The sequence below is a fragment of the Schistocerca serialis genome, chromosome 11 (assembly GCF_023864345.2).
Source record: "Schistocerca serialis cubense isolate TAMUIC-IGC-003099 chromosome 11, iqSchSeri2.2, whole genome shotgun sequence".
In the NCBI taxonomy this organism is placed as follows: Eukaryota; Metazoa; Arthropoda; class Insecta; order Orthoptera; family Acrididae; genus Schistocerca; species Schistocerca serialis.
Window position 1 is genome coordinate 71,816,913 of NC_064648.1, and position 144,179 is coordinate 71,961,091.

The following is a 144,179-nucleotide window of genomic DNA, read 5'->3' on the forward strand; positions in this document are numbered from 1 at the left end:
TGGCACACTAGTTCACTTAGCCTTAGTAAACGCAGCCACATTAAACATAAACCATAAAAAATTTTAATAGCAGGAATACGTAATACAGAATCCAAATAAGTAACATGAATCTGCAAAGTATTTTCACAATTTTATATTTTAGTGAAAAGCAGCATCTCTAGGTTTAAATGAAACCTGTATCATCGTCCAACAAACTCCATTCACTCAACGAATTTCAAACAAAAAGTACTCCAATTCTGTTTACAACAATATTTAAAATCATACTTTCTTGATTTATGATTCAGTTTGGACTCAAGTTAACACTAACATTAGTCTTTCGACAGATGTCTAACAATACAGGTTTCAAAAAGTTCCATTTTGGACAGGAGTGCAAGGCAACAATTATCGTGTCTAAATGATGTTCCTAAGAACATTATGGTTATAAAATGCCACCCATATTAGCTTGAAGTGCAGTGGTGATAATGTGAAGACATTCATTACAGCCTTTATGGAATTTTCCACATATATTTCAGCAGAAAACATGTAAAAGTGATCAGGAACATCATATGATGACGGCAACAATAACGAGTTACTAATAATGACATTTGCTTCAGTCTTATTATATAAATACCATATTACAACAATTAATGAAACTTTATTTTGACAAAGTACTATTGTCAATATTTCCCATTGCTTCTGTCACTTGAACTCCTATTTTAATATATCACTGTGGGTTACTTAATTTCTGTTCAGAATCTTTAGAATCAACACAAGCGTACTTTCAGTGATGAGACTATTAAAACAGAAGTGTTACAAGCCAAAATTTAAGCTTCATGTGAGTATAGTATTGTAAGTTTGTGAATTCAAGGCTCTGTTCTTACCTGAATAATAATAGTAATGATGTTTGTCTTAGCAAGCATTCCTGAGAGAACAAAATATTTTTCTGTTTTGATTAAAATAGACCAGCCACAAAAAGCACAGTACCAACAGGAACTGAAGTAGAAATATGCAACTAAGTAGCTGAACAGAATAGTGTAACAACATTACTATAAGGAGAATGACACAATTTAAAATCCATGCAATTTCTTTCCAAGTCACAACCAAAATTTCTAATGAAGTGTGTATGAGGATGGGAGTCCACAAACTATAAATAGATCAGCATTCCCTAAATATTTAAAAGCCACTGCAGTATTGCAGCCTAGATAGCAGCACACTATTACGTTGCAAGAACCATCATGAGAGATACATTCTCATTACAGTAAAAAGCCACACAGCTGAAACTGTCGGAAACCTCAGAAATGCCTATCACTTAATAAAAATAGTCTCAAGTTATTAAAAGTATGACAAAACTTAATAAACGAACTACCTTAGACCAATAAGAAATTGGTGAGAAATCGAAAACACTGACCAAAAACAAACATTATGAAATATAAGACAAAGCATTAGTAAAGATTTCTGAAAACCTCACATTTACTCAGAGAAATTATAGAAAATACACACTATGAAATCATGTTTAAAGCAGATAAAAGACAACCAAAAAAATCAGATTGAAACAAAGCAATTAGAAAGAAAGCACATTTAATGAATTAACTTATTAAAATAAAAATTATGCATTTGGATTAAATTCATATTCTAGTAATCACACTGAGCTCTTTCAACAGTCCTAGTGTTTATACAAACAATTGGAATTATAATCTGACACTACATGATGACAGTTTTGCCACTGATGTTTGTACGGTAGTTACATGATATTTAAAAACAGACAAATAATTAAAAGATTTGATGCATAAAATTAATCTTCATTTAATCAGAATTACGTACAGGGATTTTTAATACAAATATTTTTCACAAGAAATATGGCACTTAAACTGACAATACTATATTGGCATAAAATTTAATGAAACATGAAAATTTGAATTACTACACAATTTACCAGAAGATCCTTTTGTGTCAAGATACACTGTTGATCCAAATCGTTATACCCACTTCCCTAGGAGGAGTGTGTGCTACCCAGTGGCATTTTGGTTATGTCAAGTAGTAACGAAACTATATAACCAGCAATGAATGGGTGATCATTCTAGTTACAGTATGTGTAAAAAACTGGCATAAATAACTTTGCCAAAGAGCAGATGGTTTGGCCTGGTGCTTGGGTAAGTGCATCTAAAAAACCGTGAATCTGGTTGGCTGCTCAGATGCTTCTATCATTAGCCTCTACGGAACATCATTGAAAGATGGTATATCCACAATTGGACAAAAGGTTGTAGGATTACCATGCATTACCTAGAACAAGGAGATCAGAACCTAGCTGCTCTGTATAGTGGGACTGATGGCAATCTGTGGAGACAGGAGAAAATGCTTGAGCAGGCACAAGTGTTTCAAGCTATTCAGCAGACACCGTTGAACATGAGGCCCCAAGTTATGTAACAGCTTTGTTTTCCCATGTTGATCTAACAACATTGTCAGTTACTATAGTAATACAAATGGGATACTTGAGATTGGACTGCATACCAATAAAGACGTGTCACGTGTTGGGATAAGTGACATTTCTTGTGGACCAGGTCAATGGTTGTGCCCAGATGTGCCATCATCCAGATGAACAGTCGTTCAACACATGCACAACACAACAGGCGCAGAACGATGGGGGCAATGTCATGCTATGGGGGATATTCATACGAGACGCCAAAAAACAGCTGGTCATAATTGGAAGCACCATGACAGATGTGGAGAACACGAACATAATTGCAACCTCTGTGTCACTGAATGGTTGATGTATTCCCTGGTCACAATCACAAGGTCATAATCACACTGCAATGGTTTGAGCATCATGATAGCTCACACTGTTGTCTTTCCCACCTCATTAGATCATTATGAAACTAATTTGGGATGCTATTGCACACCAACTACACAGCAACAAACTGATAGCCTGCAGTAAATGGGAACTGTGTGAGGCGCGTGTAGACATATAGCCCAATTTACTAGTGGAAAACTAACAGAGAACTAATGAGTCCATACCATACAGAAGCACTGTTGTATTGCAGTCTGAAAGTGCTACTAGGCAGATGATTACAATTTTTGCCTGATCTCTGCATACTTGCCACCATCAGTTATTTCCTAATGTAGAAGTAGCACAGATAGTTCACATGTGTGCAAATTTTGATCACACAAATAGCATTACTATTAAGGAGGCATACCTCAGTAACATGTTTGCATAATCATGATATTTTTGTATCTTTCTCCATCGTTGAGAAAAATAGCCTGAGTGATGGACGTGTAATAAACACATTTATGCTGTCGCCTGGGTACTGCCTACAGCTTCATGAATATTGAAATGGCAGTTTCTTTCAAATAATTAGCAACATACTGGTAAATTCTCTTGAAGAAGATGGAGTCGTGATTACTGCATAGGACTTCTACTCAAACAAGTAACATATCTCTCAATGCACCAATTTCTGGTAGACAGATCATTATAGCATGGAGCATTTACAACAAAAAAATTGCAATTGTGTGCTTCATATATTGTATTTAGTATGCAACTTCTTTGAACATGAAGCTGTGAAAACGGATTTGTCATATTTTTTGTGACCGTTCTGTAGCACATGCAAACAATATTCATAACACACTTGTGGTCTCCTTTGAACATGTTTAAGTCTACAGACCTCAACAATACTTCGAGTGGTCTCTACATAATGTGTATTATTGCATGCTTCTAAATATGATAGGCCAAAGTAAAAGATTCCCAGCAAATATCACATCTGTGTAGCCTTTTTTTCAGTGTGTAGTGATGGCTGTTTGTTGAGGTTACTCGAGTTTTTATACAATTTGCCATAAATACTACATTTGTGTGGTCATTTATCGGTGTGTACTAATGATTTCCTTGAGATTACCAGAGTAAGAAAAATATTTGCCGCAAGTATCATATTTGCGTGTATTATTTCTGTGTATTTAGATGACCCAGTTGCCACCAACAATAACTTTGTGTGGTCCCTGTTCAGTGTGTATTAATTCCTGTTGCTTGAGACTGCCTCATCGAGGAAACGATTTACCAGAAACACTATATTTGTAGGGTCTTTTTCCAACGTGTGTCAACAAATGCCTCTTGAGATGGCTCGACTAAGAAAACGATTTTCCACAAACATCGCATTCGTGGGGTCTTTTTCCTGTGTGTATTAAATTGTGGGTCTTGAGATGGCCCAACAGGGTGAACGATTTTGCACAAACACCGCATTCGTGGGGCATCTTTCCTGTGTCTATTAATTCATGTGCCTTGAGATTGCCCGAACGAATAAACGATTTTCACAAACATTACATTTGTAGGGTCTCTTCTCTGTGTGTATTAAGCCCTGCCTCTTGAAATGTCTCGACTCAGTAAAAGATTTTCCACAAACATCGCACTCGTGGGGTCTCTTTCTTGTGTGTATTAACTTGTGGCTCTTGAGATGGCCCGACTGAGTAAACGATTTTCCACAAATACCGCATTCGTGGGGTCTCTTTCCTGTATGTATTAATTTTTGTGTCTTGAGATTGTTCGACTGTGTAAACGATTTTCCACAAATTCGGCATTCGTGGGGTCTCTTTCCCGTGTGTATTAATTCATGTACCTTGAGACTGCTCGACTGAGTAAACGATTGTCCACAAACACGGCATTCGTGGGGTCTCTTTCCCGTGTGTATTAATTCATGTGCCTTGAGATTGCCCGGACGAATAAACGATTTGCCACAAACAGTACATTTGTAGGATCTCTTTCCTGTGTGTATTAAATTGTGGGTCTTGAGATGGCCCGACTGAGTAAACGATTTTCCACAAATATCGCACTCGTGGGGTCTCTTTCCTGTGTGTATTACATTGTGGGTCTTGAGATGGCCCGACTGAGTGAACGATTTTCCACAGACACCGCATTCGTGGGGTCTCTTTCCCGTGTGTATTAATTCGTGTACCCTGAGACTGCCCGAATGAGTAAACAATTTACCACAAATATCACATTTGTGATGTCTCTTTGCACTTAGCACAGTGTGGACATTAACATGATCACTTGTACACAAAATTCCATAGTCATCACATCTGAGTTTCTCTGCAACTTGTGTCACAGTATGTGTATTGCATGTGTCACTAAAGGATTTCCTTAAAGTTTTCCTGGTTTCCTCGGATGAAGATTGCTTCTCAGTCTGTTCCACGATTTCTTGTTGTACACTTTCTAAGGAGATGTTTTCATGGTCATCACTGCATTCAAGTTTCTCACTGTTGGCAGCTGATAATGCTTGGTCACCCTCACTCATTCTCAAATGTTCTTTCAAGCTGTCATCAGTGGGCAATACCTCACCACATGACTTACACACATATGCAGGTGCCTGCTCACCATCAATGTGGATGAAGATATGCATTATGAGTCTGTATTTTGAAGGGAAGCTCTGTAGGCAGAAACTACAGTTAAACTTATGGAATTCCTTTTCCCTGATGCTACAACTTAATCTCGTGCCACATAAGCTGTCTTCATGTGAAGTCCGTAACTTGGTATAGTTATGAGACATACCGAAATCTGTTGTCATCTCTGTATCTATCTCCAGATCGTCATTGACTAGTCCTTGATGTAATGCTTCTTGATACGAAACGTTACAGCTGTCACCAGCACTTTGAATGAAACTGAGGAAGGAGAAAAGAGGTGTGAAATGTTGATTTACACGATACAAAAAACAGTATTTCACCATCCACAAAATCAGGGACTATAAACCGAAAGATAAAAATGTATGGGTGTCACAGATAACTTATTCAGTACATGCAAGTGATTTAAAATTATCATGACATTCTGCCAGAGCGATAGAATTTTTATAAGGCAAATGATCACAGGAAATTCAATAACGACCAGTCTCATTCAGTGCTGACTGGGTTTCCTAATTTTTTAGTAGGTACTGTTATTGAAAGGTCTTGTAATATTTTTAAAATACTGTTCAACAATCTTTTAGACCAATCCTTTATTAGATATAAAATCCTTCAGTTTTTGACATAACAGTTTCCACCCAAAGATGAAGGAAAAGAAAAGAGAAATCAATGATTTTAAAATTAAAATAAATCACTCTCTCCAAGTGGATTTTTCTTTGTTTTGGAGAACACTTTGAGCTTAGAGTGTAAATTCTTAAAAGCACTCATGATAAATTTATTTCACAAAGCAATGAAGCATGGCATTTTATTTGATTCCAAATGACTCCCCAACTACCACAAACATCACATTTATTATTGGCTAGGTAATGTGGCCATCAACCAGTTGGTCAACACCTGTACAGGAACACACACATAAATTTCCAGAATGATGAACAAATGTGAATGACACACACAAATTATTCCAACTTTAGTGTGTGTTGTTAGCAGCACAGCTTATGTGTAGCCCTTTCTAATTGACATATTGTCTGTCAGGGAGGATGCCAATGCAGTTACAGCCTCCCATTCGAAAGTATCTTCACAACTCCTGGTCCCATGGAGTCCCAAAACATCCTCAACTGAATCACACACCCCTATCAATGGTGACATCAGCACAAATCATGTACAGTCCATCCTACCATAGTCTTCTGCGAGCAAGTGATGGCAGTAGGTGCATGGTCTACCCATGTAATATCTGGGTCCAATCATTCCACCTGCAGCTACCCCATTCCATCACCATGGAACTGGACATCTTTGAGCTTCCCAATGAGGTCATTTGAGTGTGGATATGGCTGTGGGTGGGTAGGAGCATGCACATACTTGCATGCTATTATTCTATCCTGATTGCTGCTTTTGACTGTTTTGCTTTTTGATGGATATGTGGTTTCAAGTAACCAATGACAGTGAAACATTACAGTTTGCTTTCATCAAAAACTGAAATTTAGCTGCAGTAGATGGCTGTGCAAAGAAACATATTAAGAAATTTTTGTGTCTTGAGTTCGCTCATAGAGGTTAGCCTTAAAAGCTCTGAACAAAATAATCATGGTCTCAGTTGTGCTGCAGATTGTTAATCTCTGTTTTCTTGGATATACTGCAGCTCATATAGTTGTGGTAAGGTTGGGACATGAGTTTAAATTCAAGGCTACAAAAGGCTGTCTAAAATCATCAGACACTAAGTTAACGTAGAATATTGTATCCCACTGACTACAGTACTGTATGTTGAATTTAAAAAGAACACGCCTTTTGAGAATGCCCTATGTAGTACATTTCTTATACAGTTGCTTCCATTTCTGTCGGATGATAAGAGTAGATGCCTGGTGTGCCCACAATCGAAGTGGCTGAAAACACCTCCCACTTTCAAAGCTTACAGATGGCATAGATGGCAGGCAGTGACTTTCCCCTAACACTCCTATCAACACATATACAAGGAGGACACAGCCACAATTACACACATTTCCAACATATTATCAGATTAGGGAAAGGCAATGTATTCCAGCCATTCACATTCTCAGGGTGGAGCAATATCCTTCAAATGTACACTGGATGTGAGTGCTCAGTTTCTTGGATTCTACAGACCAGGTATGCCACATGCTGATCGAATTTTTCTTGTCACTTGGCTTACAGTTGGTGAGGGCCACCTTACAGTAATTATTGTGCAATGTATCATTTTCCCCTGGGTTCAGTAGAACAGGCAAGATTGCTTTCTCACATAAAGCTGAAATTTTCCTACTACTTCAGCTGTTATGTAGCACTACTTGAAAATAAAAAGTCATATCTAGGTTTCTTGCAGCATTACATCCACCCAGTCTGAGCTATCTCCTTTTCTCCCCTCTGGTTTTTAGATTTGTTCCTGACTGATACAGCAGTTTTAAGGGCTATCACAACAATAATAAATCCTCCTCGTCATTACTCGTATTTTTGTTAAGCCAGCTGACAAAAGAAACTATGTAGACAGCTGTTCTGGGCTAAATATTCACTTTAGATGAACAACATTGGAACTATCACCAAGCTTTGCAAGAGGTGAATACTGTAGGTCGACACTTACTTCCACAACAGGGCAAGTGCACCAACAGTGTGGTGAATCTACCTTGCAATAATCATAGTCTGGCAAAATGTAAGCAATTTTGAATATCACCAGATGGTAAAACAATCCTCTGTTTGCTCCAAGTGGTACCCACCTCAGTGACCTTTTGACATGTGTATGTGTGTAGGTTACAATTATAATTAAGCAGGATTAGAGATTAGTTGTGAGAAAATAAATAACTGTGCTGAAGTAAATTCTAGCACTTGTATTCAGAAGACATAGCTCATCTCACAACCTACCAGGAGATGCTGGCATTACACCTGCATATTACTGACATTAATATTATGAAGTGGCTGGCAAAATTTTAGGACAATATTAACAATGCTTCTTGCAAAGAGGATCTTGGCAAATCAAAACAAAATCTATTGTTATCATTGAGAAACTGCCCTACGAATTCACACAGCTAGTGTCTGATCTCAGTCCTCACTTATCCCTCGTACACAGCAAATAATACAGGTTGCCCATCCAGCTGTCCTTACCCCCAGTGGCAACCAGTCAGATACTGTGCCCTGACAGCATGGGAGTATTGAAACATTTACAAAGTAACTTATGTGAAATACACTGATCTTCTACAAATAAAAAGTTTAATTTACTCCACATGTGCTATCAAAACATGAATGTTCCATTGCAGTATAATAGATATTAAACCAATGATACGCTTTTGTGTTATTACTACAAGGCATTAGGAAAGATGACAATTTGAAGGTTTTCACTGTGGAACTCTGTGGTTTCATCACAAAGCCATAAATGTTTGCATCACATGTGATTAATGGGATATAGGGTATTTGTACCTGATGCTCTGAAAGTGCCAAGTCTCATTATTTGGACAGTTATTATCTTTTATGTTTTTTTCTCCAGGGAGTATGGTGGTGGTTTAGGTTTCAAGTATTCTCTATCTTGTTCTTTTGGGATAGAGTAGAACATCAAGTAACACCCCCATCAGGTGCCACAACCCTCAAGCCACCATCAAATGTGTTCTTGAAGACATTGCTAGTGAAAGTTCCAACACTGAATATACCAAGATGTCCCATTGGAACAACCTTCCCATAACAAAAGTGAATGACACAGCAAATATCCTAGTCTTTTGCTGGACAGTCATGGTCCAAGGTGGTAGAATTGTTGCAACACTTGCGTTCCTGATTCATATGCAGCTTTCTGATATTTCTCATGGAGTTCCTGTCCTTTAAATGACACAGTGAAATCCCACAACAAAGCTTGTGACATTTGGGACTTATGGCATCATGTCAAGATTGATTACATGAGCAGTAACACATGCTGTTAACCCTTATGAACTTCAGTTTAATATTATATCTCTTAACTGCAGCTTACCATTTTATTTATTCATAATTTTCCTCAAGAATGTGTTGCCTCATTTCTACCAGCCCTTCTTAATTGCTGTGTAACGTCTGAAAAATAACTTATGATAAACAATAACTTACTATAGTGTTGTGAGAATATATGATATTTAGTGTGCAATTAAAGAGTCTATCAGCATCTCCACAGCACAATGTCATGATTTCCTAATTTTGTGACTTTTTGGTAATAGCTAAGTTATTTGACATGTTTCAGTTGTGTGGCACCCACTTACCATATGAAACATTTACCTTGCCAAAGTGAAGTGACATGCCTGCCTTAATGAAACTGGGAGACATACAGTATGTAAAACTACAATGGAAGGATATCTAGGGAGCGTCTACATGCTAACATGTGGTTAATGAAGATAGATGGCCGGTCTTTCCAGTAGTAAAGGTACCAGCCACCACCATACCATATACTAGGGAAATTATTTTGAAATTCCTGAGGACATGCTGCTCTGCTGTATAGTTTAATGATAATGACATCCAATTGGATAAAATATTCCAGTAGCAATGTAGCCTCCCATAAGATGTCTGGGAGGGGGCTACTCTGGTGGATATCATCAGGGGAAAGAAACAATATCACTACAAGTGAGAGTGTGGAATGTTAAGTCCCTTGATTGATTAGGTGAGTCAGAGAACATGAAATCAGAAATGGATAAGTTGAAGTATGATATGGTGGGAATTAGTGTGGTGCATGGGAGGAAGAAGAACATTTCTGGTTAGGTGAGTGCAGAGTTATCAACACAAAATGAAATAGGAGTAATGCATGAGTAGAAGTAATTATAAATAATAATACAGAAATTTAGGTAAACTATTATGAACAGTACTGTTGACTCAGTTCCATAGGCAACACAGATAAAAAGGCAAAACTATCCATAATTGTACAGGCACATGTAATTACTAGCTCTGTCAATTATGAAGAACATAAAAGAATATATAAGCTTGTACCTAGATAAAATTTTGAAGTGGAGCAAGCCTTTAACCATTAGGACTAAAAATAGTGAATTTCACAAAATGGAGAAACATAGTGCCCCATCACTACACTCATAAATTCTTGAGTGTAGCAATATGTGGAGATACCAATGGAATCATCACATTGTTTCAGTTGTAGGTACAGCTGTCAGTCCATTGCTTGGATACCACAGAAATCCAATGCTTTCAAAACAACTGTGTGACTCACCTCAGAACATTGCTAAAGGGTGTGTGATGCATATCAAATAGGTCTAACCAGGGATATTAATCTTTTACTTCACATTGCTTTGCAAGGAACAGATGTAGATCTAGACATAGCGGTCACACTCATCTGTGAGCATTTACTAGGTGAAAAATGATAAATGTTTACCATGGATATACACAGTAAATGCAGAATTGAATTATTTCCTAAAAATGATTTTGCAACCTCATGAGTCCAGCCTTCCTATACAACAGGTCAAGTGGCTACTACAGTTCAAACACCAAAAAAGCACAGCCACAATTTGGGATGAGAACATCTTGTGCCAGGAAAAAAGAGCTTTACTGAACACAAAGGAAGATCTGATAGTGCACTACAGACAGTATAGCAGAATATTACACTATGCACAGTTTGTTGTCTTCTGAAGTAGTTAGAGCTCTGTCTACCTTGCACAAGATACTTAACACAATTGATAACATTTGTCCTGTAATTTCACTCTAATTCTGTGGTGACAATACTTTCCTCCTATGATCTAAGCACAACTGATCAGTATTCATTTTACTGTCATTGCCAGATAAATCACTGTTTTTCTCCCAAATCAGCCAACTTTGCAATGTGTGCATTAAGTCCTTTTGGGGAATTGTACTGTGTTAGATTTCCCAAATTCAGACATTGGTAATTCTAGCCATCCTTGGTTAGTAGCTTCTCAAGTCACAAAAGATTATTCACCAGTTAAGTCTTCATGGCCTTACTAAAGCTGACTACAGCTGCTTTATGAAATTTAAGATCATGATGGTGGCCTGTAAACTGTCAATACAACAAGCTTATGTTTCCCAATCCACAATGCTGACACAGTATTCAAAGAGCTGTTCACCCCAACATTCATTAATCTGAAGGGGCTTAAACTAGACTCCAGTTTTTGGGTATATAACCACTCACCCTTTCCTCTTATTCATTCTACATGGTAGGAATTAGCTTGTACCCATCACATTGAATTTCTATTCAATTAGAATAGTTAGCACTATACAGCTGCAGACACTTCACCTGCACTTTAGTTTGCTTCTTTTTAATAAAAGAAGTACACTGTTTTTATTAAGGAACCAATACACAAACCAGCTGTTTTATAGAATGTGTTACTAACCCTACTTCTTTGTAATATCTTTACTTACGAATAATAATGAACAATCAATCATGCTGAACATGAACTCACTTAAGGTGAACACTTGGTTAACACCAGCAAAATATCTGTACTGGCAGTGATGTACATGATATTATACAATGTTTTAATGGTTAACAAATTTCAGTCAGCATGAATTACAAACTGTTTTTAGTCTGTTGCATCATTACATGTTCATTAAACCTGAATTGTCAACGTTTTTCTCTTTTCCTTATGTTTCTCTAGCTGACCTTTATGCATATCATTGCTCAACAATGGCCATCAACAAGGAAAACAATTGTGACACCAACAGTGTGGAAAACTAGATTCCATCAACAAGTGCAATTCCATGTTGAGATGTGCTTTTATATTCTTTAAACAGGGCCACTATTAGTAACATTGAGTTCCAAGCAGGGAAAGGGTTGTCATGCAATAGGAAGCACAAAGCATAGATCAGCAAGCGAAACTAAATATTCTGCAGGAAGCAGAACATGGTGTATTGAAAAACAGCACAACTGGCAGAAAGCTTAGACTCAGCAAATTTACATTACCCACACTATTTAAATGAAAAGTTTTTAATTCTGCTGCATTGGGTTCCAGGTGCAAATCAAAGTGATTTCACAGTGTTATGGATGAAGATGCTGAACATTTACTTTTACAATGGTTCAAGCTATATGTGCACTTCCAATGTATCTTTAAGTGGAACTATAATTTAATCAACAACAAATGAGGCTGCAGAAAAAAATTTAGACATTCAAAACAGACATCAGGTGTTTTGCTTGTTGACTGTGTAAGTTCCAAAATAGAAGCCTAATTTCATGCTCAGTGATTGGCAATCAAATGAATAATGTTGATGAAGAAGGAGCAAGCATTGGTTGCATGAATGTGACCAAGTGAGAGAAAAGTTTGCTATATATTACGCCAGCAATGCAGGCAAAACTAGGATTTCTTTACAACTTCTGTCAAGTCAAACCCACAAAATAAAAGGTGACATGTGGCATGGTGGGGCCAGCAGTAAACAATGTTTTTAACTTTTGTACTTGTCTGTAATTCATACAACATAGATGAACAACAATCTTGGGTGATCAGTAAATCTGAGAAACTGATATGTTTTAAGAACATGAAATTACTGCTTTATCTTGCATCTACTCTCATTATTGGAAAGCTTGGATTGACAGTTAATGATAAATGGCTTTTTTGTTTTAATATTAACTGAAGTAAATGTTCACTTTTTACTACCAAATATGTTAAGTTGCCTTCTGCCTTTGAATGAAGGCATTACTGCTGCTATGAAGACATTGTATCACAAGCCATTTGTGCTATCCTTATTGCTGAGAACGAGATGGAAGCATTGGATGCAGTACATGCTGGGGATCAGTTCCATCAGTTTCCTCGTAACACTTACAGAACTGTTTTAGCAATGCCTGGAGACATTATATTGGCAATTTAGATGGTGACAACAATATCACGTCACCTGACTGTGGATTATTTTGCAAGACATTTAAAACCCTGAACCTGGTGTACAAACATTTCTGTCTGAGGTGCAAAATACATCAGAAGAATGTGAGGAGGACAAGACCATTTTGCCTACCCACCATGAAGTGTTAAATGCCTTGGACACTTTAGAAAGTTTTGCTGCAACATATGAACAGATCATTAGTTTTACATACGTTCTCACAGCTGGCCATCTAGTTAGCAAGCATTTTTGTTTCTTTCTGTGGCAGCACGATGTATTGAAGGTTTGCCATTAGAAAATTATCTGCAAGGGCAATTTTTCAGGCATTTTTGTTCCTCTCTGTGACAGCACAATATACTAGATTTAGAACATTATTTGAGTGTATAATTTTTCACATTACAGTACAGTATTTAATGTAAGGGCTTTAGTTTTCATTTTTGCTGTTTGTGTTGTTACTGCAAACCAATGTTATAAATGGGACTGATGTACGTTGTAATATCGTAAAGTTCCTTTTTAATCTTTTGCAATAATAGAATGGTGGATATAGTAGTGTTTTCTCTGATAATATGCATAATATTGCTGTAGTCTGTATATACTGTATGTATATACAGCAAATGGTTAATATACAGAAAAAATGGAACTCCAAAAACTGAACTTTTTAAAAATAACTTCTGGTATTTTGGTCCCTAGGGGTTATTATTTTTCTTTCACATGGAGTAACTAAAAATTTATACTGCTCAAAAAATTCTGCAGTGAGTACTAAAAAACGTACCTTAAACAATCAGATGCATTTCTTATTGAGGCTGCCACCTGAAAGAATACAAAGAATTACTGGTGATTTAAAATTGATGAAACAGTAAATAAATAAAATTGTATTAACACCCACTAACATCTGATTGTTCCAAACAATAGTTGGAAATATTATTATCAAAGAGGCACAACATAACTGTAGCAGTTATTGAAGAAAATTATAAGTAAAAATTAACACTTCATTTCAGCACTTTGCTTTTAGCTTTGTAAATAATTATAAAGACACTGATTTATTTGAAAACAAATTTCCTGTTTGATACTTCAAAATTAAAAGCGTGAAACATCATACACCTGCCATGCACATACAGTAAGGTGAAGTACCAGAGACAAATGTAAAAAATCGTCTGATTTTTATTTATGAAACAGGTAAAGAAAAGAACTGAAAAAAAGTTCTATCTGAACTGCTATTGAACGTATTTTTTTGACAACTGTAGCATTGAATATTATGCCATACTCTTGAGATAGCTCACTGCATGGAACATCGAAGTCGTTAAATGTCACATCAGTTTCATCCACAGAGGAAATTATGGAGTACAGCATGACGTGAAAGTTATAGGAATTATTACATGAAGTGCTGTTATTTTATAGGCATATATCTTACAAAGATTCATGTATTATCATATATAGGAAATGAACAACATGGTTAACAGGAGGACAGTGTCCTCTTCAAATGATTGAATGTGCTTTCATACATACAATGAATACATATGAAGAATCAATGAGCATGTGGACAACTACAATAGCTGTAAAATAAGTGTTACTCTAGTCTAGCAGAAGACCATTAAGATCAAGGATAATCTAAAGATTCAGTCATCAAACCCAGAGATGATCACCTAATGATAAACATGTCAGATTAAACAAACTATTTCACATTAACAGTAAAGACTGAGTCATCTGTAACAGCAAGTTGAATTAAGGCAACTAAATCAGTTAATTTTTTTCAAAAATAATAACTGCACTGAAAATGAGTAATAACAAAGATAAGGGTACTGACAGTCAGATACCTCTAATCTCCTCACACTGATAATTACGGGAGATGTTTCCAGATTGCACCGTCACCGTCACTGTCACCGTCACTGTCACCATCCCATACATTAACTTGTAAGAGATAGTGTCTAAATTTAAAATTTTCTTCTTACTCCTATATCCTTCCCAATTTCTTTACATATACAATGTGATCAGAAGTATCCAAACACCCCCAAAAACATAGGTTTTTCATGTTAGGTGCATTGTGCTGCTACCTACGGCCAGGTACTCCATATCAGCAAATTCAGTAGTCATTAGAAATCATGAGAGATCAGAATGGGGCACTCCGCGGAACCCATGCACTTCGAACTCGGTCAGGTGATTGGGTATCACTTATGTTATATGTCTCTATGCCAGATTTCCCCACTCCTAAACGTACCTAGGTCCACTGTTTCTGATGTGATAGTGAAGTGGAAACGCGAAGGGACACATACAGCACAGAAGCGTACAGGGCTACCACGTTTGTTGACTGACAGAAACTGCTGACACTTTAAGAGGTTTGTAATGTATAATAGGCAGACATCTATACAGACAATCATATAGGAATTCCAGACTTCATTATTCACTGCAGGTATTACGACTGTTAGGTGGGAGGTGAGAAAACCTATACTTCACCATCGAGCACCTGCTCATTAGCCACACATGACACAGGTAAATTCCAAATGACGCCTCGCTTGATGTAAGGAGCGAAAACATTGGACGATTGAACAGTGTAAATTCGTTGTGTGGAGTGAAGAATCAAGGTACACAATGTGGTGACCTGATGAGTGGGTGGGTGTATGGCAAATACCTGGTGAACATCATCTGCCAGTGTGTGTAGTGCCAACAGTAAAATTCGGAGGTGGTTCTGGTGTTATGGTGTCATAATGTTTTTCATGAAGGGGGCATGCATCCCTTGTTTTGCATGGCGCTGTCACAGCACATTGACGTTTTAAGCACCTTCTTGCTTCCCACTGTTTAAGAGCAATTTGGGGAAGGCAATTGCAGCTTTCAACATGATCGGACACACCTGTTCATAATGCATGGCCTGTGGCGGAGTGGCTACACGACCATAACAAACCTGTAATGGACTGGCCTGCATAGAGACATGATGTGAATCCTTTAGAATACCTTTGGGATGTTTTGGAATGCTGACTTCATGCCAGGCATCACCGATCGACATCGATTCCTTCCCTCAGTGCAAACACCTGTTAAGAATGGGTTGCCATTCCCCAAGAAACATTCCAGCAACTGATTGAACGGATGTCTGCAAGAGTGGAAGCAGTCACCAAGGATAAGGGTGGGCCAATACCATATTCAATTCCAGCATTACTTGTGGAGGGCGCCATGAACTTTCAAGCCATTTTCAGCCAGGTGCCCGGATACTTTTGATCACATAGTGTATGTCCTCTGTGGTCTTCCAAATATTTATATCCATTTCTGTTTTCCATGTGTCGCTGTTTAAGTATGTTTCATGGTCTTTCTAGACTATTTTTCGATTTATTATGTTATCTTGTGAGAGTCCAACTTCTTCTGTACCTATGACCCATTTTGAACTGTTTTTGCTAGTGCTTGCTACCTCGAAGATCTGCCTTGTGAGCCTGTAGTCAGTCATCCTGTGATGCGTCCACAGAATTTTATCCCTTTTTATCTATAGGTGTCCGTTATTGTTCCTGTCTTTCTATAGATCCCTCTAAAGGGCCTATTTATCCAAATTCGTTCACAGAAAACTGATCCAAATATTTTCCTGAGAATTTTTCTTTGCTGCTTCTCAGTCAGTCATTTTTGTTTGACCATGAATCACAGTATTTTCTACAGTAAAGAGTTATTCCAGCAGTAGTTTTGCATTGACTAAAATAGATTTTTTGTTATGACAACTCCACATCAGTTGACAAGCTTTTGAGCAAGAAACTCCTGAAGCTACCTTTGACAATAAGGGAGGACCTCACTTTTGAAAGACTGGAGATTTTGAACAGTGTGATCTCAAGATTTCAGTTGCAAAACTTGTGGACAAATGATGGCAGGATGATGGTGAAGACCTAAAATGGGAATGATCAGTCTGCAATGCAGACAGGACGTTTGAAGCTAAAAAAATTTTCAGCTCTTCTTGCCTCTAATTTTGTGTGTTTACTTTCATGTCGATTTTGCAAAGAAACAATTTGTTTTACTAATATTATACATAAAACAGTTTCCCCTCTTATTATTCTCTGTTTGTCTATGATTACTCTTAGTACTAATTTTCTGCTCAACTCTCATACCTCCAAGACCAATACTATTCATTAATTCACTATTACTATTCTATGTTCACAAGGCTCTGATTCAGATGATAAATTACAGTCTTATTTCTACTTTAATAATTTATCATCATATTACTGTGGTTACTCATCATTAGCACCAATAGTAAGACAGACTGCTTTCATTCCATTTATCTTGCTGTCAGTATTGTTGTGCAGAGACTGTTCTAGCTCTGTTCAGGAACTTTCTCCTCCTGTCTTCAGCTGACCATTCACTGACCAGTGCCAAGCCTGCTGGCCTTGGCCGCAAAACCTCCCCCCTCCTGGAGATATCTCCCACTTTCACGTCAAGGAACCTTGCTCCCCTACCACAATGCACTTTGGTATTCTTTGTTCTCCCAACCTCACCAGCCTAAAGTCGCTACTATCTAGCATCTTCATGAGCCTTGTAGCCAAATGCACTGAACATCACACTACACTTGCAAATGTTCGATCTCTGCCACCTCATCATAACGAAGTGTCACATATTTCAAGACATGGACATACATCTGATACTTCTATCAGAGATGTGGCTCAAACCAATTATGTCCACAAGTTCCGTAAATTGAGAAGACTACATCTTTTCAAGATACAACAGGTGGAACTGACAACTGGGTGGACTAGCGGCATATGTATACTCTTGATTTATCACATAATGTGCTACACACATCCAACAATCATGAAGATAAACAAGAGGAATATGTTCATGTAGATTACATCCATTAACAGAAAGTCACCTATGTGTCTACTCTACAAACGTCCTGAAGTAGCCACGTGTGGCTGCTTTTAAATTGCTCTTTGAACTGACATGTGAGCATATAATGATGCTCCACCCAGATCTTCCTCTTTTCCTAGAATTCTTGGCTGGTGAAGGCTTTCTAAATTTCCTTTCCATGGGACTCACTATATCTGAAAACTATCTTGTACATTTATAAATCCTTTTTATACCTGCCACTATCATTGTTGTCATTACTACTGTTACCACCAGCACCATTAGTGGCAGCAGCTGTAATTCTACTAGTATTGTCATTATTAACTTTATTAGTTCGTAGTCAGTATTACTTACTCACATTGCCACTTAGAACACTCAAATCATTTTAATACTATTTGTCATATTATAACTGTTGTTTCTTAGGTAACTATGATGTATGTGTGAAACCCTGGTCCAATGCAGAAGAGAAACTGATGGCCCTCGTCGGACTAGCATAAATGAATAAATAAATAATAAATGCTGATTGGATTATCTCTCCTGGATATTTAATGTATATATCTTGTGACACTTCCTCATACCAATTTATAGTGGAGAGATTATCTGCAGGCTTCCTGTCAATTACCGAGTTTCCTCACAGATGATTTGTAGACCAGTTTTCTGCGACATTTTATGAAGCTTCTCCAAGACAAGTTTGGCTTCTCTACAGTTTCTTAGAACTGTGAGTGTCTATAAGAGCCATACACCTCATGTTGGTTCTCTGCTCTTTTTTAATTTCAATTTGGATTCCCTCATCTCCTTCCCTATGTCTTCATAACTTTTTTCAGAATTATTTTAAATTGGAGGGGATTGTGGATCTCTGGCTGCACACTGTCATGCATTTCAAATGCTTCTGAAATTTCTCCAATCAATTTAACGTTTGAGGTTGTACCCATTAATATCTGTTGGATAACTGCCACTGTTTTCTTGTCAATTTTGAATTCCTTTGAAGTACTGAATCCAGATTTTTTTCTATCAAATCATAAGCCTTTCTGACACTTGTCATAAGTTGTCACAGTATTTACACATCATCATCTTTGCAAAATTGACTTTGGTTCCCATATCTGTTCTCTACACGATTACCCTTTGCAAAATCGTGCCTTAATGGGCCTACATGTTCACCCAGTTGACTTCACAGGGCTTTTTGAAGAATTTTGGACATAACAGGATGCAGTGAAATTCCCTGCAATGATTCAGACTGGTTTTATGCCATTTTTATGAAGAGGAACAATTAATGCACATTTCCACTCTTAAGTATTTTTTTCAATTTTACAAATGTTTAACATAATTCTGTCAGTTGCTTGTGTCAGATTACTGTCGCTCAGTATCTGTATCTGCATACTTCAGCTATGAGTTTCTGTTTCCGCTGATGACTTGACATTTTCCAAAGTACTGATTTCTTTCAGTTCCTCAACAGATGATTTTTAATCTGAATTGTTTCGCCTCCAAAATCTAGTTGTTCTTTCAGAGGCACACAGCCAAGAACTGAGTGATAGTCATAGACTAAAATTGTTATTTTTATGTTGGTTTCAAGTGACTAGTACACTTTCTTTTTTATAGCCTTGAACATTATTTTCTATACTTTCAACAATTCCTGCCATTTTCTAGGGTTTGTTACTACTTAAAATTTTCAATACTTGTTCCCTCACATCTACTAGACCGTGATCATAGACAATGTTCCACTACCTATGTATTCTCCTCTTTTGTGGTTAGCATAATCTCATAATGGTTTTCAGTATGTCTGCAAGTTTCTTACAATTTATGGTATATCAATGAATAATTTGTTGAAAAATTTCTTACTCATAATACGAGTGTTAATGGATTAATGACGACTGATTTATTCATATGTGTTTCTTTTCCGACAGGTTGAAATCTAATCTTTATATGCCGGAGACGTTGAAATGACTAAAAAATTCCTTTCTTGTTCTTACACTGCGTATTTTTATATCCTTATTGGCTGTAACAACAGAGTGTATCTGTAACACACACAAAGCAGAGTTCAGGAAATTCCATTTGTGTAGCTTCTTCGCAGGTTTAAATTATGTGGTAGTGTTTTTGATCTCATTTTCCCAGCTTTATCTCACGATTTTTATATAGTCTCTTTTGAACTCCTGTTTTCCAATTTTTTTTTTGTTGGAACATACGCATGCTTGACAATGTGACATCCCACCAGTCAGACACTGAAGCAATTCAGTGGCATGCTTTTAGATTTGCTACTATTAGCTTTCATTAGCACACAAATGTTATGGATATGGTTCAGCAACTCAGACAGGAATCCTTGGAGGAAAGATGATGTTCGTTTCAAGAGTCAATGTTGAGAAAATTTAGGGAACTGGCATTTGAGGCTCACTGCTGATGTAACTGTTGATCAGCGTGTATTGTAAGGAAACATAAAACTTTGTTGATCTAATTTGTATACTAATATTTGCCTATAATACAATGCATCACACTTTGTGTATCCTCCATAACTGTCAGAGACATACTGAGTTTTATTTTTCTATGTTTAATGTTTTTTCAGCTAATGTATTTTGTTAATTTTGAAATCACCTGTTTGTGTATACTGAAATAGAAAACGTTTAATAGGATTTAGTGATGGTAATATTCCAGAAGACAGAGTTTAGATGTGTACCAATGAATAGTGAGATTGGTCAGAACAATGGGAGGAGATTAATTATGTAAGGTTGCTGTTGGGCAGTATAAGTCATGGATCGTTAACTTGTAAACATAGACAAATCCTTTTTTCTTGTGCGCTGTTGACTGTGAAGATAGTGGACAAAATGGAACTAAAATTTAGGCATTCCAGATTGAATTTCCACACAATAGCATGAAGGCAGCATCTTGGAAATGATGCAGAGGCACATTTACTAATGGAAAATTTTATGAAGCACAATGCCAACAACTAAGTTAATAGTCCAAAGTGTCGATCTACCTCTTATTGTGAACTGATGTAATGTGGGAAACTATCAGAGCAGTGACAGTAAAGGAAAACTTCTGCTAAATGAACTGATTTCAATATTGAACACATTCTCCAAAGTGAGTACCATATGCAAAAACTACTATGCCTGTGCCCCATAGAAAATTGTTATTACACCATGCATATACAACAGAATGAAGCCTAACAAACAAATGCTTTATTTGGGAAGAGAAAATGTGATGCAGGAACCAGTTATGCCAGGTTCACTCTCTTTTATACAGGGTGTTACAAAAAGGTACAGCCAAACTTTCAGGAAACATTCCTCACACACAAAGAAAGAAAATATGTTATGTGGACATGTGTCCGGAAACGCTTACTTTCCATGTTGCAGCTCATTTTATTACTTCTCTTCAAATCACATTAATCATGGAATGGAAACACACAGCAACAGAACGTACCAGCATGACTTCAAACACTCTGTTACAGGAAATGTTCAAAATGTCCTCCGTTAGCGAGGATACATGCATCCACCCTCCCTGATGCGCTGATGTAGCCCTGGAGAATGGCGTATTGTATCACAGCCGTCCACAATACGAGCACGAAGAGTCTCTGCATTTGGTACTAGGGTTGCATAGACAAGAGCTTTCAAATGCCCCTATAAATGAAAGTCAACAGGGTTGAGGTCAGGAGAGTGTGGAGGCTATGGAATTGGTCCACCTCTACCAATCCATCGGTCACCAAATCTGTTGTTGAGAAGCGTACGAACACTTCGACTGAAATGTGCAGGAGCTCCATCGTGCATGAACCACATGTTGTGTCGTACTTGTAAAGGCACATGTTCTAGCAGCACAGGTAGAGTATCCCGTATGAAATCATGATAACGTGCTCCATTGAGCGTAGGTGGAAGAACATGGGGCCCAATCAAGACATCACCAACAATGCCTGCCCAAACGTTCACAGAAAAACTGTGTTGATGACGTGATTGCACAATTGCGTGCGGATTTTCGTCAGCTCACACATGTTGATTGTGAAAATTTACAATTTGATCACGTTGGAATGAAGTCTCATCCGTAAAGAGAACATTTGCACTGAAATGACATATTGTTGGATGAACCATTCGGAGAAGTGTACCCGTGGAGGCCAATCAGCTGCTGGTAGTGCATCTACACGCTGTACATGGTATGGAAACAACTGGTTCTCCCGTAGCACTCTCCGTAACTGACGAAACTAAAATGAGCTCTACCATGGAAATTCAGCGTTTCCGGACACATGTCCGCATAACATCTATTCTTTATTTGTGCGTGAGAAATGTTTCCTGAAAGTTTGGCTGTACCTTTTTGTAACACACTGTATACCATATCCGCTGTCCCTAGCATTTTTCCTTGAGTGGTATGCTTGCACAATCAACAGGCATCACTGTGCATGAGGGTCATTTACAGACAACAAAAGAAGACGAGAAATTAGGGCTTTTACGGAGGCAACAAACAGTTCCTTTTCCCTCACTCTGCTTGCAAGCAAAAAAGAAAAGGAAATGACTAATAGTAGTGGAACATACCCACCGCCATGTACCATACAGTGTCTCGCATAGTATGTCTTCGGATTTACGTTTTTCAGTTTAAATGGTTCAAATGGCTCTACCTTACATTCCCAAACGTTTGTTAGGCTTTATTCCTGTGAGAAGTTTATGAATCTAACCATCCACTTTCTCTTATGCAAGGTGGACAAAATTAATACAACAACATTTTATTTTACTGGATTAAGTTTTATGCTTCATACAAGGAGACCTTATCAAAGCTGTAGGTTGTGCCAAGAAGATAATTTATTTGGATCTCCTATGACTTCTATGGTGAGGTAATACATGGATTTATATGCATACGTTCAATAGTTTTTCTGTGACTGACAAATCTGTGAGTAATTCAACATATACGATTGAGGTAGCCAAACTGTAACTATTCTGAGATCAATGTATCAAGGGTGATCTGTCACATAAAAATAGTATCACACTTTGTACCTTTGGCAACTTTGAAAATTTTTAGTTCAAACTGACAAATATCAATGATTCACTTATAAGATAAACCATGTCCAATGTATTCTGCAATCCGTTAATCGTAAGTTACTGGAAGGAGGAATATTTTTCAAATGATCTACACTCTCATGGTTTAAACTTATACGAACTGTTTAACATCCAGAAGGGTCACAGAAAGTATGGTTAAACATATTGTTATAAATTCCGTTTGGATTCTTTTCAGTACAATAAGCAAATAGCAGTTGCTAATCCACATCAAGTGGAATATCTCAAGAGTACTGTAAAGGTATTAATTGCACTTAGGTCAAGAAAACTCACCATCTGTGCCAGTCCCACAGTAATGCATTTCTTACATCAATTACACAAATACATTTTTATCACTCTACATGCAATAAATCAGAGATGGGAGTGCTTACAGTATTCTCAGTTCGACCCACCTCCAAATTTAGTTCAGGATTCTCCTTTATAAAATCATTTGGCTGAGAGATTACCAAATTATCTTCAAGACACTGAAAGAGAGAAAAATTCTCAGTTAACTACTTGTACCCTTCTGTACTTAAGATGGCTCCCAATGGTTCTTTTTTTATGAATATAGCAATTATTCTGCCAACATATATCACCATAATTTCACACTGTGCTATACTGCACTAATTTTGCACATAATCAGTCAGTACATAGCGTACTACATGGTGCTTACTGACCCTTATCCCTCATTTGGGAACCTCACACTTTGCCCATAGGAAGAGAGAGTGTGCTTACTCCCTGTGCATTAATGTAGTTGGACAGGAGAGGTGGCGAGCCTGAAAACTACAATGAAATGAATCCCCCTAGCTGCATACAGGCATTGATATAAATCAATGGGGACAGTTGAAAATAAGTGCCCCAACTGGGACTCGAACCTGGGATCTCCTGCATAAATGGCAGATGCTCTATACATCTGAGCCACTGAGGACACGGAGGATAGTGCAACTGCAGGGACTTATCTACTTATCTCTGGCACGCCTACCGTGAGACCCACATTCCCAACCTATTGTCCCGTACTATGCTCATAGTGCCCCTGCCCATTATACTCATTACTCGCAGCTTTTTGCCGATTCCCGTAAGAATTTAGGCACTGTTTGTGCATCCGCGTAGAAGAAGACGGTCAAATGGCCAGTGAGTCTTGAAGATGGTATCTGTTCTTTTGTAAATGTCCGAAACAACAGGTACCATCTTCATACACCCAAGAACTACGAATAGCACTGTCACTTGAGACTCAAGTTGACATGTAATCAGATGCCGTTTGTTGCTTCTGCCTCAATTTATTCAGAGAGTTTGTTTAGGACTTGTGAGTGAATGGTTAAGAGTTGAAGGCTGTGGTTATAAAGAGGTGGTGAGAGTTGTAGTTACTGGTAATTATAGAAGAAAACGAACAAAACATGTCCACGTTTTTCGATCCAGTGACCAGATATGGCTGAAGAGAAACTAAGGGTAAATATTTTGTAGGTCTCCAAAAACTAAAGTATAAATTCAAAATGGTTGACAGCAATTCCCCAGAAAGACAATCTGACTCAAGAGTTGTTTTGTCTGTTATTCTCATTTTAGTGAGGAACAACAAATCTCTATCATCAGTAAACAAGTTGAAATTGTAAGACAAGGGTGGTCTTATAAAACGAGAGCGGCTCAGTGGTTCCTCATGTATTTCCCAGTTTACTGAAATATCTGTCGAAAATATTACACAAAAGAAAATCGTCCGTCAAGCACTCGCTAAAGGGAATCTGTGGAAAGAAGACAGTAAACAAGCTGCAGTTTCGATGTCTGTCAGTGCTGCTTTTGCTGAGGAAAATATAGGGAGCGTACCAGTACTGAATGGAGTAGTAATCACATTAAAACGATGTTGATATACCAGGAACTGGAAACTGTCCGATTACGTGATAAATTAAGGACAGAAAATGCCGCAATAAATCTCTTCCAAAAGCAAGTCTTAGATGAAAACCATAAAATGGCTCAGTCAAATGTCCTAGATCATTGTAAACTCAGTAAAAACAGAAAATCATATTTGACACTATGTTAAAGAAATGCCAATTTAAAAAAAGAGAATGCATTATGTGATGTGACAATTAATTCATTCTGGATACCGGTCTCTTGAACATTAGCAGATCAAAGAATATAGACATTGAAGTGCGCATTGTTGCAACAACCTTCTGAAACATCTCCAAAATTAAATGATTTCAAATGCTCATGTGAAATTAACAAATAAGCTGTAGAACAATTAAGAACTATTTTCGGAAAGAACGAATAAAAACAAAGATACGCTGATTTTTGATGAAGTAAAGCACAAGGAAATTTACATTTCAGTTACACTTTGCTGGAAATTTGTTTCGTCACTTTATGGGTATAAACTTCGGACGACTATAGTAGTAACTTTGCCTATCATTGCTCTAGTGTTCATATCTGTTGCTCTGATGTGTAACTGTATTCACCCTATTTTAGTGTACTCGAATTACACTGTCACTCCTAGTGATGTCTAGAATATATTGATTCAAGTAATTATCCAGCTAGATCAAGCCAGAATGACACTTGTTACATGCACTTCTTATGGCACAGTACAGACTGAATAAAGTGGTCCAGCAGTGTCTAGGAATTACTGACATAAAAAATAAAGTTCCTTGCTCAATATCAAATGCAGTTGACACGGCCAGAAGAATATGGGAATTTTCGTACGCTATCCACGTCATGAATTGAGTAACAAATGGTTGATGTGATAGAACTGATGTACGTTTTAACAATGGCATCATCAACTTCAATTATCGACAAGATAGTTCTCCAGAATCAACGGGATTATTTATTAGATAGATGAACAACTTAGTCGACACACTTTTATTCTCTTGGTGATGCCTTGTACAAAACGCACAGGCTCACAAAAAGTTGATGAAATGGGGAAGCGTTCCAGCCAATATAGTAAAAGCTTTGGTTCTGAAAGAACACACTGGCCGCTAAGAGTAACCACTAATAGTACCTTAGAAATACCTAAATACTTATGGAAAAGAGGTTACATCTCTCTCCCAACAGCAGCATCATTTCGGTATCTCTAGGTCTCCGAGTTGCAATCGTCACCCATCAGTAAGACTAATTCTGCTTGGACAAGTTACAATTTGCTTGCCAGTACATTCCTGTAAAACTTTCATTGTCTGTTGCAGAAACTGAACATAAACGCGGATTTTCGTTGACGTCATGCATATGAGACATGCAGGTGTTAGCTGGATATTTGCAACAAAAGAATGAATACAGAGTTTTGGAGCAGAAAACATATTTAAAAAAAAACTTTGTATTCCATATAATATCGAAGATCCACAATGTAGGTCAGTCTGCTGATTTTGCCATTGTAACACATACTTCCGTGGGTCACAAGTAGACGAACTGACATCTCACTGCGGAACTACTGAACTAGGGTAGTCAGCACGTTTCTTCTTCTACTCAATATCGTTTGCCTGCAGTTACAGTGTTTCTTCCATCCACTCGTCCTTAATTTTTAATTAAATCACCTGCCTATTTATTCCAGTTTGGATTTATCAGGTTAACATTCTCATGCTCACAGCTCTGGTTTGAATACTTTCTGGCGTATGAGACTTTTCGAACAATGTCATTTGCAGCACTGTTTTTTCTTTCTGTTGAGATATCATCATTGTCTCAGAATGGACAAAAGATCATAGAGATGAGATTTTCTCTCAGTTGTGTTTACAATACTTAAGAACTAGGTTGATACACCAACCCTGGGGCTGTAACTCTATTATAAGCCTAAATGTTAGTGTTGCTGGAGATACTAAGTTAAGTCACAATCGTTTTCATAGTTTCAGAGCTTTGAATGACTAATGCTGCCTCATTTAACATCCATCTGTAAGTTTGTGCCCACACAACAAAATTTCTCTACGGTTGTAAACGAAATTTCCAGTATGCACTGGGTCACTTTGCACCACTCCTGAAGGCAGAGTCAACACATATGGCTTCTTAGCGTTTTGGACTACAAACCTCGCTGTTATGTCACGTGCCATATCAAGTTGACGTCTTTGCTATTTCCAGTAATCTGTCAAATATTATGTTGAGCATTCATGGTGACAAGTAGACTCTTGTCCCAAATCAGTACGCATTTTAAATGTACAGGGCATCTTCTCTCTCATATTTGTACCTTTGCTCTTGTCCCTGTCCATCTCCTCACTACACCCACTAACTTTTTGGGATTTGAACAGTCCCTCACACTGTTGTGTAAACTCTGCCTGTGACCATTGTCCTGTGATGGAAAAATCTATTAACACTGAAGAAATGTGTTAGTCAAATTCCTTGCACTTCTCCCATTCTCTCGTAATATGGAGGCTCATTGAAAAGTAATGCTGCCGAATATTTTTTATTCTGTTCTCAGTATCAATTGAAGTATTACTTATCATGCATATTGCGTGGACGAATTCCCATTTCACTGACAAGTTGCAACATTACTATTATGCAGCTAATTGTAGTGTGTAACATGGCAGTGTGTAATGGAACTATGTTATTGCATGCGAAAGAGTGTGCTCTAATCAAGTTTGTAACTGCATAAAATGGGCCTTCAATTGAATCCACAGAAGAACAAACCAGTGCATTGTTTTCACTATATCAACGTCGGTAATGTCAAAACATTCAGTTGTTCATACTCGTAATGAAGCAAACGGAACTCCTAACCTCAGCTCAAAGTGGACAGCTGCATAGGCCAACACTTAAAGACATCTTTGAAGAATTAAGTCTTATAGTGATAAAGTTGTGCAAGTAGAGGTGAGGCTGTGGCTCAATCAACAAAGTGAACAGCCTGCAGCGACAGTATCAATGAACAGATCACTCACTGGGAGAAATGTTCTCATTGCCAATGTGACTTTGTTGCAACACAAACATGTAGAGAATGTTTATAAAGTTTTATTCAAAAATCTGTACGAGTTTTCACATAAATTTGGAGGCATTACTTTTCAACATGCCCTCATAAACGTGATTTAAAGTTCACATTGCTGCCTACTGACTTCCAATTGCTTCTACAGTTAAACTGTGCAAGACAATTTACATTATGTGTCAGAGTATTTGTGATACCAATACAACTATCTCTTTCCAGGAACCCACAACAGAAGCAATATTGTAGAAACATCTGACGTTTGCAAAAACAGTTTTGTAGTTCAGGTGCTTGTGACTGCAGTGCTTGTATCAACAAGTGTCAGGAAGCATATGTTGGTGCTCAAAACTGTAATTTAGACATCACAGTCATGTTGTCCGATACTGGAATAAGTATTATGTCACACTGTTCTTACAGAATTCTGTGCAGATGGATGTATAGCATATAGTTCTCAAAAAACACATTACCTACCAGTTCTGAGCTGCCTCCTTTGTACTACATGTGTATAAACTATGCACCACACAAAATGCACACACTAATAACACTCCATTTACAGTACCTATTTGACATAACATTAAAATTGGTATTCTTTGTCCACGAGAGGGGAGGATACTTCTGACTCAGATAGTTCTCCAGAATCAACAGGATTATTCATTAGATAAATAAATAACTTAGTGGACACACTTATATTCTCTTGGTGATGCTTTGCACAAAACACACAGGCTCACAAAAAGTTAATGAAATGGGGAGGCATTCTATCTATACAGTAAAAGCTTTTGTTCTGAAAGAACACACTGGCGCTAAGAGTAACCACTAATAGTACCTTCGAAATACCTAAATACTTATGGAAAAGAGGTTGCATTTCTCTCCCAGCAGCAGCATCATTTCGGTATCTCTACGTCTCCGAGTTGAAAATCGTCACCCATCAGCAAGACTACTTCTGCTCGGACAAGTTACAATTTGCTTGCCAGTACATTCCTGTAGAACTTTCATTGTCTCTTGCAGAAACTGAACATAAATGTCAATTTTTGTTGACGTTTTACGTGAGACAAACACATATGTTAGCTGGATATTTGCAACAAAAGCACTAATACAGGGTTTTGGAGCAGAAAACTTATTTGAAAAAAACCCTCTGTATTCCATATAGTATCTAAGATCCACAATGTAAGTCAGTCTGCTGATTTTTCCATTGTAACACATACTTCTGTGGGTCACAAGCAGACCAACTGACATCTCACGGCAGATCTACTGAACTAGGACAGTCAGCACGTTTCCTCTTCTACTCACTATCGTTTGCCTGCAGTTACAGTGTCGTTTCCTGCATCCACTGAACGACTTTTCCTTAATATTTAATTAAATCCCCTGTCTATTTCATCCTGTTTGCATTTGTAATGCTAACACATTCTCATGCTCACAGCTCTGGTTTGAATATTTTCTGGCATATGACACTGTTCCAACAATGTCATTTCCAACACTTTTTGTTTTTTCTTTCTGTCCAGACATCAGAGTCTCAGAATGGACCAAAGATGATAGAGATGAGATTTTCTCTCAGTTGTGTTTACAATACTTAAGAACTCTGTTTATAAACCAACCCTGGGGCCGTAACTAATATAAGCCTAAATTTTAGTATTGCTGGACACACTACATTAAGTAACAATCATTTTCATAGTTTCAGATTTTTGAATGTACTAATGCTGCCTCATTTAATATCCAGCTGTAAGTTTGTGCCCACACATCAAAACTTCTCTAGGGTTGTAAATCAAATTCCCAGTATGCACTGGGTCACTTTGCACCACTCCTGAGGGAAGAGTCAACACATCTGGCTTCTTAGCGTTTTGGACTACAAACCTCACTTATTTCATGTGCCCTATCAAGTTGGGATCCTTGCTATTTCCATTAATCTGTCAAATATTATGTTGAGCATTCATGGTGACACGTAGAATCTTGTCCCAAATCAGTACGCATTTTAAATGTACAGGTCATCATCTCTCTCATATCTGTACCTTTGCTCTTGTCCCTGTCTGTCTCCTCAGTACACCCACTAACTTTTCTGGATTTCTACACTCCCTCACATTGTTGTGTAACCTCTGTCTGTGACCATTGTCCTGTGATGGAAAAATCTATAAACACTGAAGAAATGTGTTAGTTAAATTCCTAGCACTTCTCCCATTGTCTCGTAATATGGAGGCTCGTTGAAAAGTAATGCTGCCGAATATTTTTATTCTGTTCTCAATATCAGTTGAGGAATTACTTATCATGCACATTACATGGTCGAATTCCCATTTCACTGACAACTTGCAACACTACTATTATGCAACTTTGAATTGTAGTGTGTAACATTGCAGTGTGTAATGGAACTATGTCATTGCATGAGAAATAGTGTGTTCTAGTCAAGTTTGTAAATGTCAAAATGGGCCTTCAATTGAATCCACAGAAGAACGAATGCAGTGCATTGTTTTCACTATATCAACGTCAGTAATGTCCAAACATTCAGTTGTCCACACTCATAATGAAACAGACGGAGCCGCTAACCTCAGCTCAAAGTGGACGGCTGCATAGGCCAACACTTAAAGACATCTTTGAGGAATTCAGTCTTATAGTGATGAAGTGGTGCAAGTAGAGGTGAGGCTGTGGCTCCATCAACAGAGTTGAACAGCCTACTGTGACAGTATCAATGAACTGATCACTCACTGGGAGAAATGATTTCATTGCCAATGTGGCTTTGTTGCGACATAAATATGTAGAGATGAAGAATAAACATGTAGAATGTTTATGAAATTTTATCCAAAAATCTGTATACGTTTTCACATAAATTTGTAGGCATTACTTTTCAACATGCCATCATAAATGTGATTAAAAGGTCACATTGCTACCCACTAACATCCAATTGCTTCTACAGTTAAACTGTGCATGCCACTTTATAGCATGTGTCTGAGTATTTGTGATACCAATAGAACTATTTTTCAACGGTTACCCACAACACAGAGGCAATATTGTAGAAACATCTGATGATTGCAAAAACAGTTTTGTAGTTCAGGTGCTTGTGAATGCAGTACTTGTTTAAACAGGTGTCAGGAAGCATATGTTTGAGCTCAAAAATCTCATTTAGACATTACGGTCATGTCGTTTGATACTGGAATAAACATTATGTCACAGTGTTCTTACAAAGTCCTGTGCAGATTGATGTATAGCATACACCAGGTGATCAAAAAGTCAGTATAAATTTGAAAACTGCATAAATCACGGAATAAAGTAGATAGAGAGGTACAAAATAACACACATGCTTGGAATGACATGGGGTTTTATTAGAACCAAAAAAATACAAACCCTCAAAAATGTCTGACAGATGGTGCTTCATCTGATCAGAATAGCAATAATTAGCATAACAAAGTAAGACAAAGCAAAGATGATCTTTATAGGAAATGCTCAATATGTTCACCATCATTCCTCAACAACAGCTGTAGTCGAGGAATAATGTTGTGAACAGCATTGTAAAGCATGTCCAGAGTTATGGTGAGGCATTGGCGTCAGATGATGTCTTTCAGCATCCCTAGAGATGTCGGTCGATCACGATACACTTGTGACTTCAGGTAACCCCAAAGCCAATAATCGCATGGACTGAGGTCTGGGGACCTGGCAGGCCAAGCATGATGAAAGTGGCGGCTGAGCACACGATCATCACAAAACGACGCGCGCAGGAGATCTTTCACGTGTCCAGCAATACTTTGTTTCTTTTTGATCTAATAAAACCCCATGTCATTCCAAGCATGTGTGTCATTTTTTACCTCTATCTACATTATTCCGTAGTTTATTAAGTTTTCAAATTTATACTGACTTTTTGATCACCCGGTAGTTCTCAAAAAACACATAATCTACCAGTTCTGAGCCGCCTCCTTTGTGCTACTTCATTTGGCTCCACTATGCACCACACAAAATGCACACAATTACACGCCATTTACAGTGCCTGTTTGACATATATAACATTAAAATTGGTATTCTTTGGGCATGGGAGGGGAAGATACTTCTGACTGGTTTGATGTGGCCTGTCATGACTTGTGGTCCTGTGCCAATCTCTTCATCTCATAGTAACAATGATATCCACCTTCTTTAACTACTTGTTGGATATATTCCAATGTGTATTCCTTACAGTTTTTGCCCTCTACACCTCCGACTAGTACCACAAAAGATATTCTCTGTTGTCTTCATATACACATCCTATTACAATGTCCCTTCCCATCAGTGTTTTCCGCAAGTGCCTTTTTTTGGTAATTTTATGGAGAACCTCATTCCAATTTCACCCAGTCATATCAGTTCAATTAATTTTGATCAGTCTTTTGTAATACACGTCTCAGATGATTCACTTATCTTTATTTCTGTTTCCCACCTCCAGCTAGCCAGTAATGATTCTAGCTGTTCTTGTTTTACAAAGCTAGATACTATTACTAAAAACAGAAAGATATACAACACAAAGATATATAACTAAAAGACAGTATGTCCACTTTCGGCATGTATAACAGCAGCAAGGCATCATGGCGTGGAAGCGATGAGCCTTGGTAGGTCTTTGAAGGGAGGTTTTTTTGGGGAGGGGGGGACCAATGAGGTCTGGAGCTATGTTCAATCACATCCCAGATGTATTCGATTGGGTTCAGATCTTGCGAGTTGGGGGAGAGGGAGCCAGCACATCAACTGGAACTCACCACTGTGTTCCTCTAACCACTCCATACCACTCCATCACACTCCTGGCCTTGTAACATGTTGCATTATCTTGTTGAAAAATGCCAGTGCTGTCACGAAACATGACTTAGGAAGTGGCGTATGTGGTCTGCTATTAGGGTATGATACCCCTTGGCCATCACTGTGCCCTGTCGAAGTTCCATTGGATCCATGGATGGCCACATTAATGATCTCCAGATCATAATGGAGCCGCCACCAGTTTGTGTCTGTCCCATTGTACAGATTTCAAGACAAGGAACTGCTCCCATGGAAGACAACAGATCTGCACCCTCCCACTGGCATGATGAAGGTATCGGGGTTCAGCAGACCATGCGACACACTGCCACTGTGCCAACATTCAGTGCCAATGGTCACCTGCCCATTTCAGTCGTAGTTGCTGATGATGTGATGTTAACACTGGCATGTTCAAGGGTAATAGCCTGCAGAGGCCATTCAGCAGTGTTCTGTGCACTGTGTGTTCAGACACCCTTTTCTCTGCCCAGCATTAAAGTCTAATGTTAGTTCTGCCACAGTTTGCTGCCCATCCTCTTACCAGTCTGCCCAGCTTATGACATCTGACATCTGTAATGAGGGCAGGCCACCCAGCTCCATGATGTCTGGATGTTGTTTCACCTTGGTTTTATTGCAGCACTCATCAAACATCTGACAAGTCATAAAGTTTCCGAAATGCTCGTGCTGAGCCTCTGGGCTATCACAATCTGCCCTTAGTCAAACTCAGATCACACACCCTCCCCCTTCTACACAGAGAGGATGCTCACTGATACTACATGTACAATGCATGTGTGACAAGCAGCCATTCCTTGCCAGGTGACGCTGTTATCGCCTGGATGGATTTATATTGATACTATGGCAGAGGATGGGAAAAAGCAAGTATTAAAAAATAGTTTTAACGGTATATATTTACTGTTTTTTAAATGGAATGGGTTAAAATCAAATATTAAATGCTTGTACCACATGTAAGTGCAATACACCAGTATTATCAGATAAATTATATACCAGGGGTGTGTGGATATGCAACAGGGTGAAGAGTGGATGTGTTGAGTGGAAGCACAATGGAAAGTAAGTTGCAGGAAATTACCCACTTTCGTAACGGCACTGTTACAAAAATTAAAAGCAGGACACTCTGTGAAGTTATGCCCATGGCATGGGCATAGGGGAGGTGGAGGGGGAGAGAGGGAGGGAGATGGAGGGGGAGGAGAAGCGTGAAGGTGTTTCATCTCTTTTCCACATGTGTTAACACTTCATTAATAATGGTAATAAAAGTAACATATGGACGAAATCTGTGTGAATGTCTATACTGTTCTACACTGGTAGAGGGCGAAATTGTCTGTGTCATCCAGTACAGCAACTAAAATGTTCTTCCAGGGAAAACAACTTCCCCCACTACAACTGTCACTCGATTTTCAGTTTACATACAGTCTATACCTCCCCAGCGTTTCCTGTGCAGTCCTCTTCTGTAAGTAGACAAAATAACCTCACTCAGCTGGCATTTATACATGGTGATTTATTCCACTGTGTGCAAACACTAGGGATTGATTGATAAGACGATACAGAACATAGAAGGTCTAATGAACTTATGTCCAGAATGCATGGTTTCCATGCTAGAGACCATTTATTTAATCATACATTGTTACAGAGACTGCGGCCTAGTATGTGCTGTACCAAGCTGCCACAGTTGCAATAAGTACTGAAATAGTTTCCATGTGGCTCACTGCATGTGAGTATGTGCTGCAGCATGTTCTGTCTCACATTTCGGCAAGCTGCACCTAAACAGTGTCAAAGGCAGCATGAATACGTTGCTGCAATGTCTCCACATCTGGAATGGACTCTGTGTATACAATACTTTTGAGATAACCAGAAATTGTATGGGTTGAGATCTGGTGAATGAGCAGGTCATGCAACTGCCCCCCCCCCCCCCCCCCCAGTCATATACATCGACCAGTGGAGACAACTGTGATGGGTCTAGGCATCAACAGTGAAGTGGGCTGGAACACCATCATATACAGCCACATAATCCTTTGTTCCATTGATCATGATGATTCATTGTCACCATACCACGGGGGCTCTGCATACTGTCCCATAGATGACCGTTACGAAAGCTGAAGATACCACTGAGCATAAAGCTGACCATCTGGGAATAGGATGGATGAAAAATCTTAGAATTGTGGTTGTCTGGTGAAGGGACTAGAGACGGAACTGCTCCTGATGTGGAAAATCTGTCACTAGCAAGCAAGCCCTGTTGTCTTAAGAGTTAATGGTAGCAACAATTGTCATAGAGAATGTTCCACATGGTCATCTGGGTTACACTGTACTGGCAGGCCGACTGTCTGGAACTAACACAGCAATGGCCTTCCACAGTGTTAACTACATTTTCCTTTAAGTCTGGTGTCTGCATATTTTGGGTACGTCCTTCATGATTTCCTGCTTCCTGAAGCAACCCTGTCTTAGATAGTGAAACACTGTTGGAAACATTGAATGCTGTGATTGTTATTGGTGGGGATAGGTCTCCTGATACAACCCTGCTAGCCGTCGCCATTCGCCTTTCTGTAAGGAAACATGTTTGCAAGCTCTCAATACGAATATCGAATGATTGTGTACAATGCTGTATCACATCCACTACAAGGTGAGTGGACAAGAGAAGTGAATCGGAGACATTACCAATTACTATGGCAGGAGAGGATCCTATGGCATGATGTAGGAAACCATGCATACAGTAACTGTGGCTGGATGGTACAGTACATATTAGACCACAATCTATGAAACAATGTATGATTTAATAAATGGTCTCTGGCATGGAAATCATGCATTTCTGGACATAAGATCTTTTCCCTTTTATATCCTCTCATCAATCAATTCCTGGAGTTTGTAAATGGTGGAAAAAGACACCCTATATAGTGTTGTTATTTTCAGATTATTAATTCAATACTCACTGCTTGTATTATGTGAGCTATTGTGTAAAATACAAGCCTGAAAGCAGGGCTGAGAAGTACTTAGTTTATAAATGTGATTGTGTTGGTGGGAAAGGGGCTGAATTGGTAAATGTGTCACTTTGTTGCTGTCTACTGTTGAAAGCATGTTGTAAAGCTGTGTAATTAAGTTGCTGTCACTTGGTGAATTAATGATTTATCAGACAGGTACTGCAGGTCTCTCACTATTAACTGTGTGTTGGTGACTCCTAGCAAACAGCTCCAGGTGGTGTTGGCTTTGGTCAAACAGCTTGAGGCTGTTGCCAATGGGCATCACTATGGAAGACTAGACATCTACTATGTCCCACACGTCCACCCAATTGGTCCACTACTGTGGCCCTCCTCTGAACTGCCTGCACTGGAGGTGACCCATCACCTACAGTCAAGTGGTAGGTAACTCCAGCAAAAGAATTTCTGAGGGGCTGAACAGAGTTCCACCACAGATAGCACGACAAACAAGTTCTGGGTGCTGTTTGTGGCTGACAAAATCCCTGAGCCAGATGAAGGCACTCTTTTCCAGAGCAAGCCACTCAGCCCACAAGGTCTGGGCATTCACAGAGAGGGGGTTTACTGGTAGTTGGGAGTTCCAACATTAGGGGATATGGCTGCGGAAGAGGGGAAGGAATCCATTGTGCACTGTGCACATATAAGGAGGAATTTTGGAAGGCATTATCCTAGATGGGGAATGGGTGTGTCCAAATATCATGAAAAACAAAGGGTGCTGCCAAGTGCAGGTAGTGGCTCATGTTTTAACTAAAAAGATGTGTTGCATTGGATTGGAAGAGATTCTCTATGGTTTTGAGTGGCTAGCTGAAGTAGTAAAGACCAAGATGAAGGCAGAGATTGCCATCTGTAGCATTGTATACATAACTGACTGTGGTCCTTGGGTACAGAGACCAGTGGATGGCTTGAATCAGGGGTCCAGATGGTTCTGCATCCATGTAGGCTGAAGATTCCTTGACTTGCACCATAGGGTGGCAGTATTTTTAGGTTCCTGTGGTCAGAGCTCCACTACACACAGGAAGTGGCTACACAGGTAGTGGGACCTGTGTGATGGGAACTGGGCAGTATTTTTAGGTTCCTGTGGAAGGAACATGTTCTTGCAAACTGCTAGTGAGTAAGTTCAGATAACCAGCATATGGAACAGACTGTAGAACGATATATTGCCACCAACATATATCTCACAAGGTTTATATGGAGCCATATAGACAGTCAATTCTCCATCATTCCAGTTGCAAGTGGGACACAATGTTAATGATCATTGGTGGCATAAGGTATCCTCCATCATGCACTATATGTTGGCTGAAGAAATATATATCTAGTTGTAGATAAATGTGAAGACTTGAGGGCTCTACCAAATAGTGACTAAAAGCATCATCTATTGGCTAGCAGGATTCAAGCTAGATTGGCTTGTAACCCTCTCAAAACTAACTCAAGGGGTCTGCTCCTCGGATTACTCAAAAGGAAATCCCTTTTGACATGAGTTGGCATCGGCTTGCTCAGGAGTCACCACACATGGTGAAACCAGTTAGGTTTCTGTTAATAACTTGCCTAACAACATGATTTTACGTAGTTGGCAAGAGGGGATATCTTCATTGCTTGAAGAGCAGCAAATTTATACTTCCAAAAGAAAAGAATATTAATGAACAAAATTAATTTTCCTACACCACTTATTTTGTTGAGTGGTACTTAAGTAAATAAATAAGTGAAATCAAAGTGAAGTAGAAATTAGAAAATAAACGAAAAACTTGGTATAGTTTAGAGATTTACATACTGGCAAACAGCGGGCAGATCAGAAGAGACAATGACCGTGAAGTCAGCAAGTTCAGAAGCCATCGCCCTCCCCACATAAGCAGACGCTGTCGATTCAGCTGTCAGGGCATCGCCCGACCGGCTCAGGTGTTTCTCAGTTGTCACATGTGAGCAAAGGCCCCCGCCTATATTCCAAGAGTCGATGACCGACGTTAAGAAGATTCTTCGAGAAGCTTTTCAACATGACCGAAGAGGCAATGACCGTGAAGTCGTTCACCTCCAGTGAAGTGAAGTGAATTAATACGTGAGACGCAGTGGACCCGACAAAGAGTAGCAGTAGTTTTTAGTCAGTTTCGGTGCTGAAAACTGTCATGCAAGAAGAGACTACATCGTACACAGACGCACCAAGTCCGCCGCTGCAATAGAATAGCAAGCAGCAGCCTCGGCGCCAGAAAACAGGGGTTAAAAGGTATTTGAAGTCTGATTTTTAGGTACCCAGGTGACTCGTGACGACGCGAAGGAGACGGTCTCACATCAGCAGGCACCTGTGAGCTGGGATGAAGATCTGACAGCCGAAGACTGGCAAGCGGGAGTCCGTTTTTCGAGTCCGGGACACTGGCGTTCCCCCGCCGCGCCGCTCCGCTGGCCGACGCACAACATACGCGGCCGCTTAGAGAAAAACACTGGGACGCCACATCCAAGGTATTACCCTCTGATGCACGACTTCGCTCTCAATAATCAAACGGGCCACCTCGCGTTGCGCATCTCCAGTCAACTAGGCAGGACGGTGACACGAGATACACACTGCCACGCCTAATCAGACGCCGCCGCTGCCGCTCTCCGAGCCAGAACATCCAGTAAGCAAAGAGTTGTATAAAACTTTCACTAAAAGTTATGTAAAAATGCTGTTTCAGTCTACCTCATACCCGAGCCAAGGAAGAACCCAACCTGCCCACATGTTGTTAAGAGAGAAAAATTAATTTCTTTATTATTTTCGCCTTGACATAATGCTTTAGAATCGAAGGACCTCTGCAGTAATGCTCATCCTGACAACTGACTAGCATCAAAAGAAAAAACCCTCAATACGAGGTGTGAATGACAGTCACTAAATGTCCACAGTTAATATTGTTTAATGTGTGAAAGCATAGAGGTTTGCGTAGCAGTCTTAATATTTCTTTATTCAGAAGTGTATTTTCTCTCATAATTTTAAGAGTTTGTTGTAAATATGTCAGCATCTTTTTCATTCAGTGTAGTAAGATTGTGTAACTAATAGTTTGTAAAATGATGACACGAAATCGTACAAAGTCAGAGTCAGCACCACAAGAGGTTTCCACTGAGGAAGCTTTTCAGAGCTAGTTAATCAAATAGTACAGCTTAAAAATGATAGTAATACAACATTTAAACAGTTGAGTGAGGTTAGGCAAACCAGTTCAATCCCTCCCACCCTAGATTCCTCAGCAGCAGCCTTAGTAACTCCTGGAACCTGGATCGGCTGTTATGGATACCTCGGACGTCCCTTCCTCCCCGCCGCTAGCGGTTGATACGCCCAGTTCCTCTTCCCACTGCCGCCCACCTTGGCACCGTCTGGGGCGTTTCCACCCGTACGCGCAAGTTTCACGGAGGAGGGATCTGGTACCGCACGCCACGGAATTTGAATCCGCAGCAGACATCATGGACGTTGAAGACCCATAGCGGTCTCTGCACCATCGCGCCTTGAGCTGTGGTGGCGCGCGCCTCCTGGCCCGCTTTTAGTGTGTGAGCGCCACAGTGCAACACGTGGTCCCAGTGGCCAATAGCGGTGCCCCCGATAGCGTACTTAAACGCCGGCCACTCGCTCAGCCAGTCAGTCTAATCTCGCTTATGTCGGTTTACACCTCGCTTTGCACTAGACTGCTTACTTCCTGTTTCCTTGTGACTCTGTTGTTCGGTCTTCTTGTATTCGTTCCGTCCTACGTTGGTCATGTCCGTCCTCTTCAGTTGTGTTGTTGTTCTTGCACCACTCCACGGGTCCCACCGCGCCTTCCATTCTTGTTACCCCGCGACCGTCCTGGTCGCAGTTAAAACAGGATCCAGATTGCTTGGGTTGTTAAGCAACCACTAAAATCAGACATTTTATGTTCTATTGCATGTCGTGCCCCAGGGTGATTACTTTGCTCTTTGGTCACTGTTTGGTGGTAGCCATTCATTCTGCTGGGCAGCTGGCTGGTAGTCATATCAATCAATATAAAAAGCTGTGCAATGACTGCAACAGAGGCAGTAAATGACATGACTGCTATCACAGGTAGCCAGCCTCTGATGGGATTGGACAAGCCTGACAGGACGGCAATAGGAAGTGCTGTGTGGGTGGATTGGGCAGGTCTTGCACCTAGGTCTTCCACAGGGATCATATCCCTGTGGTAAGGGGCTGAAATTGGCAGTAGCATGGACTAAGATGCTGTAGAGTTTGAGAGGGTGACAGAACACCACTTTAGGGGGAGTGAGAAACATCTTGGTTAGAATGTCCCTCATTTCAGGGTGGAATGAGAGTTAATCAAACCCTGGCGAAGAATGTGGTTCTGTTGTTCAAGTCCATGGTGATATTGGGTGACGAAGGTGGCACACCTTTGTTGAGCACTGGGGTTGTGGAAGGGTTGACTTGTGTGGGATATGGCATGGGAAATCTGTTTGCAGACAGAGTCTGGGAGATAGTGCCTGTCTGTGAAGGTCTCTGCACGACCTTAGTATACTAGCAAGGGAGTAGCTGTCACTTCAGATATGGTGTAATGTTGGGATTTTTTGGTGTGGAAGGATTGGCAGCTGTTGAAATGCAGGTACTGATGCTGGTTGATGGGTTTAATGTTGACAGATGTGTGGATGGAGCCACCAGGGAGTAGGGGGTCAGCATCTAGGAAGGTAGCATGCTGGGTCGAGGAGTACCAGGTGAAGCAGATTGGACAGAAGGTGTTGAGGTTGTTAAAGAATAAGGATAGGATGTCTTGGTCCTGAGTCCAGATCATGAAGACGATGTCTGTGAACCTGAACCAAACCAAGTGTTTACAGTTTTCAGAGGGTAGAAAGTTTCCTCTTGATGGCCCATAAACAGGGAGGGTGCCATGCAGGTGCTCATGGCTGTGCCGCAGATTTGTTGGTATACTTTCTCCTCAGAGTAGTAGTAGTAGTAGTAGTGTTGTATTTTAGGATAAATTAATAAGGTCTATGAGAAATGAGGTGGGTTGGAAGACTGCAGGACAGTGGGAGAGGTAGTGTTCAATAGTGGCATCAAGAGTGATGAGTACAGATCTAGGAGGCAAAAGAACGTGGATGACGCAGAGTTGCTGAGGAAAGTGGGTGGTATCTTTTACATGGGAGGCTAAATTTCAGACAAGGTTGGAGGTGTTGGTGAAATGAGGGCTGAAATTCTTTCAGGGGGAACACAAAACCAGCTACTATGGAGCAGCCAACAGTCGTGGACACTCCATTGTAGCATTTTATTGCGCTCCAACTGAAAAGGGTTTTGTAGCCTGTATTCTAGCCTCTCGTGGCAATGACAGCAGCCACTTCCTTCACCAACTCATCCACTACCTCATTACTCATAATTTTTACTAATTTTATCCTAACACACAACCACGACTACTCTGTTTGGAAGGTACACAAATGTATCTGTACCAAAGCTGTGGGCACCCAGCATGGCACCCTCTTATTCCAACCTGTTTATGGACTATCTAGAGGAAAATTTCCTAACCTATTATATCCCCCAAACCCCTAGTCTGGTTCAAGTTTATTGACAACATCTTTATGATCTGGGCTCAGAGGCAAGACACCCTCTCCTCTCATTCCTTCATAACTTCAGCACCTACTCTCCCAACAACTTCACCTGGTCCTCTGTATCCAGCATGCCGCCTTCCTAGACACTGACCCCCTTCTCTCTGATAACTCATTCCACACACATGTTCACATTAAACCCACCACCCACAACCAGTACCCGCTTTTCAATAACTGCAGAACTTTCCACACCAAAAAATCCATCCCTTGATGTGTGGCTACCAAGGGACAGCATATCTGTAGTGACAATAACTTCCTCACCCAGTATGCCAAGGTTTGCAAAGATCTTCACAGGTAAACACTATCCCACAGAACAAATCTCAGAGAGCTGAAAGGAGTACCTAAAGATTTAGTATCTAATAAGCTGAGAAAGGGCGAACTGTCTTTTCCGTGTAAAGATAATGTACTAGCAATGAAATGGAAGGGTAAGATGGATGTGTATATATTGTCTACAAGGCATCAGGCCACATTTGGTATGCATACTAAGAAAAATGGGTCTGGTAATGAAACCACTTCAGGTACTGGATTACAATCTGAATAAAATTGGAGTGGATATCGGATACCAGTGCCTGCAGTACAATCCATTCCATTCCATTCCATTCCAGAACAGAACAGTGAAATGGTGGCGAAAATTATGTTTCCATCTGCTGCTGAGGGGAGTATCAAATGATTTTTGGCTATACAATGCAGTGCACAACAAGAAACAAACAATAACAGAATTCATAACAATGATTGCAGCTCAGCTTGTTGAAGATGATACGCTTTAAGTCATACAAAGGAATGAAGGAACTGTAGGTCAACTGACAAAGAGACATTTTTTGCAGCACATACCTCCAACTACAAAGAAATATGCTGCTCGTGTGTGTCACGTGTGCAGTGCCAGGAGTAAGAAAGAGAATGGCAAAGCTTCTCACAAAGAGACATGGTACAAATATGAACAGTGTGGTGTTTCACTCTGCCTGGAACCTTGCTTCAAAATTTTCCACACTAAAAAACAATATGATTCTGTGTGAAATTTGTATGCAATTATTGTAGACTGACAGAAAGATGTTATGTAGTGCCATAATATTAGTTAAAAATAAATGACAATTGCATTCTCTTATCCATATGACTTTTCTAAACTGTTTAAAACACATATGTGATTTCTATAACTGTACCTTAGAGCTGTGCATTCCAAAGTAGTTTCTTTTGCACAGCATTAAAGATGAAAAGTGCAGCTTCAAAATGGTGCCAAATTTGCCACAATCCAAAAAAAATATCTGATGCAGTGATTATCTAAATATTGAAAAAATTGCCTGCTTTCTAGGGATAGATACATAAAGTAGGCCTGGTACTGAGGGTGTTAATGTCTAAAACAACTTGTCGGCATTCAGGTGACATTATAAAACTTAGCTATTTCAACAGACATTTTTAAGGAAAAAACATCAAGATTGCATTTGTCTGTGCAACAGTCATTTTACACAGCACAACTCAGCTAAGAAATATGCCATATATTAACAGAGCTCTTTAGAGGTGTTTGGATATATTGCACTGTTTTGTAAATTAGTGTAACACAGTTCACATTTAGGGAAAACAGAACTAACATGTAGCTATTCCTGTGTATGAAGCAATCAGCATTACACCATCTGTATGACAGCAGCTCTCCATTATATTCCAGCAACCTAAACTAAAAGAGACATAGTTTATCTACAACCTGTTACTGTCACTGGAATTGACATGGTGGTCACTTGACCAAAACTGGTTTATTATAAATAAATAAATACATATCATGACAGCTCATAGTTGTTTTGTAACACTGTTCTTCAATTCTGGAGCCCATTAGCAAACTTAAAAAAATCCGGTTCTGAATCGTATTACATCACTATACAATTTCTCTATCAAAATTTTCTATTGCTTTGAAATATTCATTGGAAAAGTTAACTTAGTTATTTACTTACACAGTGACTAGCAACTGGGCATTTCACCGCCTTTAAAAAAACATCCCTTTTTTTTTTTAAAGAAAGGAAAATCACATGTATCAGTGCACACAACAGCATTATACTTGACGTTTTCATGGTGTCACATTCAGTTATTGTCAGTTCGTGTATCACTTCCCTAAACTTTAATGAAATGTTACTAAGTAAATAACTCTGGGGTAACACAAAGTTATTATTAAATTATGATGATATCCTAAGTTAAAGTAAATAAACGTGATCTATGACTTACCGCATCATCTGTTATGCTCAATGGATCATACTCATCAAGACAATCATTCTCAAATGCTGAGCCCTGCACAATTTGAAGACCATTAATAGAAAAATTGAAAAAAAAAGAATAAATTAAGTATACAGAATTGAATACTGTGGCTCTAAACAAAACACTAGCCTAACATTCTCATTATTATACATTGGAAATTAAGTACGTTGCATAAACAATAGCATAAGATGGATCTCCACTAAATGTAGGTGGGGAAGTTAAATTTGGATTGCACTGCCAAAAGCACATGCTGAGATAATCTAACAATGTATTCTGTACTAAATAATGTTAGTCCCATAAATTAGCTACATAATTTAAATAATGTAACATCACCCACTTGATAATCCACACCTAACTATTTTTTGTACATTATAGAGAATTTGTGGTCAGTGCTATATTTGCAGCATAAAAAGAATTTAATGTACTTATGATACTGGTAATTACCCACTATTTTTTGTCAAGACCACACTGTGGAATGTTACATATATATGACTGTAACATTTGAACAGAACATCAGACTGCATCACATAAAGAAAAACTGTACAGATAGGTTGGCGGGATATAAAAATGTTTTCCCTCAAAGATTAGATTAGATTAAATTTTCATTCCACAGACCCAAAAAATGAGATGATTCTCACGGGCATGGAACATGTTGAAGTATAACATGAAACACTTGAATGTAATATGTACAACCCAGATCATTTGTCAGGAGATTGTTGAAATACGTAAATACACTCCTGGAAATTGAAATAAGAACACCGTGAATTCATTGTCACAGGAAGGGGAAACTTTATTGACACATTCCTGGGGTCAGATACATCACATGATCACACTGACAGAACCACAGGCACATAGACACAGGCAACAGAGCATGCACAATGTCGGCACTAGTACAGTGTATATCCACCTTTCGAAGCAATGCAGGCTGCTATTCTCCCATGGAGACGATTGTAGAGATGCTGGATGTAGTCCTGTGGAACGGCTTGCCATGCCATTTCCACCTGGCACCTCAGTTGGACCAGCGTTCGTGCTGGACGTGCAGACCGCGTGAGACGATGCTTCATCCAGTCCCAAACATGCTCAATGGGGGACAGATCCGGAGATCTTGCTGGCCAGGGTAGTTGACTTACACCTTCTAGAGCACGTTGGGTGGCACGGGATACATGCGGACGTGCATTATCCTGTTGGAACAGCAAGTTCCCTTGCCGGTCTAGGAATGGTAGAACGATGGGTTCGATGACGGTTTGGATGTACCGTGCACTATTCAGTGTCCCCTCGACGATCACCAGTGGTGTACGGCCAGTGTAGGAGATCACTCCCCACACCATGATACCGGGTGTTGGCCCTGTGTGCCTCGGTCGTATGCAGTCCTGATTGTGGCGCTCACCTGCACGGCGCCAAACACGCATACGACCATCATTGGCACCAAGGCAGAAGCGACTGTCATCGCTGAAGACGACACGTCTCCATTCGTCCCTCCATTCACGCCTGTCACGACACCACTGGAGGCGGGCTGCACGATGTTGGGGCGTGAGCGGAAGACGGCCTAACGGTGTGCGGGACCGTAGCCCAGCTTCATGGAGACGGTTGCGAATGGTCCTCGCCGATACCCCAGGAGCAACAGTGTCCCTAATTTGCTGGGAAGTGGCGGTGCAGTCCCCTACGGCACTGCGTAGGATCCTACGATCTTGGCGTGCATCCGTGCGTCGCTGCGGTCCGGTCCCAGGTCAACGGGCACGTGCACCTTCCGCCGACCACTGGAGACAACATCGATGTACTGTGGAGACCTCACGCCCCACGTGTTGAGCAATTCGGCTGTACGTCCACCCGGCCTCCTGCATGCCCACTATACGCCCTCGCTCAAAGTCCGTCAACTGCACATACGGTTCACGTCCACGCTGTCGCGGCATGCTACCGGTGTTAAAGACTGCGATGGAGCTCCGTATGCCACGGCAAACTGGCTGACACTGACGGCGGCGGTGCACAAATGCTGCGCAGCTAGCGCCATTCGACGGCCAACACCGCGGTTCCTGGTGTGTCCGCTGTGCCGTGCGTGTGATCATTGCTTGTACAGCCCTCTCGCAGTGTCCGGAGCAAGTATGGTGGGTCTGACACACCGGTGTCAATGTGTTCTTTTTTCCATTTCCAGGAGTGTACAATGTGGTAAAGTGGAACAGCTGATATTTACAGAATTAACATGCTGTCACAATGAAACACTGTTATGCAGTATCAATACATTTACCTAATCTTGACTGTGGTTACAAAGTGCTGTCAAAACTGAAATCTAACAGACATTTTTACTAAAGCTGGCTGAACAGTCTCTGTTAAGATATTCATTGATAGAGTAAAAGGAGTTGCCTATCAAAAATTCTTTCAACCTCTGTTTAAACTGTGCTTTATCTGAAAGCAAGTTTTTATTGGTTGCTGGCAATTTGTTGAAAATGTGTGTTCCTGAATATTGGATCCCTTTTTGGCCCAAGGCAAGTGATTCTAGGTCTCTATGTGGATTGTTCTTATTTATAGTAGCAACAAAAAGACTGTCACAAATATGGCTTTCGGTCAGTAAGGCCTTTGTCAAAACTAGATGTCAAACACACACATACACACTCGTGCAAATGCAACTAACACACACTTGACTGCAGTCTGAGGCAACTGAGGCCATAGTGCAAGCAGCAGCACCTGTGCAAGATGGAAGTGGTGACTGGATGGGAATAATGAGGTGGGTGCAGGGAGGGGGAGGGATAGTAGGGTAGCGAGGACGGACAGTGAAGTGCTGTTGGGGAGCATGCAGGGACAAGGTGCAAAGAGGGTAGGGCAGCTACACTATGTGATCAAAAGTATCCGAACACCCCAAAAACACACTTTTTCATATTAGATGCATTTTGCTGCCACCTACCGCCAGGTACTCCATATCAGCGACCTCACAAGTCATTTGACATCGTGAGAGAGCAGAATGGGGTACTCCACAGAACTCACAGACTTCGAATGTCGTCAGGTGATTGGTTGTCACTTGTGTCATACATCTGTATGAGAGATTTCCACACTCCTAAGCATCCCTAGGTCCACGGTTTCTGATGTGATAGTGAAGTGGAAACATGAAGGGACACGTATGGCACAAATGCCGACAGGTCAACCTCGTCTGTTGACTGACAGAGACCGCCAACAGTTGAAGAGTGTCATAATGTGTAATAGGCAGACATCTATCCAAACCATCACACAGGAATTCTAATCTGCATCAGGAACCACTGCAAGTACTATGACAGTTAGGCGGGAAGTGAGAAAACTTTGATTTCATGGTTGAACGGCTGCTCATAAGCCACACATAATGCCAGTAAATCCCAAACGATGTCTCACTTGGTAAAGAGCATAAATATTGGATGATTGAAAAGCAGAAAATGGATGTGGCAATCCAATGGCAGGGTGTGGGTATGGCGACTACCTGGTGAACGTCATCTGCCAGTGGGTGTATAGCCAACAGTAAAATTCAGAGGCAGTGGTGTTATGGTGTGGTCATGTTTTTCTCGGGGGGGTGGGGGGGGGGGGCCTTGCACCCCTGTTGTTTTGCATGCCACCATTACAGCACAACCTACATTGATGTTTTAAACACCTTCTTGCTTCCAACTGTTGAAGAGCCATTTGAGGATGGCAACTGATGTTTCAACACGATTGAGCACCTGTGCATAATACACGACCTGTGGCGGAGTGGTTACATAACAATAACATTCCTGCAGAGTCCTGGCCTGCATCCTATAAAACACCTTTAGGATGTTTTGGAACACCGACTTCGTGCCAGGCTTCACCGACCAATGTCGATAGCTCTCATCAGTGCAGCACTCCATGAATAATGAGCTGCCATTCTCCAAGAAACCTTCCAGCACCTGATTGAACATATGCCTGCGAGAGTGGAAGCTGTCATCAAGGTTAAGGTTGGGCCAACACCATATTAAATTCCAGCATTACTGATTTAGGGCACCAGTCCAGACACTTTTGATCACATAGTGTATGTGCAGTTGGGAGGTTAGATGAAGTGCAGTGGAGAAGTGGGAAGGGGGAGAACATCAGAATAGGAGAGAAGAAAAAAATCTGGATGCGATGGAAGAATGAGGTCTGTGTAGTGCTGGATGGGAACAGAGAATGGGCTGGATGGGACAGAACAATGACTAATGAAGGCTGAGGCCTGGAGGTCATGAGAACATAGGATATATTGCAGGGAATATTCCCAACTGCACAATTTAGAAAAGTTAGTGTTGGTGGGAAAGATTCATATGGCACACGCTGTGAAGCAGTCACTGAAATGATGGATGTCATGTGTGGCAGTGTGCTCATCAACAGAGTGTCCACTTGTTTCTTGGCCACAGTTGTGACTATTCATGCAGACACACAGCTTGTTTGTTGTCATGCCCACACAGAATGCAGCACAGTGGTTGCAGCTTAGCTTGTTGATTGCATGACTGGTTTCACACGTAGCCCTGCCTTTGATGGAATAAGTGGTGTTTGTGACCGGACTGGAGTAGGTGGTGGTGGGAGGATGTACATGACATATCTTGCATCTACTACAGTGGTACGAGCCATGAGATAAGGGGTTGCCGCCACCACCACCACCACCACCACCACCACCACCACCACCACCACCAACCAGTCGCCATTCCCATCATGCACTGTAGCTGCTGCTTGCAGTGTTGCCTCAGTTGCCTGACACTGCAGTCATGTGTGTGTGAGTTGCATTTACACCAGTGTGTATGTGTGTGATTGTCATTTAATTCCGATGAAGGCCTTAGAGGATGAAAGCTATATTTTGACAGTCTTTTTTGTTCCTAACTGTGACTCCACATCTCTGCTATATAGTGAGCAGCAACTTTCACAATATTGTTGAATGATTACAAGAATCATCCTCATAGCGACTTGTCCCAACATTATTTGAATTATATAAATGTGGGGTGTCTGCTATTTTGGACATGTCTGAAATAACAGACACCATACAGAATCCACAGCTGTTATAAATTACACGTAAATTGAAGGTGGAGAGGGGTATAAAGGAAAGGAAAGGAAAGGAAACAGATCACAGCTATCAGCTTCATTTGGACATTACACACAATTGGCAGTGACAAGTGAAAATGTATACCTGACAGGGATTCAGACTCAGAATCTCCTACTTCCTAGGTAGGTGCGGTAACCACTGCGCCATCCTGGACACAGTATTATCGCAACTGCATGGACAATATTGCCTTGCCTCAAAGTCGATCCACACTCCCAGCAAGCGCCACCTATCCACAGCTCCTGTCCATGTCCGAAAGAGCAGGCACCACACATTCATATAATTTCATAGGCCTAGCTAGGCAATGAATCCACCTCCTTCAGAGCGGATCCACAAATACGTCTGACCTCCTGTGCAAATCTCAGAAAAGTGAATATTGAGAAAATAGACAAGGGCTGTGGATAGATGGCGCCCAATTTGAGTGTGGATCAGCTATGAGGCAAGCCGAGATAATCCATGCAGTTGCAATAACACTGTGACCCGGATGACGCAGTGATTACCACATCTACGTAGCAAACAGGAGATCCTAAGTTCAAAGCACAGTCTGGTATATACACACATAAAAAAATGTTTTTCATCACCTCTGTTCAGAGTGTTCCAGAACCTGTAGAGAAATTGGAATAGTGATCAACATAAACATCATTTCCACCGTTTTATTACTCACGAAAACCACGCATTACATGTTGTACCACCATACAGCAAGACATTCAGAGGTGGTAGTCCAGATTGCTGTACACACCGGTACCTCTAATTCCTTATAGAGCATCCTCTTGAATTGACGCATGCCTGTATTCGTCGTAACATACTATCCTCAAGTTCAACAAGACACTGTTGGTGCAGATTGTCCCACTCCTCTATGGCAATTCAGAGTGGATCCCTCAGAGTGGTTGGTGGGTCACATTGTCCATAAACAGCCCTTTTCAATCTATCCCAGGCATGTTCGATAGGGTTAAGGTCTGGAGAACATGCTGGACACACTAATCAAGTGATGTCGTTACCTGAAGGAAGTCAATCACAAGAAGTGCATGATGAGGCACAGATGCCTCTCCAATATGCTGTTGATATGGTTGCCCTCTCGGTCGGAGGATGGCATTCACGTATCATACAGCCATTACGGCGGCTTCCATGACCACCAGCGGTGTATGTCAGCCCCACATAAGACACCCCAGAACAGAGGGGAACCTCCACCTTGCTGCACTTGATTGACAGTGTGTCTACGGCGTTCAGCCTGACCGGGTTGCCTCCTAACACATCTCAGACGACTGTCTGGTTGAAGGCATACTGTTATAACATCAAGTTGAACACATATATTTCAAAGCGACACAACACATATAAGTCACTGAGTAAGTTGACTTAGCAAGGCATGTGAACAAGGTAACATTCGAATGAACACTGAGTCCAAGTCTAGCGGCCGCTGCCTGGCTGGCCGATTAGGTTGCACGGCTGCTGCATGGCTGGCAGACAGCGCCGCATGTAGAGGACACGCGTAATTGTGCGGCGGCACTTTGAATGATCGGTGAGTCACAACACTTTTCCCCCCCTTTGAAATTTTTTCACTGGTCTTGATGGAGGTGGCCTGGAGATTGCTAACGTGCATAGGCATTGTTTGACTCGCCGTAAAGTCTCGAGGAGGAGGCTTCCCGTACAGACAGAAGTGTCCCCGATGATAACAGGTCGAGATGACGGGAGACGTAGGGGTTGAATCTGCTATGGCCCCGTGCACCAATCTGCCCATTGTGGCAAGTCCAGTTGATATAACAGGAGACATGGGCGATGTGTCGGCATCCGTAGGAGAAGGAGGCGAGTAGATCGACTCCGACAGTAGATGGTCATCTGGTTCCTGCATGGGAACATCTCCTGGTGGCGTCCGTTCTTGTACTGGCACCGAGATGATGGTGAGAGGGCTGTGTTGTGAGTAATGAGAGATGCCAAGATCCTGAGCGTCAGGTAGAGCCGAAGGTGGTGTAGCGGCATTCAGAACAGGCGTTGCCGGCACACGAGGCCGAAGCTGGTCCGAATGACGCATTGCAACACCCGTGTCCCATATGGATTTCATTTGGGCGTCGGCCATCGTGTCGTAAGATGCGACCCGGACTCCATTTTGGTCGCCTGCCATATCGCCGTACCCAGACTAGATCGGCGGCGGTGAACCGGCCAAGCAAAGGCACCCGCGGCCGTGAGGTGGAAGGCTGCAGAAGATGAAGTAGCGTGCGGGGCTGTCGGCCATGTAAGAGCTCAGCCGGGCTGTGGTCGCCCATGGGGGTGAAACGGTAAGAAGCCAGAAACTGGAGAAGCACATCATCATCAGCAGAAGAAGTCAGGACTTTCCGCATCTGAGCCTTAAATGTGCGGACCAGTCGTTCAGCCTCACCGTTTAATTGTGGATGGAACGGAGGGGCCGTGACATGCATAACGCCGTGACAAGCACAAAAATCCGCAAATTTGGAAGAGGCAAATTGTGGACCATTATCAGTAACAAGAGTAGAGGGAAGGCCTTCCAAAGAAAAAATGCAGGCGAGAGCACTTGTGATTGCCAAGGTGGTAGGCGACATGCAACGGACAACGAAAGGAAAGTTAGAGTAGGCGTCAATTACGAGGAGCCAATAAGTACCTAAAAAAAGGTGCCGCGAAGTCAGCATGAATGCGCTCCCAGGGCGTCTCAGGCGAAGGCGACGGTGACAAAGATGACTTCGGGGAATGCGGCCTGTGACGCACAAGGGCCGCAGGCAGCGACCATGTGAGCTATTTCAGAGTCGATGCCAGGCCAATACACATGGCGGCGCGCCACAGATTTTGTGCGAGAGACACCCAAGTGCCCTTGGTGAAGGAGGCGCAAGACCGAAGCATGCAAAGATGCAGGTACCACAACACGCGGCGAAGCATTGTCAGTGGAAAGGAGGATAACACCATCCTTAGCCGTGAGGTGGTAGCGCAAAGCGTAGTAGTGGTCAGAAATCTTAGCGGATGGACAATCTGGCCAACCCTTCTGAATACAGCGTAGAACCCGGGAGAGGGTAGGATCAGAAACCGTAGCAGCCGCCAGCAGGTCCCCGGTGATGGGGAATCCGTCCACAACCCACTGCTCGGCAACATCCAGGTGGAAACACAAAAGTTCGTCCCTATCGAATGTCAGATAAGGACCCATGGGAAGGCGAGACAGTGCATCAGCATTCACATGTTGAGCCTTCGGCCGGAAATGAATCTCATAATTGAAACGAGACAAGTAAAGAGCCCAACACTGGAGGCGGTGTGCAGCCTTGTTGGGAAGTGACGATGATGAATGAAACAAGGAAACAAGTTGTTTGTGATCCGTAACAAGATGAAACTTGGATCCATAGAGAAAAACACCAAACTTATGAAGAGCATAAATAATGGCGAAAGCTTCTTTTTCAATTTGAGAATACTTTTGTTGGGCATCCGTGAGTGTTTTGGAGGCATAAGCAATGGGTTGTTCAGAGCCGTCAGAAAAATGGTGCGCAAGGACTGCACTGACCCCGTATTGAGAGGCGTCTGTGGCAAGAACAAGATGTTGGCCAGGTCGATAAGTAGCCAGGCACGGGGCCTGTTTCAGCATAGTCTTCAATTTCTGGAAAGCCGCATCGCATCACGCGGACCAGAGAAAAGGCACATTTTTTATGCAACAGGTGATGCAACAGCTGAGCCACCGAAGCAGCAGATGGTAAAAACTTGTGATAGTATGCTATTTTCCCCAAGAAAGCCTGCAGTTCCTTAACAGATGAAGGGCGAGGAAGGGCGTCGCCGTGACAGTTTGCTGAAGTGGACGAATACCATCCCCAGAGAGTTGGAACCCCAAGTACGTAATAGATGCCTGAAAAAACTGCGATTTCTGAAGATTACACTTAAGACTGGCGGTCTGTAAGACATGAAAAAGTGTGCGGAGATTCTGAAGATGTTCGTCAGTGGTGGAGCCAGTGACAACAATGTTGTCATGTAATTGATACACCCAGGGACAGGGAGCAATAATTGTTCCAAAAATCGCTGAAAGAGAGCAGGGGCGCTGGCAACCCCGAATGGCAAACGTTGGTATTGATAGAGGCTGAAAGGCGTGTTAAGGACCAGAAACTGCCGGGAAGCAGCATCGAGAGGAAGTTGATGATAAGCTTCTGAAAGGTCAATTTTAGAAAAATACTGGCCTCCAGCAAGTTTAGTAAACAATTCTTCAGGTCGGGGCATACGGTAAGTGTCAATGAGGCATTGCGCATTTACAGTGGCTTTAAAATCGCCACAGAGACGAATATCACCATTGGGCTTAGCAACGGCGACAGGAGAGGACCACTCACTGGAAGTGACAGGAAGCAAGACCCCTGAAGTAGTGAGACGATCCAGCTCCCGTTTTACCCGATCGCGAAGGGCCACAGGAATGGGCTGTGCCCGAAAAAACTTAGGCCGAGCAGTGGGTCTGAGCGTGATATGAGCTTCAAAGTCATTTGCGCCACCTAACCCAGGAGGAAAAAGGGACGAAAATGTCGTCGACAACGAATCCAATTGAGCATAAGGAATAGCATCAGAGACGATATTGACAGAGTCATCTATGGAGAACCCAAAAACGCGAAAGGCATCGAAAGCAAAAAGATTCTCTGCATTACTCTGGTCGACCACAAATATGGGAACAGTGTGAACAACGGATTTGTACGATACCTCAGCATTAAATTGTCCCAAGAGAGAAATCTTCTGTTTATTGTACGTCCATAATTGCCGAGTGACGGATGATAGGACTGGAGAACCCAACTGAAGATACGTCTGAGAATTGATGATAATGGCAGCAGAACCAGTATCCACCTGCATGCGGACATCCCTACCAAGGATTTGGACAGTGAGGAATAACTTCCCTGAAAGGGTAGAAGTGCAATTGACAGACAACACAGAAGCAGAATCAGAGTCATGTTCATGAACATCATGGATGCAATCTGATTTGCAAACGGAAGACACATGACCCTTCTTTTTGCAATTGTGACACACAGCCCAACGTTGGGGACAATCCTCCCATGAACGTTTCGTAAAACACCGCGGACATGAAGGAAGTTGCCAGGGGTTTTGCTGCAGTTTCTTAGAGGGTTGTTTACGGTTAGGCCGAGGCTGCGCGTGGGAGCCTACTGCAGCCACGTCAGCCGGCGGGGACATGCCGCACGCGTTGTCAACAGCACACGGAGGTTGTATTTCTGCAACGTCACCCTAAGCCTCTATTTGCGCCCCAGCGGTGCGAGAAATTTCAAAAGACTGCGTGATGGAGAGGACTTCATCTAGAGTTGGATTTGCCAATTGAAGGGCACGTTGCCTAACTTCTTTGTCGGGCGCCGACCGGTTAATAGCATCGCGTACCATGGAATCGGCATAGGATCCTTTATGAACGTCAGTAACAAATTGACACTTTTGACTGAGGCCGTGAAGTTCAGCCGCCCACGCGTGATAGGATTGATGCGGTTGTTTTTGACAACGATAAAAGGCAACACAAGAGGCTACCACATGCGTTTGCTTTTGAAAATATGCAGACAGAAGTGAGCACATTTCAGCAAAGGACAAAGACACAGGATCTTTCAAAGGAGCCAATTGCGACAACAACCGATACATTTGCGGTGAAATCCACGAAAGGAACAGAGACTTAAATGTTTGTTCGTGCGTGACATGAAATGCCAGGAAGTGCTGTCGAAGACGTTTTTGGTAATCAGACCAATCTTCCGCCGTCTCGTCGTAAGGAGGAAAAGGAGGCATAGACAACGACGAGAAACGGCCCGCATTAGATGCTGCGACGAAATCGCGAATCGCCGATGTTAGAAGCGTTTGCTGTTCAATGAGACCTTGCAATAGTTGCTCGACAGTAGCCATGGAAACCGGTGGGTCAACGACGAAAAGGAAAAATCCCATCCTCGTCGCCAATTGTTATAACGTCAAGTTGAACACATATATTTCAAAACGACACAACACATATAAGTCACTAAGTAAGTTGACTAAGCAAGACATGTGAACAAGGTAACATTCGAATGAACACTGAGTCCAAGTCTAGCGGCCGCTGCATGGCTGGCCGCTTAGGTGGCGTGGCTGCTGCATGGTTGGCAGACAGCGCCGGATGTAGAGGACGCGCATAATTGCGCGGCGGCACTTTGAATGATCAGCGAGTCACAACACATACGTTACACTCACCGGTGAAGAGAACGTGATGCCAATCCTGAGCAGTCGATTCGGCATGTTCTTGGGCCCATCTGTACTGCGCTGCATGGTGTCATGGTTGCAAAGATGGACCTTGCCATGGAAGTCAGGAATGAACTTGTGTTTCATGCAGCCTATTGTGCTCAGTTTGAGTCATAATAAGACATCCTGTAGTTGCACGAAAGGCATTATTCAACAGAGTGGCATTGTTGTCAGGGTTTCATTGCATTAGTAGTCTTTAGGCAGCCTGAGCGAAGCATGTGATTGACAGTTCATATCTCTCTGTATCTCCTCTAAGTCCGAACAACATTGCTTTGGTTCATTCCAAGATGCCTGGACACTTCCCTTGTTGAGAGCCCTTCCTGGCACAAAGTAACCATGCAGACACAATCAAAATGTGGTATTGACTGTCTAAGCATGGCTGAACTACAGACAACATGAGCCCTGTACCTCCTTCCTGGTGGAATAACTGGAACTGATCGGCTGTCGGACCACTTCCACCTAACAGGTACTGCTCATGCCTGGTTGTTTACATCTTTGGGCAGGTTTAGTGACATTTCTGAACAGTCAAAGGGTTTTTTGTCTGTGATACAGTACCCACAGTCAATGTCTATCTTCAGAAGTTCTGGGAACTGGGGTGATGCGAAACATATTTTGACGTATGTGTTTTCACTTGTCGCTGCTGATTCCGCACAATGTCCCAATGCAGCTGACAGCAGTGATCCTTCCCCCTTCCTTTCCATTCCACCCCTCTCAACCTTCAATTTACATATAACCTTCAGATAACTGTTTGGTATTCTTTCCACTGTGCCAACCACTATCTATAAACTACAGTAATATAAATGGCTCATGCCTTACCCGATCTGCACCAAAATGCTATTCTTTCTAAATGCTTGGACATCTGGAGTACCCACTTTTATTTCTGGCCAAGCCTTGCACGTATCATAAATATGGGTGAAATGAGTGATGACAAAGTACATGTCCTTCTCATTTCCTTCTCAGTTGTGCTATCCCATAATCTGAAAAGTGAGTGAGCTGGAATTTCCTTCCTTTTGAAAGAAGTTTTAACATTTTCCAATACAAACTACAATGCTACGAGTACAGTGAAGGCTTATGTAACTGCAGAACTTGGGTTAATCATTCCAAAAAGCAAGGTGTCTTATTTCTCCTGCAGATATCATATACAATAAAACTACATGTTCATCTGTAATCAGTTAGACATCCCAATACCTCGAATGTTACTATGGATTAACAGTATGAATTTTGTGTTTCCACTAGTATCCACCTGTTGTAAAAAAAGTGTAGCACATAAAGCTGAATGTGTTTCTCTTTATGAATACTACACCCTCCTGCTCTGAAATTTTAGGTTCCACTAAGTGCACACAGCTAGAAACTAGACAAGAGATAGTTATGTTCCAGAGAAAAGAAAGACTTAACAGACCTTAAAACATAGCAGTAGCTTACCTCCTCTGTCTTTACTCCCAGAGGATCATATTTGGGATCGCTGAATATCTGTAACAAAGAAATAATGTTAGATATTCATTACTATCATTGAACATGCAGTAAATGCACACATTAAATTCACAACATTACGAAACTCTCAAATGATTTATTGCATAAAGTACTTTTCTCTAAGAGGACGAGGAGAATACACTAATGGCATGTACCAAATTAAAACGTGACTCAATATCAAACACTTCTCTTTAAGTGTAAGTCCAGTGTTTTTATTTATTCAGTCATTCACGAGGAAAAAACTATTTAGCATGTAAGATATATGAAATAAACAAAATCTTCTCAGAATTTAATAAGAATGTGATAATTCCAGTTCCAAAGAAAGCAGGTGCTGACAGGTGTGAATATTACTGAACCATCAGTTAAGAAGTCATGATTGCAAAATAATGTCATGAATGATTTACACACGAATGTAGTGGATTACAAAAGCCAGCTTCGTGGATGTTCATTTTGGTTTCTGGAGAAATGTAGAAACACATGAAGAAATACTGACACAACAACTTATCTCAGCAGGTAAGAAAGGCTTGCCTCTGTTTATAGGACTTTTAGATGTAAGGTGAGCTTTTGATAATGCTGACTGGAAGAAATTCTTTGAACGTTTGAAGGTAGCACAGCTAAAACACGAGGAGCGAAACTTATCTGCAAGTTGTTACGAAATGAGTTTGGTACTGTGAAAGTTAAAGGACATGAAAGGAAGACAGTAGTGGAGAAGTGAGTGTGGTCGAGTTGTAGCTCATCCCCATGTGTTTTGAACTGGACATTGAGCAAGTAGTAAAAGAAACAAAGGAAAGATTTGGTAATGGAATTAACGTTGGGGGAGAAGAAATAAAAACTAAGGTTTGTTGATAACACTGTAATCATATCAAAGACAGATAAAGACTTGAAGAAAAATCGAACAGAACTGACAGGGTCTTGAAAGGAGCTTGTAAGATAAGTATCTAGAAAAATGAAACAAGGGTGATGGAATGACGTGAAATTAAAGAATGTGATGCTGAAAGAGAGAGAGAGAGAGAGAGACTACCTGTAGAAAACGTGTTTTGCTACTTGAATAGAAAACTGACTGATGATGGGCAAAATAGAAAGGTTATAAAATGCAGACTTGCAATTGCGTGGAAATACACTTCCGAAAAAGGAACATTTTGTTAAGACTGAATAAACATTTAGCTGTTAGGCAGTCTTTTCTGAAGGCATTAGTTTGGAGTGTAGCCTTCTACAGATGTGAAACATGGATGATACATAATAAAATGGATGATAATAATGATGGATAGTGACAGAGAATAGAAGCATTTAAAATATACTACTACAGAAAAAGGCTGTAGATTTGATTACTAGTGATTACTGAATCAAATTTGGCACTATCTGACAACAAGAAGAAATCAGTTGACAGGCTCATCAAAAGGCAATAAGAAATAATGCAGCAAGTGTGTGGCTGAGGGTTAAAATTTGTCAAGGGAGAAGACAACTTCAGTAGAGTAATCAGATGAAAATGAATGTAAGTAGCAGCACAGATTTTTTTTCATTAAGTATTATTTATAAGCCACAGGCAAATCAAAGTTTACATCATGCCCCACTGGTCAGCTAAAAACTATGCTGGCCAAAAGTGAATAAACAACCTTTATCTGTCAATGTGTGGTACAGCCTTTTGAGGAATTGTATGTTGTGCACCTGTTTCATCGATAGTGTTCTAAATAGCTGCAAGTCTCTGCAGTTCATAAGAGATATGTCCCTGCAGTTACTGGAAAGAGAGCCAAATGGCCACAATGCAATCCATTTAGTACCACCAAAATGAATGTACTATCCATTCTACAGAAGTAATTACAGATATTCTTAACAGAATACTTTTAGATTGTTAGAGTGATCATTTGTGAAATATAAAATGGCCTGCGTCTTGCCAACTTTAATGCATCTGGTCTTTATCTGTGGTGAAAATTAAAATAGGAAGCCTACAAGGAAAACCAAGAATCCAGAAGGCATGAAGGGCCATGCAATGCAGGCCATTGCTGCCGTTAAGGTCCCATGAAATTCAGCATACAGTGCAGTCAGTCCATCAGTCCGAGCACTTGGTAAAACAGCCACATTAATAAAAACATGAACTGTGCCACAGTTACATGTTTGCTTACATTTGGTACAGTAGATGAGACATTCTTCTCCTGATGGTTGGGAAGTGGTTTGGTAGTTGCAGCTAGATATGTGGGACATTCCATTTTTAAAATCATTAGGGAATTCAATATTCCAAGATATATGGTGTGAAAGGTGTGCTGAAAATACCAAATTTCAGGCATTATCTCTCATTACGGACAATGCAATGGCCAATGGCCTTCACTTAATCACTGAGAGCAGCAGTGTGTGTGTACTGTCAGTGCTAGGAGACAAGCAACATTGTGTGGAATAGCCACAGAAATCAATGTGAGCACTACAAACGTATCTGTTACAACAAAGCAGCAAAATTTGGTATTAATGGGCTATGGCAGCAGACGATCAATGTGAGTGCCTTTGCCAAAAGCACAACATTGCCTGCAGTGGCTCCCTGGGCTCCTGAGGAAATTGGTTGGACCCTAGGTGACTAGAAAACCATAGCCTGGTCAGGTGAGTCCCAATTTTAGTTGGTAAGAACTGATGGCAGGGTTTGAGTGAGGTGCAGACCCTGCAAAACCATGGACCCAAGTTATCAACAAGGTACTGTGTGAGTTGGTGGTGGCTTCATAATGGTGTGGGCAGCATTTACATGGAATGGACTGGGTCCTCTGGTCCAACTGAAATGATCACCGATAGGAAATGATATATCTGGCTACTTTGAGTCCATTTCTAGCTATTCACGGACCTTATGTTCCCAAGCAATGATGTCAGGTCACCAGACCACAATTGTTCATAGCTGGTTTGAAGAACATTATGGACAATCTGAGAAAATAATTTGGCCACCCATATTATCCAACACGAATCCAATTGAACATTTAGGGACATAATCAAGAGGTCAGTTCATGCATGACATCCTGCATCAGCAACTTTTTGCAATTATGTGACAGCATGTTTCAATATTTCTGTAGGGGACTTCCAATGACTTGTTGAGCCCATACCATTTCAAATAAATGGTGACTTTTGATGTTTGGCTCACAGCAGGATGTGAAGCAGTTGCCCAGATATCACCAGTGGCAAGCCAGCTTTACCTACCACACCATCAATGGTAAGGTTGGCAAAGTGCCGATTTCCACACCTTCAATAAACAGTATCATGTTCTGTCCCACATTAGATGCACTTATGTTCATCAGCTTTTGTGGTAAAGTGCTATTCTTTGGCACTGAAGTGTTCTGCAGTGATCAGGCTTTGTGAACAAGTGTTTTGTGTTGCATGTAACAGTGCAGCATGTCTGAAAACGAAATTCACAATTTAAGAGGTTATCTAAGAACACGCTCATTGGCTGTGAAGGTATTGAGCATTAGAAAGGCAATTCCAACCTATGGACAAGATCATGAACATGTGTGCAAAAGTGCCTATCTGGTTTTAGATGTTACAAAAGAGGTGTACAGAACAACTGCTGCACTTTACATTGACCTGTGTATGGTGCTAAGAATTGGGAAGGAGAAGGAAAAAAAGGAAGATGCAAATGACGAAGCAACACCAATTTATTCTCTACTAGAAACTCTGGGCAAGAAAAGCAGTTTTGATAAGTGGGTAACCAAGATCAACACATTCCACAAGTATGCAATGTGCTGACATGTTTATGGTTATTATTAACACAAGGAATAACCGGTTTCAGTAGCACAGAAGTTTAATGGTAGGTCATCTATCGGAAATTGTCTTCACAAGCTTGGTTTTGGTCTCTTTCATTTAAAGACACTGAGAGACTCTGTGGGATCAATGTTTGATACCACACTTGTTAGGGGTTGCAGTTATCGACCACAGCCTGTAATAGTAACACTGGACCCGCGAGTCATGACTAGCGTCGCTCTGCGGCTTGTAACAAGCCTATAGTGAGCACATGTCCACTCTTGCTCAGAACGTCAAATATGAGAGTAGTATAGCCTGCAACCGATAGGAAGCAACCTCTAACAAGGAGCTTATTTCAAGTACAGCATAAGTGATGCCTCTATAGATCTTTGTTTGTAATTATATTCCTACAGAATATGAAGAATCCTGTACCACCAGGTAAGTACAATATGTATTATTTTTTTATCAATGACTACAAATTATTTTAGTCAATGCAGACCCAGACCATGCAGCCAGCTCCTTATCGATGTCACTGATAAACCTGCTGTGATTTATATGTTTCTATTTAGCATTGGCCACCGATCAACACTGGTGACAATCTGTTCGTCATCGTCATAACAGACTGGACAAGACATGGCTTAATGTGCGTTACACATTGACAACAGGATGGCTGGACCACACAGCACAAGGAACATCCAAAGCACAGTTAGACAAGAGTGGCAGAATTGTCATCCTTCTTGCTAGCTCTGCTCATGGCTTCATTCCAACCTGTTTATTGCTGTTCCAGGAATCAAGGCAACTATCATCAGGAAATGAATCCCACAGTTTTTATGGAGTGGTTTTCAGATGCTCTGCTGTGAAATGTTCATCTGAATTCGATAGTAATAATGGACAATGTACCATACCACTCTGCTGTAATGGATAAGACTAACAATGAAGTGGAGGAAATTGAGTTTATGCACTGTGTACAAAGAAACATTCCATGAGATAAAATTGAATTTGGCATGAATAGTTAATGGAACTTATGCTGTAGAAGCCAAAACCTCCACAATGCAAGGTCAACAAATCAGTTAACACTAAAGAGCATAGTGTAATCAAGGCTTCCTCTGCATCATGCTCATTTGAATCCAGCTCATCATATATGGGCCCAGGTGAGAGGTAATGTGGCAAGTGACACCAAGAAGTTTACGCTCATTAAGGTTGAAATGTTGAAAAAAGAGGCCATTGCACACTTCACCCCACAGGATTGATCCTGAATTGTCAGCTATTCCAAGGAGGAAATTCAGGAGACATCGATTTATGAAGGACTGCTGGAAGAACAGATGGAACAGAGTCATTCCAGACAGCTCCAGTGCCAGTTCTAGTTCTGAGGAAGACAGCAATGATTCTTCCCTTGGGGTCACTCAACTTAATCTATAACTGTGAGTAGGTATTAAACATTCATTGATATAACTGCTCTGTTTAGTATTGTCATTTCTTTACTGTCAAAGAATGTTTGCCTGGCAGCTGACTATTGGTCATAACCTAAGATAGGCATTGTGTTATCACTACCGATTGTAAACTATGATTCCCTACACTCGCTCTTCACTAAATTGTCAAATGTCGCAACTTCTTTTAAACACACTATAGTAGTTTACTACCTCTGTGTTTCTTTATTTTTTGCACAGTTCATCTGATAACAGCTTGGTCATAAATTAAAACCGTTAATGATACCATGTGTGTGACATGAGGCTAAAGTATATAATAAAAAATTTATAGGACAGTCACTATTTCCCCAGTTCACTGTGCCGAGTCTGTGTACATCTTAGCTTATTTAATAATCCCCCCCCCCCCCCTTGGAAATTTCTTTGCCACAAACTCACAAATACAGAGACTCACTGACAAGGTAACAGTCCAATGTATTTGCTTCCAACACATTAATCAAAGTTACTGAAGTGCATAGAAGACTGCTACTAATGTAAAGATAACATGCCTTGTTGCCAATGAGGCAAAATTAAAATACATTTACACTTAAGCTTTCGGCCACAGCCTGTATCAGGAAAAGAACTACTTTTCTATAAAAATAAAATTTAATTAAAAATCAAATAGTATATTGCTTTATTACAACAGTTTAAGGCTCAAAGTTTTTGAGAAGTTCGATATACAGCACATAAATCATGTTTTGTACGCTAGTTACAAAATACAATAAGAACAATTGGTTTGAGGATATCAAGATGAAGCTAATTAATAAAGATTATTGTCAAGAATTTAGTGCAGTTTAATTGGAATCACTGTCTTAGAAATAGTACAGATATTTGATGCCCTCACGGGTGTGGAATATGCCAGACTGGTGTCTACCGCTGACTAACTGAAATTATCTCCTGAGCACCCTGAACATTACAGAAATTCCAACTTGTTTTTGATTGAGCCCTTTTCTGACAACAATTATTTTGCGTGATGTTCAGATTCACAACTTCTGAAGCACTGTATTATTGTCTTCTATTAGCGAATTTCACTTAAGTGTCTAAGGCTTCTACAGCCTCAACCTAAGAGGTGTTAGTTGCAGGCCTTTTTCCTTTATCACTGTCAGCTTCAGGCACCTGCTGTGACTTCAGAACACTTTTATAATGTCATATCATTCAGCTCTCCTTCAGTAACCGAATTTCTGCCTATGTTGACCCATTTTAATTTCACTTGAAAAAGCCCTCAGTTCATTGGTAGATGCAGAATTTATCATTTGTACAATTTCAGAACCATCAGCTGTAATCGCATCATCATTTGCATTGCTTTCCATCTCAGTTTCTTCAATCATTTTAGACCATAGTTCACTCATAATACTGTTTTGGTTCTCACTCTTTTCCAAACTGCTCATGTTGTCCAGTTTTTTGTGGCTTGTCAAAATCACATGTTTGTGTTTTGCTGCTTTAGGTTCACTTTTGCTCTATTTGGAAAACATGTTCACTGTACATACAAACATTTTACTGTGCTGTAGTCTGACAGTCATAGAAGTATCTGAATACTAACACAGCATTACGACTTCATTAAATAATTAAAATACCAAAGCACTGATGCAAAAATAAGTACTGTAAACTTAGGTTTAGTGAATGAAGAATCACTGATAGTAGCACAAAGCCAATATTATAACTAGCATATCTTGATGAGAATATAATCAATCTGTTAGGCAAATGATTGTTGCTGAAAATATGTCACACCAAAAGGTTTCAATGTTTCTCGAAGGCATGCAAATGATCAAAGAATACGGGAAAATATCTGGCACATGTTGGACTACTAGATCTGCTGGATTATCATGATCTTAGTGTAACTGATATCAACCTGTGACAGTGAAATTATGACTACATATATTGTTACACCTCTGTTGAAATTCTACTCAGAGCACTCAGCAAAATACTGACAATAATTCAAGTGGAATAACACAATACTACAAAACTACTAAGAGTTACAAACTATGCTAAATTCACTGTAATGCATCCTTTGTACTCCACAGTTACCAAATGACATATTTTCACTTCACATGCAATCCATCTGTAAGATGTAAATACTTATGAAATTCTCAGTTTCTTCTGCTCCTAAAGTTAGTACTGGATCCTCCTTGATAGAATCAGTGGACCCCGAGGCTAAAAATGAGTCTTCCAGATACTGAGAAAAAAAAAAAACCTCTCATTATGTGCATACAACATAGCTCTCCATATTTCAGTATGAAGATCTTCATACTTTTCATTGATTATCGTATCTTATTCAAAGAGTAATTTAATAAAGTTAATTTTCTGACCAGATATTATAGTATCACATGCTGTTGAGCAAATACATCAACTCATCTGGCTGAAAGTGTGTTGATCCATATCTGCAATACAGTACAGCAGTGTTTCTGCATAGCATAGATTTGACCATTTCTTGGTAGGTTTCTCGAGGTATATGGCACTACATCTGCCTAGAATTTAACTCCTGCAAATCCCATGAATTATGGGCTGTTGGTTTCTGAGTTCAGGGTTGGAATGTGTTCCATGGATGCACATCAGTTGAATTTGGTTGCCACACCATGGATGTTCATTCACTGCAATACTATTCAAACCACTGCAGTATCATTCTGGCCTTTTGAAATGGATAGTAACCTACCTGGAAATCTGCATTACCACTATGAAAGACAAAGCATCAATGGAACCATATTGACACAATCCACAGTAATCACAGTGTATTTGGTTACTACTAGAGGTTCAATAGAAGCCCAGGTATATGTTTCCTTTAGCATAATAATACCCCCACAGCCCTGTGTACACAGCACAGTGCATTCACTCTCATGGTGGGCAGTAGCTATAGTGTTGCCTTACCAGTGTATATCCAAATAATGCTGTGCTGCACTGGTCAAAGGTTAGAGGGAGTTAAATTAGGAAACAGTATACTTACAGTAGTAGATGAATTTCGCTACTTTGGTAGCAAAATAACTGATAGGTGTAGAAGTAGAGAGATATAAAATATAGACTGACAAAAACAACAAAAGTGTTTCTGAAGAAGAGAAATTTGTTAACATTGAATACAGACTCAAGTGCCAGAAACTCTTTTCTGAAGGTATTTGTCTGGAGTGTAGCCACATATGGAAGTGAAAGAGGGAGGATAAACAGTTTAGACAAGAAGAGAATAGAAGCATTTGAAATGTGGTACTATGGAAGAATGCTGAGGATTAGATTGGTAGATCACATAACTAATGAACTGGTACTGACTGGTATTGGGGAGAAAAGAAATTTGCAGGACAACTTGACTAAAAAAGGGATTGGTTGACAGGATGCATTCTGAGACATCAAGGGATCACCATCTTAGAACAGGAGGGAAGTGTGCACACGGGGGTGGAGGCATGGGGGGGCGGGGGGGGGGGGGGTGCTAAAAATCAACGGGAGACCAAGAAATAAATACAGTAAGCAAATTCAGAAGGGTGTAAGTTGCATCAGTTCTTCAAAGATGAACAGGGTTACACAGGGCAGAGTAGCCTGGAGAGCTGCATTCAAACCAATGTTTGGACATGCAACCACAACAATTACAACAACAGCTAACACGTACAACACAAGGATAACCAGAGTCATGGAAATTTTACACAAATACTACAGATTACTGTATCATAGGTTAGAATGGCTCTCCATCTATGATCTTTTAACTATATGCAGCCATTACATTCATGATTGTCTTGCTGTAACTCAAGCATAAAACAACACTGATTTGAAAACTTACATTATGCTCAGAGAGTCTCTCATTCAGTTTTAGTCCTGGCTCTTCCTTTATATCATAACATGGATCTTCAATTTTTAATGGATCTTGAAGTAACTGAAAAAGGAAACTAATTACCCACTTAAAGCTTGCGCATAAACTTCTGTAACTACTGTATGACTATTAAGAGGGATTTGTCTTCAACTGCACCTCTCATAAAAAATTACATTGCTGAAAAAGCAACAATCATACAAATACAATAAATTTTCCTTTTGAAGCAGAATGTGCATAAATTTGAAACTCCCTGGCAGATTAACACTGTGTGCAGGACTCGTACTCAGAAGTAAGACCTTTCCCTTTCACAGGCAAGTGCATTTTTGGTAGCACACTTGCCTGCAAAAGGCAGGCAGAGGTCCTAAGTTTCTGATCTTACCTCCATTACACTTCATGATTTGGACTGCTGCATGGACTGTTTATGTATGCTCATGGCAATTTTTTCTATCATCTACACTTCAGTTCCTGTTAGTTGTTTACTTTGTCAAAATCCTACCATCAGTGACAACCAGAACCTCCTGTTCCACCAATTCTGCATTACCACCAGTGCAAGTGATATCCGTACATTAGGACAGAAAAGTAGTGATGAGAACTTTCTCATCATGCAACTATCTAATGAAGGACTCTGCATGTAGTGATTAATAACGAGACAGGGCAGCTACAACACCCTGACATTAACGATACATGATTGCAATACAATACTTTTTTTACAAGAAAATCCTGTGCCAGGAACGAGAATTATCATTCTCCTGAGCTCAAATCCCCACTCTGGAGCTATGCTGACACAGTTTTTCAAATGGATAAATAGGAGGAAATGAAGACATGCAAAGGAGACAGTTGCACATTTCTGAACAGACTGAAAGCAGTGCAACGGACATAACGGTACGTTTATGGTTGAGTAATCACAACAGAGTGTCCATAGCATGGGCACAGATAAACTCTGTCTTATAACAGGGTGTATATGCAGAGAAGGAAAAAAAATCCTGGTTAAAAATACACTCTTCCCAGGGCGAACATACACTTTCACCATGATAAATCCCACGGGACTGTGAAACACACCAATCCTTTCAATGGTTAAGGTTTTAGACACCAGCACCACTTCTTCACAGCACCTTAAGACAGCAAAACCCAGAGAAAATTTTAAAAGAAAGAAAAAAAACGCGCTCTCAGAAATATCTTTGATGTGCAGCAACATGTACACTGCATTTTCACATTTTGTAATTACAAAAGAATAAATTCGAATTCAACCCAAAACAGCATGTTAGTTTCTGAAGCACTAAAATTGTGACACAATTTTGTAAGCCAGTCAGTTATCTCACCACCCGATGACACCAGATATTCAGAGCACAGGACACACGATGTAGTCAGCCAATAGCAACATCACTATTAAGTAGTGCAAATGCACAACCAATAGGTTGACGAAGCCTGGAAGGGCCAAGGAAGAGCAAAGGCCTAATATGCAATGCACGAAAGGAAAGATTGTTTATAATGTATTTAAAACTAGTTGAGACTTTTGACAGTTCAGTACAAAGTGAGTGGAGGGAAGCATAGTTGCCAGCATGGAAGATTGCTGTAGGCGAAGAAAACGTCAGGAATGCTTGGCACATAACCAGTCAGCTGCGCTGGCTGGTCGATCTGAGCCAAACTTCAGAAGTTGCAACTAATTTTAAATGCACTATAATGTAAACTGTGTGTGATCCAGAGAACACTGGATGTAGGGACCAACTGAATGAGGCCCTGCAGTTGTTAACACCTCACATTCTGCAGGATGGAGTTTGCTCCATCTGTCCATCTTCCTTTAGATTTTCCACATAGAAAAAAATGTAGAAATGAAAAGAGTAAAAAATATTTAATGAAGGAAAACATAGAAATGAAAAAGAGTGAAGAAAATTTAATCAAGGCAAACAGAGTCGATATGCAGCTTGGGTAAATACCTTGATAACAAGGATAATGAAACAAATTGAAGTATATGACATTGTAAGGGTTTATGGAAATATAGAAGAGAGAACAAAGGACAGAAGCCTATTATGGAGCTTAATTTTAATAATAGATTATACTTAGGCGGAAAATACAAAAACTGCCAGATTGTTGCACATGTGGATATTATATAGTATCATGTTGATTCAGTTGGTGATATGAATCAGAAGTGTGTTGGGAAGTGTCAACATTCACTTTGCGTTTCCTGATATTCTGGAGTATTTTCAAGGAAAAGCATTCATATCTTGAATCATACTTCATCATCATTTTCACAGGATATAATGAATTCTCATTCTTGCTCTGCCCACTAAGCACACCTCCCATGAGAATGACAACTGATTCAGTCAAAGAAATATCTGTGGTTAGTTTACTAATCAAAACAACTGGTCAAATAGGTAGGAAATGACTGATCAAGTACAGGGCTTTGCAGCAACTATCATGCATCACTTTATACATACATCAACACAATCACACATACATCTTATTTTTGTTTGTATATACATGGGTGTTCTAAAAGTAATGCCTCAATTTTTTTTATTCTGTTCTCAGTATCAGTTGAGGTACTACATGTCATACATGTTACTCGACTGAGTAATGTGCACAATATGAAATACCTCAATTGGCTTTGTCGCTCCACTGACCCAAATTCAAACCATCTGCTGCTAGAGGGCTCTGGATTATAGCACATAACATGAACATGTGTTACTTAACTGTGTTGGTGCATGAGGAGCAGTGTACTGTGATCAGGTTTTGAATTCAAAGAGTGTTCATACATGCCGCACCCTTTCCTTCAGCATGACAATGCCCGACTACACATTAGCGCTGCAACATCTGCAACAATCTGGCAGCTTGGGTTCACTGTAATCGATGATCCTCCATACAGTCCCGACTTGACCCATCCAATTTCATTTGTTTCCTAATCTAAACAATACCTTCATGGACTTTGATTAGATAGTGACTGAAGCAGTGAGAGCAGAGGTGAGGTTGTGGTTCTGTCAACAAAGTCAAACATACAAGATGTAAAAGTTAACAAAGCTTGTTTATTTGAAAAGTGTTGACACTACTTACATAAAAATGTGGAGGCATTACTTTTCAGCATGCCCTTGTACAAGATAATAATTCTACTAATGTATATACTAAAACTACTGTTCCTGTACGAAGACAATCCTTCAATCCATATAGAGCAATGCCTAAAAAATACTATATTTAGTCTTCAATGCCATATTTGACGCAAGTGGGCAAATGATGATATTGTGTCAGTCATCATTACAAGCATTACTGAACAAACTTTGACACTAATACATAGCTATATTGCTTACCTCTTCCATTACATTCCCCACAACTGTGAAGATCCTACTCAATCACAAAAATACTAGAATTACCTCTTGATTCCCAGTCTCCTGCCATTCTTCCTTTATTTTCACACTGGAGTGGTATACCTGGACCTGTGGTAAGAGCAAAACAAAGCAAAACGAGTGCAGTTAAACAGTCATAATCTCCACACACTGTTAAGAACTTTCACATCTTTGAAGTCAAATTGAAGTAACTGTCAAGATTAATAAATGTCACAACTATCATTTTATTGCCAGTTCTCGGTATATGTTCTTTTGTGTGACAGTAATTCTGGTTGATGGAAAACTGATTTGTCATATTTCAATTAGAATGAAATTAACATTATGAGAATCACAACATTATTTTCAACATCTTCGTCACTACAGAACTATTCTACAATTAATTTCTGAGTGATGAAACAGCCAAGGTTGTTTCTTTAATACAGCACTGAGTTACTGAAAAACAGGTATTCTTACACAATGGAAGTAGTGCAAAAGATAAATGTCATGTGTATCTTGGTTTCTGTGGTTATTCCAAATGGGAGTGGCATAAGATTATTATCACAGAAATTACAGGTTTTATAGTATCACAAATTATTCAACTTGCTCACAATGCACTATCTATAGTAGATGCATTACCATTTAAAGAATGAAAATGGGCAAGATAATCCTCGAATTTTCAGAAAAACTAATAGAAGTTAAATACAAAGAAGAGAAGTGAAATAAAATCAAGGCGAAAAGGTTGAAAGCTGGACAACATAGTTCTCTACACTGTTATTCTTAGGCCAGACTTATAATGAATGTAAAGTCTAGCTTGACTCAATGCAGACTGTCTGCTATGTTGTCAACATATACAGCTAATCTGCCGACATTTTTTTGCAAAGCCAATTTATGGAGCATGTTCTTACATTTGTACTGTCACCAGTCTGTGGAAACATTCAAGAAGAGAGAGGCAAAGGAAGCAACAAGTCTTTTACAATGCAACCAAAAGTTTGATCCAAACTTCAAGTTACATTGTTTACAACAAAAATTCCTTAATATTTGTGTAACATCCTCACAATTCTACAAATGTCATTTGTCATGAACTGATGTATGTAGAAGAGATATTTACAAAAAGAACATCAATACTGAACGTACAACCTCTTACTTTTGCCATAAGTTTGCTACCATCAAATATATACACTCTGGAATATATCAGGGTGCATGTACACAGTATCAGAAAAATAAATTAATGTATACTACAGAATTTTCTGTTACTGATCTTATTGAGGCTTAGTTTACATATTCAGAGAGAAGTGCTACTGCAAGACATTATTATATGAAACTAACTTCTTAAATCAATGTTCACAGTAAATATCTCTTCAAACTTCTTTCAAGGTAACAATTAGATATCTTGACTGAGCACTGGTAGACCGATTATCATTAACACAGCAGCAATACAAGCCCTAAGAAATTATCAATGGATGACTTCACCAACAATATGCAAATATTAGAAAAATAAAAACTGAAGAACTATCAGGATCTACAGAAAAAAAGTTTTGAGTGCGGTTAACACCTGTAGACATATTAAAAATCTGAAAATACTGGACTACAGTAGGAAAACAAGGGTTTTCATCAGTTGCACAAAGGTAAATATGGAAAAATATTGTTATAAAAACATTTATTGGCATTTACAAACCACAATTAGACTATCACCTTTCTATTTAACACAGGCCTTAGGCTGTGCTATAACTATATAACTGCTACAGGTGTAGTATAGAACTCAATCCACATCACTGCTTTCCTTAAGTGACCAGCATCTCCACTAGCCCTATGCTGGCATAGCAAAAAGACAGTTCAAGCCACCACTCAACTAGTGACATCAACAAAACAGACAAACACACTCTAGAATAGGAACACACAAACACAACTCCAAGGTACCACCTATGTAACATATGATACACTTGAAAAAACTACACTTATAGTTCGTATTGTTCACTAGACCTGTAATTATTTTTCAGTTCCAGAAAACATTTACTGTTAATACTGAAATTACAATTTCTATTCAATGCACTGTTTTGTTGTTGTGATCAGTCTTAAACCTTGTTTGACGCAGCTCTCCCCAGTAGTCCATTTCTGCAGCTACTGCAGTTGCCCCTGCTTACTGAAGTCAATCCTTTGTCTCTCTCTACTTTTTTATCCCAAACCTCTTTTAGTCAAATTGTGGATTAAATTTTAACCACTTACTCATAATTAGCTCTCGGATCTCCCTATAAAAATCTTCAGCATTCTCCTGTAGCACAACATATGAAAAGCATCTATTGTCTTCAAGTCTAGTTATTGCCCACTTTTCAAGTATAGAATGTAATAATGCATTACCTGACCCTGCTATATTTTGAAATTACATTGCTGATATTCATTACAATGTCATCTTCATTCTTGCATTGTAGATTAAAGATGACACTTAAAGGAAATGTATCAGTTCAGATTAAATCTGCCTTTAAGCAAACATACAACCACTGCCAGTGCATTAAGAATATGCTTAAATTTATTAAATTGATCTGTAGCAAAGCTGAAGGTCTAGGTTAGTGTGAAAGGGACAGTATGGATCAAAGTTGCCATAGCAGTGTTGAACCATTTGTTTAATTCCGTACTAACAGTCAACACACTGGGTGATGGCAGTGTGGACACTTACTGAAATACTGTGCTTACTGGAACTGACATCCAGCCAATCACTCGTGAACTATTTTGTCATAATAGCTTAATTTTATACAAAGATGTTATCACTGGCAATAAGCAGTGGATTACAAATTTGCCTACATTTACAAAAATTAAATTTAAAACCTCCCCTGCATCATTTGTGAATTTTAACACATATTACAATTTATGCATAGTGCTACAAAAGATGTGTGTGACCTCGAAAACTCACTGGATATTTTACTGCATACTTTCAGCAATACAACATGAATTCTGTTTATTCACAGAACATATCACACACCGAAATTAATGAAACTACAGTAATAAAATTACAAAGTAACTACTTACAATGGAGCCTGGTGAACCTGCTGTTTCATTTGTTTCATCTTTTATCCGAATAGTTTTCTGGTGGTCCATTACTGCAGTTATTAGCCCCTGAAAAGCAAGGAACCAGGTACAAAGAGTCACATTCAATTTCCATTATTAATGTGAGATACAGCTCAAAGGCAGTATTTTCAGTCCATTACTGGCTGCAGCAGATGAACCACTAAACTAGAAAAATTCTACACTACCTGAAGAAAGGAGTCCAATGACATGAACTGATTTACCATTTCCTCATTATGAAGTGTCATACATATAATCTTAAAATGAGAGAAAATCAGTGTTTTGCAAAATCCATCCAACAGAAACAAATGCTACAACTGATTGATGCTGTTTGTTTCTGTCATTTGTTTAAGATACACTAGCTACATAACACTACTGTGAGCATTACTTGATACGTGTCTTGCTTTTTCCCACAGGAACTGTAACTACAGCATTATGAGGAATCAAAGCAACTAATAAATGGAAAATGGATTTTCTACGGAAAATCAGCTTCTAACATCAACCACAATTTTAAAGTCGAAGAAAGATAAGTTGAAATAAAGACTTCGATCTTTGGGATTCAGTTTGGGACTACCAGAATGCATATGATTATCCAAATGTTATAATCCAGTTCTCATTGATGCAGGTAAGAACAAAATGGAATTTGCAGTTCTTAATCATGTATGTGGCACTTTCAGTACTTAACCTCTAAACTTGGACATTAGTCTGCAGTTTGTCTTCAGTTATTCAGAATCATCTTGACATGTACAAAATGAAAATCTAACTACAAGAGACGTTCAGCATCATTTTATTATATGTTTAATGTGTGTTTTTGACACAGTTGCTCCTGTAAGGCTTTCCTTTTATAAGGCATAACTGAATACCCAGATTAGAGCAAATATTGCAGTGCTGAATTTTTATCCATTCACTTAAAAAAAAAAAAGGAACCACACACACTGCACTTTTTCAAGAACCATCAAAATTATTTTTATCATCATCTATGTTTAATATTCTATTACTAAACATATTTATTGCCTCTCCTCCATCTCAACTGTGAACCCATGGTGAGAATTACATTTAGGCTATATAGCAGCTGTTTCTACACTAGTTACTTCCTTTCTACATCTATTTGCAAAGATGTAGCATTATCCTTACACTAAACATTCATAAATGCATCTTAATAAAAACTGTTGTTGTGCACGATTTCCAGATCAAGTAATAGGATACTAAAATGATTCCAAATAGCCACAACAAATGAATATGTCCAACATTTCTTTTCTGCTGATGCCCCATTCCTGAAATGAAGTAACTATGTGCACTAAACGACTGAACAATACTATCGAAGTTACTCCACTGTAGTACGGACAAGCATCACATTACATCATAACAAACGCTGTTCTTATCCCTCGTCTTTCCTTCACAAAAAAAAAATATTACATCACAACATAAATACAGATTAAGGTAACCAAATAGTGAGAGTGAGAAATTTGCTGTCGTAGGTCGTCCTTCCTACAGAAATTATAAATGACTTATCACTTTCACTGGAGATCACAACATATGGAAACTGTTGAAAAAACGTCGAAAATACAAATAGTCTCTTTTATGAAGTTACAGATTACAGAATATAGATGTAGAGATTTTATCGGATGGGACGAAAATAGCAAGTACTTCACAAGACGCTATGGGCTACAAACAGCACCTGTACTTTTCACAATTGATGTATAGTATACGTAGGGAGTACCTGCGCACAAAGTTGCTGATCTCTGTCCATTTCGAAAAATTACAAGCTTATGGAAAACAAAACGTAAAATTTATTAATACAAACAAATCTTTAGTTTGTAATTTATAAACTGACGTATTCAGAAGAATAATCTGTATGATGTCCTGAAACTGTATTATTTCTAGGGAATAGGGATTGTATTTGATTATTCGATGTTGAATAAATATTATTGTTATTATTATTATTAAGTTGTTTGTTTTGGAAAACATAACATAATAGAAGTATAAACCAAATTCGCACACTAGCCCAAACCATAAACCAATCCACCAACGATAATTTAAATACAGCCCTTTGGATACACAAAATAAATTTCAAATACAAGGCAAAATGCCGTTAAATTAATACAATATTGCAACTATTGTCAGAACATCGTAACAAAATACATGGAAAATGCTTCGTGTGACCCATGCAGTTACAAGAATAATAAATATGTGATTGAATGAAACAACAAGTTTACTGTTACCTTTGCTTATTTATCTCCACGGTTTACATTTGTAATGTGACACAGTCTCCCATTAAACGGCACTGCTGTTAAAAGTTGTTACTTGTTACCGTTTCACAGCTGGAGCGACACTAGCGCTCCAAGCGGCGAGAAGGGAGAACTTCAGATTCGCTTCCGCTGTTCGTACGCTTCCCGGCGGCCCATTTCTGGTTGGACTCACGTGAGAGGTAGCTGATTTTCGGCGAATACTCCGAGGGGCTACAGTTAAATAACGACATAGTTCGAATCCATCAGTTTAGTTATCAGTATAACTGCAAGTAGTGAAAAATGGCAGGAATGTCGTATGAATCTTGTCATAACCTTAGCTTATTAACTCCGGGTACATTTTAGTTGATGTTAGAACGATTATTAGTGTTTAATATTATATGTTTGTAGGTTATCGGTCGCTATGAGAAATATTATCTTCGCAGCTGCGACAGAAAGTACGCTGAACTTCGCCACAGCACTGTTTAAGTAAAATGTTAACAATGTGCGTTTTTAAGTATGAAGTAATATGTAAACTGAGTACTGTAGGTTAAATTCGAAGCTAATTTCTTGTGCCGCTCACATAATAGAATAAAGTCTACAGCCTTGTAATACAACAAAAAATATACGTAATGTGACAGATTCGTTTACTTCTGTGCTGTAAAAGCTAGTCCTATTGGGGAAAGTGTGAGTACGCTAATCCAGGTTTTATGTCAGATTTGGTAACTGCTAGATTTCTCCAGCTACAGCATGTTTATAACATATGAAGACATGCAGATCGAAAAGGTTGACAGTGTTACGTTTCTGGGACTACAACTCGATAATAAATTCAGTTGGAAGGGCATACCACATTTTTTCACTCTATTATTTTATAAGGGAGCGTATTCTGTGGTAACTTTCAAACGTAGCAAAAGTTTTTCGCATGTAAAAGCGTGTAATAAAAATCGTTTGTGGTATAAATTCAAGAACATCATGTAGGAACCTGTTCAAGGAACTTTGTATTCTAACCACTGCTACCTAGTATATTTATTCCTTAATGAAATTTGTTACAAGTATTTCCAACCAATAGCTCAATACATAATATCAGTACTAGAAATGGGAACAGCAATCTACATAAAGACCTAAAATCACTACCTTGGTCCAAAAGGGGTCCAATATTCGGGAACATGCATTTTCAATGAACTGCCAGCAAGTCAGCAACCATTAAAAACTTGGTTCCAGATAAAGCACGGTTTACAGTATGTTTGAAAGACTATTTGATGCAGAAGTGTCTGATTCCACCCGTCATCAATATGCCGGAAATGGCTATTTTAAGTGTGTCTATGACGTCACTACATACACATGGCAACAAACACGAAGATACATATAAATAATACAATAACATCTCCCACCAAAAATACAATCAAACCAATGGGACAACTGCGGGAAGTTGGGGGTTTTAGGATGAGGACAAGCTAGTAAAAAAAAAAAAAAACACACACACACACCATGATCCCAAAACACAAAATGAAGAACAAAAAGAAAAAATACAGCATTTTGCTACACCAACAAAAATCTGTAGGAATCGGACATTTCCCTTGAACAATATAGGTCAACCATAGCTGACCATACCAAAACACCAATACCTACAACTAAAAGTACGAAAATTGGAATCGGACATTTCCCTTGACCTACATGTCAACCTCAGATGACGATACTAAAACCTCAACACATACAACTATGAAAATGGGAATCGGTCATTTCCGGTGACCTATATAGGTGCACCACAGCTACTGATGCAAAAAAATCAACACCTACAACTGCGAAAAATAAAACCACAATCCCAAAAGTCCACAAATCAATCATTCGTACATAAATTAAATCACATTCAATACTCCATAAATACACAAAACATCACAGCTAGAAAAAAAAAAAAATTACCACCAGCAAATTCTGGCACTGCAAACTAGATCGGCAGCCCCCCCCCCCCCCCCCCACACACACACACACACACACAGACACAAAAACCAACTCATAAACACCGTGCTGTAATGACACCAGCAAATTCTGGCACTGCAAACTAGATCGGCAGCCCCCCCCCCCCCCCCCCCACACACACACACACAGACACAAAAACCAACTCATAAACACCGTGCTGTAATGACATTCACACACAACAACACCTTTACGTCGAAGCAGACGGGTGGAATCAGACGCTTCCATTGACCCCTCCTTCTACTCTGTAGATGAATATCGTAACAGAGACTGATAGACCAGCTTAGATAAAAATTCTGCTATATTTCAGTTTTGACAGCACTTGGTTGCAACAGTCAAGATCGGGTGTTCTGTGTATGATAAATTTATTAAAAGTGCGTAACTGTGTTTTATTCTGACAGTGTATCAATTATGTAAATATTAGCAGTTACTGTGATATATTCACATATTTTGACAATCTCCTGACAAATGATGAGGATAATAATTATTATATTCAACTGTATTATGTTATACTTTCTGACATGCTATTTGTCATTCGCAATGGCCAGCGGCTATTTCCGAAGAAGTACGTAAATATTTGTTCGCTCCAGTAAGTATCGTCTCTGTAATATCACCGGGGTCTAAGACTGGAGTCACTGTATCGGGAACGCAGACACACAGTTATTCCGTTACCAACTTCCAGGTTACCTGTAATGGTAGCCCGGTAACTGCCAGAGAGCGAGAACTGTGAGCCAATAACGATAACTGCCAGAGGAAAATACCGATCTCTGACAGTTAGTTCCATAGTCACTCGAATTCCTTCTGGTACCTCTTCTTATACAACTAGAGGTGTACAAATTCCCCTTGCAGCCTGCTTGCCCCTAGCTCCTCTGCAACCATTCATGCAGGTCAGCCTGCCGCGACGTAAACACAAGAGTGCGCGTGTACTGAGGCATAGTGGGTAATGCGGCCGATACGGGCTCCCGCAAGCCCGGGCTACCTGGGTTCCTGCAAGCCTGCCAAGCTTCACGGGACCCACTCAGCTTGCTGCGCCTGACAACAGGTTGCGCTGTCAAGCTACCGTGACTAGAGTAGCCAGGTAGTTAGCCCGCAGTTCATTTATCGCAACGGTGGGGGCAGCACAATGAATAGGTCGAACTTTAGTGAGATTGACAAAAAATTGACAACTGGCGAATACGTGCTGGTAACGAAACAGAGCACAAGTGCCGCATGGGAAACGTTTTCGTGTGTTTATGAGGCCGCTTCAATAAATCGGTAGGTGTCTCTCAATGCAAACTATGTAAAAAGCTCTTAAGTACTTATTCGGGAACCTCGAATATGTTACGACATGTGTGCAAATTTGACAAGCAGTTCCCTCACTCCGTAAATATCTTGAAAGGGGACAAAGATTTAGTGGCCGAAAAGTGCGTCGAAATGTGTGCTAAGGACCTGAGACCATTTAGCAGTATAGAAGGAGAAGGATTTCTTAATTTAGGGCAGACACTGATCGACATAGGTAAAAAATATGGCTCAGTTGATATTAAAAATATTATGCCTTCCAGAGTGACAGTAGCTAGGAAAGTTCAAACCTTAGCTGATAAAGTGCACAGCAAAATGCTCCCAGATATAGTGCATGCGATTCGTTCTGGTATATGTGCCAGTACAATTGATCTATGGACAGACAATTACAAAGGGGAGCATTACATGTCCGTGACAATGCATTACATAAATTCAGACTGGCGTTTGAATAAATATGTACTGATGTTCTCTGCGTTTCCTGACTGCCCAAAAATTGGCTCTAATATTCGAAACGAGTTGGAAGATTGCTTAGAAACTATGGGTGTTTCTCGTGAAGACATTGCCAAAATTACGTTTGTCACAGACCAGGGCAGTAACATTGTCAAAGCTCTCGAAATATATCAGCGTCTTCCATGCATGGCTCATAATATAAACACAGTCTGTTCTGAGCGAACAGTTTTTGAAAGAAAATGTTCCAAATATATTAGCCATTCTTAATACAGTGCGGGCTACGGTTTCGTACTTCAAGAGAAGAGGTCTCTGTGTGAGACTGAACTCATCTTTAAAGCAGTGTGTTTCTACTAGTTGGAACAGTTATTTTGACATGCTTGTATCAGTCCATTCTCAGATTGATCCAGTGAAGGCTGTTTTACATAATGAAGGTGACTCTGATATGATGCTGGGTTATGACCACCATATAACTGGCCAGCTTATAGAATTTCTTAAGCCGTTTAAAGAAGCCACAGTTGATCTAGAGGGTGACAAGGAGCCAACCCTACATTTAGTTCTACCGTGGTTTTATGCCTTAAAAACTCACTGTGCCGTACGGGATAACGATGAAGAGGTTTGTAATTTTATTCCATCTGAATATTATAGAACCACTTGTGAAATATGTATGTTGAGAAAATGTATTTTCAGGACATGAAACCTTTGAAACAAGCCGCCGATGCCTTCCTAGAACAGAAAATTTGCGTAAGTATGTTGCATAAAATTGCAATGTTTATGGTGGCTAACTACCGCACATTAAGAAAGTTAACCGAGGATGAAAAAATTGAAGTTTACCAAGCAGCACGACAGATGTGTGCTGAAGGTAAGCTCCTAAGATAATGCATATATTCTTCATCTACATGTACATGGTTACTCTGCAAGACACACGCAAGTGCTTGGTTGAGGGTTCATCGAACCACTTTCAACTTATTTGTCTCCTATTCTCGAATTTCGGCCGGGATAGAACACCTACATCTCTCCGTCTGAGCGCTGCTTTTTTGTATTTTATTCTGACGATCATTTCTTCCAATGTAGATGGGACTCAACAATATATCTTCGAATTCGGAGGTGTAAGTTGGTGATCGAAATTTCATATATAGATCGCGCCACATCAGAAAACGCCATTGTTGTAATGATTCCCACCCCAACTCTTTTGTAATTTCCGCGAGACTCTTTCCCCTGTTTCACGATAATACCAAACCAGCTGCCCTTATTTAGACTCTTTCGACCTCTTTCGTCAATCGTAAGGCTCTCCAACTGCGTAGCAATGCTCCAACAGAGTGTTTTGTCATTAAAACGCCTACAGCATTTTCTGTGTGTCCATTCCTATTTAAGTAGATCGTAATTGTAATCAGAGGTATTAAGTAGAATCTGCAGCCTTTAGATTTGACTGGTTGATCTTGTAAACGAAGTTTAACGGACTTAGTTTAGTACACACAGGGATAACCTCGCTCTTGTCATTATTTATTGCCAACTGCTAATTTTCACACCAAAAATATATACCTTATTTAAATCGTCCTGCAGTTAGTTTTGATCTTCTGGTGACTTTACTGAACGATAAATGATAGCATCATCTAAAAACCATTAAAATTTCAACTATGTGTAGTACGATCATCACATTGTTCTGCAAATATTAATTGGAACCTGTACTGTTTCAGTACAAGTGCCCAATCACAGCACCCAAGAAACAAATCCAGGGCCGTACAAAATAGCGAAATTTGAGGACTGGGCAGAAGAGCCTCCTCTCCTACATGATGAAGTCAGCAGATACTTGCAAGAACACTGTGTGAACGAGGGAGATATTCTACAGTGGTGGAAAAATAACTCCCAACGACTTCCTTGACTTGCGTGTGTGGCAAGAAAAATTTTAAATATCCCAGCCACTAGTGCCTCTAGTGAGAGAATTTTTAGTTGCGCTGGAAACCTAATTAGCGAAAAACGATCACGTCTTAGTGCAGACAGACTTAACGATCTCGTCATAATTAATTCAAACGCTAATCAGTAGACACATTAAGAATACAGTAGAACATTAAACAGGAAACTATGAGTTTGAGCGCAAATTTACTAATTAAGAGTGCAGATTTCTTTCTTGTGCTTTCTGGGCGTCAATTTCTGAGATAGAAAATTTTTAATGCATACAGTTCATTTTTATTATAGACTAAACTTTTTGATTTCAATCCTCCCAAGTGACATTTATTATTGTTTGTAAACCATTTTCTGTTACTTGTGTTTGCAAAAATAGCCAAATATTTTTAGGAGTATCTGGTTTGGCCTAAATAATACTTTCAGGGGAACTGAAGGAAAATTTGTAAATATTTTATGTTGAAAAGTGTTCTGCAAAATAAAATATTCATTTGTGGATTAAGGCAATACACATTATGAGTTTAAATTACAATTTATTTTGTTGAGTTCCACACACATTGCAAAATGTAATTTTATTCTTGTATTTCTATATTAAGGGGCATCCCACATGCAGAGTCAAGATGCTGAAGACCTAGACACTACAAATGCTCCTAAAATGAAGAGCGTCTTTTTCCATGAATGTATTGTAGTAGGAATATAATGGAAACTCTGAGCCACTCTCCACAGCGTCTACATCTGCGTCATGAGGATTCAGACTCGTCGTTAGGTCTGTGTTATGAGGGTCTACAGTCGTCGTTTAGGTTTGCGTCAAGCAAGTAAACACTCGTCGTCTTAGTCTGCATCATGATGGCCTGAAATATGGTCCCTCATGGCGCAGACCTAGACTACAAGTGTGGACTCTCATGACGCAAACGTAGGCGCCGCAAAAAATGGCTCAGGGTCGCCATTGTATTCCCAGTACTATAGTTTTTAGACGAACTGGATACGAAACAAGTCCTTAGATTTTGTTAAAATGCATTTTGGCAATTTAGAATGATTTTGCCAACGTTGAATGAATTCACAGAACCAGAAAAATACATCCTGGAAACGTAGTTAAATATTTATGTAATTGGTGTCATACTTGGCTGAAACATACTAAAGTTAAAGAATCTAGACTTCCAAAATCTTAATTTGGTTCTCATTGCAGTACAGTGGTTAATAGGGGCGTAGATAATTTATTCTTCTGGGGAGGTGACCAATCTTCTTTTTGGGGGGTGGAGGTTCACTTCTTTAGTACAAATATCCATCCGTTTCGGTGTTGAAAAGTGCAGCACAGACTGCATTGTGTTGCCTGGGCATTTATTTATTCCATACTCTCGTAGTCCATCTTCCCTCCCCTATTTTCTCTCTATCCATTTAGTCCTCTCCCACTATCTCTCTGATCACCTCTTCCCCCCCCCCCCCCATCCCTTGGCCAGCCGGAGTGGCCAAGCAGTTCTAGGCGCTACAGTCTGGAACCGCGCGACCGCTACGGTTGCCGGTTTGAATCCTGCCTCAGGCATGGATGTGTGTGATGTCCTTAGGTTAGTTAGGTTTAAGTAATTCTAAGTTCTAGGGGACTGATGACTCAGAAGTTAAGTCCCATATTGCTCAGGGCCATTTGAACCATTTTTGAACCCATCCCTTGGCCCATCTCCCCCCACCCTCTATCCTTCTCCTCGTCCTCTCTCTGTTGGATTCCGCCACCTCAGTTCATCTCCTCTTCACCTATCTATGAAAACTCATATATATCTGTCAACTTTTGTGGTGATCAGTGAATCAGTGTCAAAGTTTACTGCTAGGTAGCATTTATTGTAATACTTTTTGATACGCAGCATTGATAGTTTTGTTTTCTGGTGCATAAACAAATGAAGTTGAAGGTGTCCCGACAGGGGAATATGCGACTTACAAATGGCCATGTGAAAAACATGATTTTCAAGATTGATGCCTCAAACATATAACAACTGCCCTTGCGATTTATCTATCGACATGGCAAATGTAAGCTGCACTGGAAATTATAACCGTTTAAAGTCGAATGGCATGTCGGTCGGAATCTTAGTGATACTGGAATCAAACTGTCTTCACCTGTGTACTTTCCTTTTAAAATTGTGGCTTCGATTACGTTGTTCTTTAATTTCTTCCCCGCAAGCCGGGTGCCATTACAAAGACGTGGCTGGTTTACCTCTCGCAACATAATGATTGCCGATCCGACTTAATTACAAATTGAGAGGCGGTAAATTATAAAAAGTGTTCTGTGTATGTTAATTATGGGTGAGAATATGGAAACTCTATTATATATTTGTTATTTTCAGACTACGATGTAATGGACGAGTTCCTGGTTTTCCATTCACCTCGTGCGGAAGAACCCTTTCTTTCACGTCCCACACCGGAAGCGTTGTGGGACAGGGAAGCTACACTGAAAGTAATTAAATTCTACAGAATTCATAATCAAAGGCTCGGTAAGAGCCGAGATCTGAAGCGGAAGCAGCAATTATGGGACGCGATGTCCACTTATATCAAGAAAGCTTTGGTAAAGACGTTCTCGCCAGCGCAGTATGAAAACAAATGGCGATGTTTGCTACGTTCTTATAAGGGCGTAATGGACAACAAGGAATTAGGGAGAGGTCGGAAAGATTTCATGTATATGAAAGCTATGGACGAGATCTTTCAGAACAAGAACGACAATTACCCGGAGGTTTTGCTTGATGGTGCAAGTATCGAATGTAACTTTACATTCGATACTTCATACAGTCATCACGTGAACTTCAAGAGACTTCTAGTTTATAACGGTTTTTGATGAACATTAACACAGTGCCTTATTTTGTTTAGACGTTGTGGCGGAGGCAGCGACCAACCAAGCGACCAGGCTGTTCCAGGCCATCAGGATACACGACGAAGGTTAGCTGTCCTAGCTGTTAATTACTAAATGCTAAGAGTCCACGTGGGTGTGAGCATTGCAGTTTCATAGCTTTTTGTTGTATATGACCCTATTTTCTGTATCCTTCAATTTATGGTTTATGTGCGTAAGTAATTTTTCAATTCATCCTCCAAGGTAACTGGAGGTATCACAATTTTGTTTTACCAATATCTGTAAATATAAAAAAAAAGTTTTGATTCTTATTTGCAAGATCTCGGTCCAAAGTTATGCAGTTTGTCAGTTCTCTCAGTGGAAACTGTGGGAGTATGTTGGATGTTTGTGTGAACTTTTTCGTTTTTCAGTGCACTAATTGATAGTTCCATTCAAATTTCTTTGTATGTAGTAATCTTCCAAGCAAATATGACCCCAGGTTGATTTGTACACTATTAATGCCAATAATTTAATTGGTTAGAGGCACTTTAGTTCCTTTATTTTTTCATTCCTTAATATCAGTTTTACCCTCTCTAAGTATTGCAGACATGTCTAGTCTTCCCTTATTCCTTCTAGAGGTATTTACATTAAACTGGTTTATTAGTGATACGAAAATTGTTTTCAGTAAGAAAATTGTGCCTAAAAGCATTGCTATTTGATTGTGTTCATTCTCTTTATCCAAGCAAATTTGATTTTACTCTGTATTTTTTAGTGCCTTCTTAGGAGCAATTATTTAAAGGAGAGGCTTGAGATGGAGTGGGAAAGACAGAAAAAGAGACCAGAGGGAAAATGAGAGGCTGGAGTTGAAACGGGCAAGCCTGGAAGTGAAACGTTCTTTGCTAGAGGCAACGTTGGAGCAGAATATGCTCCTTGGGAAGTATTTCGAGGCTCGGATGAGCTATCCTCCAAAATTTCATTTTTAAATCTTTTGTTTATATTGTGCCCTTTCTATTTTTATAATTTGCATATGGCAAATTTTGCAAATTATGTCTTGAAATCTGCTAGATAACGAAACTTTAAATAGGGGTTTGTTAGCGATAAGTGTTGGAATTTGATAGGTATTTACCACTTGCTCTATTGCTGATAAAATGCACGGCAGAGAGTGTGTACCAGTTATTAATTTTCCCATTATGTTCATGTATGTTTAAGTGCCTCTGTGTGATCTGTACTTGGTCTAATCTTGTCCTGATCCCTACAGGAGTTATATGTAGAGGGCTAGTACAGTCATTTAAAGCTGGTTCTTAAATCTTTCTAAGTAGGCTTTCTTGGGACACTTTGTGACTGTTAGTCTACCAGTTCATTTAAGGCATCTGTGTGACTTTCATGATTCCAACATGTGACCATTTGTTCAGACAGTCTCTGTATATTCAATATACCTCTTTCTGTTTGGTATGGGTCTCTCACACCTGAGCAATAGTCTAGGGTGGGTGGCAAAAGCGACTTATAAGCAATCTTCTTTGTAGACTGATTGCATTTCCCCTGTATTCTGCAAATAAACCAAAATCTGATGTTTTAAATGTCTGTCCCCAAATAGATACTTCCGTCAATTCGGGACTGTGTGGCAAGTCATTCTTTCATTGCTCTATTTTTCCTCCAGTATTTTCTCCCAAACATGTCTTTCCTTCAGAAAAGCTCACGCTGATGAATGCTTCTGCCTTTGGAATCCTAAATCTGAAACCTTACTGTGGGGGAGGGGGAGGCTACTTTTATTTATAACTGCTAAGATGTTGCTTGTTCATTTGTTCTCACATATCTGGAGATACATTTCTTAGCCTGTTGTCATTTGTCCTGTTTAAATTAAAAAAAAAATTCCATGACTCATTTTTTATATTTTGTCATTTGTTTTACAAAAATGCTTGGCATGTTATCGGCCCTAAGAAATTTTAGTCTTGCAGTTTCTTCATAGCTTTGTTAGATTACAATGAACTGCTAGGCATTAATTTATAAGTGTCATTCATAGTGAAGCACAGTTGTTTTAGCTCTTGTAAAATTACCTTTGCATTCATTCTGTCCTATTTTGTGTATAAATTTGATATTTTCTAATTAATTTATTGAAATATCTTCAGAGTTAATTGAACTTTCACCTATTTGACCAGTCATTAAAATTTTTGGGTGTCTATTTTTGATGTGAATTAGCTTTTATTTTCAGAGATTGTTCTGTGGGATTCAGTGGTTACTGGTCAGAGATTTCTCAATATAGTACAGCAGAATTAGGTGAAAATGAGAGGTAATTTAAAGTTCATTATCTTCCCATCAGATAAGCCATGAGACTGATTTACAGCTGCGTGACTAATATGCAATTCCCAAACAAGGGCCTGACAGCTAGTTCATTGTACCACTTCCTCTCCTGTTCCACTTGAAGCATGTGGGGAAAAATTCACTTCAGTCAATTAGTGTTGGTTCAGATTTATCGTTTTCATTGCTATGTTGTTCCACATATTTTCACATTTACAGGAGAAAGCTGTCATTTCATGACATCCTCATACCACAAAGCAAAGTACCTGTGTTTTGTTGCCACCCAAACTTGTATATGACACACCTCTTTATTTCGTAATAATACAAAATGAGCTGCCTTTAAACTTTTTTGGGGTCTTCAGTCACACAAGGATCCCATATTGTGAAGCAGTTCTGTGGCAGAGGATGGAAAGGTGTACTGTAAGCAACCTCATTTGTAGTGCTGTTAAATCTTCAGTGTTCTGCCAGTCAGATACAGTCTCTCGTTTGCCTCCCCAACATTTTCAGTGTGATTTGGCTACAATGCTAGGAAGAGTGCCTGGGACTGTCACACTTGGTCATCTTTCCATATGTTTATTATTAAGGACCTTGGACATGTCACCCATAAACTAACTTGCGCGACTAATTACACTATGTTATGGATTTAAATTTACTCACACCAAAATTAGCTGATGCAGTAATTGTTTGACTTTATTCTAAATGATTTTAGGAACCACGTAGGTTGTATTGTGTTAATCATTTCTTCAAATTGCATGCTTTGTCCTGTTTCTGTACTTCAAGTCCTAATCAACTGTTAAAAATTGATCTACTTGTATGTACTTATATTTATCCAGCAAATCATAACTATTGTATAAATTGCATAATGCTTATCTGTACTGAATTTGATTTTAAATTTATCCAGTAATTTGAATTATGCCTTGTTGACCTTAATTTCAAACAACTTTTGAATATACTAACACTATATCTTGTAATCTATAATTATCATACAATTGTGTAAGTGTAGGTGTATTTATTTGGTGTTGTGTATTTTTTAAATGTTTCACAAGTATGACTTGTCCCATAATATGTAGTACTCTGTAAACAAAATGATTTGTTGATCAATAAAGAATGAATGAATGAAATTCTTAGACACTGAACATTAAACCTTCAAATTTGTAGTAACTAAAGCTGTTAGTGTGTAATTTTATCCCATAGGGTTTTACTTACATTTGTTGTAATATGTTTGTGATGGGGAATCTGGTGCTGCTTTTACATTAGCAACTGTGCTGCGATCATATTCCTCTTTGCAATGCCACTTCTGTCATCCCTGTTGTAAAAGCCGACTACTGGTTCTTCAGCCGGTGCAACATCTTCCTCACTTGGGAGGATCAGATACTTAAATCCACTCAAAAGAATTAAGTTATTTATATATTAAGCTTATGTTGGTAGTTTTTACAAAATTATTGTAAATGTAGTAAAACAATGAAATGAGTTATTGCTGTATGTACCTTCGTTATCTTCTTTAATGATTCTAAGAAAATATGGATAGTCCTTTTCTGTATTGCTGCTCAAAGAATTTACTGTATAAATTTTTATATAATTATGTTCACATGCTGTAAGATTGTCATATTGTATTTGTAAAAAACTGACGTGTTCCATGTCCTTGTGAACCCAACACAGTTCGATGTATGGAACACGAAATAAAATCAGACATGTACCTCTACATGCAAAAAGGGGGCAACGCCCCGTTTGTCGTTCCTTAGGCCTACTGTGTTTGTCATTGTCACCTGTTGCCACAAATACGACCTTCATATTTATATTATTCTAAGTGGGGCAAGCAACTGCCAAGTAATGGGAGAAATATACTGTGAGTGTAAACCCCAAGTCCTCAAAGCCAATGACACTGTCAGAAGTTCTGTGATATGTTGAATTTGTCGTTGAAGACATTTCATCCACTGACATATGGACTAGTTTATCAGTATTGGAGAAATGTTGTACCTTCTGCATTAAAAGATGCAACATACTGTCACTTATCCCAAATTTAATTTGTATCCCTTCCACATACCTCTGTAATGTGTGCACTGATGGAAACATAAAATAGCAAACAGTTTATATTTGTCTTTCCATCTTGCAGGTGGCATGCTAATTTAGCTTAACAAGCCAAGGGCATATTTTTCTTTAATGTTGGGACCCTATAGCCTTCAAAATTTGTTTGTCCTTTGATTGATACTTCTGCTACAGTTTCTGTTGCTGTCTTTACTTAAAATGAGCCGTGCAGAGTGGCCGTGGGTTTAGAAGCGCCATGTCACTGACTGCACAGCCCCTCCTACCGGAGGTTCGAGTCCTTGCACGTGTTCTAAGCATAAGTTAAAGTAATGTGGAACCCTAGGAACCAATGACCTCAAAAGTTTGGTCCCTTGGCAATTCACACACATTTGATCTTATAAATGACAGACACTTTCCTTGTCCTGTAATAGTTTTGCTCGAAGTCTACGATCTGCACATTCAATACTCCATATATTTTTTCTAGACACAAATAACTGCACTTAATTTTACCACTTCATCTTCAAAGCAGGTCTGCGTTGATGATTCAGATGAATCTGGCACTGATGTATGGAGAGTTGAACTGGCTGCTTCTGTGCCATAGTAGTGTTTTACAGCTTTAGATAGTTGTACCTTTGTGGCAGATTCCTCTTTACTGTCAGTTGAGGTGGCTTATTTGGAATGTCAGTGTGGTTAACTGCATTCCACACGAGTTTATTACTGTCTATATTAATGAACAGGTTTTGTTTGACATCTAGTAGTCTACTTCTAAAAACAAACATTAATCATCAATATACGTGTAGTTTGCAAGCGAATCCTGGTGATACACTTTAGTAACATGACAGTATATACCTCTCGGGATCATTAGGAAACCTAAAAAAAAAGACAGATGTGGTATCGTCTTGTTGCTGCTGCAGTTTATTGCTTGTTATCTTCTCATTTGTAAAAACTATTGTACAAACCAAAATAAGCAACTACTATTCACTTTCGTTTCCACGATCATGCTGACCTCAACAGTTTAACTGGCCACCTGGCACGCTGCTGATAGTAAGCAACAAAATCGGGGGTGAAGTATCGCGACTTGTTAGATTGTGGTATGAAATATGTACGTGCTGTGTTAAAATTTTTTGGAGGACCTTGTGGCACACTCTGGTGGAGAAGCAAAGCACTATTTTAGATGGTTTTGGTGTTTCTTGTAAATATAAAAAAAATTTCTAGTGGTAAAACTAAAATACGTAAAATAAAATACCTCCAGTGGTCACAGGTTCCTTTCACTGTCATAACATGTTATATGTGTACTCAAGTCATATTTCGTAAACAAAGAACGGCGTCTGCAAATTATTAGATGGAAGGAGCATATAGCGAAAGAGAAACTTTATCAGTAAGTACAAAAATAAATACTATTTGGTCAAAAGTAGCTGGACACCTGGCTGAAAATGACTTAAAAGTTCGTGGCGCCATCCATTGGTAATGCTGGAATTCAATATGGTGTTGGCCACGCTTAGCCTAGATGACAGCTTCCACTCTTGTAGGCATACGTTCAATCACGTGCTGGAAGGTTTCTTGGAGAATGGCAGCCCATTCTTCATGTACTGCTGCACTGAGGAGAGGTATTGATGTCGATTGGTGAGGCCTGGAGCAAAGTCGGCAATCCAAAGGTGTTCTATTAGATTCAGGTCAGGACTCTTTGCAGGCCAGTCCACTACAGGTATGTTATTGTCGTGTAACCACTCTGCCACATGCCGTGCATTGTGAACAGATGCTTGATCATATTGAAAGATGCAATCGCCATCCTTGAACTGCTCTTCAACAGTGGGAAGCGGAAGGTGCTTAAAACATCAATGTAGGCCTGTGCTATGATAGTGCTGCCACCCATTCCATTCCAAGATGTCCCTTCCACACAACCTAGCCACCTGTGGTCGTTGTATCTGCAGTGATGAGCAGTCCCTCTCAAAATATACCAAGGGTCTCACTGAAGCCTTCACCAACAATAATTACCTCCCATCCTTGTACAAAAACATATCTCCCATGCCTTATCTTTCGTCTCCCACCACCTCCCAAAGTCCCACAGTCTGGCCACAGAGGAGCATTCCCCTCGTAACTCAGTACCATCCAGGACTGGAGCAACTGAATTAGATTCTCCACCAGGGTTTCGATTACCTCTCCTCGTGCCCTGAAATGAGAAATGTCCTGCCCACTATCCTTCCCACCACTTCTACCGTGGTAATCTGCCGTCCACCAAACCTGCACAATATACTCGTCCAACCTTACACAACCCCTGCTCCCTATCCCTTACCACATGACTCATACACCTGTAATAGACCTAGATGCAAGACCTCTCCCATACATCCTCCTACCACCACATACTCCAGTCCGGTCACTAACATAACCTGACCTATCAAAGGCAGGGCTACCTGTGAAACCTGTCATGTGATTTACAAGCTAAGCTGCAACTTCTGTGCTGCATTCTATGTAGGCATGACAACCAACAAGCTGTCTGTCATAAATGGCGACTGACAAGCTGTGCCCAAAAAACACGTGGACCACCCTGTTGCTGAACACGCTGCCAAACATGATATCCCTCATCTCAATGACTGCTTCACAGCCTGTGCCATATGGATCCTTCCCACCAACACCAGCTTTTCTGGATTGCATAGGTGGGAACTTTCCCTGCAATACATCCTACGTTCCCGTAACCCTCCTGGCCTCAAACTTCGTTAGTCACTGTCCTCACCCATCCAGCCCCTCCCTGTTCCCATTTGAGCAATACACAATCGTCATTTCACCACCACACCCAGTCTTTTAATTTCTTTTTATTTCTCTCCTTTCTGCTACTTTCCCCCTCTACTCTCTGCACCTTCTCTCCTGCCCTCCGTCTAAACTTCAACACTTCACTGTGTGCCACTCCCACCATATTATCCCTACCCACCCAGTCGCCACTCCCATCATGCACTGGTGCTGCTGCTTGCAGTGTGATTTCAGCTCTCTGAGAGTTCAGACGTGTATGCAAGTTGTGTTTACGTGACTGTGTGTGCAGGTGCGTGTATGTGTGTCTACTGGTGACAAAGGCCTTAATGGCCGAAAGCTTTAATTGTGTGAATCTTTTTGTTGTGCCTATTGCGACTCAGCATCTCCACTATATGGTGAGTAGCAACTTTCCTTCTCTGGTATTTTTACATTCCACCCTGGATTTTCCATTGTTTGATTTGAGGACAAACAAACACATATAAACTGTTGCAGATGCAAATCACACATACAACTGCTGTCTCAGGCAAATGAGGCCACACTGCGAGGAGCAGCACCAGTGAATGTTGGGAGTGGTGACTGGGTGGGGCTAAAGAGAAGGCTGGGGTGGATAGGGGGAGGGATAGTAGGGAAGGGATGGTGGACAGTGATGTGCTGTTTGGGAGCCTGCAGGGTTGAGGTAGATAGAGGGTCGGGCAGTCAGGAGGTTAGACAGATGATTGTGGAGAAAGGGGTGGGCATGGGGGGAGGGGGAATAGCAGAAAAGGAGAGAAGTAAAAGGACTCGAGTGCAATGGAGGAATGATGGCTGTGTAGTGCTGGAATTGGAACAAAGAAGGGGCTGGATGAGAGAAGACAATGAGTAATGAAGGTTGAGACCAGAAGGGCCATGGGAACGTAGGATATATTGCAGGGAAATTTCCTGTCTGCACAATTCAGAAAAGCTGGTTTTGGTGGGAAGTATCCATATGGCACAGGCCGTGAAGCAGTCATTGAAATGAAGGATGTCATATGGACAGACAGCTTGTTGGTTGTCATGCACTCATAGAATGCAACTTACCTTGTAGAGGTGTTATTTGTAACTGGACTAGTGTAAGTGGTGGTAGGAGGATGTGTAGGATAGGTCTTATATTTGGTTTATTACAGAGGTATCAGCCATGAAGCAAGGAGTTGTGCAGAGACGGATGAGTATTTTATGTAGGTTCGGTCGACAGCATAATACCACTGTGGGAAGGATAGTGGGCAGGACATTTCTCATTTCAGGGCATGATGAGAGGTAGTCAAAACCCTTGTGGAGAATGTAATTCAGTTGCTCCAGTCCTGGGTGGTACTGTGCTTTGAGGGGAATGCTCCTCTGTGACCAAATGGTGGGACCTTGGGAGGTGGGTGGAGACTGGAAAGATAAGGCTTGGGAGATTTGTTTTTGTACAACGTTTAGAGGATAATTACAGTTAGTGAAGGCTTCAGTGAGACCCTCAGTAAGTTTCAGGTGGGACCACTACTCACTGCAGATACGACTACCATGGGCTGCTAGACTGTGTGCAAGGGACTTCTTGGTATGGAAGCTATATTTGGCTAAATATTTGAGGCAGTCTTTTTGTTGTGCCTATCTGCAACTTAGCATCTCTGCTATATAGTGAGTAGAAATTCTCCTTTTCACAATATTGTTATGTTTGGCGTAAGGTATGATGAGCCAATGATAATACATTCAGCTAATGATACATAGCTTCTTATTTGTCATGTATTCAGTTCTTTTTTCTTGATTCTTTCCTCATGTCACCTCTCCTCTGCTTGTGACTTCACATTGATCAGTCTGTGAGAGTATATAGTGGGCTATGAAATAGAACACTTAATTACAACAGTTTCTTCTAGATATGTTCAATTTGGTTTGACCTTTTGGAAATGAGATAATCTTGATGAAATAAAACAAGCAGAAATGGCAACAGTTATGACCAGTGTTTGATTTATTAAAAAAAGGAAAATAAAAGCAGTTAAAAAGGTGCCATTACTGTGACCTACCAGAGAGAATTTTTTAAAATTAATGTCTTAAACAATATTTTAATGCTTTTTTGATCAGAGGTATCGATATGTCATATCATCACAAGTCACGCACTGGTTAAAACAACAAAGCAGTTGTTTGCTTTGGAATAGTGATACCAGTAACTCTACATGGACTGCTTTGTCATCTCACATCAATAAAAAAGGAAGATCAGTGTTTGATAATATTATGAAAAGGATAGTTGCCACTCACTGTGTGTGTGTGTGTGTGTGTGTGTGTGTGTGTGTGTGTGTGTGTGTGTGTGTATTTTGGTCAGTTATGTCCTTGCTTGCCACAATCACCCAAAGAAACTGATAAAAGAATTTGATCTCATGAATTTTTGTATGTTAGAGGTAGAGGCAGGCGGAGGGGAAGGTTTACACTGTGTACATGGAAAAATCTATCTTAGTATGTGTTAAAAATATATCTAAAAACAAAGATGATGTGACTTACCGAACGAAAGCGCTGGCAGGTCGATAGACACACAAACAAACACAAACATACACATAAAATTCAAGCTTTCGCAACAAACTGTTGCCTCATCAGGAAAGAGGGAAGGAGAGGGAAAGACGAAAGGATGTGGGTTTTAAGGGAGAGGGTAAGGAGTCATTCCAATCCCGGGAGCGGAAAGACTTACCTTGGGGGAAAAAAGGACGGGTATACACTCGCACACACACATATCCATCCACACATATACAGACACAAGCAGACATATTTAAAGACAAACTCCTTGTCTTATTACGGTATATTGATAATTTATACTTATGGACCGTCTGACAGCAACTGAATAAAACACAATTTTAGTGCCATACGCTTTTCGCCTTTATTTTCTGTAAGGCATCATCAGTGGCCTGGAATATGTACATATATTAGCTATTTTATTTACATTTTTGTCACTGTGCCTATAGGTTATAAACAGTTCTGGTGGTTGGTATTTCCTATTAAGTAGTAATGTTTTGAACTGTACTTACAGGTTGCATGGACATTTTCTTACATATTACGCTCTTGTTGCATTTTTGGTGTTGTTCTTCTTCTTATGAACGCCAATTTGCGGTTTTTTCCACATTCCACAGCACTATGCACTGAACGCTTGTTTTAATGCAATGTTTTGGTTTCTGTTGCCGACTGTCAAATGTTTTTGCCAAAGATCGAATCTTATCGCCAACCTTATGAGTGTAACTATTGAAGTATCTGTGGTCTGTTCGTGTATGCATTTGTGTATGTGTGTGTGTGTGTGTGAGAGAGAGAGAGAGAGTGTTTTCTGGTGTGATATTAATATAATTTTTATTTTTTTTGTTTTTCTTTTTGAAACTAACAGTAAAAAAGACGCAAAAATACATTTACATTTTAAATGTGAAACCACATGAACACCAACACACATTCCATCCACGCTTAGTTAACCTAACAGAGACAGAACTACACGAAAACGAAAAAACGCTCTTGGAAAAAGGTTTGAAATACTGCACCAATAGCAAAGTGAACAATCAATACATAGAAAATCTCATAGTAGAAACCGAACACATCCTTGCACGTGAAGAACAACAAAATAATTGTGAAATAAACATAGGACTCACAAGAGAACTAGTAAAAGAAGAAATAAAAGGCATAATAAAACAAACACAGCAGACACACAATAAGTACAACCAAACAGAAGCAGCTACTATGAAAAGGTTAAAACAAAAGTTAACAAATAATAACGTATTAATAACAAGAGCAGACAAGGGAAATGTAACAGTACTCATGGATAAAGAGCAATACATCACAAAAACCAAGGAATACATAAACACCAACGCCATACAAAAACTGAAGTCAGATCCAACTACACGATTCCAGGCAAATGTGAAACGAACACTGAAAAACATTGAACACACACTCAGAGACAAACAGAAATACTACTTAACACAGAAAAACCCACAAGCACCAACACTCCGCAGTCAACCGAAAGTACATAAAGACGGAATGCCAATGAGACCTGTTATCAACTTCAAGAAAGCCCCAACATACCGCATAGCCAAAACACCTCCAAAAGTTAGTTACAAAACACTATAAAGTAGAAAACAACAGAACAGTGATAAACACAGGAAACCTAATAATAAACATACAGAACATACAGGTACCACACACAGCATCACTGATTTCATTCGATATAGAAAATATGTATATATTCATCTCTATCACAGAAAAAATAGAAATCATAGAACAAAATCTCTCATCCCACAACAGATATGCTCAGACTGACAACTGAACAAAACTACTTTCAGTTTGAGGAAGAATATTATCTACAAACTGATGGACTGCCCATGGGATCCCCAATATCAGGAACACTAGCAAACATTTTCACCAGTCACCTAGAAAATCAGATATTTGATAAGATAACCACAAATGAAAGTTTCAAAATCATATATTGGTACAGATACGTGGATGACATTATTTGTCTGGTAGATGAGCCAAGTGAAAAAATAGATGAACTCCATTCAGAAATAAACAAAGCTCATCAGAACATAAAATTCACACTTGAAAAAGAAAAAGAAAAGCAAATAAATTTTCTTGGCATTACATTTAAAAAAGAAAATGGAAAACATACATTTAACATCTTTAGAAAACCAACAGCCACAGACACAATAATACATTCCACATCCAACCACCCCCACAGCCAGAAACTTGCAGCACTAAGACACATGTTACATAGATTAAACAGAATCCCACTCAGCAAGAGAAACTATGAACAAGAAATGAGTACAATCGTACAAATAGCTAGGAACAACGGGTATGACACACATGTGGTACACAGGCTCAATCAAAAAATATAAACACAAATAAAAAACAAACACAACATTTCCACAATACAAAAGAACTCACAAGCTGAAAACTTACAAACACACTCAACAAACACACACAATGACAACACCACACAGAAAAGAACCAGATGGTACACCATGACCTACACACATAAACTAACACACAGAGTTGCAAACATCCTAAAGAGACAGGGCTTCAAAATAGCATATAAGCCTGTCCAAACCCTTCAATCACACCTAAGCCAGCCAGCTACCAAGAGGGACAAATTCCAACAATCAGGGATATATAAACTTGAATGTCAAAGTTGTGATGCAGTATACATAGGCATGACATGTAGGAATTTTGAAACAAGATACAAAGAACATATCAGATGTTGGAAGTATGAAACAAACCATTCCACATTTGCAGAGCATTTAAAACACTACAACCATCATCCTACAAACATGGAACAAGAAATGAAAATAATGAGAATAAGCAACCATGACAAACATCTTATTCAAATGCAACAAAACTTCCACATCCAGAAAACCATAGCAAAAAACAAACATGCGATAAATGAACAAACACACATCAGCACAGGTTCCCTACTACACTTAATAATGGAAATGATAACATAAAACAAAAAAAACTCTTCCCCACACCATCTGGACACACACACACACACACACACACACACACACACACACACACACACACACACACACACACACACAGCACCCCCCCCCCACCCAAAATAAAAAAAAAATACAAGTGCAAGAAAACTTCCACATCCAGAAAGCCATAGCAGAAAACAAACATGTGATAAATGGACAAACACACATCAGCACAGGCTCCCTACTACACTAAATAAAGGAAATGATAACATAAAAAAAACTCTTCCCCACACCATCTGGACACACACACACACACACACACACACACACACACACACACACACACACACACACACACAAAATAAAAAAATTGTATAACACCAAAATACGGACAGACACACACACACACAGCACAAAAAAATATATATCACACCAAAACACACACACACACACATACATAAGACAAAAACAAAAAAAACAAAAAACAAATAAATAAATAAATAAAATTAAATTAATATCACACCAAAAAACACTCACACACACACACACACACACACACACACACACACACATACACAAATGCATACACGAACAGACCACAGATACTTCAATAGTTACACTCATAAGGTTGGCAATAAGATTCGATCTTTGGCAAAAACATTTGACAGTCGGCAACAGAAACAAGCGTTCAGTGCATAGTGCTGTGGAATGTGGAAAAAACCGCAAATTGGCGTTCATAAGAAGAAGAACAACACCAAAAATGCAACAAGAGCATAATATGTAAGAAACTGTCCACGCAACCTGTAAGTACAGTTCAAAACATTACTACTTAATAGGAAATACCAACCACCAGAACTGTTTATAACCTATAGGCACAGTGACAAAAATGTAAATAAAATAGCTAATATATGTACATATTCCAGGCCACTGATGATGCCTTACAGAAAATAAAGGCAACTGAGGAAGACAGGACTACAAAAGTTGAAGATGTCATCACCATAGTTTTGAATACATTTATGCCACTGTGAAACAAGATGGTCAATCCCTTCACAGAGAAATGTTTGTGGTTGCCTATGGAACCATGACTGTACTCATGTGTGCACCTCTTGGTGTGAAGCAAATGGATGGCCAAGAATGTCTTTCTTCAGGGCTTCAAAAATATGGAAATAACATGGGGAGAGTTTGGGACTGAATTGAGGTTGTGTGAAGCCTTCCCAGCAAAACTATGCTGCATAGTTGAAGCAACTTGCCAACAAAATGCCTGCCAAGGTCCTATAGAGTACACTGCAATAATTTCACTGGTAAACCCTTACACATTCTCCATAAAGTAAAATCTCTCCTCATGTAATTTTCATATTTTCAGAGCCCTGAAGAAAGACATTCATGGTTGTCCTTTTGCTTCAGATAATGAGATGCATGCTTGGGTACAATTATGTTTCCGGAGGCAACTGCAAACATTTTTCCACAAAGACATTGACCACCTTGCCTTACAGTGGAATAAATGAGTTAACAACTATGCCTATTACTTCTGTATTAATGAATATTTACTTACTTTCTTCATATCTTTCATATTAATTTGACTGATCTTGTATGCCACTGTTACTAAGTTTGCTTTTGTAGAACTGTGTACTGTGTACACAAGTGCTGTGTTATTATTTTACAGCATTTTATTTTTTATAATGTCATATTCCCCTCAGAAACTCGCAGCTATATGCTGGGTTAAAGATTTCCCTCAATTTGGCATATTTTCATAATCCAGCTAGTTTATCTGCAGTGCTAAAGAAATCAACAGTAACTTCATAAACACATTTCCATGTGCCATTTGGGATCTGAGAACCTTAGAACTCACTTTTTTGAGGTAGGAGCAGCAGAAGACATGCTTCTACTGTACAGATGAGGAACTTGAATTTTAGCAAGTTGGAATAATTCCATTTACTATGATTCTACTCCTCAGTCATTTTTTATTTCTTTTTTATATTTTGCTAGTAGTAGATGTACCACTTTATATAAAGCACCAAAATTTGTATGTAGGTGATGTTTTAGTAAAATTAATTATTCATCAGTTTATTTGAGTTCTGCTAATGCCAATGGTATTGTTCATTTTTCACTATATGTGTTACTTTAGGAGAAATCGGTAATTTACTTTATTTGGAAGCCATACGCTCAGAAACATATCATGAGGTAACAATTTTATTTCCAGAATGACAAATTATTTGAAGGCCCTCGTTTCACTCTTTCATCAAACATTTTATTATTTGCTAAAAGTCATTAACTAAAAAGTTATTTGTAATTAAAATTTCCACCATTCAGAAAATAGTGTTATTATTAGGACCTTTCGTTATCTTTATAATACCATAATTTTCTTGCTCTAATTTTTCTGAACTGAAAAATTGCTCTGGCTATCAGAGTAATTTGACATTTAAGAACTGAAGAAAGCTACTATCCTGTGAAATTTACAAGAGGCTCAGTAAATACCCACGGCAAAGCACATGGTATGAATAAAATAATCCACCCAACTTTATTTACTTCCCAATCGTCTACCACATAGATAAACCAAATTATTACCTGCTTCCTCATAATGTCATTGCCACTAATTTTGACATTTACATAGTAATTGGAATTTAGCTTCTAGTAATTGTTATAGTAAGTTCTCCAAGGCAGAGTCATGATTAGCCTTTTTTTTTCCTCTTAATGTCTCAATGTAAAAATTCATAGAGTGCACTCATCCATTCCACGTTTCAATGTCAAAGTCACGAATATGAGCAGATCTTAATGTTACAGTCACTCATTGTGACCATTTCTTGGACATGTTAAAAAATCTGTCTGTAGTTGTCCACACAACACATAACTTTTCTGTGTTAAAGTGTTAGTGAAGATTCAGTGACTCAGTTCTTTCAAATGCAATTTTCTGAACATTTACATTTTTATAGACTTGAAAGTGTTTACAATTCAACCAGTGTAGTACCTTACTTGGTATATTTAATCTATGAAAATAGTTGATAGCAGAAGTTAATCTTCATCATTATTAGTTTTGGCACTAAGAAATGTGAAGTAATCTCAAGTTTAAATCAGTGGTTTCATGTCCACCATTGAAATATTAGATTACATCTCCAACCAGTTTCTGAGAATGGGACTTCAAAAGCTTAGCATTACCAAAGAATACCAGCAATGTAACCAAGTTAGTAATGTTACATAGTGTGTTTAGATTTTCAATGAGCAACTGTAGAGTCCAGAATGATGAAGAAAAGCTTCCCAGTGATGCACAAAACATAAAATGCAGCTACCCATACAACTGTGTAGAGAGGAGTGCACATAAAGAAAAGCATTTTGTAAGCAACTTCCTTTCCAACCGAAAAACGGGTTGACCAAAACTGCAGTACTAAATGCTATACTGTACAGTGTGCTCAATGACACTTGAAGAGTTTGTTTCTATTTCATGAAGTGAACAAATCGTATGAGAAATGGCTCAATTCTATGAAGATTTCTATTCTACATACACAGAGTGCCTGTCAGAGTTACTGTCAAGTCAATTAAAAGCTCATCAGGGAAATTTAGGAAAACTAAAATTACAAGTGGGGGCTAAATACATATACATATTATTAATATGCACATCTTATAATGAAATCAGGTATAGTCTACATACTAATGCAATGAGTTTGTTGTGGTGATGAATCTATAAAGAATAAACACATCCCAAGTACAGGCAATCTAGGCTAAATAGCGTTGCACTGCTGAAGGTCAAATAGAATAAATAGAAATATATCTAAAAACAAAGATAATGTGACTTACCAAACGAAAGTGCTGGCAGGTCGATAGACACACAAACAAACACAAACATACACACAAAATTCAAGCTTTCTCAACCAACGGTTGCTTCATCAGGAAAGAGGGAAAGAGAGGGAAAGATGAAAGGATGTGGATTTTAAGGGCAAGGGTAAGGAGTCATTCCAATCCTGGGAGTGGAAAGACTTACCTTAGGGGGAAAAGAGGACAGGTGTGTGTGTCTATATATATATATATATATATATAAAAACAAAGATGAGGTGACTTACCGAACAAAAGTGCTGGCAGGTCGATAGACACACAAACAAACACAAACATACACACAAAATTCTAGCTTTCGCAACCAACGGTTGCCTCATCAGGAAAGAGGGAAGGAGAGGGAAAGATGAAAGGATGTGGGTTTTAAGGGAGAGGGTAAGGAGTCATTCCAATCCCGGGAGCGGAAAGACTTACCTTAGGGGGCAAAAAGGACAGGTATACACTCGCACACACACACATATCCATCCACACATACAGACACAATACACACAATACAGACAGACAAAATATGTCTGCTTGTGTCTGTATGTGTGGATGGATATGTGTGTGTGTGCGAGTGTATACCTGTCCTTTTTGCCCCCTAAGGTAAGTCTTTCCGCTCCCGGGATTGGAATGACCCCTTACCCTCTCCCTTAAAACCCACATCCTTTCATCTTTCCCTCTCCTTCCCTCTTTCCTGATGAGGCAACCATTGGTTGCGAAAGCTAGAATTTTGTGTGTATGTTTGTGTTTGTTTGTGTGTCTATCGACCTGCCAGCACTTTCGTTCGGTAAGTCACCTCATCTTTGTTTTTATATATAATTTTTCCCACGTGGAATGTTTCCCTCTATTATATATATATATATATATATAAATATATATATATATATATATATCCCCCACACACACACACACACACACACACACACACACACACACACACACACACACACACACGCGTGTACACGTACGTACGTGCGGATTGATGTGGGAGTGGGGGGCGGGTGCACGCGCGCGCTAGTGTATACCTGGCCTTTTTTCCCCCTAAGGTAAGTCTTTCCGCTCCCGGGATTGGAATGACTCCTTACCCTCTCCCTTAAAACCCAAATCCTTTCGTCTTCCCCTCTCCTTCCCTCTTTCCTGACGAGGCAACCGTTGGTTGAGAAAGCTAGAATTTTGTGTGTATGTTTGTGTGTCTATCGACGTGCCAGCACTTTCGTTTGGTAAGTCACATCATCTTTGTTTTTAGATATATTTTTTCCCAAGTGGAATGTTTCCCTCTATTATATTCATATCATTAGAATAAATGGAAAGATTCAGAAAACCATTCACTGTTTTATGTACCTCCCTGGATTAAAACTGTCTTTGACAGACGAATAATATTGAATTCAGTTTGTGTTAATCATCAAATTTTTAATTAGTTCAGGGATAAGCATAGTAACTCCTGGATCTCCCATAATTCCCTCCTTTTGACAAAATATTAGCACATTCTGATATTAGTATTTCTTTGGGTTAGAACTCGCAGTAACAGAACACTGTTGTAACAAAGAGCAATAATACTTGCAGGAGATCTACATCCACAAATGTACTATCCAGCATAAATATTTCATGATATGTATTTCAGACAAAGAGCTGCAAAAAAGTACTCTGGGTTAAGTAGGTATGATATTGTGTAGGAAGGACCTTGTGTAAGGAATGATAAAAGAAAGCATAAAAAAGATATTTACTTTCACAGTTGCTTTTTATTTTCTGCATACCATAAAGATTAGTCAAATATGTGTAATAAGATAAATGATCGCAATACTATTACTTCAGACAAACAAAAATTTATGAGTAGGTGCAAGTGGTACAATAGCCAGCCAAAATAATTTAAGAGCAGTAACTGACATTTGTTTTAAGTAAAATTACAACATACAGGTAGTGAATAAGCAACATGGTTTATGAACTTCTCAGTACTGTATAGCAGAGTCCAAAGCAAAAGCACTGTGATTTTACAAATGAGAGACAGCATAATCCAAAAACTGAGTCCTACAATCCTACCAATGGCTACATTTGCACACCTATTGCAGTAAACTGTACATTGAATCTTGATGTCAGTTTCAGATATCACTATGAGTAATTGACACTTACAATGAAAAACAACTTATGTGCATTTTATGTACTCGTGTAGATCTGACAAAAATTGCTCATGTAGACATTTTGAAATGTGAACAATAATAATTTAGGGTCATTACAAATCTAGAAAATGGGAAAAGGAAAAGGATTTTGACAGTGAACCAGTGGGGTAGTAGGCTATGTAGGGCTAGAGTGGGAGCAGGGAAGGGGATAGGGAAGGTTGAGATTGTGGGGATGGGGTGGGTGGAAAGAATCTAGTCAGTGAAGCAGTCATTGAATTCAAACATATCATACTGGGTGGTATGCTTAGCAACTGGGTGTTCCAGCTGTCTCTTGGTCAGTTTGGTGGTGACCATTCATGTGGACACGCAGCTTGTTATTGGTCATGACCATGTAGAATGCTAGAAATCTGTTGCAGATAAATTGGTAGATCACATGACTGCTTTCACATTTGTCACTGCCTTTGATGGAATGAGAGATGCCTGGGACAGGATTGGAGCATGTTGTGGTGTGGGTCAGGTCTTGCATCTATCGCAGGATAAGTCCCCTGGGGCACTTGGTTTGGAGCAGGGGTGGAAAAGGGAGAGCCAAGGATATCATGTAAGTTGAGTAGGCAGTAGGATAACTCTGTGGGTGGAGGGGGGGGGGATATTTTTCATTTCAGGACATGATGAGAGTCAAAACCCTGATATTTTATGAAGTATCATTAATGAACACTGATGGCAACAGAAAAATTATTATGAGCTATGATTAATGCAATACAAGTCATCTAATCATAGCATTTTAAGAAAACTAAATTGTGTGGTTGCCTTAGTCTTATATCAATATTTATGTCACCAAGAATGTATCTCATGTACTTAGATCATTTTGCAAAAAATTACTCAATTGTCTCCCAGGGCTGTGCAAATGCTTCAGTATTAGTGCCTGACATACAGTGCAAAAATATAGTTATGGCTTTTAATGAGAGCTGTAACAGTACAGCTGCTTCAATTGCATTTTCTATGCTTTTGTCACCCACACCAAGGATGCTGTACTTCACAAGTACTGTAAGCCCACCAACCTGATCAATGTAGTTTCTGCTGTGCCTCTTCAGTAGCACATCAGTCTTGTAATCTACCCCTCCATCACATCATTTGTTGATTGTTGCTGACTTTTAATAAACTTCAAGAGGAGTGAGATTTACAACAAACTTTTTGCTTATCTCTTTTTCTTGCAGTTGGCTCCAGTTCTTCATGTCTTGGGGCTAATTCCTGTGGTGAAATTTTTGACACTGTAGGTTCTCATGGTTCCAATTGATGTAAATAATGCTGAAGTATTGGCTGTGCAGAAATATCTGCTTCTGTGATTCTTATTTTGTTTCATTTTTCTATATCACACTATCTTTAAAATTTCCACTTCAAATCCGAAAATTACATTGTTATTTCCAAAATTAAAACACGTCTGATCACATCAGAGGCATGCCCACTACTAATCCATTCTGCAGAACTAGTGATGGGCAGGAAATTGCGTATATGTTAGAAATCACAGTGATTGAGAAGTCACAGATATCAAATAACAACTTTACAGAATCTAACTGCGATTTCAGTCACAATTAGCAGTCGCAAGTAGCATTTCACATTCAACATTGTGTGCCATCTATTGGCCAAATTTTGTACTGCTTTCTGTAAACCAGGTGTTATGCTATGGAATTAGCTGCGATTTGAGTGACAAGTCGTGGCTAGAAGTCGCAAGTATCAACTAAAAAGCACAGTTAACAGTGCCATCTGTTGCCCGATGTTCGTACTTCAATATAAGAACCTTCTGCCTCACGAGATCGATGTACTGTGTGGGCATATTATATGACAACACGACATGCACATTCAGCACCAGTTATGGTTGGTCAAATACAGCTGTAACAATAAGAAGCAACATTGCTTTTTTCTCCTGAAAATATCATTTAGAGACAGTTAACCTAAAACATGTTTGATTCTGATTCCAATACAATGGTTGTGGTTAATACTCCACATGCCTACAGGACTTTGCAATCTTAACACAGCAGAACTCAGACATCTGTATGAGTGTAATTAAATGAAAACAATATTATAGAGTCATATGAAGGCCTCACTTTTGTTCCGATACAGTTCAAGACTTTGGAGAAAAATTTTACACGTGGTGTTCTACAAGGCAAATGCACACACAAGAAGTTTTTGCCGACATTACAACCACCTGCACAAGTAAGCTCTTCCTGTGTCACCTTCAAGCACTGCACTTAAACTGTTTCTGATTTAACTGGAAAATCCTTACTGGCCACTTCCATATCAACGGCCTTGTACAGGATGGGCGTATATGGGCAGGCGGTGGGCGTTATGGAATAATAGTGTAATTTTTAGAGAAAGGCCATTTATTGGCTAAAACTTGTTGAAAGGGGATACATAGGCCTAGGGAGGTGAGGGTGAGCCAGAGCTTATAATTTAGCGAACATTGTCCTGAAGCTACCAAAAGTTGTTGTCTGCCAAAACTAAGTCCACAGTGCCGCAGCACCGGGAGAAGCGGGAGATGTTCAATGCTACAGGACTTGCATCCGACCTGCGGGTGAGCAAGAATACAAGAGAGCGAGCCCGGCGCCGGGCGGCCGGGTATATTCGACGCCCCACGCGGCTTCCTCCGCGCTGATTGGTCAGGACCGAGCAAACCGTGCGGGCGGCATGGAACTTTCCAGAGCGTTGCCTGCTAAGCGACGCCTGGGGCGGCGTTACCTCGTCAGCACACGAGAGAGGCGCGTGAACAAGGTGCCCTTCCTCGGTGCTGACTTCCTGTTAGTAGACCGTGGGACAAAAGAATTTAGAGGCAGCTAACACTGCCGGCCGCGGCTTGGCCGCAATGGAAAAATGAAGTTACCGGTTGCAGGTTCATATAATAAAGTAAAATCCCCTATTGTCTGGCTCATCCTTTACATTCCTCCCCCTTCCGTGGGAGCGGAGAACGTACGTGAATTCGCTCAATGTAATTATTATTTGAATGTAAACAAATTTATCTTGCAAAAGAAGGTGAACATCACTTGATTAAGAACGGCCCTCACGGAAGACGGCAGGGGTCTTAATCTATGGGAGGGTATAGAGACTCTAAAGACCTCCTAAGGGTCGCAAGGGGACTTACATCAACAATATTGTGTGCATACAAGAGCCATCATAAAACATCAAAACATCATAAAACATCAAAACATCATAAAACATCAAAACATCATAAAACATCAAAACATCATAAAACATCAAAATAAAATTCGAACAAAACATGACAGTGTGTGTTAGGTAAATATGTCAGGTGTTCTTGTTGCTAAGTTGAAGCAAAAATGTCTTTTTTTTCTTTTGTTGGAATAAGTTGAAAATATAAACATATCACCACTGCTGAGTCACGGCGAGGGCGAGTGGCACGAGGCGGCGTGGTGTGTTGTCCTCAGCGGGCAGCGCGCAGGCTGCCGGCGGGAACGGGGGCGTGGCTGTGGCCAGGACCGTGCACTGGAACTCAGCGCAGGGGGGGTATGAGGGGAGGTCCACATGTTTCAAAACACAGTTGAAGAGGGAGTCACTAAGGGTACACTTCCTACACTACACTAGTTTTTCCACATTAGGTGACATTACTATTGCACTCTTAAAACTAAGGGAGGACACATGCCTGATAGGTTCTTGTTTTCTCTTTTTTGTTTAGTTTAGTTTGTGGCTGTTTGCCATTAATTTAAGTGTGCCAACAGGCGAACGTAAGATATTTGTCCTTTTTTCATTTTTTAGCAAGTCATCAATTGACGATAGGAGGTGATCATTTGATAAGTTAGACAAAGCTGGCAAGTTAGCTGACAAGGGAATCATGAATGGGCTTTCAGGTATAAAAAACATAATTAAAGGGGGCGCGAATACTAAGTGAGTAAGCCGTAGTGGCATGAAAGGTTATTAGTGGTGTTCCAACAGGAACCGTTTGCTAAAGATCTGCGCGGAGGCTAGGTCAGAGTGGCAGCTGACTGCAAGGCCGAATCTCGCGCTACGTCAGAAAGGCGCGCGGCAGATAACTTCCAAGGGCAGCGCCGCGTCAGAGCTACACGCGGCAACTGAGAAGCGAAGCCGAGGCGGCTACGTGCGCACGCAGTGCGCACGTGCGCGGCGCAGGAAGCATGCGTCAGGTGTAAGAGCGAGAGAGAGCGATGAGGCTTACCGACGCTGTTCACTGCGCTGTCTGTATTTTACACTCTGTCCAAAGGGAAATAGATGTGAGTAATCGATATGGTTTATTCACCGATGACAAACAAAATAGAAGTGGGATTACGCGTGTCATCACGCTAGACGCGTTGTTACAGTAGGTTCTGTTTAAAATTACATAAACATACATAAATGTAGAAATGAGGCACACAAGTATCATATCAAATTGTTGCAAATGCCATATGAATAACTAAAAAAAGAAAGTTAACTGTCTCCTTGGGCTAACCATCCAAGTGTAATAACATTCACATTTTGAGAAGAATTTTCTAGTAACTCAATGTATTTGCTGAACACCATTAAGTGAGACGGACAAAGAAAAGTGACACCAGTTTGGTGCAGGTGGGGCGTAGATTGTGTCGTTGGATGTCAAGGCTCTTGCTAACGAAAGGAGAGAAACAAAACTCGACGATGTCCATAGTGGACACAGAGAGTATAAGGAATTGGATTAGAAAAGACTAAGTTGAGCGTAATTTCTGAAGGACTTTTCCTTTATGAAGATATAGTGCACGGCGCATCTTTGACACGACGTTATCGCCTTCTTAACTGTGTACATGACAATGCTGCGACTCCAAGATAGCTACTTCATACTTCTTCATACTCGACTTCCATCACATAAAAAAAAACTTTACTGTGCGACAAAATTCGTCGTCTTTATCCTCTCAACATCTTGCGACTAACTTTACTTTGCGACCAAATTCGCCGTCTTCATCCTCTCAACATTTTGCGACTAAACTCGCCGTCTCTACAGCTCCATGGTGCTGGCCTCATTGTCCCAGCTGGTTGCTTAAAACTCCGCCTATCATTGGTTATCTCGCAGTGTCCTGGGACACGTCATACAGTTAAATGCTACTACTTCAGTAGTCGGTATTCCTTCGGAAAATACAACGGGAAACAGTGTCAAAGAAGGCTCAAGGTTTTGGACAGAGATTTCCGCTTACTGGCGGTTTAGCTGCGGGCTAGACGCGGTTCGCGTCTGATGGTGACTGATCAGCTGTCGTCAGAGAGCACGGAACACTGTTCTCGTGAACTCTTCTTCGACATGGAAGATCAAAGTCTGGGCTGAATAGTTTTGTGTCTGTTGAAATTTGACAGATGAAAGTGGGTAGGATGGACTATGCCGCGAAACGGAAAAGTGAAGGAACGACACAGACAGCTAAGGGACCGCGCGGGTGCCAGCCGCGTCACGTAAGGTACGTGCCCTTGCGGGTTGTGCATAACTATTCATGTGTTGTGTTGAGAGAGGAAATATGATAGTGGGTAGGATGGACTATGTCGCGAAATGGAAAAGTGAAGAAATGACACAGACAGCTAAGGGACCGCGCGGGTGCCAGCCGCGTCACGAAAGGTACGTGCCCTCGCGGGTGTGGTTCTCTTGTTCATCCAACAGACTAGGTATATGGCCAAACCTTGCTCGTTCTGTGGGTGTGATTCACTCTGTTTACGTTATCTATCACGGGGGTAGGCATGTGGTATGTCCCTCCAGATAAACATTCAAATACAAATCAAAATAAAGCATGGTTACATCCTAAACTACTCTTCCAAAACAATTTATCACCTAAGACATCATTATTATTAAACAAATAATTGGCAGTACTCGGGAACTTACTCTATCATACTTGAAATCCTACAAAATGATTATCCTCATCAATATAGTAACACAGTGACACATGGAAACACTAGGTTGGTACAAATACTAAATTACTGGTGCTGGCAAAACTTTAGCAAAATTCTCTACATAGGTAGTAATAAAACAGTCAAAATGAACAACAATAAGATAATACATGGACTTAAGTAATTGGACACAAGTAATTAGACATAAGTAATTTGACATAAGTAATTGGCAACTCGTCATAGTGATACTACAAGACATGGCAAAACTGCAACAAAAGCAAAAGTTTAAAATATTATTTCTTTCAAACAAAACTTCCTTATCCTCCAGTTACATTTCGTAGCAAAATGAGTGTAAGTATCCCTTGGTATTCCTTTATGCTCTCGTTTGCATCTCCATACCAACTGATCTTTGGTACTTCTACCCACAAGAAAACTGTCATTAAGTAATGGCAATGTTGTGTGTAATGCTGTGGAATAGTGTGATGTCACGTTAATACTTCCTTTAACAAGAAGACTCTGATGAAAAGTGGTTTTGTGTCGCCTTCAATGAACAGACCAATAATTATTAAACATGTGATATGCTGTTTGCTGTGTTGATTTGTTTTTGCAAATATTTGTGTTTATCGGTCACCCAGTCAGTCGTTCAAGGATATGATTGTTGTTCCTTTTGTTAATTCTCTCACCTACCTGCTTCCATATAATCAATATTGGCGGCTCGACGAAGCTGGTTGCATCTCGTAGACGTCGATATGACTTACCTGTCGGTGCTTTGGTTTTTAATAAAATTAGAGTTAATTTGTCATATAAAAAGTGTGTAGGGAGCAAAGTAAGTTCAAAGCGTTCGTTATATAGTGGTTCAGAATTTCTGTGTTGAGATTCAGTGCAGCTTGAGGTGCTAAGGTGCGACACGCGTCGCGCTCGTGAGATTGTAAGTTGCTGACAGCACAGCTGACAGTGCGGCTGCGTTCGGTTTCACTGGCTCGGCAGCATAACTGGCGTTCACGCTGGGTCCGTCCTCTTGCTACGCATGGAGTTTATCTCTCGGTACAGTCACAAAATTTCCTTCCAGAGTTATGTTGTTCACGACAGTTATGCATGGAGGATGTTCTTTTCTAAGGGACTCTAATAACTTAAATCGCTAGAGGTCACAAAACTATCGGGTTCCAATTATTTTATTTAAACACTCTGTTCTTCTAAAATTTAGGTAACTGGCAGGTGTTAGGCTTCTAGATAAACTGTATTTTGCGATGGCATTCCAAACCCAACTCCTTGGCTAACGCGTTTCCCACACAACGGTCGCTTACAGGACAGATATAGCGGCAAGTGCCGGCTTCCTTGGCGCCATATAGATCCGTTTATTAACCGTGGTGGTAATACAACATAGCCGGAGATCGATCTGAAATTCCAACGTTTGCTAATCCTGATGGCTTAGACAATGCGTTCCAGGAAAAAGTTCTCTCTCCGACAAAACAAATAGATTTCCATCATTAGATCAGACTAACAAAATCTGCAGGGCGATATTAAGCTGGCGAGTTTATTTCTATAACTATCACTTTAGGTTTGCTGTTTAAACTGCAACGTACGAATGTACGAAGGTGTAGCGTGGCTGACGCACGTGGCCTGCACGGCGAATGGTAGGTGGAGCGGAGCGGCGAGGGGAGAGGTGCAGATGCTGTATGCGCCAAAGACAGAGGCGGTGGGTGGGGAAGTGTGAACTGCAATGGCCGCTCTCTCGGCAGGCCGGGGAGAGGGAAGGGGGCCGCCTCGCCAGCTGACAGGGAGGGGAGGGACTCGCCGCATGTGAACAGCTGTAGACAACAGCGGCGGTATTTACGCCACTCCTTCCGTGGCATTTAATATACAGAAATACGTGGTACGAAGAAAACTTACCTTGTTATCTGGTCAACATCGCATCATGAAAACAATAAAATAGCACTTGAGGAAGACTCCTTTTACTTTAGAGTAACCTATTTGTTGTTTAACTTGGACATACTTATTCTTGTTATTATCGTTGTGTGATCATTTAGCAAAACATTCATGTAATTGGGCGTATTTCAAAGGACAGGTAGACGGCAGCATGTAGTCACTGATCTACTGGCATTTACGAAGGCCTGTTACTATCAAGTTTTTATGATAAAACTTTAATAGCTGTGTTCGTGCACTATTCACTAAATTAACAAGTGAAGTGTGAATCCATTTAACATATACAAGATTAACTGATTCATAATTCAGCGTATTCTATTGGCAAGTACAACTTTCCCCTTAATTCCATGATTAAAGAATGTTTTTGTTTTTTATTCTCGACTGCTACGATAACATTACTGGAGACGTTAAATGACAAAATGATTACTTAACTTCAATCACTTCCATTAATATGTGACGTCATAAATTCTATTACCAGTTACCAATGGTTGCCAATTCTTATGTCTACTTAGAACTAACATGCACAACTTAATTAAAGGTATAGTACCGTCAATTGATTCTCTTGCTGCATGCAGGACTTTTCCAACTGTTTACATACCATTTCAGACCTACTTTCTGGAACGCAAATCATAGGGGTTTGACCTTAGAGCATATCTACGTTGCTGTCTAGGCGGTTGTATTACCTTCTTTCTTGCTTTTTTGGGTGGAACTACTGGCGTAATAGGCCCGGCTTCTCCGGTCGGAATTCCGTGCTGAACCAAATCCGTAACCGGAAGAAACTGCCTCTCTCCAAACAACCACGAAAATTCCTCTAATACTGGCTGCAACATTCTTTTCTCCTCACTGTTTAAATGACCTAACTTCTCTGCTAACTGACTCCTTAACGTCGACGCGACATATCGCACTTCTCTAACTGAACATTTCTTTCTTCTCCTTCCTTTCTCATCTTTATCTCGCTGCTTCTCAGTTCCTCTTATTTCCTCAAAAATTTCCTGACCACTGGCAACAATAGTACCCTTCGGTATCACAACATCTTTTACACCAAAATTATCTATACTTACTGGTATCGCAAAACCCTTCTGTCTCCTTTCCGGTCGGCAGATACCTCTCTTTGTATGAACTGACTGACGATCTAAAACATCATTGTGGGTGAGCGGGTCAACCAGGATGTCTGTCTTAGGCTGTTCTTGACTTTTGACATCTATCCAGAGAATCTTTCCACTTCCGCCTTTTATCCTCACAGGGTCAGTAGTTCTTATCGCCCACATCTGCGGTTTTATGGGAGACTGTGAACGGCGCCTTTCGCAGCTCCCTCGCGTCTGACGGGGGTGCGCACTGCCAAATCGGTGAATTGCTTCGCCGAATTGCACAGTTCGCATTCGATAATCCACTATCCCCTGATAACGGTGCAGGAAGTCATTCCCTAGTATGATGTCAAATTCACCCTACTTTAGCCTTACTACCTCCATCCTCTGACTGTATTTACCACCGTCTATTTGCAGATTCACTACACACTAACCTGCAGGGACAATTACTTCCTCTCCAAGGCCACTGATATTGTACCGGGGTGGCTGTAACACCCTTCGATCATTTTTCTCCACAAACAATACACTAACTTGAGCACCAGTATCAACTAAAATTCTAACTGATTTGTTCCCGAGTACGCCAACTAGACTAACGTGTTCCACCTCTTTACATTTTCCGGTCCTAACCGGGTGTATTATTTTTGTCGGGGGCGCGGGTGGGTGGCGGAACCTGCCCCCCAAGCGTTTCCCTGATTCGACCCCACGTTGCGGCGGTGGCCGTGCATCTGATTAGAAAATGGAGACTTTGTGGGGCAAACATTATTAGCATGACCTACTGTCTGGCAAATAGTGCAATACGGCGCGCGACAGCGCGTTGCCGTATGGTTGGGCTTCCCACAACGCTGACAAAATACTTCTTTTGCTGGGACTGGTACTGGGTCCGATGGGCGCGGGGCGGCAGCGCAAAAACGCAACACCTCTTTGCGTAGCATTGCCAAACGAACAGCTTCAAACAGAGAAGTGGGGGGGGCTGCTTTGACTTCTCCTCCGATGTGGGGGTCAATACCGCGGACAAATGCATCAATTGCACGCGCTTCGGCTTCTGAGCGCAAAATTCTGTTTTCACTGGCATTTTCGCCTAGCTTATAGGTACGACAAGACACTGCTCGTATGCGATCTGCAAAGGCATCAAAATCCTCATTAGGCTTCTGCCTAAGGGTTGATAATTGATCTCTGTAATATGTGGTACCTCTGGTATCGGAATAACGCGTAGTCAATCCGCGGGCCAATTCTTCAAATTCGAGCGTGTCACGCAATTCGTCCACCGTTTCTATAAACATTCGGGCTTCCCCTGTCAACTTCAGTCTGGCTACATTGACCAATAGATCATCCGGCCAGGCACAGTTGCGACCCACATCACGAATATTTTGTAAGAACATAGCCACATTTCCGTGAGACTTCCCAGAAAACGTGGGAATGAAATCAGCTGCAGGAAAATTGCTTACAGTCGCCATGTTAGCAGAAACTGTGGCGTTTGTATTAGAGACAGAATTAGCGTTAGTTGCCTCTGTTTGAGCATTTGTTACAGGGGTGGAGGTAGCCACAGGTATGGAAGTTCGCGCACTAGCTTCCAGCGTCTGTTTCAAGACTCGGTTCTGCTCAAGTAGCTCCTGATTTTGTGCGAATAACTGGCGCATTTGCGCATTTATGGACTCGAGCGGGTCTTGCGAGGCGGGTGCCTCTACGGGGGTATCCCGTTCCGTCGCTCGTGTTCCCATCGGCATGTTTACAATTGTATGGGACGCTAGTGACCAAAAGAAAGTAATGATTGTTACAAAAACAGGACGGCCAATCCAGCGGCGGAAGATCGTCGAAGCTATTGTTGAAAGCATCGCGGCGACTTACATGGCGATGGAGGCGGTGCGACGCACTGGAGGCGGCGACGGCGTGGTGCAGTGGCTGCGGCGGCGGCGGCGGCGGCGGCGGCGGCGGCGTCCGGGCCCTCGGGCGGCGGCGAATGTGTTGGCGGCGGACGGCGCTGGCTCGGCCGGTCGGCGATGGCGGCAGCCCCTGGCGCGTCGGTGACAGCGGCGGATGACGGCGGCGGATGACGGCGGCCCGGCAGGTCGCGCAGCGCAGCGCAGGCCCCTCGAACTCAGGCAGCGGGCAGCGCGGCGGCGTCCGGCTCACGTGGCTGACTAACGTGGGCTGCCTCGCTGCAGCGCGCGCCCTGTGCGTGTTTAGTGGAGCAGCCACGGCCCACGTGGAGCAAACGTGGCGACCGGTTGGCGCATTCCATGCGCGAAGTGTACGGCGTTTTGCCGGGAAAAATTTAGTGTAACGACAAAGTCACTACGGGAACGCAATCCCACTTCTGACACCAGTTGTACAGGATGGTGGGTATGGGCAGGCGGTGGGCGTTATGGAATAATAGTGTAATTTTTAGAGAAAGGCCATTTATTGGCTAAAACTTGTTGAAAGGGGATACATAGGCCTAGGGAGGTGAGGGTGAGCCAGAGCTTATAATTTAGCGAACATTGTCCTGAAGCTACCAAAAGTTGTTGTCTGCCAAAACTAAGTCCACAGTGCCGCAGCACCGGGAGAAGCGGGAGATGTTCAATGCTACAGGGCGCGCCTCCGACTGGCGGGTGAGCAAGAATACAAGAGAGCGAGCCCGGCGAAGGGCGGCCGGGTATGTTCGACGCACCACGCGGCTTCCTCCGCGCTGATTGGTCAGGACCGAGCAAACCGTGCGGGCGGCATGGAACTTTCCAGAGCGTTGCCTGCTAAGCGACGCCTGGGGCGGCGTTACCTCGTCAGCACACGAGAGAGGCGCGTGAACAAGGTGCCCTTCATCGGTGCTGACTTCCTGTTACTAAACCGTGGGACGAAAGAATTTAGAGGCAGCTAACACTGCCGGCCGCGGCTTGGCCGCAATGGAAAAATGAAGTTACCGGTTGCAGGTTCATATAATAAAGTAAAATCCCCTATTGTCTGGCTCATCCTTTACAGCCTCAAAACGCGTACTCTAAACCTTGGGCTATGTTACAGGTCAGCGCCACCACACCAAGATTATGGGGAAACTATTTACCAGTAATTAAATGACGGAAAATTTACAGGTATAGAACGGCTTAACACCGGGAAAATGAGATTTTCATTATTCACTCACAGTATTTAACACTTATTTACCATTCCTTTAAAATCACATAATAACTTCAATTAAACTCAGTTCAATCACTCATTCTGCACAATTATTTCATAATTATGGCACATTTAAACTGCAAGTCCTCTAAGAGTTGTCTTGAATCTTCATGATTCTCTCTCAAGAGCCGTGATGTGGATAGATACGGACAGCAACCAGGAATCAGTCGGAACTGCGTCTGCTAAATCACAAGGATTAGTAAACAATTTTGCTGTTACTAATTACAAGCAATGTAATTGGCAGCATAGCATTGCTAATACTTCCTGTAATGAATGCCACTCAATGGGGGATGTTTCACATTTGCAAGAACGATCTCACTTAAGTAATTAAGCTCATCGAAACACTTAGAAACTAACCTCTCGTCTGACGCAGACAATCTAAAGACGCAGTAGCAATTTCTCCAGATCTGTTGACAATGATATTTTCAATTATCGCTATAGTAAGTGACTGAAATGTAGATGGGTTATTTGTGAGCATAAAATACGTTAGAATTCGTTTTCTATACACAAACTATTACGGTACTATATGGTTTCTTACATATTAATGACACTATTAATATTTTCACAACTGTTTCTTTAGTACAGAATTAAAGCCAGTGGAGAAACAAATATAAAACATACTTACTAATGACACTTTTGTTGAGATGCAATTTTCTGTGTGGACAACTTTTTCATACGGTGATAAATCACAGGAGTGGCAGTAATCGCAGGAGTCACAGAAATCGCTGAAGTATCAGGAGTCGCAGAAATAGCAGTGGAGGAGTGCGGAGGGTTACAAGACCTGGATTCGTTAACTGCGATTCTTAACTACGACAAATCACAGTTAAGAATAACAGATACTGAAAAGTAGCATTCACAGAGATCACCGACATCGTAAAATTGCAGTTTAGCCCATCACTATGCAGAACTAATGATATTCCAAAGAGTTTACAAATTTTCTTGACAAATGAATCTTTACCAATGTATATCATTACTTTATAAATGAATCCAGAAATAAATATAATAAATATTCTCACACTGTGCAGCTAATAATAGGAATTTTAAGTGTGCCAAATATTTCGTAATTTTCAAATATTTCTAAAATAAAAGTAATTTTAACTGTACATTCAAAACTAACACATATCGATTTTTAACAACGAAAATAAACCAGTTTCTTTTTATACATTTTAGCCAGAAATATATTGTGTATAAAGTCATGTGAAATTATTTTTGAAAAAACAGCTGAGATAATATTAATTTGTTTAAAAAAGTTGGAATTATTTTTAATATTGTCTACTTCTTTTCAGAAAAGTAATGCTAGAAGAGGGTCTCCCTTTACTATATCCCCCCCTCTCAGAATTAGGAAAGAACATGTTTACAATATTTTATGACAGGCTATAAGGTTTGCCAAAAGGTGTACAGAATGATGCCAAAAGACAGAATACAGATGTATAGAAGTATCTGATATATAACACATTACAGAAAACATAAGAGAAATATCTCCTGCACATATATCAGGACACGGCATTCAGATTCTGAGATCTGTGGAACGTACTGTCCTAAGACTAACACATTACAGACAACATAAGAGAAATATCTCCTGCACATATATCAGGATATGGCATTCAGATTCTGAGATCTGTGGAACGTACTGTCCTAAGACAAATAATACAAAGTCAAAACTACAACATTACAACACTAAACTATAGAAATAAATACAGAGACAAGATAAATTACTAGAATTACAAACTGCAAGTTTACATCCATAAAATTCAGACCTTCAAAATCTTCAAAGGAGAAGAGTAAAGACCAGAAGAATATACTCAGTCATGAGGAGGAATATAGCACAAAATCAATCAACCACATAAATCAGAGTATTTAAGGATATGTTGACTCATGAAAGGATAAAATAGTGAAAAAATATTAGGGTCCAAGCTCATGATGTAGGTACCGAACCATGAATCCAAACCAAACCGTACAAACAAGCAAAAAATGTTTCAACACAAGAAAATGAATAAAATTCACAATCATTGCAATCGTATGTAAAGAATAATTATAAGAAGCCTCAAGCAATCGTTGCACATACTCCTTGAGTACACACTTGCTGTCGCAATGACCAAGGGTACCCAAAACAGAGTTAAGCATGACTTTCCCTACAACTCAAGTTCCAGTGTGATACAATATTGCAGTGCTGAGGATAAATACAGGTAAACGCAGTCATAAATAGCTTTGAATGATGACATAATCGAGTAGTTTGAGGACCAAAATCAGCATATGAAAGCTGACATGTTTGCGTCGTGTTATATTGTCTGCACTAGTTAAAGTCTTCCACACTATTTGCTAATTGTTGATGCAAACTAAACTACATACATAAAAGCCTAATAGAATCATTTAAAATTGGTAAAAAAGACATACTAATTTAAAGTTATATGATGTATTAGCATATCAATCCCTCTGCTTGAAAGCAACAAAGATTTATCTAGAATATCACTGTCTTTGGCAGTCTTGGCTGACAATTTACAAATCTGTCACAACACTGATGTACTTGACAGGTGTATGACTACATTACCCAACATGTATAATCTCACATAAGTCAACTAGTCCAGCAGGGTACAGCTATACACTATCTCTTAACATTTCCAAATGTCGTTCCCAAACCTTTTCAGTGAACAGAATGTCATAAACATACACCATTAATTTTGAACTCACTTCACTTCCCAAGACAGAATCCAGAGCTCTTATGAATTCAGCTACATATGCATTTAGCCCAAATGGCACCACACAGTATTGAAAATGCTTACCTCAACACAAAAATGCTGTATACTTTCCAGAATTAATTTCAAGTGGGATCTGGTGAAAGCCAGAGGTCAAGTTCAAACTACTCACATATTTTACATAATCCAATCTGTGTAACATCTCATCCATGTTCTCAGGGTGGTCATTCACTCTGACATGAAATTTAATAACATCTCTAGAGTCCAAAACAATTCTCACTCCACCATTTCCCTTACTTACTGCAACTAAAGGATTATTGTAACCACTCCTATTTCTCGCAATTACACCCCATGTTTCTCTACATCTTTTCATTTTGAAAATGGTATATTATATGCCTTAAGGAAGAAAGGTTGATGATCTCTAAGGAAAAGCATGCACTGATAGCCTTTCACTTACCCTGGGTTTTCACTAAACACATTTCTAAACACCAATAACAAATTCTAAAGTTGTTCCTTCTGTTGGTCATTAGGAGCTGTAGCTTCCCTTACTTTAGAATCTACTACACTTTCAAAATCTTGATCCTGTCTCATCAAAATCTATATCGTCATCAGACATCTGGTACTCACCTTGGTTCTCAATGTTTTGCAAATAGTTAGAACTTTTCTCACAGTTTAAAATACAGAAATTATTTTTCACATAAGTATTACTTAAAGGTTCCAAAAAATCCATTCTTTAGCATTCCATCCAAAACAAGCCTCAACTTTCACTATCCAACCCATACGGGAATTATATTTTCTGCCAGACTAGGCGTCACTAAGCATCCATGTTCAAAGGTTTTATCTTCTATACTAAACGTTAAACTAACTGAGATTTATAGCAATTCGTTTTGCTGACTGGTAGCTCCTCTTATCTTTACATCTATGATGGGAATTTCCACAAAATTCTTACTATACTCAATCTTGTCTCTAAATTGTTCAGATATACCACAAATCGGGCTACCTGTATCAATTGAACAGTTACCTTCCCACCTGTCAATCTTAATCTTAATGTAAGGACACCCAAAATCTGAATCATCATCTCTGTTATTAGACACTTCATGTAAAAGATCACTTTCAGTTTTGTCAATTGCTACATCCACACTGTCTTTGCTAGTACTACAGAATGAAAATGGTTGCTCATGTTGTCAGGTAAAGATTGAACACAGTGAATGGATTCCATAGCACAACTAACACATTTTATTACAGAAAGAACACAAAATATGTTACAGTCAAAATTACACTTCTTTTACGTCATACCACCAGTTTGGATACAAATTTTGACTAACTACAGTTAACTTATTCCAGAGTGCACATTTATCTATCTTATCATTAATGTGGTTCCAAACAAACTTCAAAAAAATTTCACCTTTATTCTCTATCCTTACAGATAAGCTACCTTTACTGTTTGAATCATTGCTCTGAAAAACAGCTCTAACTGGATTGGTATTCTATGACTCTCACTTACATCATTAGATACACCACTTGCCTTAATGCACTGTCAACATTATTCACAAACAACTCTGAAACTTCATTATTCTTAAATTCCACAAATACCTGATACCTGTCAACATCACCATCATTATCATCATCATCATATTATTCCAAAATTATATCATCAACAACCTCATTAACAACACAAGTCTCATCTTCATCAAAGTCACTCACCTCACCTACATTCATTTGCAATAAGCTATCAGTCTCAGACTTACCAACCTCAGTTATTTCACAACTCTATTTCACATCAATATCAAAAATATCACCTAGATCAGGTCCAATACACCCATCACCAGATTTACATACATCAGTAACACTGTTTTCTGACCAAGCAGAAATCGTTAGTACATACATCAAAATTCTCACTACGCTCACATTCTGATTTGTGATTAGTATCTACATCACCATAATTAAACATAGAATCCTAAAACTTTTGATCAAAACATAAATGATAAATCTGATATTCCTTCTGTTCACCTTCAGATACCTGTACCATATCATTAATATTGTTATTATTATCTAAAGGCAGGTGCAAATTGGGGGTCCTTTGCTTGTTGTGCTTCCTTGCCCCAAAAGTGTGAACCTTCATTGAGGCCGACTGCTGTTTCCCAAGTAGTTACTTCTATGATTGTTTCTCCTATTAAATTGCCCATTCTTATCCCCATAATGCCTATCCTGCTGATGTTCAAACTTTCTGTTTCTATTAACATTTTGATCCTGATAGAAGTTACCATTATCTCTGTTTCTGTAATTATTCCCATTGTGATTTCTATTATTCCAATTGTTATGGTTCATACTTCTTACTGCTCTATCCAGCTTGTCAACGTATTATAAAAATTGTTCAAGACAATCGTCAGGTCCACGTTGTAAATGTCACTGCAACCTTTCTGGTAATCTTCTTTTGAGTGCATCAGTCCATGTATTTTGTCAAATGGTTAGTTGAGGTGTGTTAATTTCTTAAGTTAGTTGTTACAAAACTCTTTCAGAGTACTTTCACTATTCCTGTAATTAGGACTATTCAAAAATTCATTTTTAATTCTCCCCTCTTCAGCTTCTGACCAAAATGTATTTGAAAAACTTTTTTTCAAAATTTGGATATGTTTCCCACTGGCTTAAAATTAAATTTACCCATTATAGGTCTTCACCTTCAAGGCATCTTTTAACAAATTTCATTTTTTGATTGACACTCATGCCTGACACAGATCTACAGTGGTGCAGAAATTTGACTGGATGTAAGTTGTCTGATGGAAAACAATTTATTGGAGTGTTGGACCACACAATACCATTGTCTGAATACACATTTCTGTGAATGCAATTTTCCTAAATTGCTGAAATTTTTTGATCTAAAACATTTACATTAGTTTGCATATTGTTTTCAACATTAAAATTTTTTTTGTCTAAACTTTTTCTGCTATAGCCTTCTGTTTAACCCTGATGTCACTAACATTCTTTGACTGTATTGCTAATTCAAAATGAACTCATTTTCCAAAACTATAAATTTATTTTCTAAAACATCAACATTTTCATTCACACTTCTTAATCCCTCTGATAACCCACTTTTTTGCTCTGAAACTTGTTTGCTAAGTTGGTCTATTTGGTATTGTACTCTATCCATTTTACTATCGTTGTCCGTTTTTAGGTCATTTAATTGGCCTTGTAGTGAAGTAAATTTGCTATCATTATGTGTTCTTATTTCAGTTAACTGATCATTAACTGCAAGTTTGGTCCAAATTAACTGCAAAGTATTAGTTTTTACTTTTCCTATGCTGAATACACTTTCACTTGGCTCAAACATGTCCTGGCTGGGTTCTACAGCTTTCACTTCTACATCTTTCCTATCCTTGTCTTTATTCATTTTGTTAACAAGCTAGAGGAGGGTGTCAATTTACAGTCTGTAGTCATAAAGATGAAAATCTTAATGAGTACAGGATGGTATTTGCTCAAATCTGTACACACCACCACAATTTTGGTTTCACTTCTTCACATATTGTCTTCAAGGTTCTATTGTTGGATGATGACCAATTTTTTAACGTCATAGGGAAAAAATCGCCACTTAGGGTAGACTACAATTATTACCAACAATTTAGTTTGTAAAAAGTATAGTAGTCTAGGACTTTGGGAAAGTATACTGAATCATTTTATGCATCTGCATCGGTACTAACCCATTTATGGATGCAAGCGCAGTATTGAACATCACGGTAGATTATGCAAAATTCATAACTAATTGCTCAATCAGTTAATGAAGTAAGCCATCCTGTGCATAAAAATTGGAGTAGCTGAAGTATAGCAGCCAAATATGAAAGCTAAATGCACTGAGTCAAAATCTGCAATGTAAAATGTGGCTACTTCTCAACTTAAATGATAATTATCATGTAAGTTAAATATTTCCACAAAATTTTAACTATGTTAATGAAAAATTGGAATGCGAGTCTTTACAGTGAGTGGTATCATCTTTACCAAATCTATCTATTATCTCAAAATATTTTCACTGCTATTTACTAACGTAAAAGTTTTAATCATAAACCTTTAATTAACATGGTTTTAAAAAAAATGAATTGTGTTTTTGCTGTGAGGTACTGAGACTACAACTGTAACAATGAAATCTGTCCTACTTAACGAATTAGAAGATTTATGCCTACATCACATATGAATGTTATTGAAAATCAGAACCAAAAGATGCCCATAGATGGAAAAGAGAGGTAAAATTATTGGTAGCAGTTGGGGTGTAATTAGAACAGATGGAGGCTACCAGCTTGATTTACCACAGTATGACAGAACTGGCATATATCAAAGGCCTCACCCATATGATACATGCAGTTGTAGCTTATCTTCACTGATAAGCTATAATGATAATGTAGTCTTCTTGTTTACACTCTACAGAATATTAAGACTACCAATTATATTTTTTAAAGACCTGACATTCATATATTAGAATAATCATGAGTCATCACCACAAAGGAGTAAAGATGGATCCTTAGGCAGCAGCACATCACTGTCATTACTTTGTATAGTCTTCTGTTATAGGGAGATTTTGTACATAGAACAACAGCTAGCTTCTTGATTGCATTGAACCCCAGCAAAGTGATTAGCCCAAAACTAGCCATAAATAATCACAGTTCCTTTCTTGTTCTGGCAGACTCTCACACAATGACTTCTTTGTTCTCTTCCAAATTTTGTGTATTTGTTTCTTGCAATTTCTTACTAATATAATTGAGTATATGTAATACTGTCCTATGAAAGAAATGTAAATTGTTTCCTTTTCATTGGATCTGTCTTATTTATTTATTTATTTATTTAGTGTCTGTATTATGACATTCATGATATTGGAGTTATAGTACAGAACAGTATAAAATATTACATATTTACATCGTGTACAAAATCTTATCATTGGTATCAACACATCTTCATAACAAAAACAAAATTCTGCTTAATTTGATTATAAAATTATATACATACATACAAATAGCTAGCAAAACCCCTTGGTTAATTTCACTAAAACTATTAAAACCAATACTTTAGTTAACTAGGCGTAGTAACATATGGCACAAAAGCTAGGTGCACAATTAGATACATATATAGATGAAAGAAGTTTGGTTTTACCTAGGAATGGTTGATAATTATGAATTTTTATTTAGAGAGTAATGAAGCAGACCTACAGATTTGAGCAAAATTCCAGGTATTCATTAATACTGTAGAAGCTGTTGTTAATTAGTAGACTTTTTAGTTCTTTTTCAAATGTATTACTGTTTTGCATTTTTTAAAATCCTATCTAGCAATATACTGTACAGAATTTTTGGTTTGTAAACAGCACTGCCCTGATATATTGAGTTTTCTGTGCACATTCCTATGATAGTCATTCTTGTTCCTTGTTTCATAATTGTGGATCTCACTATTCAAAGCTGAAACTTGATGGTTGTTAATGAAGCAGATGCTTTCAAATATAAACATTGACAGTAATGTCATGATTTTTAATTCCTTAAAGATACCTCTACATGGTGCTATGTGAGCAGCATCATTTATTAATCTTACAGCTTTCTTTTGCAGCTTAAAAGACTGCTTCGCAAAAGAGGTATTTCCCCATAACATTATACCATACTTCAGTAGGCAATGCATGTATGCATAATAAGCAGTTAACACTGTTTCAGTATTGCAGCAATCTTTAAGCAATCTTAATATGTAACAGTACTTGCTTAATTTTTTGTTAAGCATTTCTACATGTTTTCACATCTTAGATGTTCATCCATCCATAATCCTAAAAATTTTGTATGATTCTTTTGCTGAATTTGGCTATTCGATAATGTGAATTTTAGGTTGGTCCTATTTTTGTTCCTCATACGGTTGAAGTTCGTTCATACAGTTTTCTTGTCATTGACAACTAGACAGTTATCTTTAAACCATTTTTATGCCACTTATGTTGTTTTGTCAGTTTTTTGCTGCATCTCATAATCATTCTTCCCTGAAGCTGGTATCATCAGCAAAGAATATGGTATCAGCTGTTGAAAACTGTTGTGGTAAGTCATTAATAAAAATCAAGAATATGCATTTGTAGCAGTAACAGTAAATATGAAAAGATGACCATATAATTTAATACTTACATTCAGTCATTGTGTAGCATGTAAACAAACAATGATATACTGAAGTCATGTAATAATCCTAGTTCGATGGTCTCAAATATTTCTCATGAAATAAACTAGAATTGTTTATTGTATGAGGCTGAAAGACAGTATGCCATTCCCTACTGCATTTTTTGTAGTTCACATACAATAACTGTTTTGCACTAATAAGGTAATTGTTTATTATTCTGTATGTGCTTTCTGAATTTACCTTGCACTTTGTTCTTACAACAAAAAGTGCATTAAATATGGCATGAACATAGACATCACGCTAGTCTACAAATCAATATGTTACACGTAACACAAAATAACTTAGCACCCACCAAGAATCAGTCTTGTTCTCAGCCCCAGGTGTGTCAATTTTTTTGTTGTCCCTCAGTCTGCAGTAATCGCTTCATCCACTATCAGCAGTTGCATTAACTGTTATTGCGGTGGTTCACTTGTTAGACACTCCAGTCAGTTACATTATTAATTGTACTAAAGGTGAGCTGTCTGTATTATATTTTGCAGACCCACTAACTGTAGCTTAGAAGTTTTGCTTCATCTGTTGAACTGCATCCACCTAGCAGGTAGTGCTTGCACACAATGAAAGCCCCACTACTTCCACTTTACCCACCCATGCAATACTATCTGCACAGGTATGGGACAATTTATTAATACTCTGCTTCCACATTCAGCTTGGCCACATGCAACCAACCTGACACCTTCCAGCCTAACCTATTCCTCCAACTACTCCTCAAATCAGTCATATCAACAAAATGCCTATTCAATCTTGTTATGTCAGTGTTCATTTAGGGAGATAAAGTAGCTCTTTACACAACCTTGTGTAAGAAAATAACTTCTGAAATGTAGTATTACAGAAAAATGCTGAAGACTGTATGGGTATACTGCATAATTAAATAGGTGGTGCAGAATCAAGTTGGTAAGAAGAGAAATTAAAGGCACAACTTGTCTAAAAGATATGACTGACTGATAGGACACATCTCAAGGAATCAAGGAATCACCAAGTCAATTTGCTAATGGAGGGAATTGGGTGGGGTAAAAATTACAGAGGCGCACAAAGATTTGACTACTGCAAGCAGGTTCAAATGGTAGTACCCTTATAGCAAAATGTAATTGAAACTGTGCCTTATAACAGAATGTATCCAAGTTTCCTGAGTAAATTAATTATGGTTATAGCCAATGTTTGTAACAGAGTGATGTCCTCATAGATTTGTGCATCAGTACAAATTGTCAGTGTTGCTTCTAACGGGCTCCAAATATACAACTGTATCTTTATTTTTTTCAGTTACCTATCCCAGTTCCAATATTTACTATCCACAAACATGTGATATTATACTCAGTGGATGTAGAACCATTTATAACAGGGTTCCAGCATGTTCAAAAAAATATTTAAAGAAAAATACACTGCCTGAATAGGCCTCAAAGGCCCAACGGTACTGACCAGTTGCTGTGTCATTCTCAACTCTTAGGCATCACTGGCTGTGGATACAGAGGGGCATGTGGTCAGCACACCACTCTCCCAACTGTCAGCTTTCGTGACTGGTGTCACTACTTCTCAGTCAAGCAGCTCCTTAATTGGCCTCAAGTACTAGCCAAGCCTGACAGCTCTTAACTTCAGTGATCTGAAGGGAACTATCATTACTGATGCAGCAAGGCCATTCACCAAGAAAATACTGGTTTCATTTTGTGTTCTGACCAAAGGAAACTAAGGTGCAACTGTCTTGTACATGTTCCTTGGTGTATTGCACAACTTGCAGACTTCAGCATGTTTACACAAAAAACATTAAATACAAAATAATTTTTAATCATTATGGGCTCCTATTATTTAGGTTTTTAGGTAATATTATCATTATCAGCAGATTTTTATGTTTGTGATATTTTTTATTTCAGTGTGACAAAATCACTGATTAAAAATTGGCTATTTAGAAAGTGCTTTTCCACAAATAAATAGTATTAGATACATATTTCAACACAGGTAGCAAGCTGTGCAGGATAATCCCTCAAGGCAAAATTCACATCCTTTGGTAGTACTTTGTCAGTTGTGTTACTAATGTAGTATTCCTTATGCCCTTGGTCGCTGCAAACAAAATTGAACCAGTGACATTAGACAATGTATGGTAGAGTAACAAAATCTTGATTAATACTTTACAGTTCCACATTTTGCTTATCTTTACTCTTGGTGCATTTCCTTTGCCACAACTGAACAATTAATCTGTAAAAATGTAATTGTAAAGATCACAGTACAGTATGCAGATATACTATCAATATTGTACAAATTACAGTGAGTACTGTTATCAGCTAACAAGAATAGACACTACACTAACCATCATTGATTAGTATGTTTATGACCTTAATGTAGAATAAAAGCAAATTCTTCAGAGAATAGAGTGTTAATACAAAGAAAAATCTTTACATGCACATTAAAATAGGAGTTTAAAAGTGCATCAGAACAATGGCCACAAAGGATGAACCTCAATAAATGTACCAAGAATTGTTCTTCACCTGTTAATAGGAAAAATAAAACTATCTTAAATGTGCACACTGTAATCTATTCAATTTATAACATTACTTACCATCCCACATTTGGAATATAGTCATATTTTGAGCATCATCATTGCAGACAATTCTCACAGTCAAATTCACAATTACAAATGCTGAATGCAGTCCTTGCAAAAAAGCAGCAGTCCAAATTGGCTGAATTACCACATAACATCATGAACATTAGCCAATCAGCATCAATATTTTGGCATAGTCTGACAGTGTTGAGACAATACACAATAGTTGAACTAAGGTGGTAACTTCTGTGAACTACATTACTTCCAGTGTTTTGGTGTGGGAACAGACTTGTGTTGATTTTATAAAGTTCTTTTGAATAATAGTTAAATTAAGACGCATCTTTGAACTACATATTTCTAATTCATTAATGAAGTTACTATAAGTGAACATGGATTTGGCCTATTTGCGATGTTAATTGTCACACTCATTGAAGTACTTGATTGGAAATGCTGTATAATTTCATTGCATGGAGTATACGATCTACTGAGTACAAAAGCAGCCTGTTCTCTACTGAAGGAGACCTACCACCTACTGAGCAGCCCACCACCAGCAACCACAAGCAGAGTCAGTGTAGGTCAGTGCATAAGTGGGTGTCATGATGACCTCCCAAATTAAAGATCACTTTCAACAACATGGGACACACAGCTACCCCAGGTTGACCTGAGAGGCAAAGCAAAAAGGTGGTGTTGGCCAATTGCACAACATAACTGATGTAGGCTACCTGAGAGAACAGAGTCAAATCAACTTGAACAGCGAAGACTGACCAAATAGTGATAACTGCTGATGTAATCCAATACAAAGAGTGGCTGGCACAGCAGGAAGAAGTGAATTGTAATATAAGCAACTTTAAAGAAGATAAAAGACAACAAAGACCCTGTGCAGACCATTTTTTTCATAGTAGAAGGGAAAAGATTAGTCCCAGCTAAGGCTGAGACTTGAAAAACTACCCCGAGGCCTAACATTATTTACTTGTCATTTTATTATCATATTTTCTTTAGCTATACATGTACCACATATAAATTCAAAGTTCTTGTCTTTTCGTTAGCGATATGTATTATGTATGTGTAAAATTTGTAACAACAGTCTAAGGTAATAACTTAAAATTGTAAGACTGAACTAAACAAATTACACGCTTTGTGCAAGAAAAGGGATATAGATACAAAAAAATTAAATTTGTTAAAACCTATGGCTGGAAAGGGTAGGAGACTCAGGGAAAGAAAGGATGATAATGTACTTACCTTGAATTTTTTTTTGCGGGGGGGGGGGGGGGGGGGGGGCGGGATTTGATAGCAATGGAGTGATTTGCGCCTGCTAATATTAATACAAATAAGATTCAGTGTTAAGCCATGTTGTTAATGACATGCCAAACCCATGGTTCTAAATATGTGTCACTCAGGGAATATAGTTGATAATTATTTATCTGTATAACTTCTTTGATGTAACACTGTGTTTTTTTTTATAGTTAAGAATATCAATTAGGTGATGGACAGCCTGTAGCTTTCCACCTTTCTTATACCCCGGGCAAATTAAGAAAAATTGTAGAACTAATTAGTAAGCTTTTGAAACTTTAATAAAATACTCATACTGGATGTAGTAGTGAGAAACAGAAAAGATCCCTTCCCTAGTGGATAAGCATCGGCCTACCCCATCCCTTAATTCAATTTTTAACGTTATTTTTCTGTTTTTACGATAAACAGTTCGTCTTTCGAAGACACCTATAATGACAAAAATATTTATAATGAAATCATGCTCAAAGAAGTTCATATGACAGTTTTAACCAAGATAAACACTTTATTATTAAAAGAGATCACTCTCTGTAAAGCAGAAGTATTCTGTTGTCGATAGACACAAACAAAAGAAAGAAAAATCTTGCTAGCTTTCAGATTTACTCTTTGGTGAGCTAGACTAACAAAAACTCTCTCTCTCTCTCTCTCTCTCTCTCTCTCTCTCTCCATGCCCCTACATAGTGACAGTGTAAGTGCTATTTTGATTTTGTGGCAAGTGGACTGATTGTGGTGGGGTAGTGCCAGGTGGTGTGGGTGGAGGAACAGGGAGGTGGGAGGCAGGGAGTTGAACTGATAAAGGGTAGCTGGAAGCTCAAACAGAGATGGCCACTTTGCTGGCTAGGAACATGGGAAGGAGTGGTGGTAGCAAAGAAAAGTATATAAAAATACTGGGAATAACAATACTGGGATACATACGTTCACTCTCTGGCAAGAAAACTGGCTTAAAATATGTTTGCAATAAATTGGCAGAGCAAATACTGAAAAAATACCCATGAACTGTAGTGTGCTAATCATATGTCAATGTATTCTAGCATAAAGTATGGAACAGAAATATAAGATGCCACAACACAAGCAAATCTTCATAAGATTTTAAAGTTACAGAAGAAGGCTGTAAGAATAATTTGTGGTGCAAAACCAAGAGACTCATGCTGTGTTCCATTTCGTAAAGTTCGGACATTAACATGTACACTGATCAGCCAGAACATTATGACCAACTACCTAATACCCAGTATGTTCACCTTTGGCATGGATAACAGTGGGGATGTATCATGTCGTGGAAACAGTGAGGCACTGGTAAGTCGCTCAAGGGAGCTGGCATGATGTATTCACACAAAAGTCACTTAATTCCAGTAAATTCCAGGGAGAAGGGTGATGAAGTCACATCAATCACATCCCAGACGTGTGCAATTAAGTTCAGATGTAGCTAGTCAGGGAGCCAGTATATCAAGTTAAATTTTCCATTTTGTTCCTCGAACCTCTCCATCACACTCCTGGTGTTGTGATATGGCACATTATCTTGTTGAAAAATGCCTCTGCCATCGAGAAACATGATTGTCATGAAGGGATGTACATGTGCAACCAGTGTACTATACTACTTCGCCATCACAGTGTTTGCACAAGCTCCACTGGACCCATGTATGCCCAAGTGAATGTTCCCCAGAGCATAATGGAGCTGCCACCAGCTTGTCTGCATCCCACAGTGCAGGTATTAAGGACCTGTACCCCTGGAGTGTGATGGATTCGTGCCTTCTCATTGGCATGATAAACTAGATATTGGAATTCATCAGAGCATGCAAGGCTCTGCCAGTGCGCCAATGTCTGATTCTGATGGTCATGTGTCCACTGTCGTGGTGACATCATTGCCATATGCACGGGCTGCTGGCTGCAGAGGCCTATTATTAGGAGTGTTCAGTGCATTGTGTGTTCAGACACATTCACACTATGCCAAGCATTAAAGACCGATGATCGTTCCACAGCTGTTTGCCACCTGTCCTGTTTTACCAGTCTGCTTGGCCTATGGTGTCCAACGTCTCTACTGAGGGGTGGCTGCCCATCATCATAATGTATGTATGTGGTTTCACTACGTTGAAGACACTCAACACTGCACTCCTCGAACACCCAACAAGTCGTGCAGTTTCCAAAATGCTTATGTTGAACCTCCAGGCCATCATGGTCTGTCTTTGGTCAAACTCTGACAGATCATGTGCCTTCCCCATTCTACACATGGACAACTTGCTCACTGATACTACTTTGTCTGACTGGTAGTCATTGCCGTCCACGGTGGTCTAGCGGTTCTAGGCGCTCAGTCCGGAACCGCGCGACTGCTACGGTCGCAGGTTCGAATCCTGCCTTGGGCATGGATGTTTGTGGTGTCCTTAGGTTAGTTAGGTTTAAGTAGTTCTAAGTTCTAGGGGACTGATGACCAAGGCTGCTAAGTCCCATAGTGCTCAGAGCCATTTTTTTGGTAGTCATTCCTCACAAGGCGACGCTGCTATTACCTGGATGGATTTATATCGATAATAGGTCTGTGATCATAATGTTATGGCCAATCGGTGTACATTTTTAAAACAATTATGTTGCCTCCAGCACTTAATCAAAATGTAAATTCTGACCTGAAAAAACGCAATGCCAGAAACATAGATCTGTTTTGTCTCATAAGCCACCAAACTGAACTTTATCAGAGAAACCTACTATATGCAGGCTTGAAGCTTGTGAATTCATTACTGAGCTCAGTCATATCATTCCCCTCTGCAAACTTTAAAGCCAAACTAGTAAGAAGTAGTCATTCATTATAAACTGATGAAATCAGCAAAATGATCCTTGTATCATTTGTTGTTGAATAAAGTTTTTGCCATAATAATAATAATAATTATTATTATTATTATTATTGTGAAAGTAAAGAGTAACTATAATTGAAGTAAAGATGCACTTGAATACCACATGCAGGAAATACACTCCTGGAAATGGAAAAAATAACACATTGACACCGGTGTGTCAGACCCACCATACTTGCTCCGGACACTGTGAGAGGGCTGTACAAGCAACGATCACACGCATGGCACAGCGGACACACCAGGAACCGCGGTGTTGGCCGTCGAATGGCGCTAGCTGCGCAGCATTTGTGCACCGCCGCCGTCAGTGTCAGCCAGTTTGTCGTGGCATACGGAGCTCCATCGCAGTCTTTAACACTGGTAGCATGCCGCGACAGCGTGGACGTGAACCGTATGTGCAGTTGACGGACTTTGAGCGAGGGCGTATAGTGGGCATGCGGGAGGCCGGGTGGACGTACCGCCGAATTGCTCAACACGTGGGGCGTGAGGTCTCCACAGTACATCGATGTTGTCGCCAGTGGTCGGCGGAAGGTGCACGTTCCCGTCGACCTGGGACCGGACCGCAGCGACGCACGGATGCACGCCAAGACCGTAGGATCCTACGCAGTGCCGTAGGGGACCGCACCGCCACTTCCCAGCAAATTAGGGACACTGTTGCTCCTGGGGTTTCGGCGAGGACCATTCGCAACCGTCTCCATGAAGCTGGGCTACGGTCCCGCACACCGTTAGGCCGTCTTCCGCTCACGCCCCAACATCGTGCAGCCCACCTCCAGTGGTGTCGCGACAGGCGTGAATGGAGACGTGTCGTCTTCAGCGATGAGAGTCGCTTCTGCCTTGGTGCCAATGATGTTTGTATGCGTGTTTGGCGCCGTGCAGGTGAGCGCCATAATCAGGACTGCATACGACCGAGGCACACAGGGCCAACACCCGGCATCATGGTGTGGGGAGCGATCTCCTACACTGGCCGTACACCACTGGTGATCGTCGAGGGGACACTGAATAGTGCACGGTACATCCAAACCGTCATCGAACCCATCGTTCTACCATTCCTAGACCGGCAAGGGAACTTGCTGTTCCAACAGGACAATGCACGTCCGCATGTATCCCATGCCACCCAACGTGCTCTAAAAGGTGTAAGTCAACTACCCTGGCCAGCAAGATCTCCGGACCTGTCCCCCATTGAGCATGTTTGGGACTGGATGAAGCGTCGTCTCACACGGTCTGCACGTCGAGCACGAACGCTGGTCCAACTGAGGCGCCAGGTGGAAATGGCATGGCAAGCCGTTCCACAGGACTACATCCAGCATCTCTACGATCGTCTCCATGGGAGAATAGCAGCCTGCATTGCTGCGAAAGGTGGATATACACTGTACTAGTGCCGACATTGTGCATGCTCTGTTGCCTGTGTCTATGTGCCTGTGGTTCTGTCAGTGTGATCATGTGATGTATCCGACCCCAGGAATGTGTCAATAAAGTTTCCCCTTCCTGGGACAATGAATTCACGGTGTTCTTATTACAATTTCCAGGAGTGTAAATTTTGTCCAATAGTTGGAATATATTTTCTAATCTCATGTATTCTGGAAACCATTAAACTTTCAGGTTGAGTCAATAATATATTTGTTAAATAAACACTAGCATAATATTGTACATACATTTTCAATTGAAATATTCTGGATACCAGAATCGTATTGAGGGCCTTACATCTCACCAAATACAGTGATAAATTGCAAAGTGAGAGTTTAAATCATTATTTTGAGAGTTTTCTGTAAAGTGATCTTAACCACAGTATTGATTCATTTCATAGAATTTCTGGAGTTGCTGTGACTTAACAGTTCTTAGTATTTCAGTGGCTTGTGTGAATCATCTGCTATGCATTTTTAAATACACTGAAGATAGCAAAAAACTGTAAAATGATTCAATTGAAAAAAAGGTAGAAACTGAAACAATGGCAAGAACATGAAACAAGAAAAATAAAGATGAGTTTTCCAACAACAAAGTCCCATTATTCCTGAGTTAGGAGTGTTTGTAATTATTTCGTGTTTAAATAAATGCACAAGGAAATGGGATAGAACATAAAATTTTAATGGGTGAATCACCTGCATTGGCGTAGATGCATGACTAAGTGTTAAACGAGCAATAACAGGTAAATGACAGCTAAATATTGCAACTGGAACACAGAATCTCTTTTGAGATGCAAGATATTTAATTATACTGATGAGTTTTTGGCGTTTCTAGGCTCTGTTTTGTTCAATTTTCAAATTGAAGTACCGCAAGAGGTGCATAACAATTATACTAGTAATTAAGCATGTTCCTATCACCACTCTAAGTCGCTAATAACAAGAGTACAGTTGTAATAGAAATTTTCTTATTAATGGTTTTCAGGCAATGCCCATCTGTCAAAAAATGTCATAGCTGCCATACAAGCACAAATTACATGTGGCATTGAAGAACAAACATATGGGTTCACAAACAAACAAGAGTGCATACCACATAAAAACCTTACTTAGAATATTATGTCAACTATTATCTATTGTAACACTAGCACTCAATTGACAGTGTTATACCATTATAAAATTAGCTATCGTGACATACCACTAGGTATCATGACTGTAGGAGTGCTGGAATCTTGTGTCAAATTATGATGGACAGTTGTTAACAAAATTTACTATAAAACCATAAAATAACTGTACATCACGGTAAAGGGTTTTTTCCCTTATGAAAACTAAGAATCATAAAAGTGTGTAACATCACATTCAGCCAAATGTTCACCATTAATAATTGTGGTATGAGCAAAGGATGATGCAATGGGAAGGGAAGGAAAGGAGGACAAGAGGGACACAGTGAGAAGAGTACAAAATAATCTCATCTTACATAAATGACAGCCAGCAATCTCTACCATTGGAAATCTTAAAATATGGAAGGGAGACCTACTGAAAGTCTATTACGTGTCGCCAAAGCACATAGTAAGGTGAAAGAGGAATTTCTTCTTAGTGTATAAACATGTTATTGAATTATCTCAGCTTTATGTACATGAGCAGGTAATGTATTCCATATAATGTTATTTACAAACAATGAGTAAGTCAGGATAGGAAGAAGCATGGGTTAATATGCACCAGAATGGGTAGGAATATTGTGGGGGAGCATAGGGAACTTTGAAAATTTATCCTTGTTGACTTATGAGGAGTGTTTAAAAAGTCCGTGCAAAAATAAAAACTACTTACGTGTTTGCGGTAAACCTTTTTTATTTTTCGACACAGTCTACTTTCAGATTTCGTCCAACGCTATTCTAATTTGTTGACCATTTCTCAATAATAGGATTTGTCCAAGTCTGCAAAATAGCTATTAGTTGCTGCAATCACCTCCTCATTTGAAGAAAAGCTTTGTCCTGTCAGCCATTTCTTCAAATTGGGGAACAAGTAGTAGTCCGAGTGAGCCAAACCTGGAGAATAGGGGGGATGTGAAACGAGTTGGAATCCTATTTCCACTAATTTTGCGACCACAACTGATGAGGTGTGTGCTGGTGCATTGTCGTGACGGAAAAGGACGTTTTTGCAGTTCAATCGTCGGCGTTTTTCTTGCAGTTTGGTTTCAGTTCGTCCAATAACGATGAATAATATGCACCTATAATAGTTTTACCATTTTCCAGATGGTAGATGAGGATTATCTCTTGTGAATCCCAAAAGACAGTCACTATAACCTTTCTGGCCGAAGGAACGGTCTTTGCTTTTTTGGTGCAGATTCTGCCTTGGTAACACATTGTTTAGATTGTTGTTTGGTTTCAGGAGTACAGTAAGTTATCCATGTATCATCCACAGTGACGAAACGATGCTTTAAGTCCTGCAGATTCTTCCTGTACAGCTGCAAACCATCCTTGTAACACTTCACACGATTCCATTTATGGTCAAGTGTGACCAATCGTGGAACTCATCTTGCAGATAGCTTTCTCATCTCCAAATGTTTATGCAAAACATTATGTACCCATTCATTCGAGATGCCTACAGCACTAGCAATCTCACTCATCTTAACTCTTCTCTCATCCATCACCATGTCATGGTTTTTATCAATGATTTCTGGAGTTGTCCTGAACGTTCAGCATCACTTGTGCCCATATGGCCACTCCGAAAATTTTGAAGCCACTTATAAACTGTTCTAATGGAAGGTGCAGAGTCGCTGTAATGTTTATCAAACTTCTCTTTCTCCTGAGCCGTTTTGCCTTTCATGAAGTAATGTTTAATAACCGCACGAAAATTTTTTTTGTCCATTTTTTGTCAATCAGTCAACTTCCTTGATTCACACAAATGCCAAACACAAAGAAATAGAGCAATATGGATGAAACTTGTTTCGCGTTCTTCCAAAGATGCTACTAACTAAACATGATCTCGATATGTGCCGGTGGTGCCATCTCTCGGCCTTTGCACTGACTTTTTAAACACCCCTCGTATAATGCCATGCACTAACAAAGTCACAGTACAATAAAGTACCTTAAAATTTTCAAACATGAAAAATGCAACGAAGAGCACCAATAGTGTTCACCAGGCCTTAGAAGAAATTACATACTCCAACATTAAACATAGGAAAATGGCATGCATGAATAGCATTAAAATTACATTATTGTTTTGCATATCTAATAAAAAATCATCTATTCTATCAATTAAACAAAAATCACTCACTCTGGTTAAAAAACACATAAGTTTATTTTTACAATGATTACTTGTGGGTTGCCCAAGTGAGGGGAGGGGAGCAAGGAAAAAAGATGACGTTTTCGTGGTAAGTTCCTGTTGGACCAAACTGCTGAGGTCATTGGTCCCTAGGCTTACATACTACTTAATCTATCTTAAACTGACTTACGCTGACAACACACACACACCCATTCCTGAGGGAGGACTTGAACCTCCGATGGAGGGAGCTGTGCAAACTGTGGCAAGACGCCTCAGACTGCATGGCTACGTCATGGAGCAAGGTTTAGTTGATTGTGCAAGATTAAATGGAAAGTGACCATGCTTCAGCAAAGGAAGACGTGAACAGAAAATAGACTGTTGCTGTGGGAGGAAGATGGTGGGGAGGGGGAGGGAAAGGGGGGAGGTGTTGAGGCAGGGAGGTATACGAAACAAGGGCAGAAGGGAATGGTGCCTTTGATTGTGGAACCACAGGCCAGCTAGATCCACTTTACTGTTCCTGTTTACAATGTTTGGATTTTTTGAGATATTATGTAATATATGTATTGGGTATCTAACAAATTACCAGATGAAAGTGGGGCTGCTATTGATTCGTATAGTATTCTGCTATAGAAATTGCAGTTATGAATTACGACGAGTGGTCAACAGTCTTATCTTAATGTTGTGTTGCAGTCTCCTATGGCTTTGAACACCTCATCACCCCAACCCTCACCCCATTATTTCCTATTTAGCCTAGTTCTTCCCTTGCCAATGCCTGCACACTTTTACATTAGTCACGCAGAATCTAACCCACCTCCATCCCCATCCCAATGCATATTCTGCCTGTGTAATTAGGTCAAATGTGTCAAGGAAACCAAGAAATGATACCAGTCAACTGAGCCATGTTGTCCAGCATGTAGAACGACTTTCATTTTGTCGTGCAACAGCGAGTCAGATAAGTAGGGTCTAAACTAGGCAAGGAATCAGAGTGAACTTCTGGTTAACCAGGAAAATTAAAGAAACATGACCTGTCAAAAATACTTCCAGCCTTAGAGCACTGTAGATTTATAATATTTCTTGCAGTTACAGTATCTGTTATGTACGGCAATCTATACAGACTATTGATCATTGCTGTATTGAATATTGCCACCTTAAGTACAGAAACACCAAAAACAGCAATTTCTGAGAAAAGTTTTGAATAAACACAAAATTGTTTTTACAGATGAGGATTCGGGCCCACGATTCCTACGGTTGTTTGTCTGAGATTCGGGAAGGAGTTGAAATTAATCTGTAAGGTCACAACTTCAAGTGACACAGTAACAAACTTAGCAATTTATTTTTTAGTCCTAGCTAGATACAAGAACAGATCAAATGTCACACGGAAGTTAATATATATCAATATAGAACATAATATTTTAACAGAATTTCAAATGAGGTAGTAGACAACTAAAGCAATGCCTGGAAACATGACTTGAAAAGAAAAATTACAAAGGAAAACTTTACATAGTTATACATCCACACACATATTTCACAAGCCACGATATGGTGTGTGGCAGAGGGTGTTGTGTACCACTACTAGTCATTTTCTTTCCTTGGAGTTTTCAGATTGACATGGCTTGAGAACCAAGAAGACATTATTAATTTCCTTTCCTGTCCCAGTTGAAAACAGAGCGAGGGGGAAATGACAGTCCACATGCCTCTGTATGAGCCCTAATTTCTCTCCTCTTATCTTTGTGGTCTTTATGTGAAATGTACATTAGTGGCAGTAAAATCGTTGTCCAGTCAGCTTCAAACGACAGTTCTCTAAATTTTTTCAATAGTGTTCCCTGAAAGGAACATCACTTTCCCTCCAAGGATTCCCATTTCAGATCCCAAAGTATCTCTATAATTTTCGCACGTTTATCTAAGTTACCAGTAACAAATCTAGCAGCCCACCTCTGAAATGTTTCAATGTTTTCCTTTAAGGTCACTTGCTAGTGACTCTGTTTCAAAAATTTAGAGTTTATGAACAATGTTGTTGTTGTGGTCTTCAGTTCTGAGACTGGTTTGATGCAGCTCTCCATGATACTCTATCCTGTTCAAGCTGCTTTATCTCCCAGTACATACTGCAGCCTACATCCTTCTGAATCTGCTTAGTGTATTCATCTCTTGGTCTCCCTCTATGATTTTTACCATCCATGCTACCTTCCAATTCCAAATTGGTGAAACCTTGATGCCTCAGAACATGTCCTACCAACCAACCCTTTCTTCTAGTCAAGTTGTGCCATAAACTCCTCTTCTCCCCAATTCTATTCAGTACCTCCTCATTAGTTATATGATCTACCCATCTAATCCTCAGCATTCTTCTGTAGCACCACATTTCGAAAGCTTCTATTCTCTTCTTGTCCAAACTATTTATCGTCCATGTTTCACTTCCATAATACATGGCTACACTCCATACAAATACTTTCAGAAATGACTTCCCGACACTTAAATCTATACTCGATGTTAACAAATGTCTCTTCTTCAGAATCGTTTGCCTTGCCATTGCCAGTCAACATTTTATATCCTCTCTACTTCGACCATCATCAGTTATTTTGTTCCCCAAATAGCAAAACTCCTTTACTGCTTTAAGTGTCTCATTTCCTAATCTAATTCCCTCAGCATCACCCGACTTAATTCGACTACATTCCATTATCCTCGTTTTGCTTTTGTTGATGTTCATCTTATATCCTCCTTTCGAGACACTGTCCATTCCGTTCAACTGCTCTTCCAAGTCCTTTGCTGTCTCTGACAGAATTACAATGTCATCGGTGGACCTCAACATTTTTATTTCTTCTCCATTGACTTTAATACCTACTCTGAATGTTTCTTTTGTTTCCTTTACTGCTTGCTCAATCTACAGATTGAACAACATCGGGGAGAGGCTACAACCCTGTCTCACTCTCTTCCCAAACACTGCTTCCCTTTCATGCCCCTCGACTCTTATAACTGCCATCTGGTTTCTGTACAAATTGTAAATAGCCTTTTGCTCCCTGTATTTTACCCCTGCCAACTTCAGAATTTGAAAGAGAGTATTCCAGTCAAGATTGTCAAAAGCTTTCTCTAAGTCTAAAAGTGCTAGAAACGTAGGTTTGCCTTTTCTTAATCTAGCTTCTCTGATAAGTCTTACGGTCAGTATTGCCTCACATGTTCCAATATTTCTACAGAATCAAAACTGATCTTCCCCGAGGTCAGCTTCTTCCAGTTTTTCCATTTGTCTGTAGAGAATTCGCATTAGTATTTGCAGCCGTGACGTATTAAACTGATTGTTCGGTAATTTTCACATCTGTCAACACCTTCTTCCTTTGTGATTGGAATTATTATATTCTTCTTGAAGTCTGAGGGTATTTCGCCTGTGTCATACATTTTGCTCACCAGATGGTAGAATTTTGTCAGTACTGGCTCTCCCGAGGCTGTTCTAATGGAATGTTGTCTACTCCCAGGGCCTTGTTTCGACTTAGGTCTTTCAGTGCTCTGTCTAACGATTCACGCAGTATCGTATCTCCGATTTCATCTTCATCTACATCCTCTTCCATTTCCATAATATTGCCCTCAAATACATCGCCCTTGTGTAGACCCTCTATATACTCCTTCCACCTTTCTGTTTTCCCTTCTTTGCTTAGAACTGGGTTACCATCTGAGCTCTTGATATTCAAACAAGTGGTTCTCTTTTCTCCAAAGGTCTCATTAATTTTCCTGTAGGCAGTATCTATCTTACCACTAGTGAGATAAGCCTCTACATCCTTACATTTGTCCTCTAGCCATCCCTGCTTAGCCATTTTGCACTTCCTGTTGATCTCATTTTTGAGACGTATGTATTCCTTTTTGTCTGCTTCATTTACTGCTTTTATGTATTTTCTCCTTTCGTCAATTAAATTAAATATTGTTCTGTTACCCAAGGATTTCTACTAGCCCTTACCTTTTTAACTACTTGATCCTCTGCTGCCTTCACCATTACATCCCTCAAAGCAACCCATTCTTCTTCCACTGTATTTCTTTCCCCCATTCTTGTCAATTGTTCCCTAATGCTCTCCCTGAAATTCTGTACAACCTTTGGTTTTGTCAGTTTATCCGGGTCCCATCTCCTTAAATTCCCACCTTTTTTTCAGTTTCTTCAGTTTTAATCTACAGTTCATAACCAATAGATTGTGGTCAAAGTCCACATCTTACAGTTTAAAACCTGGTTCCTAAATCTCTGTCTTACCATTATATAATCTATCTGATACCTTCTAGTATCTCCAGGCTTCTTCCATGTATACAACCTACTTTCATGATTCTTGAACCAAGTGTTAGCTATGATTAAGTTATGCTCTGTGCAAAGTTCTACCAGGTGGCTTCCTCTTTCATTTCTTATCCCCAATCCATATTCATCTACTACATTTCCTTCTCTTCCTTTTCCTACTATCGAATTCCAGTCACCCATGACTATTAAATTTTCGTCTGCCTTCACTATCTGAATAATTTCTTTTATCTCATCATACATTTCTTTGATTTCTTCATCATCTGCAGAACTAGTTGGCACATAAACTTGTACTACTGTGGTAGGCGTGGGCTTCGTGTCTTTCTTGGCCACAGTGAGGCGTTCGCTATGCTGTTTGTAGTAGCTTACCCACACTCCTATGTTTTTTATTCATTATTAAACCTACTCCTGCATTACCCCTATTTGATTTTGTATTTATAACCCTGTATTCACCTGACCAAAAGTATTGTTCCTCCTGCCACCAAACGTCCCTAACTCCCACTATATCCAACTTTAACTCACCCATTGCCCTTTTTAAATTTTCTAACCCACCTGTCCGATTAAGGGATCTGACATTCCTTGCTCCAATCTGTAGAACGCCAGTTTTCTTTCTCCTGATAGGGATGTCATCTTGAGTAGTCCTCACCCGGAGATCCGAATGGGAGACTATTTTACCTCCGGAATATTTTGCCCAAGCATCATTTAACCATATAATAAAGGTGCATGTCCTCGGGAAACATTACAGTTGTATTTTCCCCTTGCTTTCAGCTGTTCGCAGTACAAGCCCAGCAAGGTCGTTTTGGTTAGTGTTACAAGGCCATATCAGTCAATCATCCAGACTGTTGCCCCTGCAACTACTGGAAAATCTGCTTCCCCTCTACAGGAACCACACGTTTGTCTGGCCTCTCAACAGATACCCCTCCGTTGTGGTTGCACCTATGGTACGGCTATCTGTATCGCTGAGGCACGCAAGCCTCCCTACCAACGGTAAGGTCTATGGTTCATGCGGGGAGGTAGTGAACAAAATGGTAGTTAAATAAACTGATTCAGACCTCAGAAGCATCTTTAAAACCAAATTTAAATATATGTCGGTATGCAGCAAACGACCGTGTTTATGCTGCTGTCGGATGTCAAATGGCGTAATTACTATTCGCGTTGACCTTTAAGTGTGAGACATGGAAAGAAACAAGGTTTCCCAGTACAACTGAAGGAAAGTAACGGAAAGTGTTTAATTTCTAATTACGTAAGACTGAGTTGCTTTAATCCATCTTTTGGTTTGTGTTTTCGTCTTTGAGAGCATTTTTCCCTGGGGAAGTAAGCGTGTATCACGTTTCACGTACTAAGGTCAATGGTTGCTTGGCGTTGCCAAAGTTTGAAGCTTGTAAGTGAAGGCAGCGAGGAGCTAAGGTCATTTATACATTTGCGATGTGTGTAATTTATGCAATTCTCTCACTGTCACTTGTTTGGACTTGTCCCATTATAATGGGACGGGTAGCAAACAGGGTAGCCATGAAACGAAAAACTCCGCACTTGGTTACAATACCACGAGATTAGGTGTACTATATGCAGTTATTTGCTTTAATGGTGGGGCAGTTAGAAAATGTGATGTTTTACAGTTCATGAACTAACACCTGGTTTCAATATGAGAGAAGTTTACAGTTGTTGGACTAACACTTGGTTTCAATATGAGAGAAGCACTGATGGCCATTGATTCCTTGAGAGTGGTCGAAGGCGAAAAAAGGGTTTTTGAGGCAACCAAAGAGGCCAGAGTAGCAAAGAGGAGCAAGAAAAGGAAGAGAGAAGGTGAGGAACACACAAATCAAGAATATTATGCAACTGGAGGGTTTTAAAAACAACAGAGGTGAGTAACAGTTGAAATGTACCTTGAAACTGTTTTTCCCAAGAATCAAATTTTCTGACGTTTATTTTATGCAAAAAACTATTTGAGTTAGATATCTGAAATATTTTATGATATTTCAGGCTACCATTTGGAGAAAAATAGACTACAGACAACAACTTACTATCACCAGGGGGGAAGATATATCATTATTAATTATAAAAAATTATCTTAATTTTGATTATCTAATTTATGTACTTATAGTATAAGAACTATTGATTGAAATCATTTGATTGTAGTCTACTTTTTAGATAACAATATCAGAAATGTGTGCACAAGGTTTTAAGGATCTAGGAAAAGTGGTTAATAAGTCTATAGACTTCAAACATAGACTGGCAGGAAAATTTTTAAATCACTGACCGACATAAATGTTTATACAATAAAGTATCTACCAAAGCTATTCTGATTATTGTTAGACCAAAATCTTCATTCTTGAAACACTTTCGTTGTCCCAAAATTTCTTTGTATTCAGAGTTCACCTTACGTAGTTAGACTCTCATAAACTTTACGAAAATTATTACTGTTTTCCCAGCAGTTCACTGGCAAGTTACCTTAATCCTGGTGGGGATCCCAAACACTCTAGCAGTACTCAAGTATGTGTCACACTAGTGCCCTATGTGAAGAGTCTTTTACAGATGAACTACTGTTTTCCAAAACTGTTCCAATAAAACAAAGTCGACCATTACCATTAATACCTTATGTAATACAACCCTGTTCCATTTCATTTCGCTTTACTACATTATACCTAGATAACTAAACAACGTTACTGTAATGCTGTATGTCGAACATTACACAACAATTTTTTCCTACTAATCTGCATTACACTTTTTTTTTTTTTTTTTTACATTCATCACACCAAGTAGAAAAGTTGTTTAAGTCGTCTTGTATCCTCCTAAGGTCACTCCTTCCCATACACCACATGAGATTGCTGCTCACCCTGTCTGTCAAATCATTTACAGATACAGAGAATAATAACACTCCTATAACACTTCCCTGGGGCACTCCTGATGATACCTGTGTCTCTGATGAATACTCGCCATCGTGGACATAGTGCTAGATTCTATTACTTAAGAAGTCTTCAAACCACTCTTATAACTGGGCATCTATTTTGTAAGACATTCGTCATCCGATATGAGTGATGGTCCTGCAAGCTTTGCTGGATAGCATCACAAATGTAATCTATCAATGTAGAGACTGTCACTTTAGCATATTCCATCTCCATGAGGCCATCATTATGTAATTTAGCCAATAAGCTGCTGTCCACTGGGCATAGAAATGTGAGCTTCACCAGTTTTATGACAGGCAGACTGTGTCTCTGCTGATGGAGACTGTTATTAAAAGCTTGGGATTTTATACAAATGTGATGTGGCGAGGTAACTAATTTTTTATTCATGTGAGTAAAATTATTGTTTAGAACTGATAGTTTGGCTTCTTACAGAAATCTCTTCTGGGTGCTTGGTAGTCTTACAGTTACATATCAGTATATTTATTCCCTAACGGTATTTGTTGTTAATAAGAGGTGTAATTTTACTATGTTCAGTGAAATGAAGTTGCTAAAAACTGGAAGTAAATGTCCATGTAGACTGTACATCCCTGCCAACAATTCAGATTTGGGTTTTACATTCTGATATAGAAGTGTTAAATGGGTTGCTGCTAGACATGAGGTAGAAAACTGGAGATTAAATAAAAATACGAATTTAAAAATTATTTTATTAGCCTGTCCTTCTGTAATTAATTATAATTAAGCACAATGTTTGAACTCAAGGATGCATCTGCTAGTTTTATGATGTATGAGAGAAAATCAGCACTTGAATAAAAAACTATTTTTAGCTTTCAGAACGATTAGTTACTTCTTTTGGGAATATGAATATGTTTTGAAAGATTGGGAATGAGGGGAAGATCACTTAGACTGCCTGTGTAGAACTCTAGTTTGACTCATTCAGGAATACTGCTCAAGTGTTTGACATCGCAACCAGATAAGATTAAACCAACAGATTGAAGCAACTCAGAGGCGGGCAGCTAGACAGGTTAGCAGTAGGTTCAAACAACATGCGAGTGTTATGAAGATGCTTAGCTAACTCATATGGTAATCCCTGAAGGGAAGACAATGTTCTTTTTGTGAAACACTGTTGAGAAAATTTAGAAGATACGAGTAATTAGGGCTCATATGGAGGCATATAGATAGCCTTTCTTCCCTCCCTCTATTTAGTAGTGGAACGGGATAGGAAATGATTTGTAGTGGTACAAAGTACCCTCCACCATGCATCATTTGGTTGCTTGTGTAGTATATATACTAAAATACAGGAGAAAATTGTGACTGCCTACTACATTAAAAAATATTAGTTGAATCTAACCTAAAGCTTCATGATTTATATCAAATGTTTTGTTCCACATTTAAATGTACCTGATACATTCTGATAATCATTGACTTTGATCTATAGCAATCTTACTACTGGGAGATCTCAGTAATGCTTAGATCTGTTAATAATTGCTCCTTCAGCTCTTTTTATCAAAATATGGCATAAAAATAAACTCGATTTTGAGAAACTATGTATAGGAAAGTATGATTGGCGTATAGCTGTTTGTTTACAGAACAACAAAGATCGAAATTTAAGCATATTAGGTAACACAGATTGGGCAAGACCACATATCTGGGTTGGATATCGCACCCGCTCCTCTCCCCCTTTCTTTCCCTAGAAAGCTTGGCTGGAGTAACAAGTTTATCTGCAGCCTAGTCTGAGGTGTACATTAGGTTGAAAAGTGATAATTTTGTTGACGCTTGTGGAACTCAGCGAGTGACAAATATAGGTTGTGGTAACAGAGAGACGTGTGGCATTGGCTAATATTTTGTTTGCGCCATATTTAAATGCATTTTCCCATATTTGATGTATTTTACTTAATAAAAAATAAAACTACTAGGTCATGCCCAAAAACATGTTAAGACAATGAACAAGTATCCGACATGCGTTTTGATGTATGTTATATATATGTATCATACACACTCAGGAAAAATGCAACTGGTGGTCCACTATGTGTCTTGTACCAAATTTGACGCGTTTTTGTGCATTTGCTACTGCTGGTATGGCTACAAAGACAAATTTGTAGTTAAGTATTGAACTGTCTGAGTGGTAGTTATATTAGTAAGCTGCACTTAATATATTACAAAAACATTTAGAGATATTGTCCTGAAGGCATAATACGTGTTATACTATAAATCACTCTGCCATTCAACTAATAATTTGTAAGACTCTAATCTGTAACTCTGACTATTCTACAGATTACTATGTCACAATAATCAAGATTATTCACATTGGAACCATGTTCTTACATTTAATACTAATAACAGAAGCTTCTTTCAAGCAGTCTGTATTGACCTGACATTGCAAAGGGATAGTTGAGGGCTGGCCTGTATAAAGGCTCTGGCCAACAGGTGACAGGGATGCGCACTAAATTGTGAACTTCAAGTTAATGTCAACTTCTGACATCAGCTTGAAATAAGACTTTAGTGCCGTTGCTACTACTAAGACTTTGTTTAAATATTGAAAGACAATTGCTACAGTAAATTTTACTCTGAAACTTACTTCTCAGACACGTTTTCACAGCAAACATCTCTTCAAAATTATTACCAAAATAAATACTTCAAATTAACAGCAATCACCTAATGTTAATGAAGGGACAACATTTTCTATTTCATACCATGCATACAATGTGACAATTTAATACCTGCACCTGGATTAAATTTAAGTACTTTACTAAAATATAGTATAAAGTCATCTTTATTCTTGTGCTGCAAAAAATGTTGTCATTTAAAAGAAGAACCTCACATTATAATACACTTATATTTATGCCAACGCATCATAAATGGACTAAAATGTCTCTAAATATATTGAAAAATTAAAGCTCCCTCCTCTACTTCTTGTGTGTCTTCACACAAGCCATATTATATGTACAATCTTGTGAAATGCTTTGTGTAACCTCAAAAATTCACTGGATATTTTTGTCGCACTGAATTACTCATACTTTACATGAACCATATTTATTCACACAGCCTACTGTAAACACAAATTAACTAGGCAATGGTACATAATACAAAGAACTCATTTACAGTGGAGTCTGGTGAACTTGATCTGTGATTTATTTTGTCATTTAAAAAACTTCCTGGCAGATTAAAACTGTGTGCCCAACCAAGACTCGAGATACTGGCAGAAGTAAAGCTGTGAGGACCGGGCGTGAGTCATGCTTCAGTAGCTCAGATGGTAGAGCACTTGCCCGCGAAAGGCAAAGGTCACGATTTCGAGTCTCAGTCGGGCACACAGTTTTAATCTGCCAGGAAGTTTCATATCAGCGCACACTCCGCTGCAGAGTGAAAATCTCATTCTATTTTGTCATTTCTATGGAAGTAGTTTCCTGAGGTTCCATTTACACAGTTATTAGCCACAAGAAAAACAAGGAACCCGCCCAACTCTCTCCACACACACACACACACACACACACACACACACACACACACACACACACAGAGAGAGAGAGAGAGAGAGAGAGAGAGAGAGAGAGAGAGAGAGAGAGAGAGAGATAGTTATGTTGTGGTGGCATCATGTACAATGTTTGGACTGCAGTGAGACAGGTGTGAGGGGTTGCCTTAGGCGGAATGGGTGGGTCCCAACCCGCCTTTCCATTTGCCATCTCTTCTTTCTCCCCTCACCCATTACACCCAACACACTCCCTTAGCCCCAGTTTGCCTGCAGGACTGTAGTAGGCCTTTTGGTATTGTGTATCAAGCACAATGAAACTGTACAGGATACATGCCTGTCGACAATATAACATCTCTACTGTTCAACCAGTTGTTATCTCTACTCCTAAATTATTTATAATTTATATACTTCTATATCAAATTCTTCACATTAATTCTGACTGAATCATTAGGGTCAATCAAAGCAACTAATACCTCTGTACTGAGTTTATCAACTATACACAAGAAGGAATTTGAAGTCTTCTTCAAACTCAGTGTTTGTTGATTTATTTTGGGAAGTTCTTGATGTGTACTGTCGTCCAAAGAATTTATAGTCCTCTTCTTATCAATGCAGTTACAAACAGAATTAATATCTCTTAATCAAACATGCAGCACTCAAAATACTAGTAAATCTCTAAATCCAAATGCCATCGAATACCCTGTTCATAGCATTATTTAGTTTCAAGCACAAACTGAAAGTTTACAACACGGACTGTTCAACAGCCAGTGACCACAATTTCATTCGAAAGTTTTCATCTATTTTTGACACAGCTGTCTGTCTGTAGCTTTCCCCATGTACATATATGGACATTTATAGAGTTTTAATCAATGAACAACATGCTGGAATCCTCATCCAGACTCTAAAAAAATACACAAAGTGTAGCCCATATAGTGCACTGTTAGTAAATGATTCTGCATTATCAATAATATTTAATAGCGGTATTGGTTTCCTTACAAAACTGATTCAGTGAAATGGCTTCATCCTTTGTGCTTATCCTGACGATCTGTTAAATCCTGTT

The 144,179-nt window shown here is 39.6% G+C and overlaps 1 protein-coding gene across 2 annotated transcripts; it reads right to left on the reverse strand.

The window, feature by feature from the left end:
- Positions 1 to 1,447: 1,447 nt before the first annotated feature.
- On the reverse strand, positions 1,448 to 73,646 carry LOC126426819 (zinc finger protein 70-like). 2 transcript variants are annotated; one of them, XM_050088839.1, is made up of 9 exons: positions 73,520 to 73,646; positions 71,262 to 71,348; positions 68,289 to 68,351; positions 64,900 to 64,992; positions 55,930 to 55,977; positions 43,236 to 43,298; positions 23,327 to 23,398; positions 13,886 to 13,923; positions 1,448 to 5,616 (listed from the first exon to the last, which is right to left on the reverse strand). In XM_050088839.1, the coding sequence occupies exons 2-9, from the start codon at positions 71,328 to 71,330 to the stop codon at positions 4,230 to 4,232; spliced, it is 1,833 nt and encodes a 610-aa protein (XP_049944796.1). In that variant the 5' UTR covers positions 71,331 to 71,348; positions 73,520 to 73,646; the 3' UTR covers positions 1,448 to 4,229. The 2 variants fall into 2 exon arrangements, with proteins under 2 accessions (XP_049944796.1, XP_049944797.1); XM_050088840.1 differs by lacking the exon at positions 23,327 to 23,398 and having other exon boundaries at positions 1,449 to 5,616.
- Between the last annotated feature and the right edge of the window lie 70,533 nt (positions 73,647 to 144,179).

What these genes read in the sequence shown, in the direction of transcription:
- LOC126426819 (XM_050088839.1), bottom strand. Translation starts at nt 71,330, where the DNA reads ATGGACCACCAGAAAACTATTCGGATAAAAGATGAAACAAATGAAACA. An exon ending in AGAGACTCTCTGAGCATAAT is followed by an intron (nt 55,978 to 64,899) that starts GTAAGTTTTCAA and finishes TCTTTGTTACAG; the next exon opens with ATATTCAGCGATCCCAAATA. An exon ending in TGAGCATAACAGATGATGCG is followed by an intron (nt 23,399 to 43,235) that starts GTAAGTCATAGA and finishes TCTCTCTTTCAG; the next exon opens with TGTCTTGAAGATAATTTGGT.